The 144,179-nt window shown below is 40.9% G+C and overlaps 5 protein-coding genes and 4 pseudogenes across 5 annotated transcripts; all 9 read left to right on the top strand.

Moving 5' to 3' along the window:
- Window positions 1-56,838: 56,838 nt before the first annotated feature.
- Window positions 56,839-58,234, top strand: LOC133022835 (odorant receptor 131-2-like). Its single transcript, XM_061089740.1, has 2 exons — window positions 56,839-56,946; window positions 57,431-58,234. Exon 2 carries the CDS (start codon window positions 57,470-57,472, stop codon window positions 58,232-58,234), a length of 765 nt encoding a protein of 254 aa, XP_060945723.1. The 5' UTR covers window positions 56,839-56,946; window positions 57,431-57,469.
- A 2,294-nt stretch (window positions 58,235-60,528) lies between these two features.
- LOC133022834 (odorant receptor 131-2-like) lies at window positions 60,529-63,235 on the top strand. The gene is made up of 4 exons (XM_061089739.1): window positions 60,529-60,629; window positions 61,277-61,415; window positions 61,729-62,154; window positions 62,981-63,235. The coding sequence occupies exons 1-4, from the start codon at window positions 60,565-60,567 to the stop codon at window positions 63,233-63,235; spliced, it is 885 nt and encodes a 294-aa protein (XP_060945722.1). The 5' UTR covers window positions 60,529-60,564.
- A 1,373-nt stretch (window positions 63,236-64,608) lies between these two features.
- On the top strand, window positions 64,609-80,255 carry LOC133022833 (odorant receptor 131-2-like; annotated as a pseudogene).
- A 1,452-nt stretch (window positions 80,256-81,707) lies between these two features.
- Window positions 81,708-82,873, top strand: LOC133022832 (odorant receptor 131-2-like). Its single transcript, XM_061089738.1, has 2 exons — window positions 81,708-81,854; window positions 82,076-82,873. Exons 1-2 carry the CDS (start codon window positions 81,708-81,710, stop codon window positions 82,871-82,873), a joined length of 945 nt encoding a protein of 314 aa, XP_060945721.1.
- A 1,646-nt stretch (window positions 82,874-84,519) lies between these two features.
- On the top strand, window positions 84,520-86,171 carry LOC133022831 (odorant receptor 131-2-like; annotated as a pseudogene).
- A 1,800-nt stretch (window positions 86,172-87,971) lies between these two features.
- Window positions 87,972-89,369, top strand: LOC133022830 (odorant receptor 131-2-like). Its single transcript, XM_061089737.1, has 2 exons — window positions 87,972-88,076; window positions 88,566-89,369. The coding sequence occupies exon 2, from the start codon at window positions 88,605-88,607 to the stop codon at window positions 89,367-89,369; it is 765 nt and encodes a 254-aa protein (XP_060945720.1). The 5' UTR covers window positions 87,972-88,076; window positions 88,566-88,604.
- A 19,545-nt stretch (window positions 89,370-108,914) lies between these two features.
- Window positions 108,915-109,968, top strand: LOC133022828 (odorant receptor 131-2-like). Its single transcript, XM_061089733.1, has 2 exons — window positions 108,915-109,064; window positions 109,201-109,968. Exons 1-2 carry the CDS (start codon window positions 108,915-108,917, stop codon window positions 109,966-109,968), a joined length of 918 nt encoding a protein of 305 aa, XP_060945716.1.
- Window positions 109,969-111,076: 1,108 nt separating this feature from the next.
- On the top strand, window positions 111,077-112,513 carry LOC133022827 (odorant receptor 131-2-like; annotated as a pseudogene).
- Window positions 112,514-124,132: 11,619 nt separating this feature from the next.
- LOC133022826 (odorant receptor 131-2-like) lies at window positions 124,133-129,055 on the top strand (annotated as a pseudogene).
- The last annotated feature ends 15,124 nt before the right edge of the window (window positions 129,056-144,179 follow it).

The raw sequence follows: 144,179 nt of genomic DNA, 5'->3' as shown, positions 1-144,179 counted from the left end.
CCCAAATGTCACTAAACAGCTGGAAACGGGGAGATAAGCCTTTTTTGGAAGAAATGGTTAAGATTTCTGACTTTTTCATCACATGTCAGCCCAAGTGTCAAAAAAGCGCTGGAAACAGGGAGATATGCCTTTTTTGGAAGAAATGGTTAAATTCTTGAATTTTTCATCACACATCATCCCAAATGTCACTAAACAGCTGGAAACGGGGAGATAAGCCTTTTTTTTGGAAGAAATGGTTAACATTTTGACTTTTTCATCACATATCAGCTCAAGTGTCAGAAAAGCGCTGGAAACAGGGAGATATGCCTTTTTTGAAGAAATGGTTAAATTCTTGAATTTTTCATCACACATCATCCCAAATGTCACTAAACAGCTGGAAACGGGGAGATAAGCCTTTTTTGGAAGCATTGATTAAGATTTCTGACTTTTTAATCACATATCAGCTCAAGTGTCAGAAAAGCGCTGGAAACAGGGAGATAAGCCTTTTTTTGGAAGAAATGGTTAAATTCTTGAATTTTTCATCACACATCATCCCAAATGTCACTAAACAGCTGGAAACGGGGAGATAAGCCTTTTTTGGAAGCATTGATTAAGATTTCTGACTTTTTCATCACATGTCAGCCCAAGTGTCAAAAAAGCGCTGGAAACAGGGAGATATGCCTTTTTTGGAAGAAATGGTTAAATTCTTGAATTTTTCATCACACATCATCCCAAATGTCACTAAACAGCTGGAAACGGGGAGATAAGCCTTTTTTGGAAGCATTGGTTAACTTTTCTGACTTTTTCATCACATATCAGCCCAAGTGTCAAAAAAGCGCTGGAAACAGGGAGATAAGCCTTTTTTGGAAGAAATGGTTAAATTCTTGAATTTTTAATCACACATCATCCCAAATGGCACTAAACAGCTGGAAACGGGGAGATAAGCCTTTTTTTCGGAAGAAATGGTTAACATTTTGACTTTTTCATCACATATCAGCTCAAGTGTCAGAAAAGCGCTGGAAACAGGGAGATATGCCTTTTTTGGAAGAAATGGTTAAATTCTTGAATTTTTCATCACACATCATCCCAAATGTCACTAAACAGCTGGAAACGGGGAGATAAGCCTTTTTTGGAAGCATTGATTAAGATTTCTGACTTTTTCATCACATATCAGCCCAAGTGTCAGAAAAGCGCTGGAAACAGGGAGATAAGCCTTTTTTTGGAAGCAATGGTTAAATTCTTGAATTTTTCATCACACTTCATCCCAAATGTCACTAAACAGCTGGAAACGGGGAGATAAGCCTTTTTTGGAAGCAAAGGTTAACATTTTGACTTTTTCATCACATATCAGCTCCAGTGTCAGAAAAGCGCTGGAAACAGGGAGATATGCCTTTTTTGGAAGAAATGGTTAAATTCTTGAATTTTTCATCACACATCATCCCAAATGTCACTAAACAGCTGGAAACGGGGAGATAAGCCTTTTTTGGAAGCATTGATTAAGATTTCTGACTTTTTCATCACATGTCAGCCCAAGTGTCAAAAAAGCGCTGGAAACAGGGAGATATGCCTTTTTTGGAAGAAATGGTTAAATTCTTGAATTTTTCATCACACATCATCCCAAATGTCACTAAACATCTGGAAACGGGGAGATAAGCCTTTTTTGGAAGCAATGGTTAAACATTTTGACTTTTTCATCACATGTCAGCCCAAGTGTCAGAAAAGCGCTGGAAACAGGGAGATATGCCTTTTTTGGAAGAAATGGTTAAATTCTTGAATTTTTCATCACACATCATCCAAAATGGCACTAAACAGCTGGAAACGGGGAGATAAGCCTTTTTTGGAAGCATTGATTAAGATTTCTGACTTTTTCATCACATGTCAGCCCAAGTGTCAGAAAAGCGCTGGAAACAGGGAGATATGCCTTTTTTGGAAGAAATGGTTAAATTCTTGAATTTTTCATCACACATCAACCCAAATGGCACTAAACAGCTGGAAACGGGGAGATAAGCCTTTTTTGGAAACATTGATTAAGATTTCTGACTTTTTCATCACATGTCAGCCCAAGTGTCAGAAAAGCGCTGGAAACAGGGAGATATGCCTTTTTTGGAAGAAATGGTTCAATTCTTGAATTTTTCATCACACATCATCCCAAATGGCACTAAACAGCTGGAAACGGGGAGATAAGCCTTTTTTTTGAAGCATTGATTAAGATTTCTGACTTTTTCATCACATGTCAGCCCAAGTGTCAAAAAAGCGCTGGAAACAGGGATATATGCCTTTTTTGGAAGAAATGGTTAAATTCTTGAATTTTTCATCACACATCATCCCAAATGTCACTAAACAGCTGGAAACGGGGAGATAAGCCTTTTTTGGAAGCATTGATTAAGATTTCTGACTTTTTCATCACATGTCAACCCAAGTGTCAGAAAAGCGCTGGAAACAGGGAGATATGCCTTTTTTGGAAGAAATGGTTAAATTCTTGAATTTTTCATCACACATCATCCCAAATGTCACTAAACAGCTGGAAACGGGGAGATAAGCCTTTTTTGGAAGCAATGGTTAAACATTTTGACTTTTTCATCACATGTCAGCCCAAGTGTCAGAAAAGCGCTGGAAACAGGGAGATATGCCTTTTTTGGAAGAAATGGTTAAATTCTTGAATTTTTCATCACACATCATCCCAAATGTCACTAAACAGCTGGAAACGGGGAGATAAGCCTTTTTTGGAAGCATTGATTAAGATTTCTGACTTTTTCATCACATGTCAGCCCAAGTGTCAAAAAAGCGCTGGAAACAGGGAGATATGCCTTTTTTGGAAGAAATGGTTAAATTCTTGAATTTTTCATCACACATCATCCCAAATGTCACTAAACAGCTGGAAACGGGGAGATAAGCCTTTTTTTGGAAGAAATGGTTAACATTTTGACTTTTTCATCACATATCAGCTCAAGTGTCAGAAAAGCGCTGGAAACAGGGAGATATGCCTTTTTTTGGAAGAAATGGTTAAATTCTTGAATTTTTCATCACACATCATCCCAAATGTCACTAAACAGCTGGAAACGGGGAGATAAGCCTTTTTTGGAAGCATTGATTAAGATTTCTGACTTTTTCATCACATGTCAGCCCAAGTGTCAAAAAAGCGCTGGAAACAGGGAGATATGCCTTTTTTGGAAGAAATGGTTAAATTCTTGAATTTTTCATCACACATCATCCCAAATGTCACTAAACAGCTGGAAACGGGGAGATAAGCCTTTTTTGGAAGCATTGGTTAACTTTTCTGACTTTTTCATCACATATCAGCCCAAGTGTCAAAAAAGCGCTGGAAACAGGGAGATAAGCCTTTTTTGGAAGAAATGGTTAAATCTTGAATTTTTAATCACACATCATCCCAAATGGCACTAAACAGCTGGAAACGGGGAGATAAGCCTTTTTTTCGGAAGAAATGGTTAACATTTTGACTTTTTCATCACATATCAGCTCAAGTGTCAGAAAAGCGCTGGAAACAGGGAGATATGCCTTTTTTGGAAGAAATGGTTAAATTCTTGAATTTTTCATCACACATCATCCCAAATGTCACTAAACAGCTGGAAACGGGGAGATAAGCCTTTTTTGGAAGCATTGATTAAGATTTCTGACTTTTTCATCACATATCAGCCCAAGTGTCAGAAAAGCGCTGGAAACAGGGAGATAAGCCTTTTTTTGGAAGCAATGGTTAAATTCTTGAATTTTTCATCACACTTCATCCCAAATGTCACTAAACAGCTGGAAACGGGGAGATAAGCCTTTTTTGGAAGCAAAGGTTAACATTTTGACTTTTTCATCACATATCAGCTCCAGTGTCAGAAAAGCGCTGGAAACAGGGAGATATGCCTTTTTTTGGAAGAAATGGTTAAATTCTTGAATTTTTCGTCACACATCATCCCAAATGTCACTAAACAGCTGGAAACGGGGAGATAAGCCTTTTTTTGGAAGCAATGGTTAAGATATTGACTTTTTCATCACATATCAGCTCCAGTGTCAGAAAAGCGCTGGAAACAGGGAGATATGCCTTTTTTTTGGAAGAAATGGTTAAATTCTTGAATTTTTCATCACACATCATCCCAAATGTCACTAAACAGCTGGAAAAAGGGAGATAAGCCTTTTTTGGAAGCAATCGTTAACACCCTGACTTTTTCATCACATATCAGCTGCAGTGTCAGAAAAGCGCTGGAAACAGGGAGATAAGCCTTTTTTTTTGAAGAAATGGTTAAATGCTTGAATTTTTCATCACACATCATCCCAAATGTCACTAAACAGCTGGAAACGGGGAGATAAGCCTTTTTTGGAAGCAATTGTTAACATTTTGACTTTGTCATCACATATCAGCTCCAGTGTCAGAAAAGCGCTGGAAACAGGGAGATAAGCCTTTTTTTGGAAGAAATGGTTAAATGCTTGAATTTTTCATCACACATCATCCCAAATGTCACTAAACAGCTGGAAACGGGGAGATAAGCCTTTTTTTGGAAGAAATGGTTAAATGCTTGAATTTTTCATCACACATCATCCCAAATGTCACTAAACAGCTGGAAACGGGGAGATATGCCTTTTTTGGAAGAAATGGTTAAATTCTTGAATTTTTCATCACACACCATCCCAAATGTCACTAAACAGCTGGAAACGGGGAGATAAGCCTTTTTTGGAAGCAATGGTTAACATCTTGACTTTTTTCATCACATATCAGCTCGTGTCAGAAAAGCGCTGGGAACAGGGAGATATGCCTTTTTTTGGAAGAAATGGTTAAATTCTTGAATTTTTCATCACACATCATCCCAAATGTCACTAAACAGCTGGAAACGGGGAGATAAGCCTTTTTTGGAAGCAATGGTTAACTTTTCTGACTTTTTCATCACATATCAGCCCAAGTGTCAAAAAAGCGCTGGAAACAGGGAGATAAGCCTTTTTTGGAAGAAATGGATAATTTCTTGAATTTTTCATCACGCATCATCCAAAATGTCACTAAATAGCTGGAAACGGGGAGATAAGCCTTTTTTGGAAGCAATGGTTAACTTTTCTGACTTTTTCATCACATATCAGCTGCAGTGTCAAAAAAGCGCTGGAAACAGGGAGATAAGCCTTTTTTCGGAAGAAATGGTTAAATGCTTGAATTTTTCATCACACATCATCCCAAATGTCACTAAACAGCTGGAAACGGGGAGATAAGCCTTTTTTGGAAGCAATGGTTAACATCTTGACTTTGTCATCACATATCAGCTCGTGTCAGAAAAGCGCTGGAAACAGGGAGATAAGCCTTTTTTTGGAAGAAATGGTTAAATGCTTGAATTTTTCATCACACATCATCCCAAATGTCACTAAACAGCTGGAAACGGGGATATAAGCCTATTTTGGAAGCAATGGTTAACATTTTGACTTTTTCATCACATATCAGCTACAGTGTCAGAAATGCGCTGGAAACAGGGAGATAAGCCTTTTTTTGAAAGAAATGGTTAAATGCTTGAATTTTTCATCACACACCATCCAAAATGTCACTAAATAGCTGGAAACGGGGAGATAAGCCTTTTTTGGAAGCAATGGTTAACATCTTGACTTTTTCATCACATATCAGCTGCAGTGTCAGAAAAGCGCTGGAAACAGGGAGATAAGCCTTTTTTTGGAAAAAATGGTTAAATGCTTGAATTTTTCATCACACATCATCCCAAATGTCACTAAACAGCTGGAAACGGGGAGATAAGCCTTTTTTTGGAAGAAATGGTTAAATGCTTGAATTTTTCATCACACATCATCCCAAATGTCACTAAACAGCTGGAAACGGGGAGATATGCCTTTTTTGGAAGAAATGGTTAAATTCTTGAATTTTTCATCACACACCATCCCAAATGTCACTAAACAGCTGGAAACGGGGAGATAAGCCTTTTTTGGAAGCAATGGTTAACATCTTGACTTTTTTCATCACATATCAGCTCGTGTCAGAAAAGCGCTGGGAACAGGGAGATATGCCTTTTTTTGGAAGAAATGGTTAAATTCTTGAATTTTTCATCACACATCATCCCAAATGTCACTAAACAGCTGGAAACGGGGAGATAAGCCTTTTTTGGAAGCAATGGTTAACTTTTCTGACTTTTTCATCACATATCAGCCCAAGTGTCAAAAAAGCGCTGGAAACAGGGAGATAAGCCTTTTTTGGAAGAAATGGATAATTTCTTGAATTTTTCATCACGCATCATCCAAAATGTCACTAAATAGCTGGAAACGGGGAGATAAGCCTTTTTTGGAAGCAATGGTTAACTTTTCTGACTTTTTCATCACATATCAGCTGCAGTGTCAAAAAAGCGCTGGAAACAGGGAGATAAGCCTTTTTTCGGAAGAAATGGTTAAATGCTTGAATTTTTCATCACACATCATCCCAAATGTCACTAAACAGCTGGAAACGGGGAGATAAGCCTTTTTTGGAAGCAATGGTTAACATCTTGACTTTGTCATCACATATCAGCTCGTGTCAGAAAAGCGCTGGAAACAGGGAGATAAGCCTTTTTTTGGAAGAAATGGTTAAATGCTTGAATTTTTCATCACACATCATCCCAAATGTCACTAAACAGCTGGAAACGGGGATATAAGCCTATTTTGGAAGCAATGGTTAACATTTTGACTTTTTCATCACATATCAGCTACAGTGTCAGAAATGCGCTGGAAACAGGGAGATAAGCCTTTTTTTGGAAGAAATGGTTAAATGCTTGAATTTTTCATCACACACCATCCAAAATGTCACTAAATAGCTGGAAACGGGGAGATAAGCCTTTTTTGGAAGCAATGGTTAACATCTTGACTTTTTCATCACATATCAGCTGCAGTGTCAGAAAAGCGCTGGAAACAGGGAGATAAGCCTTTTTTTGGAAAAAATGGTTAAATGCTTGAATTTTTCATCACACATCATCCCAAATGTCACTAAACAGCTGGAAAAAGGGAGATAAGCCTTTTTTCGGAAGAAATGGTTAAATGCTTGAATTTTTCATCACACATCATCCCAAATGTCACTAAACAGCTGGAAAAAGGGAGATAAGCCTTTTTTGGAAGCAATGGTTTACACCCTGACTTTGTCATCACATATCAGCTCGTGTCAGAAAAGCGCTGGAAACGGGGAGATAAGCCTTTTTTTGGAAGAAATGGTTAAATGCTTGAATTTTTCATCACACATCATCCCAAATGTCACTAAACAGCTGGAAACGGGGAGATAAGCCTTTTTTGGAAGCATTGATTAAGATTTCTGACTTTTTCATCACATGTCAGCCCAAGTGTCAAAAAAGCGCTGGAAACAGGGAGATATGCCTTTTTTGGAAGAAATGGTTAAATTCTTGAATTTTTCATCACACATCATCCCAAATGTCACTAAACAGCTGGAAACGGGGAGATAAGCCTTTTTTGGAAGCATTGATTAAGATTTCTGACTTTTTCATCACATGTCAGCCCAAGTGTCAAAAAAGCGCTGGAAACAGGGAGATATGCCTTTTTTGGAAGAAATGGTTAAATTCTTGAATTTTTCATCACACATCATCCCAAATGTCACTAAACAGCTGGAAACGGGGAGATAAGCCTTTTTTTGGAAGAAATGGTCAACATTTTGACTTTTTCATCACATATCAGCCCAAGTGTCAAAAAAGCGCTGGAAACAGGGAGATATGCCTTTTTTGGAAGAAATGGTTAAATTCTTGAATTTTTCATCACACATCATCCCAAATGTCACTAAACAGCTGGAAACGGGGAGATAAGCCTTTTTTGGAAGCATTGATTAAGATTTCTGACTTTTTCATCACATGTCAGCCCAAGTGTCAAAAAAGCGCTGGAAACAGGGAGATATGCCTTTTTTGGAAGAAATGGTTAAATTCTTGAATTTTTCATCACACATCATCCCAAATGTCACTAAACATCTGGAAACGGGGAGATAAGCCTTTTTTGGAAGCAATGGTTAAACATTTTGACTTTTTCATCACATGTCAGCCCAAGTGTCAGAAAAGCGCTGGAAACAGGGAGATATGCCTTTTTTGGAAGAAATGGTTAAATTCTTGAATTTTTCATCACACATCATCCAAAATGGCACTAAACAGCTGGAAACGGGGAGATAAGCCTTTTTTGGAAGCATTGATTAAGATTTCTGACTTTTTCATCACATGTCAGCCCAAGTGTCAGAAAAGCGCTGGAAACAGGGAGATATGCCTTTTTTGGAAGAAATGGTTAAATTCTTGAATTTTTCATCACACATCAACCCAAATGGCACTAAACAGCTGGAAACGGGGAGATAAGCCTTTTTTGGAAACATTGATTAAGATTTCTGACTTTTTCATCACATGTCAGCCCAAGTGTCAGAAAAGCGCTGGAAACAGGGAGATATGCCTTTTTTGGAAGAAATGGTTCAATTCTTGAATTTTTCATCACACATCATCCCAAATGGCACTAAACAGCTGGAAACGGGGAGATAAGCCTTTTTTTTGAAGCATTGATTAAGATTTCTGACTTTTTCATCACATGTCAGCCCAAGTGTCAAAAAAGCGCTGGAAACAGGGAGATATGCCTTTTTTGGAAGAAATGGTTAAATTCTTGAATTTTTCATCACACATCATCCCAAATGTCACTAAACAGCTGGAAACGGGGAGATAAGCCTTTTTTGGAAGCAATGGTTAACATTTTGACTTTTTCATCACATGTCAACCCAAGTGTCAGAAAAGCGCTGGAAACAGGGAGATATGCCTTTTTTGGAAGAAATGGTTAAATTCTTGAATTTTTCATCACACATCATCCCAAATGTCACTAAACAGCTGGAAACGGGGAGATAAGCCTTTTTTGGAAGCATTGATTAAGATTTCTGACTTTTTCATCACATGTCAGCCCAAGTGTCAAAAAAGCGCTGGAAACAGGGAGATATGCCTTTTTTGGAAGAAATGGTTAAATTCTTGAATTTTTCATCACACATCATCCCAAATGTCACTAAACATCTGGAAACGGGGAGATAAGCCTTTTTTGGAAGCAATGGTTAAACATTTTGACTTTTTCATCACATGTCAGCCCAAGTGTCAGAAAAGCGCTGGAAACAGGGAGATATGCCTTTTTTGGAAGAAATGGTTAAATTCTTGAATTTTTCATCACACATCATCCAAAATGGCACTAAACAGCTGGAAACGGGGAGATAAGCCTTTTTTGGAAGCATTGATTAAGATTTCTGACTTTTTCATCACATGTCAGCCCAAGTGTCAGAAAAGCGCTGGAAACAGGGAGATATGCCTTTTTTGGAAGAAATGGTTAAATTCTTGAATTTTTCATCACACATCAACCCAAATGGCACTAAACAGCTGGAAACGGGGAGATAAGCCTTTTTTGGAAACATTGATTAAGATTTCTGACTTTTTCATCACATGTCAGCCCAAGTGTCAGAAAAGCGCTGGAAACAGGGAGATATGCCTTTTTTGGAAGAAATGGTTCAATTCTTGAATTTTTCATCACACATCATCCCAAATGGCACTAAACAGCTGGAAACGGGGAGATAAGCCTTTTTTTTGAAGCATTGATTAAGATTTCTGACTTTTTCATCACATGTCAGCCCAAGTGTCAAAAAAGCGCTGGAAACAGGGAGATATGCCTTTTTTGGAAGAAATGGTTAAATTCTTGAATTTTTCATCACACATCATCCCAAATGTCACTAAACAGCTGGAAACGGGGAGATAAGCCTTTTTTGGAAGCAATGGTTAACATTTTGACTTTTTCATCACATGTCAACCCAAGTGTCAGAAAAGCGCTGGAAACAGGGAGATATGCCTTTTTTGGAAGAAATGGTTAAATTCTTGAATTTTTCATCACACATCATCCCAAATGTCACTAAACAGCTGGAAACGGGGAGATAAGCCTTTTTTGGAAGCATTGATTAAGATTTCTGACTTTTTCATCACATGTCAGCCCAAGTGTCAAAAAAGCGCTGGAAACAGGGAGATATGCCTTTTTTGGAAGAAATGGTTAAATTCTTGAATTTTTCATCACACATCATCCCAAATGTCACTAAACAGCTGGAAACGGGGAGATAAGCCTTTTTTTGGAAGAAATGGTTAACATTTTGACTTTTTCATCACATATCAGCTCAAGTGTCAGAAAAGCGCTGGAAACAGGGAGATATGCCTTTTTTTGGAAGAAATGGTTAAATTCTTGAATTTTTCATCACACATCATCCCAAATGTCACTAAACAGCTGGAAACGGGGAGATAAGCCTTTTTTGGAAGAAATGGTTAAGATTTCTGACTTTTTCATCACATGTCAGCCCAAGTGTCAAAAAAGCGCTGGAAACAGGGAGATATGCCTTTTTTGGAAGAAATGGTTAAATTCTTGAATTTTTCATCACACATCATCCCAAATGTCACTAAACAGCTGGAAACGGGGAGATAAGCCTTTTTTTTGGAAGAAATGGTTAACATTTTGACTTTTTCATCACATATCAGCTCAAGTGTCAGAAAAGCGCTGGAAACAGGGAGATATGCCTTTTTTGAAGAAATGGTTAAATTCTTGAATTTTTCATCACACATCATCCCAAATGTCACTAAACAGCTGGAAACGGGGAGATAAGCCTTTTTTGGAAGCATTGATTAAGATTTCTGACTTTTTAATCACATATCAGCTCAAGTGTCAGAAAAGCGCTGGAAACAGGGAGATAAGCCTTTTTTTGGAAGAAATGGTTAAATTCTTGAATTTTTCATCACACATCATCCCAAATGTCACTAAACAGCTGGAAACGGGGAGATAAGCCTTTTTTGGAAGCATTGATTAAGATTTCTGACTTTTTCATCACATGTCAGCCCAAGTGTCAAAAAAGCGCTGGAAACAGGGAGATATGCCTTTTTTGGAAGAAATGGTTAAATTCTTGAATTTTTCATCACACATCATCCCAAATGTCACTAAACAGCTGGAAACGGGGAGATAAGCCTTTTTTGGAAGCATTGGTTAACTTTTCTGACTTTTTCATCACATATCAGCCCAAGTGTCAAAAAAGCGCTGGAAACAGGGAGATAAGCCTTTTTTGGAAGAAATGGTTAAATTCTTGAATTTTTAATCACACATCATCCCAAATGGCACTAAACAGCTGGAAACGGGGAGATAAGCCTTTTTTTCGGAAGAAATGGTTAACATTTTGACTTTTTCATCACATATCAGCTCAAGTGTCAGAAAAGCGCTGGAAACAGGGAGATAAGCCTTTTTTGGAAGAAATGGTTAAATTCTTGAATTTTTCATCACACATCATCCCAAATGTCACTAAACAGCTGGAAACGGGGAGATAAGCCTTTTTTGGAAGCATTGTTTAAGATTTCTGACTTTTTCATCACATATCAGCCCAAGTGTCAGAAAAGCGCTGGAAACAGGGAGATAAGCCTTTTTTTGGAAGCAATGGTTAAATTCTTGAATTTTTCATCACACTTCATCCCAAATGTCACTAAACAGCTGGAAACGGGGAGATAAGCCTTTTTTGGAAGCATTGATTAAGATTTCTGACTTTTTCATCACATGTCAGCCCAAGTGTCAAAAAAGCGCTGGAAACAGGGAGATATGCCTTTTTTGGAAGAAATGGTTAAATTCTTGAATTTTTCATCACACATCATCCCAAATGTCACTAAACATCTGGAAACGGGGAGATAAGCCTTTTTTGGAAGCAATGGTTAAACATTTTGACTTTTTCATCACATGTCAGCCCAAGTGTCAGAAAAGCGCTGGAAACAGGGAGATATGCCTTTTTTGGAAGAAATGGTTAAATTCTTGAATTTTTCATCACACATCATCCAAAATGGCACTAAACAGCTGGAAACGGGGAGATAAGCCTTTTTTGGAAGCATTGATTAAGATTTCTGACTTTTTCATCACATGTCAGCCCAAGTGTCAGAAAAGCGCTGGAAACAGGGAGATATGCCTTTTTTGGAAGAAATGGTTAAATTCTTGAATTTTTCATCACACATCAACCCAAATGGCACTAAACAGCTGGAAACGGGGAGATAAGCCTTTTTTGGAAACATTGATTAAGATTTCTGACTTTTTCATCACATGTCAGCCCAAGTGTCAGAAAAGCGCTGGAAACAGGGAGATATGCCTTTTTTGGAAGAAATGGTTCAATTCTTGAATTTTTCATCACACATCATCCCAAATGGCACTAAACAGCTGGAAACGGGGAGATAAGCCTTTTTTTGGAAGAAATGGTTAACATTTTGACTTTTTCATCACATGTCAGCCCAAGTGTCAAAAAAGCGCTGGAAACAGGGAGATATGCCTTTTTTGGAAGAAATGGTTAAATTCTTGAATTTTTCATCACACATCATCCCAAATGTCACTAAACAGCTGGAAACGGGGAGATAAGCCTTTTTTGGAAGCAATGGTTAACATTTTGACTTTTTCATCACATGTCAACCCAAGTGTCAGAAAAGCGCTGGAAACAGGGAGATATGCCTTTTTTGGAAGAAATGGTTAAATTCTTGAATTTTTCATCACACATCATCCCAAATGTCACTAAACAGCTGGAAACGGGGAGATAAGCCTTTTTTGGAAGCATTGATTAAGATTTCTGACTTTTTCATCACATGTCAGCCCAAGTGTCAAAAAAGCGCTGGAAACAGGGAGATATGCCTTTTTTGGAAGAAATGGTTAAATTCTTGAATTTTTCATCACACATCATCCCAAATGTCACTAAACAGCTGGAAACGGGGAGATAAGCCTTTTTTGGAAGCATTGATTAAGATTTCTGACTTTTTAATCACATATCAGCTCAAGTGTCAGAAAAGCGCTGGAAACAGGGAGATAAGCCTTTTTTTGGAAGAAATGGTTAAATTCTTGAATTTTTCATCACACATCATCCCAAATGTCACTAAACAGCTGGAAACGGGGAGATAAGCCTTTTTTGGAAGCATTGATTAAGATTTCTGACTTTTTCATCACATGTCAGCCCAAGTGTCAAAAAAGCGCTGGAAACAGGGAGATATGCCTTTTTTGGAAGAAATGGTTAAATTCTTGAATTTTTCATCACACATCATCCCAAATGTCACTAAACAGCTGGAAACGGGGAGATAAGCCTTTTTTGGAAGCATTGGTTAACTTTTCTGACTTTTTCATCACATATCAGCCCAAGTGTCAAAAAAGCGCTGGAAACAGGGAGATAAGCCTTTTTTGGAAGAAATGGTTAAATTCTTGAATTTTTAATCACACATCATCCCAAATGGCACTAAACAGCTGGAAACGGGGAGATAAGCCTTTTTTTCGGAAGAAATGGTTAACATTTTGACTTTTTCATCACATATCAGCTCAAGTGTCAGAAAAGCGCTGGAAACAGGGAGATAAGCCTTTTTTGGAAGAAATGGTTAAATTCTTGAATTTTTCATCACACATCATCCCAAATGTCACTAAACAGCTGGAAACGGGGAGATAAGCCTTTTTTGGAAGCATTGATTAAGATTTCTGACTTTTTCATCACATATCAGCCCAAGTGTCAGAAAAGCGCTGGAAACAGGGAGATAAGCCTTTTTTTGGAAGCAATGGTTAAATTCTTGAATTTTTCATCACACTTCATCCCAAATGTCACTAAACAGCTGGAAACGGGGAGATAAGCCTTTTTTGGAAGCAAAGGTTAACATTTTGACTTTTTCATCACATATCAGCTCCAGTGTCAGAAAAGCGCTGGAAACAGGGAGATATGCCTTTTTTGGAAGAAATGGTTAAATTCTTGAATTTTTCATCACACATCATCCCAAATGTCACTAAACAGCTGGAAACGGGGAGATAAGCCTTTTTTGGAAGCATTGATTAAGATTTCTGACTTTTTCATCACATGTCAGCCCAAGTGTCAAAAAAGCGCTGGAAACAGGGAGATATGCCTTTTTTGGAAGAAATGGTTAAATTCTTGAATTTTTCATCACACATCATCCCAAATGTCACTAAACATCTGGAAACGGGGAGATAAGCCTTTTTTGGAAGCAATGGTTAAACATTTTGACTTTTTCATCACATGTCAGCCCAAGTGTCAGAAAAGCGCTGGAAACAGGGAGATATGCCTTTTTTGGAAGAAATGGTTAAATTCTTGAATTTTTCATCACACATCATCCAAAATGGCACTAAACAGCTGGAAACGGGGAGATAAGCCTTTTTTGGAAGCATTGATTAAGATTTCTGACTTTTTCATCACATGTCAGCCCAAGTGTCAGAAAAGCGCTGGAAACAGGGAGATATGCCTTTTTTGGAAGAAATGGTTAAATTCTTGAATTTTTCATCACACATCAACCCAAATGGCACTAAACAGCTGGAAACGGGGAGATAAGCCTTTTTTGGAAACATTGATTAAGATTTCTGACTTTTTCATCACATGTCAGCCCAAGTGTCAGAAAAGCGCTGGAAACAGGGAGATATGCTTTTTTTGGAAGAAATGGTTCAATTCTTGAATTTTTCATCACACATCATCCCAAATGGCACTAAACAGCTGGAAACGGGGAGATAAGCCTTTTTTTTGAAGCATTGATTAAGATTTCTGACTTTTTCATCACATGTCAGCCCAAGTGTCAAAAAAGCGCTGGAAACAGGGAGATATGCCTTTTTTGGAAGAAATGGTTAAATTCTTGAATTTTTCATCACACATCATCCCAAATGTCACTGAACAGCTGGAAACGGGGAGATAAGCCTTTTTTGGAAGCATTGATTAAGATTTCTGACTTTTTCATCACATGTCAACCCAAGTGTCAGAAAAGCGCTGGAAACAGGGAGATATGCCTTTTTTGGAAGAAATGGTTAAATTCTTGAATTTTTAATCACAGATCATCCCAAATGTCACTAAACAGCTGGAAACGGGGAGATAAGCCTTTTTTGGAAGCAATGGTTAACATTTTGACTTTTTCATCACATGTCAGCCCAAGTGTCAGAAAAGCGCTGGAAACAGGGAGATATGCTTTTTTTTGGAAGAAATGGTTAAATTCTTGAATTTTTCATCACACATCATCCCAAATGTCACTAAACAGCTGGAAACGGGGAGATAAGCCTTTTTTGGAAGCATTGATTAAGATTTCTGACTTTTTCATCACATGTCAGCCCAAGTGTCAGAAAAGCGCTGGAAATAGGGAGATATGCCTTTTTTGGAAGAAATGGTTAAATTCTTGAATTTTTCATCACACATCATCCCAAATGTCACTAAACAGCTGGAAACGGGGAGATAAGCCTTTTTTGGAAGCAATGGTTAAACATTTTGACTTTTTCATCACATGTCAGCCCAAGTGTCAGAAAAGCGCTGGAAACAGGGAGATATGCCTTTTTTGGAAGAAATGGTTAAATTCTTGAATTTTTCATCACACATCATCCCAAATGTCACTAAACAGCTGGAAACGGGGAGATAAGCCTTTTTTGGAAGCATTGATTAAGATTTCTGACTTTTTCATCACATGTCAGCCCAAGTGTCAAAAAAGCGCTGGAAACAGGGAGATATGCCTTTTTTGGAAGAAATGGTTAAATTCTTGAATTTTTCATCACACATCATCCCAAATGTCACTAAACAGCTGGAAACGGGGAGATAAGCCTTTTTTTGGAAGAAATGGTTAACATTTTGACTTTTTCATCACATATCAGCTCAAGTGTCAGAAAAGCGCTGGAAACAGGGAGATATGCCTTTTTTTGGAAGAAATGGTTAAATTCTTGAATTTTTCATCACACATCATCCCAAATGTCACTAAACAGCTGGAAACGGGGAGATAAGCCTTTTTTGGAAGCATTGATTAAGATTTCTGACTTTTTCATCACATGTCAGCCCAAGTGTCAAAAAAGCGCTGGAAACAGGGAGATATGCCTTTTTTGGAAGAAATGGTTAAATTCTTGAATTTTTCATCACACATCATCCCAAATGTCACTAAACAGCTGGAAACGGGGAGATAAGCCTTTTTTGGAAGCATTGGTTAACTTTTCTGACTTTTTCATCACATATCAGCCCAAGTGTCAAAAAAGCGCTGGAAACAGGGAGATAAGCCTTTTTTGGAAGAAATGGTTAAATTCTTGAATTTTTAATCACACATCATCCCAAATGGCACTAAACAGCTGGAAACGGGGAGATAAGCCTTTTTTTCGGAAGAAATGGTTAACATTTTGACTTTTTCATCACATATCAGCTCAAGTGTCAGAAAAGCGCTGGAAACAGGGAGATATGCCTTTTTTGGAAGAAATGGTTAAATTCTTGAATTTTTCATCACACATCATCCCAAATGTCACTAAACAGCTGGAAACGGGGAGATAAGCCTTTTTTGGAAGCATTGATTAAGATTTCTGACTTTTTCATCACATATCAGCCCAAGTGTCAGAAAAGCGCTGGAAACAGGGAGATAAGCCTTTTTTTGGAAGCAATGGTTAAATTCTTGAATTTTTCATCACACTTCATCCCAAATGTCACTAAACAGCTGGAAACGGGGAGATAAGCCTTTTTTGGAAGCAAAGGTTAACATTTTGACTTTTTCATCACATATCAGCTCCAGTGTCAGAAAAGCGCTGGAAACAGGGAGATATGCCTTTTTTTGGAAGAAATGGTTAAATTCTTGAATTTTTCGTCACACATCATCCCAAATGTCACTAAACAGCTGGAAACGGGGAGATAAGCCTTTTTTTGGAAGCAATGGTTAAGATATTGACTTTTTCATCACATATCAGCTCCAGTGTCAGAAAAGCGCTGGAAACAGGGAGATATGCCTTTTTTTTTGGAAGAAATGGTTAAATTCTTGAATTTTTCATCACACATCATCCCAAATGTCACTAAACAGCTGGAAAAAGGGAGATAAGCCTTTTTTGGAAGCAATCGTTAACACCCTGACTTTTTCATCACATATCAGCTGCAGTGTCAGAAAAGCGCTGGAAACAGGGAGATAAGCCTTTTTTTGGAAGAAATGGTTAAATGCTTGAATTTTTCATCACACATCATCCCAAATGTCACTAAACAGCTGGAAACGGGGAGATAAGCCTTTTTTGGAAGCAATTGTTAACATTTTGACTTTGTCATCACATATCAGCTCCAGTGTCAGAAAAGCGCTGGAAACAGGGAGATAAGCCTTTTTTTGGAAGAAATGGTTAAATGCTTGAATTTTTCATCACACATCATCCCAAATGTCACTAAACAGCTGGAAACGGGGAGATAAGCCTTTTTTTGGAAGAAATGGTTAAATGCTTGAATTTTTCATCACACATCATCCCAAATGTCACTAAACAGCTGGAAACGGGGAGATATGCCTTTTTTGGAAGAAATGGTTAAATTCTTGAATTTTTCATCACACACCATCCCAAATGTCACTAAACAGCTGGAAACGGGGAGATAAGCCTTTTTTGGAAGCAATGGTTAACATCTTGACTTTTTTCATCACATATCAGCTCGTGTCAGAAAAGCGCTGGGAACAGGGAGATATGCCTTTTTTTGGAAGAAATGGTTAAATTCTTGAATTTTTCATCACACATCATCCCAAATGTCACTAAACAGCTGGAAACGGGGAGATAAGCCTTTTTTGGAAGCAATGGTTAACTTTTCTGACTTTTTCATCACATATCAGCCCAAGTGTCAAAAAAGCGCTGGAAACAGGGAGATAAGCCTTTTTTGGAAGAAATGGATAATTTCTTGAATTTTTCATCACGCATCATCCAAAATGTCACTAAATAGCTGGAAACGGGGAGATAAGCCTTTTTTGGAAGCAATGGTTAACTTTTCTGACTTTTTCATCACATATCAGCTGCAGTGTCAAAAAAGCGCTGGAAACAGGGAGATAAGCCTTTTTTCGGAAGAAATGGTTAAATGCTTGAATTTTTCATCACACATCATCCCAAATGTCACTAAACAGCTGGAAACGGGGAGATAAGCCTTTTTTGGAAGCAATGGTTAACATCTTGACTTTGTCATCACATATCAGCTCGTGTCAGAAAAGCGCTGGAAACAGGGAGATAAGCCTTTTTTTGGAAGAAATGGTTAAATGCTTGAATTTTTCATCACACATCATCCCAAATGTCACTAAACAGCTGGAAACGGGGATATAAGCCTATTTTGGAAGCAATGGTTAACATTTTGACTTTTTCATCACATATCAGCTACAGTGTCAGAAATGCGCTGGAAACAGGGAGATAAGCCTTTTTTTGAAAGAAATGGTTAAATGCTTGAATTTTTCATCACACACCATCCAAAATGTCACTAAATAGCTGGAAACGGGGAGATAAGCCTTTTTTGGAAGCAATGGTTAACATCTTGACTTTTTCATCACATATCAGCTGCAGTGTCAGAAAAGCGCTGGAAACAGGGAGATAAGCCTTTTTTTGGAAAAAATGGTTAAATGCTTGAATTTTTCATCACACATCATCCCAAATGTCACTAAACAGCTGGAAACGGGGAGATAAGCCTTTTTTTGGAAGAAATGGTTAAATGCTTGAATTTTTCATCACACATCATCCCAAATGTCACTAAACAGCTGGAAACGGGGAGATATGCCTTTTTTGGAAGAAATGGTTAAATTCTTGAATTTTTCATCACACACCATCCCAAATGTCACTAAACAGCTGGAAACGGGGAGATAAGCCTTTTTTGGAAGCAATGGTTAACATCTTGACTTTTTTCATCACATATCAGCTCGTGTCAGAAAAGCGCTGGGAACAGGGAGATATGCCTTTTTTTGGAAGAAATGGTTAAATTCTTGAATTTTTCATCACACATCATCCCAAATGTCACTAAACAGCTGGAAACGGGGAGATAAGCCTTTTTTGGAAGCAATGGTTAACTTTTCTGACTTTTTCATCACATATCAGCCCAAGTGTCAAAAAAGCGCTGGAAACAGGGAGATAAGCCTTTTTTGGAAGAAATGGATAATTTCTTGAATTTTTCATCACGCATCATCCAAAATGTTACTAAATAGCTGGAAACGGGGAGATAAGCCTTTTTTGGAAGCAATGGTTAACTTTTCTGACTTTTTCATCACATATCAGCTGCAGTGTCAAAAAAGCGCTGGAAACAGGGAGATAAGCCTTTTTTCGGAAGAAATGGTTAAATGCTTGAATTTTTCATCACACATCATCCCAAATGTCACTAAACAGCTGGAAAAAGGGAGATAAGCCTTTTTTGGAAGCAATGGTTTACACCCTGACTTTGTCATCACATATCAGCTCGTGTCAGAAAAGCGCTGGAAACGGGGAGATAAGCCTTTTTTTGGAAGAAATGGTTAAATGCTTGAATTTTTCATCACACATCATCCCAAATGTCACTAAACAGCTGGAAACGGGGATATAAGCCTTTTTTGGAAGCAATGGTTAACATTTTGACTTTTTCATCACATATCAGCTACAGTGTCAGAAAAGCGCTGGAAACAGGGAGATAAGCCTTTTTTTGGAAGAAATGGTTAAATGCTTGAATTTTTCATCACACACCATCCCAAATGTCACTAAACAGCTGGAAACGGGGAGATAAGCCTTTTTTGGAAGCAATGGTTAACATCTTGACTTTGTCATCACATATCAGCTCGTTTCAGAAAAGCGCTGGAAACAGGGAGATAAGCCTTTTTTTGGAAAAAATGGTTAAATGCTTGAATTTTTCATCACACATCATCCCAAATGTCACTAAACAGCTGGAAAAAGGGAGATAAGCCTTTTTTTGGAAGAAATGGTTAAATGCTTGAATTTTTCATCACACATCATCCCAAATGTCACTAAACAGCTGGAAAAAGGGAGATAAGCCTTTTTTGGAAGCAATGGTTAACACCCTGACTTTTTCATCACATATCAGCTGCAGTGTCAGAAAAGCGCTGGAAACAGGGAGATAAGCCTTTTTTTGGAAGAAATGGTTAAATGCTTGAATTTTTCATCACACACCATCCCAAATGTCACTAAACAGCTGGAAACGGGGAGATAAGCCTTTTTTGGAAGCAATGGTTAACATCTTGACTTTGTCATCACATATCAGCTCGTTTCAGAAAAGCGCTGGAAACAGGGAGATAAGCCTTTTTTTGGAAAAAATGGTTAAATGCTTGAATTTTTCATCACACATCATCCCAAATGTCACTAAACAGCTGGAAAAAGGGAGATAAGCCTTTTTTTGGAAGAAATGGTTAAATGCTTGAATTTTTCATCACACATCATCCCAAATGTCACTAAACAGCTGGAAAAAGGGAGATAAGCCTTTTTTGGAAGCAATGGTTAACACCCTGACTTTTTCATCACATATCAGCTGCAGTGTCAGAAAAGCGCTGGAAACAGGGAGATAAGCCTTTTTTTGGAAGAAATGGTTAAATGCTTGAATTTTTCATCACACACCATCCCAAATGTCACTAAACAGCTGGAAACGGGGAGATAAGCCTTTTTTGGAAGCAATGGTTAACATCTTGACTTTGTCATCACATATCAGCTCGTTTCAGAAAAGCGCTGGAAACAGGGAGATAAGCCTTTTTTTGGAAGAAATGGTTAAATTCTTGAATTTTTCATCACACATCATCCCAAATGTCACTAAACAGCTGGAAACGGGGAGATAAGCCTTTTTTGGAAGCAATGGTTAACATTTTGACTTTTTCATCACCTATCAGCTCCAGTGTCAGAAAAGCGCTGGAAACAGGGAGATAAGCCTTTTTTTGGAAGAAATGGTTAAATGCTTGAATTTTTCATCACACATCATCCCAAATGTCACTAAACAGCTGGAAACGGGGAGATAAGCCTTTTTTGGAAGCAATGGTTAACATTTTGACTTTTTCATCACATATCAGCTGCAGTGTCAGAAAAGCGCTGGAAACAGGGATATAAGCCTTTTTTTGGAAGAAATGGTTAAATGCTTGAATTTTTCATCACACATCATCCCAAATGTCACTAAACAGCTGGAAACGGGGAGATAAGCCTTTTTTTGGAAGCAATGGTTAACATCTTGACTTTGTCATCACATATCAGCTCGTGTCAGAAAAGCGCTGGAAACAGGGAGATAAGCCTTTTTTTGGAAGAAATGGTTAACTTATTTGTTTGAAATGGAAAGACACATGCCCTAATCATTTTTTGTACAAGTCGGCCAATCGCAGGGTCGGGGCTGCCCTTTAGGGGCCGCATGTCATTTTTTTTGCCACGCCCATTTCTTAAAACCATATGAATATCTTCAGGGGGTGATGTTAATACACACATGTAGTTTGAGTTAGATGGAACCATGAACCCGGAAGTAACAGCAATTTCGTCTGTCATGGCGAGTTGATGAAATTTGATGCCACGCCATTAGTATGCCGTTTCACGAAAAGTCACAGTAATCTTATTTCTTCATTATCAATGTCTGTGTTCGCCTCCAGTCTGACCTGCTCTAGCTTTTTGTTTTAATATTTCGCCACCTAAAATATATTTTTTAAAGCTATTGTAGCGTCCCACAGGACACAGAACTTCTTCGTGGTTTAGTAACTGGTATTTTCCTCTACACGAACATGTGCACCTCTCGCTGTTACTCCGTCACTCGCAGACATCAACACTTCACTTCCTCATTGATCCCCGATACCCCCATCCTATTGGTCCAAACAGTCACATGTCCCACCCAGACCCCTTCACTGACCGTCAGACATCAGAGAGCTCCTTCAACAGTGTTTTACTGAGCATACGTCAAAACCAAACATAAACATAAACCCAGTCCGTTACACTATTAGGCTGCAGCTATATGTTTTTATTTATTTAAAAATAGGGTACTTCTTATTTCATACATTTTCCACAAATAAGGGGAGGACTCAAATAGCCCTACAAAGTTCTGTGTTTCATTTATTTCAAAGCAGGCCGACACCTGCCTGTGTATTTTGTTTGTTTGTTATTTGTTGCTTGTCTGTTTGAGTAGCTAGCTTAAAGCAAAGAAGTAGTAGGCTTTCCTTTTATTGGTAACCTAACTGTTATGGTTCATTTTTTCTGAAATAAGAGGACTGACTGCTATGTTCACAGCAAACTTGAAAAAAAGAAAATATTAAGCCATGGTTTAACTGCACTATAGGCTGAGTCCTTGTTTACCTGAAATGTGCACTTTATAATTTTATTTTGTACCGCCCTGTTTGGCAATGTTGTTTTTCAATAATATAAAACATTTGCATAAAGCAAGCCAATCCACTTTTCCATGTTGATAAGAGCATTAAAACGAAAGTAAAATTATGGAAAAATAATAAATGAGGGAACATTCAGAATAGATACAAATTTGCGATTAATTGCAATTAATCGCGAGTTAACTATGACAAAATGCGATTAATCGCGATTAAATATTTTAATCGTTTGACAGCTCTAAATATAATGTGTTAATTTAACACATCCTTGAGGTGTGGGGGCGGAATAAAAGTCCAAGTCAGGTGGGGGTCCAGGGCCTTGTTGAACTTCTTCAGCTGCCGCAGGAAGTACATCCTCTGTTGAGCTTTTTTGGTGAGGGAGCTGATGTTCAGCTCCCACTTGAGGTCTTGGGAGATGATGGGGCCCAGGAAGCAGAAGTACTCAGCAGTGGCCACTGGGGAGCCTCTCAGGGTGATGGGGGTGGGTGGGGCTGGGTTCCTTCTAAAGTCTACATGTGACAATCCTGAACTTGGCAGGGACTCAGTTGCAAAGAAAGCACGAGCGACAGAAAAATAAAGTATCAAATAAAACGTTACTTAATTAGTCCAAAGGTAACAAGTCCATACAGGGAACAGGCAGAAATTGAATGTCGTAAATCCAAGCAGAGTCCAAAAACCAGGTAGTCAAAACACGGAAGAATTCACTGGAGAGCATGTACACACACAGGAGCCAATGACAATCTGGCAGAGGGTGAGGGGAAACACAGGGTATAAATAGGGAATGCTTAATGACAAACAAGGTACAGGTGTGTGGGGAAACCAACAGGAAATAAAACTTGACACAAGACAGAAGAACCCAGACACCAAACTAAAACAGGAAGGGAAATACAAACAGACACAGCCTGAACAGGTTGTTACAGTACCTCCCCCTCAAGAGACGGCTCCAGACATCCCCAGTTGGTCCGGGTTACGCTGGTCGAAATCCTTAATCAAAGTTTTAGCAAAAATGACCCTAGAAGTGTAATGGAATATTTTCATACAAGGACAAGCAAACAATTCTCAATCTGGAAGTTTATTTCTTTAACCCAGCTGCGGCTGGGGGCACTGCTATCATCACAGACAGATTCAAGCAAATGCAATGATCAATGAAATCACACAACACTTATACAAGTTTGACCCCTCCTTTCACATCAGAATATAGCAGACCTATCAGCTTCTCTGGATGTCGTGACAGGAAGACCAGACATTGGTCTCTGGCGGTCTCTTTGAAGTTTGAACAAGATGCTAAACGCATCTTGTTCCAGACCCTTTGGGTCACCCCTGGTCTGGGAGATCTCTCTCAGAGATCTCCTGTCTCTGCAGGTCACACCTAATGACCTTTGAAGCTTCCTGCTGCAGAAGACTTAATTGGCCCCTGTTGAGAAACCTTTTGTTCACACTAGACTGAGAAGGCCACGTCTAAAGACTATGAGCTCTGAATCACGGAAATACATCTTTCAGTAAACTTCTTTCTATATAAATGTAATCTGTTACATCTAAACATGTCTAAATACAAAATTCCCATCACAATTCCTCCCTTTTTATCCATCTGGGATCAACATCTTTATAACATCTCATCATTTAGATTGGGAATTTTCCAGGATATGTGAATTTCAAAAATTGAATTTAATTAATGAAGTAACACTAGTCTTAGCGCAAAAACAATACAACAGAGTTACACAATTGAAAATGATCAGTTTCTACAAACTTCAATAACATATTTTACAATTATTAAAACGATGTGCATCATATTATCAAAATGTTCACTGTGTTGGTGCCACACTTCGTCCTGATCGTGTGTCGAACACCTCCTTGTTGAAGAACATCTTGTTTCAGAGCCGTCCTGTAGATACTCTGACTTTGATTCTCAGAAATTTGTTGTTGTTCCTGCCAAGGTTTGCACATTTAACATGTTAGTGGCAAGAAGATGATGACAGCATTCGTGAGCAGGGAAACCATCTTTTTCCCTTGAATGCTTCTCAGTCTTATAATCATGTGTTGCTGATCTCCTGTTGGTGCGGTTGTGTTCAGCAGTGTAGCTCTTCAAATGTGTTGACTCTTCTCGCAACACCTAAAAATGAAGACTGAAGGCTCACACACTGGCACAAAGCACTTCCCGTCCTGTAGATCCACCCCTGGCTCTGGAAACCCTTCTGCGTTGGCCCTCATCTCCAGGTTGACCTCTGCGACCTTCCTGTCATCTGTGTTGAGAGGCATTTGGCTTGCACTCGTTCCCATGGACGTCGTCTTCTTCTTCCATCCGCACGTCCTTAAGCACAATCCAGTCTCCTGGTTTCAGGTCACGCAGTCCTCTCTCCATGGATTTAGATAGAATCTCCTCGTCTGCCTGTGGATTTTAAAGAGTACAGGAAACAGTTTAAAACAATATCTACCAGTTTGTTTTTCAATGTGTTTGTTATGTTGTTTTTTTTTACTTCCTTCTCTCTCCACTGTCCCATCCCTGGCGGGATGTGGCATGATGTTGCCTTGTGTTGATACCCCTGATACTCACCAGCATCCTTAAAGCTGCGCTTACAAAATTGGGTACAATTATCAGTGGACATCCTTTTGAAATCTTCCATCATGGAATGAGTTCTCCGAACAGTATCTGTTTCACCGCTGGAGAATCCTGTTTAGATGTTTGGGAAACACTTCTGCTTGCATAGAAATCATGTCAATGAAAACAAAACAGTATTTATTTATTTCCCTAACCTACTTTATTAAACTTAATCTTTATCAAACCTCTCTATAAATGATTAAACCGTTTGTTTTGAGGTGGATGTCAATCTTGTAGAATCTGGATGTCTTTATTTTATTTGTAACTCAAATTACATAACTCTGTTAAAAAAGTTTTATTGAATATTATTTAGAGTGTTTCTTGTGTACACCCAATAACCCAATTCATCTATATCCAGCATATGTTACTCCGCCCTCTTGACACACTGACTCCAGTCATGTGTCAATCCAACCTAATTGAGGAAACATACACAGGTTAAACAAAATCATCCATATCCCACATCAAAAGTCCATCGACCACCAAACAAAACACAGTCTATCAAGACTACGTAATTCCTAAACTAATAAAACTAAAATCTACATTCTAAAAAAATTATTTAAGTTTGATGTAGCCTTGCTTACAGCTCCTGTAAGCCATATTAAATGTCAATATTAAGAATCATTCTAATGTCCTCCATGTTCTCTGCAGACTGCATACTGTTTGCAAAACAAAGAGTCAAACGTGTGAAATGAAGTTGGTTCATGAGTCTCTTAATCAGCCAAAATCACATGCAGACCCCCCATGCAAACAAGCTATCAGTGTAAATCTTGACACTCTCGCCACTAGCATATTTGCATCTCTTTGATCAATGCATGTAATGATGGGGACGTTTTCCCTTTGTTTCAAACAGAGTCGTAAAACCACTCTGTCATCACACTCTGATACTGAAAACCCGTCATCAAACACTTCAGTTCCACAGTTATCAGCTATTTAAATCTAAATTTGCTCTACTGATATAGTTTAGAATTTCCTAGTTAAAAACTTTCTATTTGTAAATAGTAATGTCTATCATCCAAACACAATACTGTATCATAGCTGAACCTCCTAGCTGTTGAAAAGTGAACGTTATTTTCTCAAGCAAATATCATTGTTACAGCATATGACACTAGTAAAGTCTTATTTCAAAGTATCACACATATCACATTACTCTGTTCTCTCAGAAGCTGCCATTGCTCTGAGACAGTTTGAAGCTCTGCATCTGTTGCTTTTCCCCTAAAGGAAAAAGTTTTTCTGTTTAAACAAATTATTCACGTTCCACAAGAAGATTTCAGATATTCTTTTCTATTGCGTCTGCTCCTCTGATCAGACCAAAATCATATTTGTGTCCGGTTCACAAACATGATGGTACCTGTTATCAACTCAGAAAAATCAATAATGTTTACAACAAAGCTAAAAATGTACTTCAATACATCAAAGAAATACTCAATCATGCAGAAATGTGTTCAAAAACCCTTATGTAATTTAGCACTATGGAAAATCGTTTGCGATTAACTGTTAACCTCCCTTTTAAAATCTTTTAATTTGATTAAATGTATTTTCTTTTCTTATAGCCAATGTGTCTATCAAAAACTACTGAGACAACACCGTATTTACTATTCTAAATGCAACCAAACTTATTTTATCCTTAATTTACTTACTATATAACCTTTTAAACTAAATTTGTATTACCAAATTATTTCAGTTTGTCTGAGTTTAATAAATTCAGTAATCTAATTTGTCTCCCCCTCTGATTCTTTGCACGAGGATGTTACTTAGAGGTGAGAGAGGTGTCTCGGATCCTCCATTGATATGCTAGTGTCAGATCCCCTTCCTCCTTTACATAAATGCAGATGTTATTCAACTCTGTCTTCCACTACTGCCCTGCTGTTTTAAAATTTAGCATACTATTCCATCTTCCCCCTAAATTTTACCCAGCAGTAAAGTGACAACAGAGATAAATGTTTGTCTTGCATTTAGCCTCTAACAACATTATAAAACCCCAATGATAAAAATGCATCTCTCTACTACTTTTGCACATGTTTTCTATCATTATGAGCTATATAACATTCATTCTAAAAGTAATATCACCCTCTTCACACATATTTACTGGTGCTTTTAGTTCCTGAACCTAAAAATAGATTTAATTTGTGTGTTTTTAGCAATTAGTTTTATTGATTTCTAATTTAACTATTATAATGTTAACCATATGCTTTATGTGTAACATTAATTCACATGGTGTCTGCAGCTGTGTTCTTACTTATATGAAGTTTTGTTGAACCTCTCTCTCTCTCCATAATGGTCTGCTCTTGATGACATTTTTTACTGTTCCCAGCTCAACTGCTGGTCAGTAACACTGTTGTGTGGATTCTCAGGGCAATCTCTTGCCCAGTGTCCTGGTTCAGCACATATGAAACAAGTCCCATCTCTCCCACGTCCTCTCTCTCTCTTGCGTCCGCGGGCTTGGATTGGGACCAGATCCAGATCAGAACCTATTTGGAGAGACTGATACCTGGAGATATTTCGGTTACTTCCTTCTGTATACTGTCTCTTATGTTGACTTCAGTCAGCCAACATTCAAATGCTTTCCAGTTTGGCACAAATATCTCCACATCTCTCCCTGTGTCTTGTACCTCTTTGCTTCGTTCTTGTTCCACGAGCAATTTGATCTTAAGCTGCTGCAAATGATTTAAAGTTATCATTCCTGTGGTGGGAAAATTACATTTTCTGACCCACACACAAAACTGTTCAACACTACTCTGTCCATACTTCAGTACCATATCTTGAACTGTAGGAGAAGTAATCTGTGGTGAATTAATCAAGCTGCTGATGTTTAAACTCATTTTTCTAATAGTTTATTTTAACAGTTATGACTTAACTCTAGATTGTTTATCAATTTAAACTCAGATTTATTCAGTAGAATATATATCTTTTGTGGAATTAAGTTCTACTGATATGGTAAAAGACCTTAATGTTTCTGAGATTTTTTTCCTAAAGCCAATTATTTCCTACTTCTTAAAACCGTCTATTTTCAAATTTGTTTTAAGATTTATTTGAATTTGTTTCTTTTTCTTTTGCTATTAGCCTTAAAAACTTTACATTTACACAGCAAATATACTCAAAATATACTCACCTTGCTCCAGTGCTGAGAATTCCCAAGAAATCCTCTCTCACTCACTCCTCTCTTTTTCTTTTTCAGCTGTAATTCTCAGATTAGTCTCATCAAATCATGCATGTTACTTGTATCAAATCATCAACATTTGTGTAATTTTTATAGTAACCTTTCACCTTCAAAACACTTTTAAAAGACAATGAGAAAAACCCCTTCAGTTATAATATTGCCACTGTAATCACCTCTTGTAATTACTAAGTTTTAATTTTAATTCCTCTAATACAATTCTAAAACTCTGCATGAATCAAATCACCTTAGAGAAAACTTCATTTCACATTTCTCTTAAACAAGACACATGCAGGTATAAAGTGTATGGGAATTTATCAGATTTTTAAACAGATTATTATGCTGAGAAGATTTGGACTAGGCCTTAGTCCTTATCTCACAGCTTTTCCTCTATTGCAAAATAATAATACTATTATATATTTATATTCTACTCTTCTGCTTGTTTACAATAACTATGAGCATGCCGCAGCGCCCAATATTAAAGTTATTTAGCATTAAACTCTTTCGCTAAACCCTGTTTAACAATTTGATCTTTTTTCGAAAAGATCTTAACCAGTGAAGCTTCGTGGGGTCTGCATCGATTTCCGAAACCTCGCCATGCATGAACGTCTGCAACTCCGTTTCAATGAACGAGTGAACCTCTTTAACCGTGACCTTTTTCCTTAAAACACCGAAAACAGAATTATACTTTACCAGAATCCAATTGTTTGCCTGTCCAGGTCCGTTAGTTCATCTCAGTGAGGACTCCTCGCTCTCAGGACATCAGGCCCCCTGAAATAATAGAGGTTTGTCCCAGACGTACTGCCCCATGCAGTTACTTACGATCAGCACCGAGAGCCAGAGTTCGCTCACATGGATGCCCTCCGCCGACACGCCAATTGTAATGGAATATTTTCATACAAGGACAAGCAAATAATTCTCAATCTGGAAGTTTAATTCTTTAACCCAGCTGCGGCTGGGGGCACTGCTATCATCACAGACAGATTCAAGCAAATGCAATGATCAATGAAATCACACAACACTTATACAAGTTTGACCCCTCCTTTCACATCAGAATATAGTAGACCTATCAGCTTCTCTGGATGTCGTGACAGGAAGACCAGACATTGGTCTCTGGCGGTCTCTTTGAAGTTTGAACAAGATGCTAAACGCATCTTGTTCCAGACCCTTTGGGTCACCCCTGGTCTGGGAGATCTCTCTCAGAGATCTCCTGTCTCTGCAGGTCACACCTAATGACCTTTGAAGCTTCCTGCTGCAGAAGACTTAATTGGCCCCTGTTGTGAAACCTTTTGTTCACACTAGACTGAGAAGGCCACGTCTAAAGACTATGAGCTCTGAATCACGGAAATACATCTTTCAGTAAACTTCTTTCTATATAAATGTTATCTGTTACATCTAAACATGTCTAAATACAAAATTCCCATCACAGAAGGGACCCAGGACCTTTCCTCTGCCCGTAACCCTCCCAGTCAACGAGGTACTGAAGTCCACGGCCTCTGCTGCGGGCCCCCAAAAGAAGCCTTACTGCGTATGTTGGCCCCCCATCAATGACCTGGGGGGGTGGAAGGGGTCTGGTGGAGGGAACCAGCGGACTGGTCCTGACGGGTTTGACCCTGGACACATGGAAGGTCGGATGGACCCTCATTGTCCACAGGGTTTACCACCTTCGTGATGGAGAACGGACCAACGAATCTGGGTGCTAACTTGCAGGAGTCCAGGCGGAGAGGAAGGTCCTGGGTGGACAACCAGACTCTTTGGCCAACCTTGTAGTGCGGAGCTTGAGAACGGCCTTTGTCAGCCACACACTTGTATCGGCTGGAGGTGCAGAGGAGAGCCCCCCGGGCTCTTCTCCAAGTGAGATGGCAGCGGCGCACCAAGGCCTGAGCAGATGGCACCGTAATCTCCTCCTCAAGCTCAGGAAACAGGGGTGGCTGATATCCATAAACACACTGGAACAGAGAAAGTCCTGTGGCTGAGACAGGGAGAGAATTAAGAGCATACTCAATCCAGATCAAATTTTTAGTCCTGTCTCCAGCTCCTGGTTGTAACGTTCAGTCTGGCTGTTCGACTGTGGGTGAAAACTGGAGGAGAGGCTGGCTGTGGCACCAATGAGCCTACAAAATTCCTTCCAAAACCTGGAGGCAAACTGGGGTCCCCGGTCCAACACCACATCCTGAGGGAGTACATGTAATCTAAAAAATGAGACAACATAACCTCTGCCGTCTCTTTGGCAGAGGGGAGCTTAGGCAGAGGGACAAAATTAGCCATTTTCGAAAATCGGTCAGCAACAGTGAGTACAACTGTGTTACCTTCTGAATCAGGCAGTCCAGTAACAAAGTCAATAGATATGTGAGACCAGGGTTGCCGGGGAATAGGCAAAGGGAGGAGCAAACCGTAGGGCAGCTGGCGAGAATTCTTATTCTGGGAACAGACGGGACATGCAGCGACAAACTCCTGGACATCCTCTTTAAGTGTGGGCCACCAGAAACGTTGTCGGAGGAGAATAATGGAACGGGCAACCCCTGGATGACAGCTGAAGTTGAACGAGTGTCCCCACTGCAGGACCTGCGGATGGAGAATGGACAGAACAAAAAGCCGGTTCTCTAGACATCCTGCCGGGATCTCGTCCCCCTCTAGTGCCTGTCTGACCTTATCAGTAATGCCCCATGTCACAGCTCCAATGACGCATGCTGACGGTAGGATGGTGGCAAAGGTTCCGGGGTCTTCCTCCCGCTCAAATTGGCGGGACAGGGCATCAGCCTTGACGTTTCTGGAGCCAGGGCGATAGGACAGTGTGAAAACAAATCGGTTAAAAAAAAGTGCCCACCTGGCTTGACGAGAGTTTTTTCTTTTAGCAATCCTTATATACTCCGGGTTTTTGTAGTCGGTCCACACCAAAAACGACTGCTCAGCCCCCTCCAGTGCCTCCATTCCTCTAGATCCAGCTTCACAGCCAGCAGCTCCCAGTTGCCCACATCATAATTCCTCTCAGCCGGAGAAAGCCTCCTGGAAAAAAAAGCACAGGGGTGACCCTTGTTATCTTTGGAACAGCGCTGGGACAGAATTGCCCCTGCCCCCAACCCAGAAGCATCGACCTCGACGATAAACTGCAGCTTTGGGTCAGGCAAGGTGAGGATGGGTGCAGAAGAGAACCACTGCTTAAGAGAACGGAAGGCCTTCTCTGCCTGAGGACTCCATGAAAACTTGGTTCCTGGGGAAGTGAGGACATGGAGAGGGGCTGCAACAGAGCTGTAGTTCCTGATGAATCTTCTGTAGAAATTAGCAAAGCCCAAGAACCTCTGCAGCTGCTTTCTGTCTGTGGGAACAGGCCAATCCATAACTCCACTGACCTTAGCAGGGTCCATCTGGATGCTACCAGGTGCCACAGGGGCGGCTCCTGGCATAGGCGAAGTAGGCAGTTGCCTAGGGCGCAAAATGCCGAGAGGGCGGCACAAGGGACTGATTTATCATGACGTGACACATGCAATATAAACCAATACATTAACATCACAACATCATCTTCTAAAGCGCCACGAAAGCTGTCCGCCTCCTTTCCGCGCCCATGTTAAATAATTGGGCTGTTCGCACCGGCAGCGCCGTGCCGGGAAGCTGCAGGAAGCGCCTCGGCCGCTCGCGATCTGCAGCGATGGTTTACAGGTCTGTCACCGGATATTAGATAAAAAACAGAAAACATGTAAAATGTTTATTCTTTCTGTGCAGCCCGGTACCAAGTGACCCACAAATGGGCCTGTTGCCCTGTTGATTACAATAAATAGGTCTAAAAAATATGTTTATTGTGTTTGACTGTTCCGTACTGTTCATATTCATTAGATTTAAAAAGCAGACATAAAAGTAACTTAAGGAGAACAATATAGAGGTAGAATCACCACGATTGCGGACATCATTGATGTTTATTTTTGTCGACATGACATGATATGCTGTCAGTACAGCTGATTTCAGACTTTTTATATTTTTATTATTTTTATAGCTTAGATTTTTGTCTGCCTGTGTGTGCATCTGTATACAGTCCAAAAGTTCTTGGGGATGCATGACAATTTGCGTGTGTATGTTGGGGGGTCGCCATTCTGAAATCTCGCCTAGGGCGCCAACATTGGCAGGGCCGGCCCTGAGGTGCCACAATGAACCCCAGGAAGCTAACAGTTTGCTGGGTCTCATTTATAAAATGAGACCAGCAGCGGAGGGATAAACGGTGGGATGAAGAACTTAAGAAGACCATCAACAAAAGTCGGTCTTCATGGAAGCCTGTTGCTTTCTCCACTCCGGATGTGGTCTTGTCTGCCGGCCGCCAAACATCTGTGAGAGATGGTTTACTCCCGGCCTCGGCCGCAGCTTCAGCTAAACCACCTATTTGAATGGAGTTTCCCCAGTTTGGTGACTCGAGGAGTTCAGCTGATGTCACTGATTTCATCGAACAGTGTGAGAACTTTCTTACTTTAAGACCACTGAGTGACTTTGAGTTCTTGGGCACCCTCAACGCCGTTCTAAAAGGACCAGCACGGAGCTGGTGGTTAGCCGCTCACAGCAAAATAGCTAATTGGGAGATGTTCAAAAATGCATTCCTGGAAGCTTTCTTGCCCACTGATTACAAGTCGGAGATTGAGGAGCAGCTCCGTTGTAGTGTGTAATCAATCACCCAATCAGTGCCTGAGGGACTTTGCCTATGATCACCAGGCACTCTGCCTGAAGTGGAGTTCCGATATGGCAGAGGAGGAGGTTGTGCGGCGAATCCTCAGATCATGTAATCCACGGCTGGCCAGTGGCCTACGTGGCATTGTGTCCACAGTCAACCAGCTGGTTAATCAATCAATCAATCAATCAAGTTTTATTTGTATAGCCCACATTCACAAATCACAATTCGTCTCATAGGGCTTTAACATGGTGTGACATCCTCTGTCCTTAACCCTCAACAAGAGTAAGTAAAAAAAACTACTAAAAACCTTTTTAACAGGTAAAAGTATGTAGAAACCTCAGAGAGAGCCACATGTGAGGGATCCCTCTCCCAGGACGGACAGAAGTGCAATAGATGTCAAGTGTAAGAAAACATCAGGATTAAAGTTTTTAGCAGCATCGATGAGGGTAAACATTTTTCAATACTATATGTGAAGCAGTCCTGCTGCAAGCATAGTCTCTGGTCAGCAGCCAGCAAGATCACGTTCCAGCATCAGGATGGGATCCACTATAGTCCACAGTCATTGTCCACTGCCGTTCAGTTAGAATACATTATCAGCTGCCGCCTCGGTCGTGGTTAGGGATGGGCATTCGATTAAATTGTCTTCATCGATCGTCGGGAGAGTTAATGACGAATTTTCGATTAATCATTAATATTTTTATATTAAAATACACTATTTATGGGCTGTTAAAATGCAGTGAAAATAGAAAAAACACAGCGTGTTTCCTCATTGAGATCTTTATTACAAGATGAACAACTCTTGTGGCAGTTAAACGGGATCGTTCAATGGTTACACTTAAAAATATGCGCTGCTGTACTCTTCATCCCCGCGGAGAGAGCAGCTAGCCGCTGAGAGCTAGCTCCATCTGACGGTTCTCGACCTCTCACTCCCGGAACCCCTCCACCAGACCCAGCTTTGTCCGGGTCCGAAGAGGCTAGCTGTGTCGGCTAGCTGCGGAGCTCGGCTGAATGTCCGCACACGGACACTCAGTCTACGGGGAAGGGAACCCGGAGAGACCCGGGTCTGGCTGAGGTTCCGGGATTGATGACATGACAACAACCGGACTGAGAGGTCGAGAACCGTCAAATCCATCTAGCTCCCAGCAGCCAGCCACCGGTCCCCCAGCGGAGCTTGTCGAGTATAGCTCCGGGCTGCTTCCTACAGCTGCTAACGTCGTCACTGTGCTGCGTTCAGGCAAATCGGATATTCTGCCCTCCTACTCATGCGCTCATGGAGACATATAGCTTCGCAGTGTTGGCAGTGAACGCAACATAATTTCGTCGAAGACAAAATAATGTCCTCGACGAAATTCTTTATGATCAATTAATCGATCGTCAATTAATTATGCCCATCCCTAGTCGTGGTCCACCATCATCCGATGCCAACGCGACAAAGGATCCTCCATTACACTACGATCAGCAGGCACGATACAGAATCCACCGAACTGGATCCACCATTGCGACCTCTGACGCGCGATCCACAATCATATCCATGGTGCGGCCACAGCTGTGGCCCTGCATCCGCGGGCGCTAAGGCACAGAAACTCCGGGAAAGGGGTCAAGTTAGTAACATGTACTGATGAGATAAGAATGACCTTGATGTGTTAGGGATGGAGAAAAGGAAGGAGAAGCAGGAAAGAGAAGCTCCGTGTGTCTTGTGTCATAAATTCCCTGTGCGTCTTAGCATCATCAAGTCTTTGCCTTTTAATCAATTTTGGAACATAGGGCGAGTTACTTTCTAATTGTTACTTAGAAAGTGAAATTGTTACTAGTTACTTTACTAATTAGCTCTAACTATAAGCTTTATCAAAAAGGAAGGTTTTGAGTCTACTCTTAAACGAACAGAGTGTGTCTGCTTCCCGAACTGAAAGTGAGAGATTATTCCACAGGAGTGGGGCTTGATGGCTAAAAGCTCTGGCTCCTACTCTACTTTTAGATACTTTAGGGACGACAAGTAAACCTGAATTCTGGGATCGGAGTGCTCTAGTAGGTTGATATGGTATTAACATCTCTTTAAGGTAAAAAGGTGCCATATCATTAAGGGCCTTGAAGGTGAGGAGGAGACTTTTAAATTCTATTCTTGATTGAACAGGAAGCCAGTGTAGCGATGCTAATACTGGAGAAATGTGCTCTCTTTTCTTAGTTCTTGTCAGGACACGTGCTGCGGCATTTTGGACAAGCTGCAGAGTCTTTAACGACTTACTGCTGGAGCCTGATAATAATGAATAACAATAGTCCAGTCTCGATGTAGCAAAGGCGTGGACTCGTTTTTCTGCATCTTTTTGCGAAAGGACATGTCTGATTTTTGAGATATTACGCAAGTGGAAAAAGGCGGTCCTAGAAATTTGCTTTAAGTGACTATTAAAGGACAAATCAGGATCGAAGATCACTCCCAAGTTCCTGACTGTGTCATTGGAAGCAAGGGCAATGTCATCTAGCGCAGCTATATCATTAGATAATGTTTCTCAAAGGTGTTTAGGGCCGAGTATTATAACCTCAGTTTTATCTGGGTTTAATAAGAGAAAATTGTGGGTCATCCAGGTTTTTATGTCCTTGAGACATGCTCGAAGTTTAGTTAATTGATTACTTTGATCAGGTTTTATTGACAATTATAACTGGGTGTCATCCGTATAACAGTGAAAATTTACCGAGTGTGTCCTGATAATGTTTCCTAGTGGAAGCATATATAATGAGAATAAAATTGGGCCGAGCACAGACCCCTGTGGAACACCATGGTTAACTTTGGTGCGCAAAGATGACTCATCATTAATTTGTACGAAATGGGAGCGATCAGAAAAATAAGATTGAAACCAGTTTAGGGCCGTTCCTTTACAGTTTTTTTGGATTGCTTACACAATAAAATTAAAAGTAGTACACTATTAGCAAAACCTTACACTCAAGAAGCAAAACATCAGCCCATATTTGCACAACTATAAGCACATTGTCAACCTCACACTTGTTGCAAAACTCTACACACAGTGATTTGCAAAACACTAAACACACTTAACATACATTACACACAAAAATCTATCATGAAGTCACGTCTTTGCAATACCAAAGCACTGACTGTCAAATTACCACACCGTCCAACCAATTGGTTCAACACAGTCATCAGGTGTGCAAACACTTGTTTGCTTAATTGTAGACACAACAATCAGGTGTGTAAGCACTATAAAAAGCAGTAGGTGAGTTCATCGTTCTCCAAGCACAATGGAAAGAGTCAGAGAAAGAGTAAGACGAGGAGGAGGAGGAGGACGAGGAGAACGAGGAGGACGAGGAGGAAGAGGGGAACGAGGACGAGGACAAGGACGAGGAGGAGGAGGAAGGGGAGGAGGAAGGGGAGGAAGAGGAAGAGGAAGAGGAAGACAAGAAGGTGCTCAAAGAGGACCGAATCTGACAAATGAGATCCACGCAACACTGGTTGACCACGTTGTCAACCATGGCCTGACGCTGAGGGAGGCTGGACTGCGAGTACAGCCAAATCTAAGCCGATATACAGTGGCAAGTGTGATGAGAACATTTCGACTGGAAAATAGGTATTGTAAAAATATCATCATATCAAAAACATCTGCACGGTTTCAGTCACTGCTTACATTACTGTATTCTATGCACTATCAGCACTTCTGTTACCATTTTCTGTGAAATTACTGTACTATTGTATACTGTTTGTTTTTTTTGAACTACAATAATTACAGTATTATGAATCTCAATCTCAATGTCAACATTTTGGTCGTGTTGAGAAATAAATGAGTTTCTTCAGTCTGCAACATTGGTCTTGTGTAGTGTTTGATGAATTTACATTATATTTGTACTTTGTTGATAGTAGCCTACTCTAATCATAGGGAAGTAGAAGTGCTAAAAGTGTTTTAGGTTTTATCACAGCAGAGTGTAACTCGTGCAAACAGAGTATAGTAATGTGAAACGTGTGTTTCATATAGTAACAAAGTGTGGTTTTTAAAAAGAAGTGTATATTTTTACAAGAGTGTTTAATTTTGCAAAGGATCTGTAGTGTTTTGCTAATCGGGTGTGTGGTTGTACTAATTGTGTGTAGTGTTTTGAAAACACGGGCCCTGTTTTGAAAATCGTGCTTAAGCAATCGAGAAAAACTGTAATGTTAATTAACTGTTTTAGTCTCTGTAATAAAATTTGATGGTCAATTGTGTCGAATGCTGCACTGAGATCTAACAGAACGTGGACAGACACAAGTCCCTGATCTGAAGCTATTAGAAGGTCATTAGTGACTTTTGCCAGGGCTGTCTCTGTGCTGTGATTGGTTCTAAACCCAGACTGAAAGTCTTCATATATATTATTTTCCTGGAGGAACTCACACAGCTGATTGGCTACAACTTTTTCTAAGATTTTAGACAGGAAGGGGAGATTAGATATTGGCTTGTAATTTGCTAAAACCTCTGGGTCTAGGGTGGGTTTTTTGAGTAGGGGTTTGATTACAGCTATTTTAAAAGACTGTGGTACATAACCTGAGGATAATGACAGATTGATTGTGTTAAGAAGCAAACTATCTATTAGGGGCAGAATTTCTTTTAAGTAATTTAGTTGGAATCGGATCTAAGATACAGGTTGTTGGTTTAGAACCTGAGATTATTTTGGTAAACTGATCACGGGTGATCAGAGAGAAGCTGTCTAAGTAATGGGAAAGATTCTCAGCCGTTTCTGAGATCTGTTGTTGGGAGGGTATTAGTGCCAATTGAGGGCAGGATATGGTTGATTTTATTTCTAATAGTTAGAATTTTATCATTAAAAAAGGTCATAAAGATATTGCTATTTAGGGATCGAGGAATACTGGGTTCGGTGGAGGTGTGACTCTGTCAGCCTGGCTACAGTGCTGAAGAGAAACCTTGGGTTGTTTTTATTCTCTTCTATTAGTTTTGAATAATAGGCAGCTCTTGCTTTGTGGAGAGCCTTTTTATATTCTTTAACACTACTCTTCCAGTCTAGGAGATTTTCAACACCGTTGCTGGAGCGCCACTTCCTTTCTAATTTTCTTGATATTTGTTTCAACTCATGTGTCTTGGAATTATACCACGGAGCTAATTGACTATGTTTTACACATTTCTTTTTTAGAGGCGCTATTAAGTCTAATGTTAATCGTAATGAGTCTGCAGAGCTATCTACGAGGTGGTCAATCTCAATAGACCTCGGGTTTTTAAAGAATTTGTTTATGTCGACTGATAATATGGGTTTAAATGTAATCGGAATTATTTCCTTAAATTTAGCTATAGCACTATCAGGTAGACATCTAGAAAATGAGTTTTTTATTAGGGGCATATATTCAGATAATGAAAAATCGAAGGTTATTAAATTATGGTCTGATAGTATTGGATTGCGCGGAAGTACTGTTAAATGTTCAATTTTGACACCGTATGATAATACAAGGTCAAGTGTGTGGTTACAACAATGAGTAGGTTGATGTACACACTGACTAAAACCAATTGAGTCTAGTATTGAAATAAATGCTACGTTTAGGCTATCTTTATTATTGTCAACATGAATATTAAAGTCACCAACAATAATAATTTTATCGGTCTTTAGGACTAGGTTTGATAAAAACTAAATTCTGTTAGAAATTCAGTATAAGCCCCAGGAGCACGATAAACTACAGCAAATATGATTGGCTGTTGGTGTTTCCTGGATTGACGTGGAAGACTAAGAACAAGACATTCAAATGAGTTGTAGCTGAGTTTAGGTTTAGGATTAATTGATAGACTGGAGTTAAAAATAGCAGCAACTCCACCTCCTCGCCCGAGTTCCCTGGGAACGTGTGAATTTATATGACTGGGGGGAGTAGATTCATTTAGACTGACATATTCATCAGGATGCAGCCACGTCTCAGTAAGGGACAATAAATCTATATTGTAGTCTGAGACTAGTTCATTAACTAAAATAGCCTTTGAGGACAGTGATCTAATATTTAAAAGACCACATTTGAAAGTCTTAGTTTCCTGTGTTGTTCCAGAGGTTGTGTTAATTTTTATAAGATTATTGTGTGGAGTTCTCGCTGTGTTATTGTTTAATTTAAATAATTTAATCTGACGGTAGACAGAGACAGTCTCTATGCGGTTGGGTGACTGATCCAGAGGGAGCGCAGAGAAGTGTTTGGCACTGCAGCTCTGCTTCCTGGTCCCAACTCTGGGTTGTCATGTAATAGACTGGGTAATATTCCTAGATAAGAGAGCTGCTCCATCCCAAGTGGGATGAACGCCGTCTCTCCTAACAAGACCAGGTTTACTCCAAAAAGTTTGCCAATTATCTACAAAGCCCACACCATTTACAGGACACCACCTCGACAGCCAGCGGTTAAAAGACAATATGCGACTACTCATGTCATCAGCTGTTGTGTTAGGGAGAGGGCCAGAGAAAATTACTGTGTCCGACATCGTTTTTGCAAAAGCACACACCGACTCAACATTAACTTTAGTGATCTCCGACATACGAAGCCGCGAGTCGTTGCTGCCGACGTGAATTACGATTTTACTGTATTTACGATTAGTTTTAGCCAGCAGCTTCAATTTGGATTCGATGTCGCCGGCTCTGGCCCCCGGGATACAATTGACTATGGTCGCTGGTGTTGCTAACCTCACGTTTCTCAGAACCAAGTCGCCAATAACCAGAGTTTGTTTCTCAGCGGGTGCGTCGCTGAGTGGAGAAAATCTATTTGAAACGTGAGCTGGTGGGTCTTTAATCGTGGGCTTTCTAAGGGTAGCACTATGCCCCCTCCGGACCGTCACCCAGCCGCCCTGGGCTCCCGGCTGCACGGGGCAGGTCGAAGGACTGCTAGCTGAAGCTAAGCTATGTGCTAAGCTACGGGCTGAGCTACGTGGCTTCGCTGCGGCTAGCACGGGCCGGCTAACTACAGCTAACGAGGGTTCTAAGCTGCGGAGCCGAGCTTCTAAGTCGCTAAGCCTCACCTCCATCGCTATCAACACACTACATTTATTACATTTGCCACTACTGTTAATGGAGGCAGAGGAGTAAGTAAACATTAGACACTCGGAGCAAGAGAGAGCAGTGGAGCAAGAGGGAGAGAGAGAACACATCGCTGCTAAAACTACGAGGGTGAGTTTTTAACAGAACACAGAATCACAAAGCACCAGAGAGTAGGGGCTGGTATGTGAGGGTGCTTAACTGTATACCGGTGATTTTAGCCGTAGTAGTACAGAAAGACAGCTGCGTTTAGCGGAGGAGCTAATTTAGATAGCGACCACACCACCCGTGGCAATAACAGGAAGTGACGCAGCACGCTTACCGTAATGACGTTAAGGTGGGGTCTTTGATAGAGAAAGACTGGAGCAACTCCAAAGATCATTGGAACCGCGTTCAGCAGTCCAACTCTTCAGACCGTACTAGCAAAAAATCCAGCAGGAAACCTGAACATGGGCAGGGCCGTGGAAATGGTGCGGATGTGGCTTCGGTTCTGGGCATTCCAACCCTCCTGGTGGTACCAGTAAGGGTCAAAGGATCACACAGAGATGTCGTCCTTGACTCAGGCTGCACATACACATTGATGAACAGAACCTTATGGAACAACCTAAGGAGGGCTGGAGAGACTCTGAACGTGAGCGAAGTCCCGAGGTTCGTTATGGCCAATGGACAAGAGAGTAAGGCTCTAGGGAAAACTAACCTGCTCCTCACCCTCCATGACACTCACATCTCCATCAGCATTCATATATTGAGTGATGATCAGCTGTATATGCCTCTACTGCTTGGGTTAGACTTTATGTGTGCAAGCCAGATAGTCTTAATGCCCCACCTGAGGAAGTATATTATGCCAGGGGGGGCAGAGCACAAGTTTTTAACGAAAACCCGGGATGCATTGCAGTGGGGGTTTCAAGGCTCAATAATCAATTTTTACGTAGCGGTATTTGAAGAGGCTTGCATCGAGCAGCCAAGCCTGCCTCTCGTAGAGGCTCAACCGGAGGTGGTTAGACCACTGCTGCAGAAATGGCCTACCGTTTGGACAAAGATTCCTTGGATTAGTGGGCTGGTACCACAAGTTTCTACCTAGAATGGCGGACATTGTGGCTCCGCTGAATAACCTCAAAAGGAAAAGAGTATTGTGGGAGTGGACTGAGCAATGTCAAGTCACCTTTGAACATCTCAAGATGATGTTGCAGTCACCACCAGTGTTGGCTCAGCCGCAGCCGCTCCTTGGCTTCCAGGTTCACTGTGACGCCAGCGACGCGGGACTAGGGGCCATCCTGATGCAGACTATTGACGGGGAGGAGAAGGCCATAGCCTTTGCCTCAAGAACACTGCCGGGTGCGGAACTGAGGTACTCCACCTCGGAGAAGGAGTGCCTAGCTGTCGTCTTGGCAGTGGAGAAATGGCGACACTACCTAGAGGGGGAGACGTTCCAAGTATTCACAGACCACAGCGCTCTAACCTGGGCCTTTAACTGCCCTAAGACGTCGTCTCGCCTGACCAGATGGACTCTGCGGCTCCAGCCTTACTCCTTCAGAGTCAACTATAAAAAGGGCTGCTGTAATGTTGTCCCTGATGCACTATCCCGGGCACCGCCATTATCAGAAGGGAATGTTTGTGTTGCGGTTCCAAAATCGAACTGGTCTGCCTTACCCAGCTCCCTTCAGGATATTGAAAGCGCCCAGCAGTCCGACATACTTTGTAAAGAGAAACTAGCTGGGCAACTCCAATCCGGGAGAAACAATAGGAGTAGACTTCATGGGACCCCTACCACTAAGCAAAGGCCGGAATTCAGTGCTGATGGTATTCGTGGATTACTACACCAAATGGGTGGAGCTTTTTGCCCTGAAGGATTCTAAGACGCTAAAGGTCTGTCAGGTCCTGAAAAATTACATTTTCAATCGCTGGGGGGTTCCCAAGTACCTGGTGTCAGACCGAGGCCCCCAATTCACAAGCCAGATGATGGCTAGCCTTTGTCAGTCGTGGGGCGTAACCCATAAGCTCACTACGGCCTACCACCCACAGACCAATCTGACAGAGAGGGTCAACAGGACATTAAAGACCATGATCGCCTCTTTTGTGGGGAATTACCATTATGATTGGGACCGGTGGCTGCCAGAATTTAGGTTCGCTATCAACACTGCGGTGCACGAGACCACTGGGGTGACCCCTGCAATGTTAGCTCTTGGTCGCACCCTCAAAGGCCCACTGGAGCGTCTCATACACCAGTCCCCTGCACCTACCTCATCAGCATACCACATCCTACACTCACACACACAATTGCTGGAGGAGGTTGAAAGGCATGTTGGGGTGGCCTAAGCTAGACAAGCCAGATTTTATAATGCACAACGAAAAGATGTACACTTTACTTCGTTGGGGATCTGGTCTGAGTTAGGGCACATCCTTTGTCTAAAGCAGGGGTGTCCAAACTACGGCCCGCGGGCCAACTGCGGCCCGCCATCCATTTTTAATTGGCCCGCATCAACGTCTAAAAATATAATTTATATAAAAAAAAATTTAAATTTTTTATTTTTCTTTTGATACTCAAAACTTAGTAGTGCTCAAATGGCACTTACTTAAAGCACTTTGTTTTGCTTTATGGGGCCAGGCTTCTTCGACAGGGGAGAGGCCGGTGCATGCTTCTGCGCAAGAAGGGGCACGCAAGAGCCCCTTGCGTGCTTGCGTTCCCCTTCTTTCGTGCTTGCGTGCATTCACCAATTTTTGTAACTATACGACAAAGCTACGCAAGCCTCACGCAGCCCGCAAGGCTGTGATTGGTCCGCTAACTACATCCTTTCCAGAGTCATATTTCCGGTTTCATGCCCCATAATACCGGCAGAAACCAAGGAAGATTTAGAAGAACGGATATGGACCAAATAGAAGAGCACTTGGCAGAAGAGATCTGAAAGTATGACCACTTGTATAACCCGTCACTGACTAAATACAAGGACACGAAGATGACCTGCAATTCCTGGAAGGAGATCTCGGCTGACGTCAGTTTGCAGGTCGACAAGTGTACAAAGCTGTGTAGAAAGATCAGGGACAAATTTGTCCTCCAGAAAAAGTAATAAAAGGTCGGCATAGACTGCCACACACAAAGAAGGTGTCTCTAAGGTTGTCTTCGACAAAAAAAGTAACTCCACCTAGTGGTCTGGCGGTGAATTGCTTTGCTGACTTGCTAGCTGTCCCTCAGAACGCCACCACGCCAGGCCGCCACGCCCCACCGCCCTGAGCGACGTGACTGTCAACAGTCCACTCTAGGGCAGGGGGGCGTGGCGGCGCGAGTGGCCCAGTCCTTGGTATTTTTTTCTGTATGTGGCCCTCGGGACAAAGAGTTTGGACACCCCTGGTCTAAAGCCTCAGCTAAATTCTCTGCCAAGTTTGCACCCAGATGGTCAGGGCCTGTAAGGGTAGAGAAAAGGTTAGGTCCTATAAATTACCAAGTTCGTTGGGTGTCTGACAAAATGAAGGTGGACAATTCAAATGTGGTCGACCTGAAACCCTACTATGGTCCCTATAAGCAGCTGGCTGGGGGGGGGGGGAATGTAAAGGTCACCTTAGTGCACTTCATGTATCGATAAAAGGTACATATGTCATTAGTCAGACGCCTTAAAATTATAAGAATGAGGGAATGGATCTGTGTATGTGTTTGTTTATTATTTGTGTGATTATGTACATATGGGGTTCTGTAATGGGAAATGTGATAAATATGGGGAAGTGACTTCCCGGCTAGGTGTGGTTTTTTTGGTTCTGCGGGCTGGCGGTGCTGCCAGAGGTTCAAGGGCCAGGAGATCACTTACGACTTGCATGGATTTTTCTCGCCGAACGGGATTATTGCCTGGGAGTCACGTAATGGATTACTTCAAGGACTGAACATTTTCTGGGCACTGGAAGGTGGTGAGAAAGCGTCGACTTTGTTTGGATTTGTTTGCGACACTCACCTCGCCACACCTGCAGTCATTTTGTTTGGGACGTTTGTTTGGGGATAATGTTATGGACCTGGGGTGGGAAAATATTGATGTTTTGAATGTGTGTAAATAGCGTGTTTATGTTCACGGGTCCGCCATTGTTTGCGGGCACGAGCGCGGGGATATGTGGGGTTTGTTTGGTGTTTTGTTTAAATACAGTTTATAATATGCAACCTGTTTGAGTGTATTTCGTTTATATATATATTTATTTAATTTGTGGTCAGGTCTAACCAGGGATCTTTCGTTTATGATAACTTGGTCAGGCGGCGCGCAACGTACACAGCGGGTCGGGTCCACCCGTGTCCTTAAAATTAAAGCGTAGTACATTTCCCCGGGGCTTAAACAGGGTGAATTGTTACAAAGTGAAGGGCCAAGTTGACTGCATCGTCTACAGACCTGTTGGCTCTGTAGGCAAACTGCAGGGGGTCCAGGAGAGGGTCAGTGATGGCTTTGAGGTGACACAGCACAAGGCGCTCAAATGTCTTCATCACCACAGAGGTCAGGGCAACAGGTCAGTAATCATTTAGTCCCGTGAGCTTTGTTTTTTTGTGGACAGGGGTGATGGTGGAGGTCTTGACGCAGGCTGGTATGTGGCATGTCTCCAGTGAGGTGTTAATAATGTCTGTGAACACCGGAGACAGCTGATCAGCACAGTGCTTCGGGATTGATGGAGAGACAGAGTCTGGCCCGGCTGCTTTGCGGGGGTTCTGTCTCCTGAAGAGTCTATTGACGTCTGTCAAGTCCCATCCTGTACCATAGTTTGTTTCCCCTGTGTGGTCATTATTTTCTGTGTTGTGTTTACCTACTCATCTCTCCTCTCGTTTCAGACTCCTCACTCCCTCCCTCGTGTGTGCTCCACTTTGTTGATTGTCTGCTCCTCCCTGATTGTTTGCACCTGTTCCTCATCACCTAGTGTATTTAGTCTGTGTGTTCCTGTGTCGCGTTGCCAGTTCCTCTTAGTTTGTCTATGTCTCTAGTTTCCCAGTGATTACCCATTCTGATAGATCTCTTGTTGCCGACTACCGCCTGTCCCATCATCGACTGCCTGCCCGTGTACCGACCTTGGACCGAACTTACTACGAATTCTGCCGCTGCCTGTTCCCATCTGGATTTGCGTACTTGTATATGGACTGCCTATCCGTGTACCAAACCCAAACAGTAAAGTTGGTCTTTTGCACATACCTTTTTCTCCGAGTCGTGTGATTGGATCCTCAAACCATACTGCATTCATTACAACGTCCCTCTCCAGGATAGAGAGAGTCGTCACTGTGGTAGGGGAGGAGGGGGGGGGGGGGGCTCTGAGGTGAGGACTTATGGGAAGGGGCAGGCCTTTGCTGTGGTGGGGGAGATGCAGTTGATGGGCTGGAGGGTGTCATGTGCAGTAAGTGGCGGTATGGTGTCACTATGCACCCGCTTAAGCCAAGTAAACAGGTAATGCATGTTTTGGTCGGACATACATTTTGAGGGACAACAAAAGACCAATCAAATTTGCCCATTCGCGCTCTAGAGTGCATCACTGTGACCGTTCTGACTCGTACCTTTCAAGCTGCGCTAACGAGACAAAAATGTCTCTCTCCACCTTAAGAAAAAGAAAAGTTGACTCAGAAAATAGGCAGTTCAAAAATGAAAGGACAGAGAAATACGTATTTATTACTGTGGATAGTAAGAACCCGGTATGTTTAATCTGCAATGAGTGACACGCCGTGCGTAAAAAGTAAAATTTGAGAGGGCATTTGAAGACGGCGCATGCTAACTTTGATGTCACTTTCCAACTGGGCTCTGCTGCTCGGAAGCAGAAGATATTGAGCCTTAAATCTTGTTATGAACGAAGATGTCAAACTTTATTTTGGGCCTCTACGGATCAAGAGAGAGCAACAGTGGCATCGTTACAAGTGGCATGGATATTGGCTAAAAAGAAAAAACAGTTTACAGACTCCGAGATGGTCAAGGAGTGTATGCTAGCATCCATTGAGGAGGTGGTAGCAGATGAGAAAACACAAAAAAGCGTTATCGATTCCATCAAGCAAATACTCTCATCAAATATGAGGAGAGTGGAGTCAGACGTTTTCAAGACGCTCAGTTTCAAGAACCAGCCCCAGCTCCAAACTAAATGAAGAGCCCTGCTCTATGGAATACGAGACAATACTTTTAGGAGGTATCTGAAGAGATATCTGTTGTGTAAAGTTAGTACAACCTAACAAACCATTCAGAGACTGGCTTGTTGTTGAAAAGCTTCAATCAAACATCCTGCTCACCTTGTGTAAATCTAAACTGCTTGTCACACATGGGCGGCTGTGGCTGAGGGGGGTCGTCCTCCAACCTGAAGGTTGGCGGTTCGATCCCCAGTCTGAACCATCTGCATGCCGAAGTATCCTTGGGCAAGATGCTGAACCCTGAATGTCCCCCCATAGAACAACAAAGTGCTGCAAGTAGATGCACTGTATGAATGTGTGTGTGAATGGGTGAATGTGAAACTGTACTGTAAAGCGCTTTGAGTGGTCATCATCAGACTAGAAAAGCGCTATAAAAATCCAAATCCAAATCTATTTATACTAATCAGTTTTTCCAACTACCCAGAGGACATGCAAGTCTGGTCAAAACATGATAAATTCAAACTGGTCATTTTTGTTACCTCTGCAAAGGAGATAATGTTTTTGCCTTGGCCTGTTTCTTGATTGTTTATTTGTATGTTTGAAACTCACACATATTTATAGAACTGATCTCTATGCGTGTGAGTCATTTTGTGTGGCTTGATTGGAACAAAGGGCCTCGGAAGTGCGAGCTCTTCTGAGTGACATTCTAGCTACTGCACCAAGGAGGTGGAGGGATTTGATATGTGAACGGACAAAACCCATTCAGTTTCTTTAATCAATAACATGTATAACAAATATAAAGTTGTACTATCCTAAATAAAAAAAAGATCAGAGACTTGTAGAATCAATGACAAGACCAACCACTTTGACTGACACTGTAAAAAAAGCCATGTTCACTCACACACACATGTGAATATCATGACGTCATGTATCATTCTGCATGATACAGCCGCTCACTGCCGGATATAAAGCTAATTATCTGCCCTCAGGCTTATTTGAGTCCTGGTGGAACAGGATAGGTAAGTGCACTGTTGGGGGAAGGGCAGTTGTTAATGTTATCCCACTGTCTCAGTGCAATATCTTATTATCACGTTATCTATAAGGTGTGTGTTTGAGGTGGATATTATTGTGTTTGAATGGTTTCACCGTCAAACAAAAGGACTGATTCAGCTCTGCAGTTACAGAGCAAGTTTCAGGATATAAGTCCTTCTCTTCACGATGAGCTCACATCTGTCACCATAACATCTGTGATCCCTGCCTTCATTATAATGTTTCTGCACGTACTATCATATCATTCTGTATCCTTTCCAATAAGCACACCGTATCTGTTTCTGGTTTATGAAATGTTTAAGGCAAATCCATAAACGTAACTAGTGTGTATTTTTATTCCGTATCTGGCCCAGCAGGCGTGTTTTTAAACCGATCTAACATGACAACGTCTGTCAGAGTGAATGTTGGTTTCAGATTGAAACTAGAGGTCTGTGCATGATAACTTGAACAGCTGATCAGAGGTATTCCTTTGGTTTTTGGTCCAAAGAAGAATGTGCTATAGCTTGAATTTACAGGACCAATCTTAACACGAACTGAAAATATTTAAAATGTTTCCCTGTAACAGAGAGTTGCAGGATCCTCACATCGTCACTAATAACAATAATTCCTCCTCTTAAACCTTTATTAATTTGACGAGTTATCGAGACTCTCAGGGCACAGTTGTGGCCAAGAATGTGTTCCTTCTGGCTCTTGGTCTGACCATCAACTACATCAACTGCACACTGATTCACACCTTCAGAAAACACCAGGTCAGAATCCTTCTAAATGTCTTTTATTATTATTATTTTTAGTATTATTATTATTATTATTATTATAAGTTATTTAATTCTACTATTTTTGTGAATTAAGTTCGAGTGAGATTCGACGGTGACAACCCTGCCCGAGTTTGAAAGCCTAAACCAAGTGGAACGGTTAATATAATTTTCAGTAGCTTTCTGGGATATGTTACTACAAAAGAAAAACGGTCCAGTGACCATACTAAAGTTAACTTGTGTCAATGTGATTTTCTGTCGTCTCATAGATAGGTGCGGACCACAAAGTCTTAGCGTTCATTTGAAAACCTTTTTTTTTTTTTCTTTTGTTTTAAGCAGCGTTTATCAATCCTACACCAAGTGGGATGGCGAGTGTTTAATTGAGCAATCTGTGGATATCTCTGGGAACAGTGACCTAAAGGCTTTGTGTTAGTAAGGGGCATTATGATAGCACGTGCTTGTGGCTAATGCTAGCTATTTTCTGTTCATAACCATATCTATTCAAAATGCGTTGATGTTACTGCAACTAAGATGATGGGCTGAAATTTTTTAATTTTATCTTTGTTGTGAAAATGCAGTGGAACTGTAAGTACTGTGATGTTATATCTGAGAAAAGGAGTCACCTTTTAAAACATTACAGGTTAAAACATGGGAGCTACACCAGAACTGTAGCATTCCCTTGCTTACACCAAGAATGTTTGTGCAAATTTAATTCCATAAATTCTCTTATGGTACACTTATCTAAGATTCACCCAAATGCACAGGAGGCACACATGTGTGAAACTGCCCAACTGACCTTTCGACTCGGAACCTGCCATAAGCACGATGATGGAACGCTGGCCTGCTCTATTCACAGAAGACCAGGTATGTTCACCCATTGTCTTCTCACCACTACGTCGAATGGAGGGGTGGGTGAAGTGTTTGAGTCTACAAAACACTAAAAAGCAGCTAAAACCAATAGAAGTGAAGTAACTTGTTACCACTTCTTCAGACGTAATAAAACGGCAGAAAAAGCATAACATGCCTTCATTCTGCTTCCATCAGTGGTGTCATCTGAGTGTCACCAAGCCCTGACCTTCATATTCGTCTCGAAACGGCGTCATTTACACCAAGTTTTTAGCCTAAATGTCCTCTGATATCCTCTGGAGTCTGTTCACCCTAGCACACTCCGCCCAAGCCCTAGGCTGCGCAGTAGTATAGCTACTTCAGGTAGTGGACATTTAGCGCAAAAACTTGGTGTCGACTTCGAGTTGAATTGTCAGGGCTTGGTGACACTCAGATAACTCCACACGAGCAGTATGGAGGCATGTTATGTTTTTCTGTTTTATTACATCTGAAGAACTTGTCACAAGTAACTTCACTTGTATTGTTTTTGGCTGAAAGCTTGTAAAATTTGTAAAATTCATTTCTTGTCATTGTATCCACAGTATCTAACTCTTGTTGTCATATTACTCTCCAAAAGACTACATATCCAACGGATATTCGTACAATGATGCTCAGAGGCCTTCCCATCATTCTTAGGGACAACCCCAATGACTTTTTCAAAGCTTACTTTGTAAGTAACCTCTTTCTTTATCAAAGAGTATATAAAATCATGAATGTGTCATGTTGATCTTTTATCAATTATTTGTTAAAGGGACTCATTATCTACTCACCACTACACCGTAGGGGTGGGTGAAGTATTTGAGTCCAAAAAACTGCTTTTTTTTGGTGATGTTTGTTAATTTACTCCATTAATCGTGACCAATTCAGCCCTCCCTAATGTGTCACATTATCCCATGACTAGGCTACATTGCTAAACGTTACTGATGCTTATTTAATGACAGAGATGTCTTTGTGCTCTTATGTTTGTCTTCTTAACGACTCTGATGATGATGATTCCTACCAACACATCGACATTGGGATCCTTCTTGTTTTGAAGGAAGGTGCAATGCTTTCATCTTCCCTGCATCTCTATCCAGCATCTTTGAAGATAATCATTGAGGGAAAAGTGGGGATGGGGAACATTGAAGACCTGCTGAGGGCTTTTTGTCTTCTATTTGGACTTGCATACGCACTTCACCTCAACTACCCCAAGTCGATGAAGCACACATTCAAGTTCATTGAACAGGTACTTCTATCGTTGGGCCAGAGTGCGCTAAAACCAAGGTTGCAAACACTGAAAAACCAACTTCAAGTGTCATGATCGTAAGTGAATGTCACTGTGTCAATGTGGTTTTAGGTCAGTTTATACAAGATGGTCTCAAAAAAGGCCATGCACCCACAAAAACTCCACAATCCACAAGTTGCTCTGCCCTTTCTACATGTCTGTATATGTAAAAAAAAATGCTGTGTGTATATTTCTGACTGTAGTTTTCTAACGAACAAAAATTAATATGTTAGCACTAGATGTATAATATGTATACTTGTATATAAAGTTTAAGTCTCATAAGGACAAATCCACAAGCTTGGTGTCTGGCTACATGTGAATAGCACATAACAAAACACAAATGCACACTCAGACACTCACTTCACCTGCCACTAGTGACATCATCACTTTCAGCCATCTGGTACTGCTGACTGCATAGCCATGATGACATAACCAACTCACCTGTGCCCACTGAGGCAGGAAAGATTTATAGAATTTGAATTTATAGAATTAATTGTCAACTACAACACAAACTTCAAATTATTTAATTCCCTCTCGTCACGATTGATAGAGGAAGCGTGAAACAGGTTTTTGATATTTTGTATTATGCAAGAATTTATTTTAAGTTTAATGACAGCCATGTGTATTCAATGGTACAATATGTAGTGGCGTATGCTCAGGACTGAATATTGTGTTCACCTGATTGGAAAATTGACACGGTTTATCTGTCCTCCTCCAATCAGTTTAAGTTTTAGAGGCTTGTAGCCAGTTTATATCTCCAGTTGTTTATACATACACCAGATATTGTTAAATGCTGTGTGTTATAATCCCTCTCCAAACTAATTTTTATTTTGGTTATTCAAGCTATTTGAGAACGATTGTCATGGGTGGTTTATTTGCCTTAGTTTCTAACAGTACTATTACTAACAGTGGAAGAGGCCGAATACGTTTTATTTTGGGTTGTTCTAAAGGGTGGACAAAAATGTCAACACTGAATCAGTGTTTATTAATTTGTATTATGTAAAAACTGATATAAGTAAATCTTCAGCCACTTGTATTGTACAGTGCAAGATATATAGAGGTGTATGTTTGACTGTATTTTCTACTCAACAGTGTTAAATTGTTGTTTCCAGTTTAAATTCACTGATGTATCGGTCATAATGTTAACAAGTATATAGCAGCTATTGTTATACAGTACGTCTGTGTTCCTTCACCAAACAAAGTGTTACAGGCTGGTTTTTTGTGTGTTTATATTTGACTTACAAGTATTACTGTTATAAAACATTTGAAATGTTTTTCAAGAATAAAATACATTGGAGCACTGATATGTATTGTTTAATGTCTTACTTTTCATTTAATTTTGTTGAAACAATGCATTTTGCAAACTCAAAATATGATTACATTAACAAATTATTCTAAGTAGTGTTAAATAATTTTCTAGTTGTTATTACTTAAACATGTGAGTTTGTTTAACTTAAAATTATAACTTCAATTCACTTAGACTTTCAAATAGAATGAATTTATGTTAACTAATGATTTTGAGTTCAGATTACTAACGTAAACTCGAAAACGTGGACTATATCAATTAAGGTTTTTAAGTTAATACAACTTAATTTGTTTCGTTTTTACCTTTTGTAAAAACTTAAATGGTGTAAGGCAACGGGTTTCCTCGAATTTTTCAAGTAAAGTCAACTTATTCGGGTAAAGAGTGTACGCTTACTTCAAGATCTTCCTTGCTGCTAAAGCTGCTAAAGTGAGTAAATCAGGAGATGGAGATGCAAAGAAGGCAAGTAAAACCATCCTGCTTCATGGCTTTCAGCTGCTGCCGTGCATGCTGACCTATTTAGCCCACGTTGTAAGGAATGCTCTGTTGAACTAGCACTGGATGTGTTAGGGGGTGGATATCACAGTGTGATTGACAGCTGGCACCGTCCAATGGGTGCAGGTGTAGGTGGTGCAGTAGAAATGTGCATCTTCACTTCCTTCACGATTCAGTAACGAGTTAGCAGTCAACCATTCGCATGCACCACATCAATGCATCTCAATATAACAAAATTATTATTATTTAATTCTAAATCAAATACTCAGTCATTACTGCTTCATCATCAGTACAATCAGATAAATCTGAACTCATTTGGTTCCTAGAATGTGCTTTTAAAAGTATTATAGACTATAACTGTTGTGTGTTCTGTACAAAATAAGGTTTTCAATTCAGAAATCAGACTACAACAGACATTTGTTCAGTTTAGACCTGTGAGCTGCACCTATAACATTCTACTTAGGCAAACCTTTACTGTGTCAGGGTGCCCCCCCTCTCTTAGCAGCACCACTGCATTGAGGTGCATTACTCCGCTTGTCAGCAAGTGGTTCTGCTCCTCTGCTCTTTAATCTAATCTAATCACGCAAATTTAGAACTGATCTTTATAAAAACCTGCAGAATTCAGATTTAGGTTCATACAAACAGGTATTTAGTCATTGACGGAAGATGTCAAATCATGAATCCTGATGTCCTGGTCGTACACGTCTCGTCTCGCGTTGTGTTGTGTTGTGTGAGGCAGTTGAGCTGCATGCACACAACATTTTAAAACTTTTTGTGTATGTGCTTAATTACTTGTCTCACAAACACTAGAGCAAATAAAAGAAACAGAAAGTAACCTACTCTACGTGTCCTAATAATTTCCGATATGTGTTTATCGTTTACTTGTGAAGTTAGTGCAGGTCAGGTGGGAGTGAGGAGGGAGGGCACATTCAATGAATTACCATTACTGTCATAACCAGGGTCAATATGACAGCTCACCGCAGGTGAAGCCAAACCATCTCAAATGCCCCCTGGTGGCTGACTGCAGTACATTTCATAAACCTGCCTCCTCCATCTTAGCAGATGGGACCAAAAGAAGAAATCATAGTACATGTGATATAAATGTTTCTCTCTCATGGTTCCTGTCATTTCAGGTAGTTCTCATCACACTGATGTTTGTTCAAGTGTTTCTGATAAGTTTGGTATTAATTAATAGTGTAGAGCCGAATGGAAACTCTGTGTAGAGCTTCATTAAGCTGAGTGGAGCAAGAGATTCAGCTCTCACAGAGACACATTGTCACTTAACAAAAAACAAACAGCTGTGGGTTTAATTTGACTATTCGCTCCGAAAGAACTGAAACAGCTTCAGAATGAGTTGAAGAGTTTGTGACACATTAGATTTAGATAATTGCATGTCATTTAAACGATTCATTATTTATTTTCCCGAACAGATTATTCAAAATATTCAGAAGATAAAGAGCAAATGTATTTAAAAGCGTATTGTCTCATAGAGAACAAACTATGGTGAAGAATTTTATCTGAAGTATAATTTAAATAGATGACAAAGATCTCTGTGCACAATTACGTTCATGATCACTTTCACCTGAAGAGCAGCCGCTTCAATATCCCTTCAAAGGACAAACTGCTGAGACTGTGAGAACAAGCTTCATGTTTGGTTTTGAGAGAGAGAAAGAGACTGTATGCCACACGTAAATATCCAGGTTCAAAGAATTTAATCAGCCGAATAAAGCGAACAAAAAACTATAACAATTTCTATGAGAAAAATAAAGTTGCTTCTCCAAAGCAAAACTAAATAATATTATTTTGGATTCCTGTTTTTATGCCTCAGTCATATTCAGTAGCACAACTTTGTCATGACCTTATCAGACTTGTTTACTATGGGGTTAACCAGGTATTTTTATCAAAAATGAGAAGCAAAATAATAAACTTGCAAAAAATAAATAAAATAATGAGGAGAAGCTGCGGAGAAGAACTGAAAGCCCTCGATACATTCCGTTCATCCACCTGGTGATAAACGACATGATGCAGCTGGGCCTGTCCGCCCTCCTACGCTGATCAAAATCCCCTTCTGCCTCATACTGCTCATCGTTACCATCACCACCACCCTCAACACCCTGCTGAACCTGGCTGGAATGGCGGTGGAGTGCTACATCACCATCTGCATCCCCCTCCGCCCCGGTCAGATCTGCACTGTCAGGAACACCTACATCCTGATTGGTCTGATCTGGACTGTGGGTGCTCTTTCTATCCTACCCTACCTCTGCATCCTCCTGGTCACTGAGCCTCTGCAGTTCTTCCACTCCAGGGAATTCTGTGTCAGAGACACGGTGTTCAGGAGCACCTACAGCCTAAAGAAGAGAGACGCATCACACATCGTTTGTCTCGTCTTCGTTTGTCTCGTGCTCTTCTACACGTACCTCAGGATTCTGTTCACTGCCAATCCTCAGTCCCCTTAGTGATGATTAAACTGAAGTGACAGCTTCACAGTGACAAACCGCAAATGTCTAATATCAATAGGGAGCAAAGAAACCTTTTTTTTGTTCTAAATTCTTGTGTTTATGTTTTCACTTTGTAATATCTATTAAATCATAAGACTAATACCAATAAAATCAACAAATACTAAAACTCTTACTTTTAGTGAACATCTTTAGGTTTCATTTGAAAAATTCTAAGGGACAACATTGATTTTAAAAGAACTGTTGAGTTAAAATATGAGTTGTTAACACAAATCTATGGTTCTTGAAGCCGAGGATCATGGGTAATATCCAGCGTTTTTCAGTTCAGTGAGTGGGACGACACATTCAGAGCTCCACTTAACATACTGACAGACAGATTTTTCTCTACATGAAAACCACCGTACAGTGAGGCGTTCGCTAGTGTGTTGGAAATGTGGATATACAAGAGGCTGGAAACATCAAAGTTATCTACGTGTATAAGGGGCTTTCTGCAGAAAGGATCAACACAGGGAAACCACAAGGGTCTCAGAGTGAAGATGCAGGACAGTCAAACACAACGATCTTATATAGGAGGACTAAGGCTATCTCTCTCAGCCAATCCAGACTGGTTCTGTAGGCGCAGGGAGAGAGCTATCTAAACACAGACAACTGATTTACATGTGTTTCCTTTGGAGATAAGCACACATACATTCAGTTCTTTGGGAAGTCTAAAGGGTCTTGTTATGGCCAGGCTTCGGACATAGAGGCAGAGACAGAGGCTTAAGCAAAAGTAATGTCAAAGTAGAGTTTTATTGGAATGTCCAATAAGTAAGCAGGCTCGTAGACAGGCAGGCAGGCAGAACCCTGGAGCTGGAGTCAGGGCAATAATCAGACAGGCAAAGTCAGGACACAGGACTAACAGGACGTTTACAAAATCTAAATAGTTACAATTAGCAGCAGCTAGAACTGACATGAACTGAGTCTATAGTCCGGCGCAGACTGAGAGCAGGAGTTGACCTTTAAAGGCAGCTGGTCAAGCAAGGCCCCAACTCCAGCACAGCAGGTTCTCATCTGTAATCAGCCACGCCACCTACACACACCAAGAGAGAGAGAGAAAGAGGGAAAGAGAGAGCCTAGTAGGCAGGTGAGGCAGAGGGCATGACAGGTCTAACAGTTTTCAGGTCATACACAGTTCAGACCATTAAAACAGTCCAGGTCATAAACTATTTGAACAGTTTGTATATGTATGTAGAAGGGTCATAAAAGCCTTTAGACAGAGCTACACAAACTTACTTTATTACTACAACATAGGTTTCACACATACTTAGTTAATTTTTCCATTACACTAGCCAGTGGAAAGGAAGCTGGGGCACACTCGTCTTTAGAGATTCTTATTTCTTGACGTTGCTTGTTGTCTTCATGGCTGAGGCTGGGACACGATCAGAAAAGAATACGGTAGAACAACAAATATGGCTAAAAGGGAAGAAGAACAAGCACGAGAAAGGATTCAAAACAGATCTGGACTTCTTCCTCCTACACAAGAAGTCTCGTGCTCAATGTATTTGTGTATTGTGTCTTTTTTTCACTGCTTCTAAAAGGAGGTTTTTACTGCAGGAGACGCTGGGAACACAACTGCTTAACAAACATTAGAAGCTCCTTGTGGGGGCTTTAAATAAAACATCTCCTTAGACTGTTAAATATTGTAATGGACATTTTTCATTTTCAATAAAAACAATTCAGACTAATGGTGAAATTGGTCTAAAGTCAAATCACGGCCATACATATCACAGGACATATAAAAGATGCTTCGATCTCACTGACGTCAACATATTAGTCACAAGCTACTCCCTCCGTCATTTACATGTTTTTTTATTCTCTGATGAACTCGGACATGTTTATAAAGACCGTGTGAAGAGACGTCTGCCGTCAGCGTCTGACCTGGACTCAGGTAGGAACAGGACAGGGGGAGGGGGGGGAGTAAGCTGCAGACTGCAACTCTCTGCTGAACCATTTTACACAGTTCAGTACAAGATTTTGTTAAATGTCAATGTTTTAAAAACATTCTTTGAATGTAAACGTGAATATAAATAATAATTAGAGATACATCTTACGAGTTTACAGCCTGTGTTTCCGACTGTTATGACACTTGTGTTTGTGTTGACATTTCATTTAAGATAAAGCTCAGAATAATCTTGTTGTCAATTGCGTTTCTGTTTCATGTATTAAAACTGCATGGTGATTGTTAAATCACCCTTAAACGTATCAGCTTAAGTTAGTATAAATTGAATAATAAACACTAGTGCATGTTGTTTGAGTTGATACTCTTGTTCAGGTAGTGAATGAGACAAAAAAGGGCAAAAGGTGAAAAGGGAATAATGGCAGTATGATGAATGTCAAAAAACTTGATATTTTCTTCGGACAAGCAAAACTAATATACATTTTATTAGCTTTTGAGTGTTTAAAAACTTGGTCAAACTACTTAATGTGTGTCACAAAGCTGCTGTTTTAATCACATTTACCAATTGTTGACTGTAGATAGATTTATCAGGCTGATTACAACATGTCTGCCTCTGTCTTTGCCTCAGGTCTCAGTCGATCATGAACTCTTCAGTGGCTCCAGGAGGCAACATGAGTTTTCCTCATCAGGTTTGGTGAAGCAACAGTCTCACTGTCACATGTTTAGAAAGGAATATGAATTTTTATTTTTTTATTTTGATCTGACCATTTGTTTTGGATTCATTTTTAAGGTTTAAAATCTTGAGCTGTTTAATTCTTTAAGACCAATGCGAATAAAAATGTAGGAAAGTTATGTTTGCCAGCATTGTGTTCTCTTAATCAAGTCCACATTTGAAATGAAGAAGAATAAACTCTATTGACTTCTTGTAAAAACTGTTATTTTGATGTAAACAGACAAGTTACTAATATGAATGCACATAAGATACACAAGATTAAAATTGAATTTGAATCATTACCTCAACATGCTTAAGCTTTGTCTGTTTGGGAGTTTAAAAGAGAGGATGATGCTGCTGACTCACAGCCTGTTGGTGCTCATGAAAAACGAAATATTAACCTGCTACAAGATTAAACTTCGAAAGCAGGTCAGCTGATAGAACCACAGAGAAGGATTAGGATCTGCAGTTTGATGATTCTGTGTTTCTAAAAGACTTTTCTGTCTCTGCTACTTGGCGCCCTCTGCAGCTGAATCAGTTCACACTCATCAGAAACACCTTTACCACAGCGTTTGTGAAGAACCTGATTGTTGTTCTGTTGTGGCTCATCCTCAGTTACATCCACAGCACCTTGGTTTCCACGTTTTTCAGACACCAGGTAAAACAACAGCATTCATACAATAGAACAAACTCAAAGGGATTTTCTATTCTTCAATCTAAACGTCTGTCTTTGAGATGTACAACAGACAAAAACATCAAATCCTCACATGTTAGGAGCATGAAACACTAAATATTTTAATATGTTTGTTTAATAAGTAACATAAACCTTTAACTGAGTGTTGAAAGCATTGGAAATTAATCTTCTGTAAATGAACTAATCACTTTATAAACCTTTATAAATATAACATATATTACTTCAGTATTTTCCCTTTTCTGTACTTTTTAAAAGATTAAAAATTGTTTGATCAATATATCACTGGCAGAGTAACTGTTGTTGAAAATAAATGTTAGTTGCAGGCATTTGTGCACTATGTTCAATTCATATTTGATATTGTTGTATTAGAATTATTTCATTTACACGAAGAGCTGTTGCTGTTCCCGACACATTTCACCCCCCTCCCTCTTCACTTGTCTTCCTCCAGACCTTTTACGAAGACCCTCGTTATATCCTCTTCATCCACATGGTGATAAACGACGCCATCCAGCTGACCGTCACCGTCACACTTTTTGTTTCAAGTTACATCTTCTACAAGATCAACGTCTCTTTATGCTGCCTCCTCTTGCTGCTGGCCGTTTTCACCACCAGGAGCACCCCGGTCAACTTAGCTAGCATGGCCATTGAGCGCTACATTGCCATTTGCAAACCTTTGCGCCACTCGCAAATCTGCACAGTGAGAAGAACGTACATGGTCATCGGGGTGATTTGGTTTCTGTGCGCGGCTCCAGATATCACAGATCTGTTTGTGATTCTGGCCACTGAATCCCTGAGCTTCTTTCATGGGTCGGTGTCGTGTTTACGCCAGAACCTGTTCAAAGACCCGATCCTTGTGCATAAAAGACATGCGTTTGACATCATCTATTTCTCCCTTGTGTTTCTGACTCTTATCTTCACCTACTTCCGAATACTTTTTGCAGCGAGAGCCGTGGCCACAGAGAAGATGTCGGCGCAGAGAGCCAGGAACACCATCCTGCTCCACGGCCTCCAGCTGTCCATGTGCCTGCTCTCCTACATTTCCCCCAGTGTGCAGCTTCTTCTGAATCTCATCTTCCCCGGTCAAATCCGGGAGATCAGATTTGCAAACTATCTCATCGTCTACATCCTGCCGCGTTTCCTGAGCCCAATCATTTACGGCGTGAGAGACAAAAAGTTCAGGAAGTACTTCAAGATGTACCTTTTGAGCAACAGGTGCCGGGAGAAGCTGAAGAAAGTGACACCACAGCACTAACACTGAATATATAGCAATAAAAAGGGAATTTTGTCAGACTGAATAAAAATGTCCACACTGTTGAATCATACCCTCTGGTTTTTAATGGCTTCATAAAAAAATTAAAATTAACAACGATGTTGATATTTACAATATAGCAAAACAAGGTCAGACTGAAAGGCCTGAGTCCCCGCCTCCAAATTTATACCTCCTTCAAGAAGTTTAATGACAGGAAATACTGGTTATCAGGGCGACTGGATTCTGGTGGTTTCCACAATAATCAGAGCAAAACCAAACACAGTCGAATGAAACCTTTTGTGACCTGGATACATTAGCCTTCTGCCACATTGTGACAGGTTTTTTGTTTTTAACAGCAAATGTGTTGACGTCCTGATCTCTCCTCTTTAGTTTAAACCATGTCAACAAGGAGAGAATACATCACAAATACACACAAGATTATTATTTCCGATTTATTACATCCTCCGTTTATATTAGTAAAGAAAGGTCAAATCGAGGACAGCTACTTAGCTTATGTGAGGCTAACGTTAGCCAAACTGTAACTTAAACTAAATTTAAACAAAAGTTATCAGACACAGTTTTGTGCAGAACCTGACTTTTATCATAAACAGTTTGGTGAAATAGTTAACTAACCACACTAACCAGCTGTGGTGACGTTGTTACCTGCACACGCTCCACTGCAAACCGAACGGACGTACAGAGGACATCACGGTTAGGTCAAAGGTACAGTATACTTTAGGGGTGTCCGCACTAACAGGTAAATTTGATGAGTAAATAGTCGCCTTAGTCTTCTAAATGTAGATTTGTATTTCTTATAGGAGTATTTAATAATTAATTAGGGGGTTACCCCCCATAGCCCCTGAAATGTTAACCCTGTCTATAATTGTAGTTAAGTTAAAAGAAGTCTCTGCATGTGTGTGTATCTATCTATCTATCTATCTATCTATCTATCTATCTATCTATCTATCTATCTATCTATCTATCTATCTATCTATCTATCTATCTATCTATCTATCTATCTATCTATCTATCTATCTATCTATCTATCTATCTATCTATCTATCTATCTGTCTGTCATCATGACCTTTAACCTATCCCTATGACGACCTGCTCAATACACACACACTCACACACACACACACACACACACACACACACACACACACACACACACACACACACACACACACACACACACACACACACACACACACATATAAATACCCCAGACCCTATAAACAAGGGCTCAGGCTGTTGGAGGAGTCAATAACAGTCAGTGACTCACAGAGAGTGAAGTTTCCTCACTGTGAATGAAATATCATCATCCTCACTGTTATCATTTCTTTATGTTGTGTTGGGCTTCACGCATTTGTTTTGGTGGATGTGTAAGTTTGTGTCCACAATGTAAATAAGATAATTGTAGATGTCTCAAGTTTTCTCTGCTCAAATTTGTTTTATCGTTTCATTACAGACAGTGCACTGAATATTTATGGGATGCTGAGTGAAGTAAGTCTTTAAATATGTCGTACAATGTGTATGAATACATTTATACTGTAAACTTGTTGTAAGCTATTAGGTATCTAAGCTATTAACATTGTTTTCTATCTATTTATTACAATGAATCAAATATGTTTTATAATCATTTCATCTGTGCCTGACAAAGGAGCAACGGAATTCAGGAAATCAGCATCTGTGTGCGTTTGTCTGTTTGAGAGTCAAATTTACTACACTGCTTTGAAAGGTTGTTTGTTAAGTTAACAAATGATTTGTCTCTGATCTTTCTGCAGATTTTAAAACACTGAATCATGCTATCCTGAACACTTGTGAATGGTTGTAGATATTTACAGATTATTTGTGTTTATTGTATATAAATCATTACAATATTTACATTTACCTTATTTCTTATAATTTCAACCTGACAGTCTTTCATAAAGCCTTGCATGGATTTTGTGTCAGAATTATAAAATACAATGTACCTGCATGATTTCGCCGAAAAGTTGCTAACTCAAATATTATCACGTGTGGATACATTTCAGAAAATGTGCCTTGTAGTGAATTTTCTAATATTGAAATTTGTGATCATTAAAATTACTTGCTGCAGAATTCAACCATAAAACGCTGCATGAATACAACTGTTTGTATTTGTCTGTAAAACATTGTGATTTTCTGCTTCTTCAGATTGTGACGAGGAGTCAGAGTCAATGATGCTCAATTTCACCTCCTCCATCCCTCTGGGCCCCCTGCTGAGTAACAGCAGCTTCACACTGACAGGGGGCGCTGTGGCTGTACCGAAAGACAGCTTCTCTAATGCTCTGACCAAAAACATAGTGGCCATGTTGGTGTGGCTGACCCTCACTGTCATCAACAGCAGCATGGTGCACACCTTCCTCCGACACAGGTGCACTGAACACACAACACGCTTCAGATTAAGTCTCTGAACAAATTTAACAATGCTGCATCTAAACACAGAGACTGCAAACACACAGCACTGTGAAGTAATGTGTGTTTTACTGTAATTGAACAGTTCCTGTCATTGATTTATTAGTTTTTTGGAGGAGCATGATACTCGTGTAATGTACAATAGAAATATAAGTTGACCTGTCACACACAACAAATACATAATCAATTGAGCAAAGTAATCAAATTTCAAAATAAAAAAACATAAGCTCAGTGATGAAGGTCGAAATAATTTCCTTTAACATGAGTCCACTTTGTTCAGGGCCCTGTAAAATGCAGCTGAAACCATTATTTCTTCCACAGAAGATTATTTGACAGAATTTTGAAAAGTTATTGATCATTTCAGTAATTTTCTCAGGCACAGAATTAACCAATTGTGAGGATTTGGTGCATGATTCAGTAAATAATTGTGTTTTATTTTGGAATGTCAAGATAAAAACATATAAAGTTGAAACAGTTTGACTGCACCAAACAATGAATTGATTCATTAAGAGTATAATGTTAAATATTAACAATATGCTAATATACAATGATCATAATTTTCACTCTGTGAAGTGTAATCATAAAGTTCTGCCTCTCTGACTGCAGCCTCTTCTATGAGAACCCTCGATACATCATGTTCATCTGCATGGTGATAAACGACGCTCTGCAACTGACCCTGGTCACAGCTCTGTACGTAGCCAGTTACATCTTCAGGAAGATCCACGCCTCTGTCTGCTGCCTCCTGGTGAGTCCACATCGTACCTCGTTCACATGCAGGAGTCCGAAAAACACCAGCTGCAAGCGTTCTGGGGATGGAATCCCTGAAACGTGAAGGATGATGAGAATTCTGAGGATTTAAGTTTTGAAATTTAAGTTCAGAGTTGTTGAAAATAGAAAATTTCAAGATTAAAGTCAAACTTAAGAATATATAAAATAAAAGGGGCCTGTGGCACATCAATTTCCAGGGGCCCCTTTCAGCTGGGGGCCCCAGACAATTCCTTGCTTGGCCTTTCCTGTTGCAAACTAACCTGACTCCTCTGACTCCCCCCCCCCCCCAGATCATGACAGCGGTCCTCACCACCCGCTTCACCCCTCTAATCCTGGCTGGCATGGCGGTGGAGCGATACATATCCATCTGCTTCCCTCTGCACTACAGCCACATGTGCACCGTGCCTCGCACCCTCCTACTCATCTGCGTCATCTTCGTCCTCACCGCCACCCCGCCTGTCACCGACCTCCTCGTCACCCTCGTCAAGGAGCCCCCCAGTTTCTTCCAAACCACCGTTTTCTGCGACCACTCCCTTCTTTTCCGCGACCGCTCCATCTACTACAAGAACTGCGTGTTTGACGGGACGTACCTGTCGTGCGTGGCTCTGACGCTGCTCTTCACCTACTGTAAGATCATGCTGACGGCCAGAGCGGCCTCCACGGGCCTGGCCTCGGTGACGAGAGCCAGGAACACCGTGCTGCTCCACGGGGTCCAGGTGGGTGTCACAAAGTGGTGGTTTTAGATGTTATGTTGCCCTGGGCTAACTCCCCTAACCCAACCATAAACCCATCCATCCATCATCTGCACCGGGGGAGGCTAGAGCCGATCAGCTGAGACTGGGCGAGAGGACGAGGACACGGGTCGCAAGGGTCAACAGATACAAACAACCACTCACATTCACATCAACATACATTTACCAATTTCTCCAATCAACCCAGCCTGCATGTGTTTGAACTCTGAGAGGAAACGCTGCAGCCCTCTGCTGCCCTAAATATGAACCCCTAACAACATGTATACCCAAATTATATACGATCTTAACAATCACAAATGAACTGGACTGTTGTCTGAAGAAGGAGCTCAGCCTGGTCTGTCTACGTTCCAATCATCACAAGCTCTAGTTACAGAAAGAGAGAGATTGTGAATACAGGCGGGCGAAGTTCGGTTCCTCTGTCAGGTGTCTGGGAGACAAATTAATAAATGGCCTGAAACATCCCAAACCTTCGACTCTACATAATATTGATCCTGCAGGACAGGTTGAAACAATATGAGCCATTTTCAACTAACAAATGTTGATTTCTTACAAATTTGGTAATAAGTATAAAAGTTATTTTACAGCTCAAAAACACATTGAAAGGTTCAGTATCTCTTAGTCAAACTGCATTAGAATCCATATACACATTTTATCTCAGTTAATAGAAAAGTATCACAGGTCTTGTGCACATGAAAAACAAATCTGAGCTGAAAGTCCTTAGCAACCTCACATAAGTTTGCTCTTTATTATAAAACTGTAAAGACATGTCCTTCATCTCTGTTTCTCTCAGCTGCTGCTGTGCATGCTCGCCTTCGTGGTTCCCTCCCTGCAGGCGGCGCTCATCTCCCTCTTCCCTCGGCTCAGCCTGGAGATTCGTTACATCTTCTTCCTGCTCGTGTACATCATCCCTCGCTTCCTGAGCCCCATCATCTACGGTTTCAGGGACGAGCTGTTCAGGAAGTACTGGACCCGGGCCCTGGCTTGTCGAGGCAGTATCGTCAGGGTCAGGCCCCTGGTGCAGAAGGTCAACGTTAAGGTCAAATAACCACATCAGACAAATCTGAGTTTGACTGACGGCTCTGTCTCTGACTGTGGTTTGAATCCCTCCTGCACAGAAACATAATGAACTCATGGTTACTGTTGAAATATGAACTTGTTTCCTGAGTCCAACAGATATTTATAATCTCGTTCATATCCAAAGATCAACACTTGAGTCTCGAGTGGACGTATGAGCTCCAGATCTTAAACAGAGCATGATGATAACTGTGTTTTAAACTCATAGGTATAACTTCTCCACATTTGATATGCTTAAACCTCCACAATCACATGTGTTGTCCCAGAGTTAGAAACCAGTACTTTTTTTATTGAAGGATCATTTCAGTCACTTTTAAACAAAAATGACAAAAGAAATTTGCTGTTTCCATCTTTTTTCTGACTTGATGGTAAATTTAATATTTTCGAGTCTGAGGGAACGGTCACACGACCTTCAAAAAGAATGAATTTCTGTAAATGGATTTCCTCTCCTCTAATCCCATGTTTTAGAATATATGAATATATCTATCTTTGAATACAAAAATAAAATTTGCAAAGGAAAATGAGACATGAGTTCAACCACTACAATAATATAAAACTAATTCAAAAGACCAGAACACACACCATGACACATTAGACGAATAAATAAAAGAGATGAGGGCTGTTTTAGACAGGGTAAAAAGGGTGGTGTTTTAAATGATCCTAGTGGTATTTTGATCAAAATATGTTACAGACATTTCATTAAGACCCCAAGAACCATATCAACTGTGGTAAAATGGGCATACGATGGGTCCTTTAAGTATCATTTGAGGTACTTTTTAGGGCAGTGGTCCCCAACCCCCGTTCCATGGGCCGGTACTGGGCCGTGGGTCATTTGGTACCGGGCCGCACAGAAAGAATAAACAACTTACATTTTGTGTTTTATTTTGAAAAATGACCGGATTCTCTCCGTTATGACTCATGCTTTACGCATGTCAAGACGCTTGTCTCGGTCACGTGACTTTTTCGCTGAACACAAACCCACACGCTATTTGTCGGACCCATTTGTCAACAAACCAGGTGAATCCAGCATGTCTGTGCAAGAAGAAGATCAGCTGCTGGAAATTGAAATGACGGCGCCCTTAAAAAGTATGTTCGAGAAAACAACTCTGCCTGTGTTCCGAAAAAAAGTCACGGCAGAATACCCTGAGATCGCCACAACAGCACTAAAAACTCTGTTGCCATTTCCGACATCATATCTTTAGTGACATCGGTGGATTTTTTTTAAATTAACGAATACATTTTTAATTTTAAATAGCTAAAAAACCTCTCTAAAGCAAACAGAAGCACAGCGTGTGCGTAATTGAGCTTTGGTATCCGTCCGTCTCTGTCTTGCTGGTAACTTACATGGCGGTCGAGCGTTACATCGCCCTTTGTGGACCTCTTCGCCACGTCCAGATGTGCACGGTGCAACGCGTGTACGCTCTGATCGCTCTCATCTGGGGCGTCTCCATCATCCCTGCCCTAACTGACATCATGATCATCTCCACCACCCGGTCCGTGGACTCGAGGCCTGTGGTCTGTTACTGGTCATACGCGTACAACACACCGCACCACAAGGCTCAGAGAGTGGTGGCTCAGGTGAAATACTGAGTTTGTTCAAGCCGGAGTACAAACAAATGTCACTTCCGTTTTTCAGGTCACGTGACACAGATTACACATGAACCACGAAAAAACATGAACCACGAAAAAAAAAACTTACAGATTTAGAAAAATTTAGTGTAGATTCATATGCTAACATATGCTACCAGTGATATAGAGAAGTCTTTTTATGTGCAACCCAAGAGTAATATTTGCGTTTAAGATAAAAATATACATTTTCAATGCACGTTGAGACTGACATCAGCTCAATTTTCATTTCGTCGATTTCTTTGAACTTCTGACGAAGTCCAGGTTTGATACCACAGTATGATTGACAGCTAATACCGTCTAATGGGTGCAGGTGGCAGGTGTTGGTGGGTGTGCCGTCAAGCTCTCAGTAAGGCTCCACCCCCTGCTCCTCCAAATATCAATCTATCAATCAAATTTGATTTGTATAGCCCATATTCACAAATCACAATTTGTCTCATAGGGCTTTAACATGGTGTGATTAAGTACCTGAGGAGAAATACTAGCTTGCTCACGTAACATAGAACCGAACATATATGAATGATTGCAGATATGTATAATGTTCTCTCATTAACTCAATAAAAGTAGGGCTGCATTTCAAAATAAGAGAAAATAAATAAAATGTTAAAACTGTGCATGTTCAAATAAAGGGCTTAACTTCAGAAAAATAAAATAGAGGGAACAAAAGCTTGAATTTCCCTTTTTCTGTTTCGTAGTTTCAGATTCACTTTCTTCCCCTCATATATCCCACTCCCCGACTTTTTTCATCTGTTTCTCTCCCTTTCTCCATCACCCTCCTTTTTCTCAACTTTCTCCGTCTCACTCTTCTGTTTCTCAACTTTCTCCGGCTCAGCCGTCTGTAACTCTCCCTTTGTTTTCTCTACCTGTATCGCTATCTTTATTTTTCTTTCTCCGGTCTTTTCATGTGTAACTTGCCTCTGACTCTCTGATCTGTCTGCACTGTAAAGTCGCACTGTTGACCGCCTGGGATGCACAGACTTGATTGGCTGATTAGTATCACATGGGATGCCTTAACTCGCATGCAATTGGTCTGTGTGTTTCCTCATCTGCTAAACCATGACTGTAAAGACTACAAAACTGCGCCGGTTACAAATAGAAGCGCCCCGTCAGGTTTTAAATCATAACCTTTTGTTTTGGCTGTAGGTTCGGGTCCGTACGGGACGGCTTCTGGGTCCAGACTGGGACCGAGGTCCGCCAGTTAGTGACCTATGCTCTAGACCTATAGCAGCATAACTAAGAGCAGGTCTAAGACAAGCTTGGACCAGCTCTAACTATAAACCTTATCAAAAAGGAAGGTTTTAAGCCTACTCTTAAACGTACAGATAGTGTCTTACCTTAACTGAAAGTGAGAGATTATTCTACAAGGACCCCCAAACAGGTGGAGAGATGGAGCAGGGACCCCCTACTATATATATTGTATAAAATTGTGTTTTATATTAAACTGGGCCTAGTGCCATGTATAAACATAACTACCCTGATATTGTGCAGTCAATACTTAGCTATTCAAATATTACACGGGTTCATATATTCATGTTTTTAATTTAAACATGTGCAAGGTACAGGGTGGCCATGCCACTGCCATTCATAAACATACAGTGGGTACGGAAAGTATTCAGATTTTTCACTCTTTTGATTTTAGCAAATGGCTGCAATGAAACAAAGTTCATTTTATTTCTCGTCAATGTACACTCAGCACCCCATCTTGACAGAAAAAAACAGAAAAGTAGAAATTTTTCCAAATGTATTAAAAAAGAAAAACTGAAAGATCACATTGTCATAAGTATTCAGACCCTTTGCTCAGTATTGAGTAGAAGCATCCTTTTAAGCTAGTACAGCCATGAGTCTTCTTGGGAATGATGCAACAAGTTTTTCACACCTGCATTTGGGGATCCTCTGTCATTCTTCCTTGCAGATCCTCTCCAGTTCTATCAGGTTGGATGGTGAACGTTGGTGGACAGCCATTTTCAGGTCTCTCCAGAGATGCTCAATTGGGTTTAGGTCAGGGCTCTGGCTGGGCCAGTCAAGAATGGTCACAGAGTTGTTCCGAAGCCACTCTTTTGTTATTTTAGCTGTGTGCTTAGGGTCATTGTCTTGTTGGAAGGTGAACCTTCGGCCCAGTCTGAGGTCCAGAGCACTCTGGAAGAGGTTTTCTTCCAGGATATCTCTGTACTTGGCCGCATTCATCTTTCCTTCAATTGCAACCAGTCGTCCTGTCCCTGCAGCTGAAAAACACCCGCATAGCATGATGCTGCCACCACCATGTTTCACTGTTGGGATTGTATTGGGGAGATGTGCAGTGCCTGGTTTTCTCCACACATACCGCTTAGAATTAACGCCAACAAGTTCAATCTTGGTCTCATCAGACCAGAGAATCTTATTTCTCATAGTCTGGGAATCCTTCATGTGTTTTTTGGCAAACTCTATGCAAGCTCTAATATGTCTTGCACTGAGGAGAGGCTTCCGTTGGGCCACTCTGCCATAAAGCCCCGACTGGTGGAGGGCTGCAGTGATAGTTGACTTTGAAGAACTTTCTCCCATATCCCTACTGCATATCTGGAGCTCAGCCACAGTGATCTTTGGGTTCTTCTTTACGTCTCTCACCAAGGCTCTTCTCCCATGATTGCTCAGTTTGGCTGGACGGCCAGGTCTAGGAAGAGTTCTGGTCGTCCAATACTTCTTCCATTTAAGGATTATGGAGGCCACTGTGCTTGGAACCTTGAGTGCTGCAGATCTGTGCCTTGTCACAATTCTGTCTCTGAGCTCCTTGGGCAGTTCCTTCAACCTCATGATTCTCATTTGCTCTGACATGCACTGTGAGCTCTAAGGTCTTACATAGACAGGTGTGTGCCTTTCCTAATCAAGTAAAATCAGTTTAATTAAACACAGCTGGACTCCAATGAAGGAGTAGAACCATCTCAAGGAGGATCAGAAGAAATGGACAGCATGTGAGTTAAATATGAGTGTCACAGCAAAGGGTCTGAATACTTATGACCATGTGATTTTTCATTTTTCTTTTTTAATAAATTTGCAAAAATGTCTACATTTCTGTTTTTTTTCTGTCAAGATGGGGTGCTGAGTGTACATTAATGAGAAATAAAATGAACTTTTTTGATTTTTGCAAATTGCTGCAATGAAACAGAGTGAAATATTTAAAGGGGTCTGAATACTTTCCGTACCCACTGTACATCTTGCATACAACACTGAGCTATTAAAGTAATTCACAGATTCATGTTTTTATTTTAAACATACATGTAGAAGAGACAGTGAATCCTCAAGCTATCTGTGGATGGCACACATACTCCCACATTAGTGAGATGTCGGACCCTGATGGGTAGCACACAACTTATTTTGAATGGATGGAGGTTGTCAGGCAGAGGGTCAAATCAGCCTCACAATATGTTGGATGCATGTTAATGTGTATTGAAAGACATTTAAATTCGTGAAAAAAAAAAAAAAAAAATTATTTTGTTTTTTAAAAATTGTCTAATCAACCAAGATTTTGCGACCCCCCTGTAGTACCTCCGCGGACCCCCTGTTGAAGACCTCTGCTCTAGTGGGTTGATATGCTACTAACAGCTCTTTACAGTAAAATGGCGCTATATTATTAAGGGCCTTGAAGGTGAGGAGGAGAATTTTTAATTCTATTAGCAATTTAAAGCCAGTGTACTATGCTATTACTGGAGAAATGTGCTCTCTTTTCTTGGTTCTTGTCAGGACACGTTTTAAGTGTGAATTAAAGGACAAATCAGGATCGAAGATCAATCCCAAGTTCCTGACTGTTTCATTGGAAGCAAGGGCAATGTCGTCTAGCGCAGCTATATCATTAGATAATGTATCTCTAAGGTGTTTAGGGCCAAGTATAATAACCTCTGTTTTATCTGAGTTAAATAAAAGAAAATTGTGGGTCATCCAGCTTTTTATGTCCATAGCATTGTGTCCGGATTATGTTTCCTTGTGGAAGGATATACAATGAGAATAAAATTGGGCCGAGCACAGAGCCCTGTGGAACACTATGGGTAACTTCGGTGCGCACAGATGACTCATCATTAATTTGCACGAATTGGAAGCAATCAGATAGGTTCAGAGAGAACCTGTCTATAATGGGTAGGATTCTCAGCCGTTTCTGAGATATCTGTTGTTGGTAGGGTATTAATGCCAATTGAGGTTGATTTTATTTCTAAGAGTTTGAATTTTTTCATTAGAAAAGATCATAAAGATATTGCTATTTAGGGATCGAGGAATACTGGGTTCGGTGGAGCTGGGACTCTCTGTCAGCCTGGCTACAGTGCTGAAGAGAAACCTGGGGATGTTTTTATTCTCTTGTATTAGTTTTGAATAGTAGGCAGCTCTTGCTTTGTGGAGAGCCTTTTTATATGCTTTAACTTTTTCAACACTGTTGTTGGAGCGCCACTTCCTTTCTAGTTTTCTTGATACTTGTTTTAACTCATGTGTCTTGGAATTATACCACGGAGAAAATTTACGTATGTATGACATGTTTCTTTTTTAGAGGCGCTATTGAGTCTAATGTTAATCGTAATGAGTCTGCAGAGCTATCGAAGAGGTGGTCAATCTCAATGGAGCTTGGGTTTTTAAAGAATTTGTTTTTATATTGACGGATAATACTGGTTTAAATGTAATTGGAATTATTTCCTTAAATTTAGCTGAGTTGATTTTTTGACATTCAACATTTTTTATGTCTTACTTTGGCAAAAAACTGATGGATCAGCTCAACTTTTCATACTGTATATTTTACTCAAACATGTAAAATCTCGACCTCTTTTCAAAAAATTCAAAACTGAAACCATTCCAAGAGAAGGAGATAATGCCGGCAGGGTAATTTAAATTCTTGTTGTTTGGCTCCATCTACTGGCAAATGTGCAACATGACAGTTGGGAGAATATCTATATATTCATTAGGGATGAGCGAGTACAGCATTATCTGTATCTGTATCTGTTAACCATATGAATTATCCGTATCCGTATCCGTACTCGGAGTGGGCGGGGCCTAACCCGGAAGTGGGTGTGATTTAACCCGGAAGTGGGCTGGTTCAACATAACTTTCTTTTTTAACTTTGAAATTTTTTTATGATTTTTTTATTTTTTATTTTTTTTAAATTTATTTCCACACCAGGTGTGTGTGTGTGTGTGTGTGTGTGTGTGTGTGTGTGTGTGTGTGTGTGTGTGTGTGTGTGTGTGTGTGTGAGTGAGATGCGAGGGACGTTCACTGTCTCCCGGAGAAACGAACACTCTGTGTCCCCAGCACAGAAAGACGCGATCCACATTCGTTCACAAGTCACACAGACTGGCCTTGCTATTTTCACCTTACATTAACACTTAAAGTTTAGTGCAGTGTAATTGTTTGCCGTGATAGTTAAATGCCAGTGTGATAATAAATGACAATTTCAAACCATACAAACTGTCATGTTGTACTGTATTTAATAGAGGTTTACTTTACTGTAAAGTAAGTGTAAATGTAAAGTGAAAACAACAAAACCAGTCACCATGACCCGTGAACAAATAAAATTCACGTCTTTCCATACTAAAAACACAGAGTGTTCATTTCTCCGGGAGACAGTGAACGTCCCTCGCATCTCCAGCGCTCCTCTACTGAGCCAATGCAGGTCTCGTGAAAATTTTTCCAAAGACTCGTACCCGAAGACCCAGTCGGGAAATGAACGAATCATTTCTGCTTCCTTGACTGAGCCTATGGAACAGTCCCGATACGCAGTGAACCTGAGTGACTGAGAGACAGAGAGCTGTTCTGTGAGTGAGTGAGCAGAGCCGTGTGTGACGCTGTGTGAGGATTTTCATTCAGTCCGAGCACAGATAATGACTCCGATTACTCGTATAATAATCGTACTCGGCAAAAGTGCTTTATCCGTACCGGATATTCGTTTCAGCCGAGTATCCGGCTCATCTCTAATATTCATAGATGAACCTTATTCCACATATAAACTAGAGAAGAGCAATTCAGACGTTTTTAACTTTGTTTTCAAATATTTAACTTTTCAGTTGGTCCCAAGAACATTGAGGCTAAATAATGATTTACCCCTGAAATACATGTTTAGAATCAGAATCAGGTTTATTGGCCAACTAAGTTTGCACAAACATGGAATTTGACTCGGTAAAGTGGCTCTCACAGCCTACACAGAATACACATCACAAAACAAAACAGTACAATACAAACAGTCACAAAAACAATACAAAATACAGACAGTGCGACAGTCTAAGAAAAGAAGTGCAGGGATAATTATTAAACGGTATGTATATTACGGTTATACAGTGAGGATGAAATACAATAAACAAAATTATAATATATATTATATATAATATAATAACTGTATTAGTAAAAGTAACTGTACAGTGGTTATTATAAAGATCCAGGGTTATTGCACAGTGCCACAGTGGGTTGGCTATTCAGAAGTGAGACGGCTTCAGGTCCCGGGAGATTGTGGATCCCAGAAACCTGAACGATTCCACAGCCAACACAGTACTGTTGAGTATGGTGAGGGGGTGCAGTGCTGGGGGGCTCCTCCTGAAGTCCACTGTCATCTCCACGGTTTTGAGCGTGTTCAGCGCTAGGTTGTTTCGACCGCACCACAGGGCCAGCTGTTCAACTTCCTGCCTGTATGCAGACTCATCATTATCCCTGATGAGGCCGATGACTGAAGTGTCGTCTGCAAATTTAAGGATTTTAACAGATGGTAAATGGATTTGTATTTATATAGCGCTTTTCTAGTCTGATGAAGACCACTCAAAGCGCTTTACAGTACAGTTTCACATTCACCCATTCACACACACATTCATACAGTGCATCTACTTGCAGCACTTTGTTATTCTATGGGGGGGCTATTGAGGGTTCAGCATCTTGCCCAAGGACACTTCGGCATGCAGATGGTTCAGACTGGGGATCGAACCGCCGACCTTCAGGTTGGAGGACGACCACTCTACCCCTCAGCCACAGCCGCCCAGATGGGTCTCCTGAGGTGCAGTCGTTCGTGTAGAGAGTGTTAGGGATTTCAAATTTTAGTTTCTCTCTGTATCTGACAGAATTCTAAACAAATAAAGATAGCATCATTTCAAATTATATTTGTACTCTTACCAAATAAAGATAGAAGTATTTTTAGTTAGATATTAGGCCTTCATACAAATGATTTAGCAATAACCTTTTTTCTTCTCAGAATGTTCAATCTTGAAACTAGCTATAAATGTGTGCGCCATATTGATGGTCAGTCTGTCTCACAGCTGTCTTGATAGGAGGTCAGACAGAGTGACGTTGTTGACTTAATTTTGTATGTTGCTTTGGTTTCGAGGATCCGAATGTTTACACAGTCAGGATTGTTTTGATGAAGCAGAAAACATAATAATCTTTTCTCCAATTGTAAACACCTTTGGCCGACATTGCATCTGCTGGTTCAAGGACTTTTATGAAGTAAACAGGTTGCCTAGCAACTATAGCGTCATTGGGAGTGGCTCCCTTTTCACCTCCGTATACCAAATGCTAGGAGGATGGCCTACGTGTGCGCACTTCCGAGGAGGAGGAACGAAGAACTACTGTTATAAAATAGACAGACGCTGGATGTTCAGGGCGCTCTGATACAACTAATGTACTGGAAGCCCATTGCTTTGCTGTAACCTGTTCATTGCTTTCTAAATAAATTCTTGATTGAACAAACCGAGTTTGGCTCGTCTTCTCTTAAAGAATAAAAGATCACGCTTTAACAAGACAGAAGAGCAGTGGGGAGAGCACACATCCCTGAGGTGCACCAGTGCTGACTGACCGGGTGCTGGATGTTATTTTACCCAGCCTCACCTGCTGCTTCCTGTCTGTCAGGAAGTTTTTGATCCACTGACGGGTGGAGACAGGCAGTGAGCTGGATGAGTTTGGTGAGGAGGACTTCTGGGATGATGGTGTTAAACGCCGAGCTGAAGTCCACAAACAGCATCCTTGCATAGGTCCCTGGGGAGTTGAGGTTTTGCAGGATGAAGAGCAGCCCCATGTTGACAGCATCATCCACTAGCCTGTTTCCCTGGTAAGCAAACTTCAGGGGGACCAGCAGGGGGCCTGTGATGCCCTTCAGATGGGTCAACATCAGTCTTTCAAAGGATTTCATGACCACAGACGTCAGGGCGACGGGCCTGTAGTCATTCAGTCCAGAGATGCAATGTTTCTTAGGGACTGGGATGATGGTGGAGCGTTTGAAACAGGAGGGGACTTCACACAGCTCCAGAGATCTGTTGAAGATCTGTGTGAAGATGGGGGCCAGCTGATCTGCACAGGCTTTCAGACAGGAGGGTGACACACCGTCTGGGCCTGATGCTTTCCTTGTTTTTTGTCTCTGAAAGAGCTGGTACACATCCTCTTCAACGACCGTCAGTGCCGATGGGGAGTCAGGGGGAGGGGGGAGGTGATAACAGGGGTCATCAAACCTGCAGTAAAATACATTCAGATCCTCAGCCAGTTTGGGGTTCTCCATGGGCTGGGGGGAGGTTTTCCTGTAGTTGGTGATGTCCTGCAGGCCTCTCCACACTGATGCAGGGTCGTTAGCTGAAAACCGTTTTTTCAGCTTTTCAGAGTACCTTCTCTTGGCTCCTCTGATCTCCTTAGTCAGTGTGTTTCTGGCCTGGTTGTACAGGATCCTGTCCCCACTCCTGAAGGCCTCCTCTTTGGCTTGACGAAGCCGCTTGAGCTTTGCTGTGAACCACGGTTTATTGTTATTAAATATGCAGTACGTTTTGGTGGGTACACACATGCCTTCACAAAAACTGATATATGATGTCACAGTGTCAGTGAGTATGTCCTGTGATGTAGATGCAGCCTCAAAAACACTCCAGTCAGTGCAGTCAAAGCAGGCCTGTAGCTCCAGCTTTGACTCGTTGGTCCATTTCCTCACAGTTTTCACCACAGGCTTTGTAGATTTTAGTTTCTGCCTGTAGCTTGGGAGGAGATGAAGCAGGCAGTGATCGGTGAGTCCCAAAGCTACACGGGAAACAGAGCGATATGCATTCTTTAATGTTGTGTAGCAATGGTCCAGTAGGTTTTTGTCCCTGGTGGGACACTTAATGTGCTGCCTGTATTTTGGAAGTTCACGGCTGAGATGTGCTTGGTTGAAATCCCCAAGGATAATCAGAATAGAGTCCGGGCATTTTGGCTCCGTGCTGGTTATCTGGTCAGCCAGGTTCCGCTGTGCCTCGCTAACGCAGGCTTGAGGTGGAATATAGACACCGACCAGAATAAAGGAGGAAAACTCCCGCGGTGAATAAAATGGTTTGCAGTTAATGGAGATGGATTCCAGCTGAGGAGTGCATACAACCATAGCACTGTGGCATCTGTACACCAACTTGTGTTGATATAAAAGCAGATTCCTCCTCCCCTAGTTTTCCCCGTTAATTCCGTAACGCGGTCCGCGCGGTGGAGTTGGAAGCCCAGCAGATGAAGGATGCTGTCAGGGATGGACTCACCAAGCCAGGTTTCAGTGAAGCACAGGGCAGAAGATCCTGATAAATCCCTGTTTATCTTCTTTAGGAGCAGCAGTTTGTCCATTTTGTTGGGCAGAGAGCGGACATTTGCCAGGTGTAACGCCGGGATCGGAGTTTCGGAACCCCCGCTTTCGCAGTCTAACAAGCGCTTCAGCGCGCTTCCCTCACCTGCGTCTCCTCCAAGCTCCACAGAGAGCGGCTGCTCCTCCGACCAAAATCTCCAAAAAAGTGACTGGGTCTGTAAAGTCCGGTGAAAGGGTTTGTGGAATGGAACGTCGGTTGTTCATGAGTTCTTCTCTGGAAAAAGTAATCGTAGAGCAAGTGCTGGAGACCGTACAAATAAACAAAAACATGAAAAGTACGAGAGAGCGACACACCGTGGCAGCCATCAGCAGCGCCATCTTGAGTATGAAGATGGACAGTTTAAACTGCAGCAGTGTTTCCTCATTAGTGACCAATAAATGAAGCATCGAGACAGATTTGGTGAAGTGAAGGTAAAGTAGATAAAGTGACTGATGATCGTATCATGAAGTGAAACTAGACCAGGTGAACATACGTGTATATATATGTATATATATGTGCGTCCATGTGGATGATGGTACTGACGTGTCTGGGCACATCCTGGAGAGATCATTTAGAGCAGGAATCAGAAATCTCTTCTAATCATAGATCTGCTGATCTTCACGTTGATGAGGACGACATTTATCTGACAGCTTGTGATTAGGATTCACTTTTCTGGTATAAATGGCAAAAAAAAAAAAATTGTACACTCAGTGCCTTCAAAAGAAAACAGGGACAACAATCTACGATTCAAAATAAATGTTTGTTAAAATAGATGAATATTATCAACACTTCTTCATGTTTAACAGTTTCCTGTTGAATATTGGAGATAAACTCTGTTTTTTAATAACTTCTGAGTGTTTTGAACTGATCCACAGTTCAGCTTCACTCTTCAACTGCAGCTGATTGTGACAGTTGAAGCTGTGACTCTCAGTCAGTTCCTCTCACAGGAGATGGAACCCACTCACCAGAGTTACAGAGAACAGACGTTCAGGGAGTGAAGGAGGAAACTTTCTCCTTGTTCACACTCACACATCAGACTCACTTTAACCAAGCTGCTGGTTTCAGGTAGATAAAGTTGCATAGCGTTGATTTAAATGCATATATGTGCTAACTTACAGTTTCCATGTGTCATCCAACAATCAGATAATCGTACATCATCAGATAAAACAGGACCATAGACGTGTTGGTCGCTTTGTGAACTTGATGTAATCAATTAGATATTAGATATAAACATAAAAAGAAAACCATGAGCAGCGGTTTTCCGTTGTCAGTCAAGAACCCCCCATCTGTTTTTGTTAGTTCCCTATTTTTACTTGATCTGTTTTGTACGGTTTGTTAAATATGATGTATTAATCCCTTTTTTTTTATCACCAGTAGACTAGCGATTAAAAAAAGAAGTTGGGGGGGGGGGGAAAGGAGTTGGTCAAATGAAATGTTGTTACCACTCCCATTTTGGGTGAATGTAAAAAACTGTACTGTAAAGCGCTTTGATTGGTTCCTCTGGGATCCTGGTGTTTGAAGAGCAGCTCCGTGGGGATCACTTCCTGCTTCCAGATACCGAGCGTCGTTACTGACGATGACCTTAAAGACATGTTCTCCACAGACTGTGACCCGAGACATGTTGGTTTCCGACAGGTCCTTTTCTAAACAAACAACACAAAGTAACAGCAGGATTTTACCGGAAGTGATGATCAAATTTCTGTTTACATTTCTGATGATTCTGAAGATTAAAAAAGGACTATAAATCATCTATAATTATTATTATACTAACCACTTCAAAATGGCAGATAATATTGAACCCAGGTGTTTGGATCATTATTTCTTATAACCTTTGTCTTAAAACATTACTGACATGGTTTGTAAAAATGTTGCTGGATAATGTTTCACTAACTAATCATTTTATTTTAAATGAAAAAAAACAAGTTTTAGTTTGAAAAACTGAGAACGAAAGAAAGGAATTTAAATTAGCTGTAAATGTTTCAAAGATGCAAATACTTTGTTGTGGAGTCAGAAATTATGGAAACAACTTTTTTAATCATCACACACAAACTCTGACCTGTTCGAAAGTGTCTGTGATATGTTTTTGCAGCGAGTCAGACGAGTGAGAAACAACAGCGCCCTTGCCTCGTTAATGTCCCTGAATGGGCTCCTCTCCACTGAGCAACTTGTTTATCTATTTATTACAAAAGCTATTTAGGTAAATGATCATCCTCATGATCACAGATAAGAAACAGCTCCACTTTAATGATGATGATGAGGAACTCTCTCAGAAGACACATCTGATAAATCCGTTTGATGATGTGTGTGTGTGTCTGCTTAACGAGCTGCCCCAGTGTGCATGACCTTAACCGTGAGGGCCTAACGAGCTCTGATGAGAAGGAGGCTCCTGCAGCACACAGAGGGTTAAATGTCAGCAGATCCCAGAGGTTGTTCCTGTGGAAACAAAGTTGTGAAGACAGAAAGTTTACTGGAGAAAGTTTGACAAGTCAAGGTTAGGCTATTGTTATTGTTAGGCCCATAAAGACAATTATTATTACTATTTTACTATTTATTATTATTATTGTTATTATTAATGATAATCGACCAATTACTATTATTATCATAATACTTATTACTTAAGTGTTATTATTGCTATCATTAGGATACTGTTATTATGATGGGCCTCTTGTGATCTTTAAAAAAAATCTTGCAGGTCTGTCAATGTGAGATATGAGCCTGCTTTGCCTTGCAAAGGTCCTAAAATCTTGGGGCAATGATTGACAGACATATCCTCAGATCATCCTCAATCTGTGCGCGGTTGCGATATTTAGTTTTGAGCGCAGTCAGTCTTGAAAAGCCTGCCTCGCACAAATAAGTCGACGCGAAGAGGAGGATCATTTTTAAGGTAAGGTCGCAAAGCTGAGGGTATTCTGGCATCATTTCTACCCAGAATGACGAAAGAGGGGAGGTGGTAAACAGATGCTTTAGTCTACTGTCACTCTTCAGCTCAATAAGCAGTGGAGATTAGATTTTGGTTTATAATTGGCTAAAATCTCTGGGTCTAGGGTGGGTTTTTTGAGAAGAGGTTTGATTACCGCTATTTTAAAGGACTGTGGTACATATCCTGATGATAATGACAGATTAATTGTGTTAAGTAACGAACTATCAATTAGGGGCAGAATTTCTTTATGTAATTTTGTAGGAATGGGATCTAAGATACAAGTTGTTGGTTTAGAACCTGAGATTATTTTGGCAAACTGATCATGGGTGATCAGAAAGAATCTGTCTAAATAATGGGTAGGATCTCAGCGGTTTCAGAGATTTCTGTTCTTGGTATAGCCCTTATTCACAAGTTCACAATTTGTCTCATAGGGCTTTAACATGGTGTGACATCCTCTGCCCTTATCCCTCAGAAAGAGTAAGGAAAAACTATTAAAAATCCTTTTAACAGGGTAAATATACGTAGAAACCTCAGAGAGAGCCACATGTGAGGGATCCCTCTCCCAGGACGGACAGAAGTGCAATAGATGTCAATCGTAGGAAAACATCATCGGGATTAAAGTCATTAGCAGCATTAATGAGGGTAAACATTTTGAACTATAACTTCAATACTATATGTCAAGTAGTCCTGTAAATGTAATCGGAATTATTTCCTTAAATTGAGCTACAGCACTATCAGGTTGAAATTTAGAAAATGAGTTTTTTATAAGTGGCATATATTCAGATAATGAAAAATTGAAGGTTATTGAATAATGGTCTGATAGAATTGGATGGCACGGAAGTACTGTTAAATGTTACATTTTGACACCGTATGGTTGGCTGTGGCTGAGGGGTGGAGTGGTCGTCCTCCAACCTGAAGGTCCCTGGTTCGATCCCCAGTATGAGCCATCTGCATGCTGAAGTGTCCTTGGCCAAGATGCTGAGCCCTAGATGGCCCCCCATAGAATAACAAAGTGCTATAATTAGATGAACTGTATGAATGTGGGTGTGAATATCTTTATTATTGTCAACATGAATATTAAAGTCACCAACAGTAATATTTTTATCGGTCTTTAGGACTAGGTTTGTGAAAGTAGATTCATTTAGGCTGACATATTCATCCGGATGCAGCCACCTCTCAGTGAGGGACAATAAATCAGTGTTGTAATCTGAATATCACATAATATGGGACATGACACTTGAAAGTAGCACAGTAGAAGTTGATGTATTTAATTAATGAAACAATAATTTCATGTTATTCCTTTTTCATGTTCCTCTGAAAGCTGTGAACTGTCCTGTATGCTGTCCTTTTTCTAAAGACGTGCTTACACAGGCTAGTTTGTGGTTTTACTGGTGTATTTCATTTAGTTTAACGTTGAATCTGTCCTATTCTTTTGCAGTATATTGTATATCCTGCAAAACTGATCACGACTGATCACGACCGAGTCTCCTCAGACTCCTCATACCTCGGATGAAATCTATTGGAAAAAGTAGAAATTACTGAAAGTAAATGTTTATGCAGATGCTGTTTAAAAAGACCTTGTTTATATATTATAATGAATTATTAATTCTCAATCATCTTGTTTTTAATAGAAAAGTGTAAAAGACAAAGAGAACACAGTGAAAATTGTTAAACGAGTACACTTAATGTTAATTTTATTTCATTACTGCAATATTAATTAATAACTGTAATATTTCAAATTAATTCACTCAAATCTGTATCTTTCAGGCTGATGCCCTGATCCTGAGGTGAAGAGGCAATATATTTTTCTTCCTGTTCAAAAGAAATTAACTTTCTCAACTTTAATTTACAGAAACAGTTTCAGATGATTTAGTATTTTAAAGGTGAGACGCCTCATTTACTAACAAGGTTTTTCATGTACTCGTCAAGTTTTATATTTTGGCTTATTTTTGTTTCCATGTTTTCTTTCAGACAAATGCAACATTTAGACATTTAGATACCTGATTGACACAATCTGTCATCTATATATATATATAATATATATATATATATATATATATATATATATATATATATATATATATATATATAGCTGCAATCAGAAATATTCAACCCCCTCACCTCAAAAGACATTATAGTGATGTGGATGACAGATAATTACAATAAATGACAAAAAACCTCATTAAACAACAAAATATATTTATTGTTACATAGTTGAGTTATTTTGACAACAGAAGTTGACTTAACTTTGAAGTTCAAATGAAAAATTTAACTCTTTAAACACATGTGCATGTGCAGTATTATTCAACCCCCAGCTTCAGTCGTAGGGGCGCATCCTCTAGTTTTTATAAATTAGCTTCTTACACCTATAGCTTCTTACATCTCTCGATCAGAATCTTTGCCCATTTTTCAGGCGCAAAAGCCTCTAGCTCAGTGATGTTTGATGGCTTCCGTGCTGCAACTGCCTTCCTGATCTTTTCATCACCTTGGCCACAGAGCCAGTGGACTTCTTCCACTCCAGAGTATTCTGTCTGCGGCAAACTGTCTTCCCAAGTCCGCTCATTACCAAGAAGAGGGGCATCACATACACAGTGTTTCTAGTCTTAGTGTGGCTCATTATCTTTTATACTTACTACAGAATTCTGTTCACTGCAAAAAGAGCAAGCAAAAACGCCAAGGAAGCCACAAACACAATCCTCCTCCATGGATTTCAGCTGCTGCTTTGTATGACCACATATGTAGCCCCTCGGTTATTAAATGTGTTATTGCAATGGTTCCCTCAGACTTATACAGACTAAGCTTTTTATATTATTGTGCAGGTCCTGCCACGATCCATCAGTCCAATCATCTATGGCATACAAGACAATACTTTCAGGAGGTATCTGAAGAGGTATCTTGTTTAAAGTTAGGACAACCTAACAAACCATTCAGAGACTGGCTCGTTGTTGAAAAGCTTCAATCAAACATCCTGCTCCACTTGTGAAAATTTAACCTGCTTCTCACACTACTCAGTTTTTCCAACTACATACAGGAAGCGCATGTCTGGTCAAAATGATGATGAATGAATGATGAATTCAAACATTTTTGTTACCTCTGCAAAGGAGGTAATGTTTTCGCCCCGGCCTGTTTCTTGATTGTTTATTTGTATGTTTGAAACTCACACATATTTATAGAACTGATCTCTATGCGTGTGAGTCATTTGGTGTGGCTTGATTGGGACAAAGGGCCTCGGAGGTACGAGCTCTTCTGAGTGACATTCTAGCTACTGCACCAAGGAGGTGGAGGGATTTGATATGTGAACGGACAGAACCCATTCAGTTTCTTTAATCAATAACATGTATAACAAATATTAAGTTGTACTATCCTAAATAAAAAAAGATCAGAGACTTGTAGAATCAATGACAAGACAAATTAAAGCCCAACCACTTTGACTGACAGTGTCAACAAGCCATGTTCACTCACACACGTGAATATCATGACGTCATGTCTCATTCTGCATGATACAGCCGCTCACTGCCTGATATAAAGCCAACAATCTGCCCTCAGGCTTATTTGAGTCCTGGTGGAGCAGGATAGGTAAGTGCACTGGGGGAAGGGCATTTGTTAATGTTATCCCACTGTTTCAGTGCAGTATCTTATTATCAAGTTGTCAATAATGCTGGAACCCTTTTTAAATGCATGTGCAGATAATATCTAACAACAGCATTTGTTATGCAACAATAATTACTTTGTGTCTCCTACATCAAGCGTGTGTCATTTGATTTACCATATTTTGTCAGTTTGAAGAGACCTTCAAGACCTGTACAAATGTAGGTATGTGTTTGAGATGGATATTATTGGGTTTGAATGGTTTTACCGTCAAACAAAAGAACTGATTCAGCTCTGCTGTTACAGAGCAAGTTTCAGGAAATCAGTCCATCTCTTCACGATGAGCTCACATCTGTCAGCGTAACATCTGTGATCCCTGCCTTCATTACAATGTTTCTGAACTTACTATCATATCATGCTGCATCCTTTCCAATAAGCACACCGTATCTGTTTCTGGTTTATAAAATGTTTAATGCAAATCCATAAACGTAACTAGTGTGTATTTTTATTCCGTATCTGGCCCTGCAGGCATGTTTTTTTAAAGTGCTCTAGCATGACAACGTCTGTCAGAGTGAATGTTGGTGTCAGATTGAAACTAGAGGTCTGTGCATGATAACTTGAACGGCTGATCGGAGGTATTCCTTTGGTTTTTGGTCCAAAGAAGAATGTGTTAAAGCTTGAATTTACAGGACCAATCTTAACACGACCTGAAAATATTTAAAATGTTTCCCTGTAAAAGAGAGTTACAGGATCCTCACATCGTCACCATGAATTCCTCCTCTTCTAACTTTAATGTGACGAGTTATCGAGACTCTCAGGGCACAGTTGTGGCCAAGAATGTGTTCCTTCTGGCTCTTGGTCTGACCATCAACTACATCAACTGCACAATGATTCACACCTTCAGAAAACACCAGGTCAGAATCCTTCTTAATGTCTTTTATTATTATTATTATTATTATTATTATTATTATTATTATTATTATTATTATTATTATTATTATTATTATTATTATTATTATTATTATTATTAGTATCATTATTATCATGATCATTGATATTATCAGGGATTTCAGGTAGAAAGATAAACTAACAGGGGAGAGTTTCATTGACTTCTGTTTCTTCTCCTCTCTTCCAGATATTTTACCTGAATCCTCGTTACATCTTATTCATCCACCTAGTGTTGAACGATATGATTCAGCTCACTGCAACAATCAGCCTATTTTTCTTTAGTTACGTCTTCTACAAGATTCAAGCTACGCTCTGTTGCCTCATCATCTCCCTTGCCATCTTCACCACCCTCAACACGCCATTGAATTTAGCTGCCATGGCGGTGGAGTGCTACATCGCCGTCTGTCTACCACTGCGACATGCGGAGCTCTGCACCATCAGAAGAACATACATTCTCATAGGTTGGATTTGGGCCATGAACATAGTTTCTGCTCTGTCAGATGTGTTTATCCTTCTGTCAACACAGCCCCTACAGTTATTTCATTCTACTATTTTTTGTGAGAGGAACAACCTGTTCCGACACCCTGTCAGTGTAAAAAAGAGGGAGGTTTCCTATATTATCTACCTGATTGGTGTTTGGTTCACACTCCTCTACGCTTACATCAAGATCTTCCTTGCTGCTAAAGCTGCTAAAGTGAGTAAATCAGGAAATGGAGATGCAAAGAAGGCAAGTAAAACCATCCTGCTTCATGGCTTTCAGCTGCTGCTGTGCATGCTGACCTATTTAGCCCACGTTATAAGGAATGCTATGTTGAACTTATTCCCCCAAAATTTTGTACACGTGTTTTTTGTTTCTTATATCATCATTCAGGTGTTACCTAGATTTATCAGTCCAATCGTTTATGGGCTACGAGACAAGACTTTCAGACAGCACCTGAAAAAGCACCTGATATGTAAACTGAGATCAACCATCACACCGTGGTGAAGTTCATGTTGCTATGCAAACAGATTTTAATTATAAATGGAGAATATGAGAACAAATTCGTTCTGACTTTATAAAGTCAGTAAACATTCAGGAGATTGTCTCAGTGTCTAGTTTCAAGTCTTCTTCAAACAGCTGATGTTCATTAAGTGAATTATTATTGTTTTATTATTATTGAATTATGTGATTTACAGCTGGCATCGTCCACTTGGTGCAGGTGTCAGGTGTAGTCGGGGGTGCAGTAGAAATGTGCATCTTCACTTATTTCACGAGTTAGCAGTCAACCATTCACATGCACCTAGTCAATGCATCTCAATATAACAAAATAATTATTATCTAATTATAAATCAAATCCTCAGTCATTACTGCTTTTTCATCAGTACATTCAGATAAATCTGAACTCATTTGTTTCATAGAATGTGCTTTTAAAAGTATTATAGACTATTACTGTTGTGTGTTCTGTACAAAATGAGGTTTTCAATTCAGAAATCAGACTACAACAGACATTTGTTCAGTTTAGACCTGTGTGCTGCACCTATAATATTCTACTTAGGCAAACCTTTACTGTGTCAGGGTGCCCCCCCTCTCTTAGCAGCACCACTGCATTGATGTGCAATACTCCGCTGGTCAGCAAGTGGTGTTTCTCCTCTGCCCTTTTCTAATCACTCAAATGTAGAACTGATCTTATAAAAACCTGCAGAATTCAGATTAAGGTTCATACAAACATGTATTTAATCATGACGGAAGATGTCGGATCATGAATCCTGATTTCCTGGTCGTACACGTCTCATTTCGTCTCGTGTTGTGTGGTGTTGTGTGAGGCAGTTGAGCTGAGTGCACTAGAGCAAATAAAAGAAACTCAAAGTAACCTACTCTACGTGTTCTTATAATTTCCGATATGTGTTAACCGTTAACGTGTGAAGTGAGCGGAAGTCAGAGTGAGGAGGGAGGACATATTCAATGAATTACCCTACTGTCATACCAGGGACAAAATGACAGCTCCCCGCAGGTGAAGCCAAACCATCTCAAATGCCCCCTGGTGGCTGACTGCAGTACATCTCTTAAACCTGCATCTTCCATGTTAGCAGATGGGCCATGGACCAAAAGAAGAAATCATAGTACATGTGATATAAATGTTTCTCTCTCATGGTTCCTGTAATTTCAGGTAGTTATCATCAGACTGATGTTCGTTCAAGTGTTTGTGAGTAGTTTTGTATTAATTAATAGTGTAGAGCCGAATGGAAACTCAGTGTAGAGCAGAGTGGAAACTTAGTGTAGAGCAGACTGGGAACTCAGTGAAGAGCAGAGTTAAAATTCTGTGTGGAAACTCTGTGTAGAGCTTCATTAAGCTGAGTGGAGCAAGAGATTCAGTTCGTCACAGCGACACATTGTCACTTAACAAAAAAACAAACAGCTGTGGCTTTAATTTGACTATTTGCTACGAAAGAACTGAAGAATGAGTTGAAGAGTTTGTGACACATTAGATTTAAATAATTACATGTTATTTAAACAATTCATTATTTATTTTCCCGAACAGATTATTTATTATTATTTAAAATATTCAGAAGAAGCAAATGTATTTAAAAGCGTCTTGTCTCATAGAGAACAAACTATGGTGAAGAACTTTATCTGACGTATAATTTAAATATATGACAAAGATATCTGTGCACAGTTACGTTCAGGATCACTTTCACCTGAAGAGTAGCCGCTTTAATATTCCTCCAGAGGACAAACTGCTGAGACTGTGAGAACAAGCTTCATGTTTGGTTTTGAGAGAGAGAAAGAGACGTATGCCACACGTCAATATCCAGGTTCAAAGAATTTAATCAACCGAATAAAGGGAACAAAAAACTATAACAATTTCTACGAGAAAAATAAAGTTGCTTCTCCGAAGCAAAACTAAACAATAATTATTTAATTAATTGGATTCCTGTTTTTATGCCTCAGTCATATTCAGTATCACAACTTTGTCATGACCTTATCAGACTTGTTCTTGTGAGGATTGTGTTTGGTGTTGTGTTTGTTTGTTATGTCTACTCCTTCCCTTCTTGTTTTCTCCCTTTTCAGGTTGTGTGGCAGGCTCCTGGCTGCAGCAAACGAGGCATACATGCTCCCAATTCAGCTCATCATCCCCTCCATAAAAGCCTAGTCTTCTCACAACTTCAGCGCAAGTTTATACCGTCTACTCCGGTAGCTGTTTCGCTGTAGTTCTCTTGACCCTTGTGTCTTCTTGGATGTCTACTAACCCTTGTGCTTTTCATCTACCCAGAATCTTCGTGTGCCTTACTGCTCGGCTCCTCATCCTCGTCTCACCCTGGATCTCCAAGCCAGCCAGCACCCTGCCGCTCCAGCCTGCATCTACCTCTCCTACCAATAAACTCTGGTCATTTACCTTCAACTTCTCGTTCGTGTCTGCTTTGGGGTCCAAATCTTAACTCAAACCACAACAGTTCTACTGTTCACAGATATGGGGTAAACATGGTATTATTATCAAAAATGAGAAGCAGAATAATAAACTAGTAAAAAAATAAATAAAATAATGAAAAGCTACGGAGAAGAAATTAAATTATTAAAAAAGGAAATATAAAGTTGAAGGTGAGTTCAGATTCTCCGGGAGCACAATAATAATAATGTGTCTTTCAGAGATTTAAGAGCATCACAGATCTCTTCAGGGTTTCGCTCACCCTTCAGAAAGTGACCAAATATTTGAGTTATATTTAAGCTATAAGTTTGTTTTTGTGACTTGTTGAGAGTCACTTTTATTCTACAACGAGTGCTACATCGCCATCTGCATCCCCTCCGCCATGGTCAGATCTGCACCGTCAGGAACACCTACATCCTGATTGGTCTGATCTGGGCTGTGGGTGCTCTTTCTATCCTACCCGACCTCTTCATCCTCCTGGTCACTGAGCCTCTGCAGTTCTTCCACTCCAGGGCGTTCTGTGTCAGAGACATGGTGTTCAGGAGCACCTACAGCCTGAAGAAGAGAGACGCATCACACATTGTTTGGCTCGTCTTTGTTTGGCTCGTGCTCTTCTACACGTACCTCAGGATTCTGTTCACTGCCAAGGGAGCGACTGTAGACTTTAAAAAAGGCAGAGACACTATTCTGCTCCACAGCTCTCAGTTGCTGTTATACATGATTGTTTATATGAGACCCATGTTTGAACAATGTCTGATCTACTTGCTGCTCCAGAACTACTCGACCATACGCTTTTCCTCCTACGTCATTGCCTAGATCCTGCCACGCTTTGTAATAAACATTTTCATTTTCAATAAAAACAAATCAGACCAATGGTGAAATTCAGAAACTGAGACAGTAACTGATGGATTAATCAATAAGTAGACTGACACAATGGGAGGACAACTGTGTCACCGCAGGAGGCTACGATGCGTCCATAGCTTCATGGAGACACTGTTCTAAAGCCAAATCAAGACCATACATATCACAGGACAAATAAAAGATGCTTCGATCTCACTGACGTCAAAATAACCGTCACAAGCTACTCCCTCCTTTATTACCATGTTTTCCTTTTCTCTGATGAACTCTGACGTGTTTATAAAGACCGGTGTGAGGAGACATCTGCCGTCAGTGTCTGACCTGGACACAGGTAGGAACAGGACGGGGGGGGTGAGGCAGCTGCACACTGCAGACTGCAACTCTCTGCTGAACCATTTTACACAGTTCAGTTCAAGATTTAGTTAAATGTCAATTTTTTTAATTCATTCTTTACATTGCTAGTTACTCTTTTATCAGGAAGAATGTAAATGTGAATATAAATAATAATAAGAGATAAATCTTACGAGTTTACAGCCTGTGTTTCCGACTTTTATGACTGTTGTATTTGTGTTGACACTTCATTTAAGATAAAGCTCACACTAATATTGTTGTCAGTTGCGTTTCTGTTTCATGTTTTAAAACTGCATGTTGATTGGTCTTACTAATGTTAAACTGTTTTTATAATAAACTAATGGACATGAATAATATGTTCACATTTAAAACCCTTTAACGTATCAGCTTTAGTTAGTACAAATGAAATAAACACTAGTGCGTGTTGTTTGAGTTGATACTCTTGTTCAACAGGTAGTGAAGGAGACAAAAAAGGCAAAAGGTGAAAAGGAAATAATGGCAGAACGATGAATGTCATATATCTCAAATACAGCAGAGGTCTCATTTATGTAGTTTATAATAAAGTGAATTTTAGTGTCATTGTTTTCAAATTACCTGAAAGACCAAAATATCAGATTTACATGAACTTGATTATTGAATTTCTTTTACATTTAAGTGGAAAAACGTGATATTTTCTACAGACAAATAAAACTTATATACATTTTATTAGTTTTTGAGGTTTTTAAAAACTTGGTCAAACTACTTTATGTGCGTCACAAAGCTGCTGTTTTAATCACATTTACCAACTGTTGACTGTATGACTGTAGATAGATTTATCAGGCTGATTAAAACATGTCTGTCTTTGCCTCAGGTCGATCATGAGCTCGTCAGTGACTCCGGGAGGCAACATGAGTTTTCCTCATCAGGTTTGGTGAAGCATCAGTCTCACTGCCACACGTTTAGAAAGGAATAAGAAAATGTTTTTTATTTTGATCTGAACATTTGTTTTTGATTCATTTTTAAGTTTTAAAATCTTGACCTTATTCTTTAAGACCAATGCAAATAAAAATATAGGAAAGTTAAGTTTACCACCATGTTATATTTATCAAATCCACATTTGAAATGAAATTAAAGAGTAAACTCTTTTGACTTTGAAAAATTGTTATTTTGATGTAAAGAGACAATTTACTAATAGAAATGCACATAAGATACACAAGATTAAATTGATTTTGAATCATTACCTCAACATGCTTAAGCTGTGTCTGTGCGGGAGTTTAAAAGAGAGGATGATGCTGCTGACTCACAGCCTGTTGGTGCTCATGAAAAACTAAATATTGACCTGCTGCAAGATTAAACTTTGAAAGCAGGTCAGCTGATAGAACCACATAGAAGGATTAGGATCTGCAGTTTGAGGATTCTGTGTTTCTAAAAGTATTTTCTGTCTCTGTTACTTGGCGCCCTCTGCAGCTGAATCAGTTCACCTTCATCAGAGACACCTTCACCACAGCGTTTGTGAAGAACTTGATTGTTGTTCTGTTGTGGCTCATCCTCAGTTACATCCACAGCACCTTGGTTTCCACGTTTTTCAGACACCAGGTAAAACAAACGCACTCATACAAGAGAACAAACTCAAAGGGATTTTCTATTCTTCAATCTAAACGTCTGTCTTTGAGATGTACAACAGACAGAAACATCAAATCCTTACATTTTAGGATCTGGAAACACTAAATATTTTAATATTTTTGATTAATAAGTGACATAAACCTTTAACTGAGTGTTGAAAGCATTGGCAATTAATCTTCTGTAAATCAATTAATCACTTTATCAACCTTTATAAATAAAACATATTTTACTTCAGTATTTTCCCTTTTCTGTACTTTTTAAAAGATTAAAAATGCAATGTTTGATCAATATATCACTGGCAGAGTAACTTTTGTTTAAAAATAAATGTTAGTTGCAGGCCTTTGTGCACTATGTTCAATTCATATTTGATACTGTTGTATTTTAATTATTTAATTTACACGAACAGCTGTTGCTGTTCCCGACACATTTCACCCCCCTTCCTCTTCACTTGTCTTCCTCCAGACCTTTTACGAAGACCCTCGTTATATCCTCTTCATCCACATGGTGATAAACGACGCCATCCAGCTGACCGTCACCGTCACACTTTTTGTCTCAAGCTACATCTTCTACAAGATCAACGTCTCTTTCTGCTGCCTCCTCATGCTGGCGGCCGTCTTCACCACCAGGAACACCCCGGTCAACTTAGCTAGCATGGCCATTGAGCGCTACATTGCCATTTGCAAACCTTTGCGCCACTCGCAAATCTGCACAGTGAGAAAAACGTACTTGGTCATCGGGGTGATTTGGTTTCTGTGCGCTGCTCCAGATATCACAGATCTGTTTGTGATTCTGGCCACTGAATCCCTGAGCTTCTTTCATGGGTCGGTGTTGTGTTTACGCCAGAACCTGTTCAAAGACCCGATCCTTGTGCATAAAAGACAAGCGTTTGACATCATCTATTTCTCCTTTGTGTTTCTGACTCTGATCTTCACCTACTTTCGAATACTGTTTGCAGCGAGAGCTGTGGCCACAGAGAAGATGTCGGCGCAGAGAGCCAGGAACACCATCCTGCTCCACGGCCTCCAGCTGTTCATGTGCCTGCTCTCCTACATTTCCCCCAGTGTGGAGCTTGTTCTGCATCTCATCTTCCCCGGTCGAATCCGGGAGATCAGATTTGCAAACTACCTCATCGTCTACATCCTGCCACGTTTCCTGAGCCCAATCATTTACGGCGTGAGAGACATAAAGTTCAGGAAGTACTTCAAGATGTACCTTCTGAGCAACAGGTGCAGTGAGAAGCTGAAGAAAGTGACACCAAAGCACTAACAATGATTATATAGCAATAAAAATGGAATTTTGTCAGACTGAATAAAAATGTCCACACTGTTGAATCATACCCTATGGATTTGCAATGGCTTCATTAAAAATGTAAAATTAACAACGATGTTGATGTTTACATTATAGCAAAACAACGTCAGACTGACAGGCCTGAGTCCCCGCCTCCAAATTTATAACTTCCACCAAGCAGTCCAATGACAGGAAATACCATCTTTAACTAGAAGGTCACTCGCTGAGTCAGTCGTTTTCCTGCCATGTGACAAACAAATGCTGATGAAATCATAACCTCCATTGGCGTAGAGAATAACAGCTTGAGGTGTAGATGCAAAACATTACCATGTCACAGTGAAGATGAACTTTAGTGTCCTTGCGCCAAATATAACATACTCATGAAAATGGGACGGAGAACATAACAAACACCTGTGTCTGCTGCAGGCGCAGAGGCACAAAGAAGAAGAGATAATTCAAAATTAACTCATTAATACATTAAAGGAAAAAGTTGTGGAAAACCTTACGTCTTGTTAACATAAACAGAGGCACATTTAAAAATGTTTTCACTGCGACAGTAGATTGTAGAAGTATAATTATGGTGCCAGACGTAGTCAGTGGAACAAGTCAATCTAAAAAAGGAGTTAGTAGAGAATCACTCAAACCATCATGAAGAGCCAACAGACAACCGTAGTCAAATATCAATGAGACAGCTGGTTCAGGAGAACTCGTCTGAAAGACAACTGGTTATCAAGGAGACTGGATTCTGGTGGTTTCCACAATAATCAGAGCAAAACCAAACACAGTCGAACAAAACCTTTTGTGACCTGGATACATCTGCCTTCTGCCACATTGTGACAGGTTTATTTTTTTTAACAGCAAACGTGTGGACGTCCGGTTCTCTCCTCTTTGGTTTAAACCATTTCAACAAGGAGAGAATCGATCACAAATACACACAAGACAATTCAAAGGAAGTACGGTTCTCTGTGATGATGTAAATTAATACATCCTCAGTTTATATTTGTAAAGAAAGGTCAAATCGAGGACAGCTACTTAGCTAATGTGTCATGCCCTCTGCCTCACCTGCCTACTAGGCTCTCTCTTTCTCTCTCTCTCTCTCTATCTCTCTCTTGGTGTGTGTGTGTAGGTGGCGTGGCTAATTGCAGATGAGAACCTGGTGTGCTGGAGTAGGGGCCTTGATTGACCAGCTGCCTTTAAAAGCTCCACCCCTGCTCTCAGTCTGCGCCGGACTATAGACTCAGTTCATGTCAGTTCTAGCTGCTGCTAATCGTAACTTGAGATTCTGAAACGTGTCCTGACTTTGTTTGTCTTCCTGCTCAGGACCAGCAGCTGGATTATTGTCCAGCTCCAGAGTTCTGCCAGCCTGTCATCCTACTTACCTGCCTGTCTACCTGCCTGCTTATTTTATTGGACATTCCAATAAACCTCAGTTGACTTTACTCCTGTCTCAGCCTCTGTGTCCAAAACCTGGCCCTTAACATAATGTTGCTAATGTTAGCAAAACTGTAACTTAAACTAAAGTTAAAAAGAAGTTATAAGAAACAGTTTTGTGCAGAACCAGACTGTTATCATATGCAGTTTAGTGAAATAGTTAACTAACCACAATAACCAGCTGTGGTGACATTGTTACCTGCACACGCTCCACTGCAAACCGAACGGACGTACAGATGACGTCACGGTCACATCAATGGTACGGTATACTTTAGGGGATCCGCAATAACAGGTAAGTTTGATGAGTAAATAGTTGCCTTAGTCTTCTAGAGTTAGATTTGTATTTCTTATAGGAGTATTTAATAATTAATTAGGGGGTTACCCCCCCATAGCCCCTGAAATGTCAAGCCTGTCTATAATTGTAGTTCAGTTAAAAGAAGTCTCTGCGAACTTCCGGTGGCGCGCTACAGGTATGGCAGCATTGTAACTGAGCTCCGGGCATCAGCCTTAAATTCAATCATCTTTACTCATTAATTCTACACACAAACAAACAAATAACATCTCGCTTCGACGATGGATTGGGACAAAGGCAAAAAAGGAGGATATGGACTGCGCAGTAACTTTGAAAGAGAATCCGAGACGGAGGCCGAAGCTAGCGGATCTCGAAAACAAGATGGAGACCGCAGAGAGACCGAAACTTTGGATTCAATACGCACGGCGGTGAGTGAAGTTATGACTAAGGGGATGGCAGCGCTTCAGGCCGAATTGAAGAAAGACCTCTCAGACTTCCGCACATACTTCAGGGAAGATATTAAAAAACAAATGGACGAATTTGCATCAGAAGGAAACCGGAAAATACAAGACGTGACAGGCCAAACTGAAGGGGCCGTGGAGCGCGTAGGCCAGATGGAGGAAAACTTGCTCGTCATGGAAAGATGGGACATCGGAGTCAAAGACACTCTCACCCAGCTGCTCACTAAACAGCGGGCGCTACAGGAAAAAGTGACCGATCTGGAGGGGCGCTCCAGGCGTAACAATATCAGGATCTATGGCATCCCCGAGGACACAGAGGGCACGTCAGCAGTGACTTTTATTGAAAACTTAATCAAGACGGAGCTGGGGAGCGAACTCGGCCGTGAACTGGGGATTGAGCGCGCGCACCGCGCCATGGCACCGAAACCTCCACCGAGTGCCCTGCCACGCTCTATGGTGATTCGTTTCCTCCAGTTCTCTGTCAAAGAAAAGATCCTTCACACCGCCTGGAAAAAAGAGCTCCGTGTCCAAATCAAACGGGTGTATTTTGACCATGATTATGCAATGGAGGTGCAGAACAAAAGGAAGGAATATATACCCATCAAGAAAATACTACGGGATAATGGCGTGCGTTTCCAGACTCCACTAACAAGAATGCGTGTTTTTTTTTTAAACGGGCACTGCAACGTACAACAGCGCTGCACAAGCAGCCGAAGACCTGCGGAGGAGAGGATACACGGTGGGCGAGATCCCCGGCGGCAGTACCAAGAGCAAAGACATCTCGGAGGAGACGCTGGCTCGGCTTCTACCCTGGGAGAGTGCGGAGGCCCGACCCGGCGGAGAAAAGCACCAGTTCCAGAAGCAGATTCGGGAGAAGCTGAAGGAGTACCGCAGAGCGGAACCGGGGGTCACAGCAAGGGATGAGTGAGACATTTAATCATAATTTCCCCATTACCTTATTATAATGATGTTCAGTTAAAACATAGGCTGATGCCCACGGGCAACAGACAGTCACCAAACTCTTTTTTTCTCTTTTTTTTCCACCACTGAGGGCCCCACCTTGTGGCCAGCCCCCTCACTGTCTAAAGCGACATGACAGCTTTTCTGATGGAAGTTCAGTTCACTGTGTTACAAAGTTCTGTTCTATATTGTACTGTTTATTACCAAAGGTCCGGGGTGAAACAAGAATGTTTCAAATGTAAGACTGACGCATTATCAACACTATAATATACTGTCTCTGAATGTTAATGGGCTGAATAACCCGGTCAAAAGAAGCAAAATGATAGCTAAAATAAAGAGGGAAAAGATAAATGTGGCATTTTGGCAGGAGACTCACCTCTCAGGTGCTGAACATGAAAAACTTAAAAAGATGGGTTTTAGAAACACCTTCTTCTCATCATTTAAGAAAGGAAAGAGAAGGGGAGTAGCTATATTGATCTCAAATGCTGTCAAATTCGAATTAATATCTCAAATTAATGACAGAGAAGATAGATTCGTTTTGGTAAAAGGAAAAATAGACCAGAAAGAAGTAACATTATTTAATGTCTATGCTCCCCCTGGCGGCAATATAACCTTTGTCAGACGGATATTTGAACTAATTACATCACAAACGTATGGGACTCTTATTTGTGCAGGAGATTTTAATATACTTCTGAACCCTTCTTTAGATACAACTAATAGAACAAGAAGAAGGAATTTGACTGAAAAACGCAGACTTAGGACTTATTGATGTATGGCGAGCTCTGAATGGCTCAACTCCAGGATATACTTTCTACTCTGCAAGACACACAGCCCACTCAAGGATTGACTATTTTTTCATGTATAACAAAGATCTACATAGGCTGAAATATTGCAGAATAGGTCAGAGTGATCTGTCAGACCACTCGGGGATCCTTTTAACTTTACATTTAGATTGTAGACAGCGAAAAACTTTGTGGCGACTTAATACCGGTTTGCTAAATGACCATACCTTTAGAAGTTCAATGGAGAAGGACTTAGCATTATACATGCAGGACAATAATAATGAAGAGGTAAACCCCAGTATATTATGGGACGCAGCTAAAGCTGTTCTCAGGGGGAAGATTATAGCCAAGACAGCTGCACTTAAAAAGGTGAAAACCCAAAATTTAATTGGTATACAGGAAAAACTGAGAGACCTGGAACAAATACACATAACAAATAAAGAACCCTCGATTATACAACAAATCAGACATACTAAACAGGAAATAGATAAAATATTAGGTGAGGAAGTGGAGAAAAATATAAGATTCATGAAACAAAGATATTACGAGGCTGGCCCTAGGGCTGCAAAATTGTTGGCTTCGAGGCTCAGAAAACAACAGGCAGAAAACGTTATCCACAAGATTAGAGACCCTACTACAAATAAAATGACTAATAATTTGGACGGCATACAAAAAGCATTTGAAAGATATTATAAATCTTTATATTCTCAATCAGAACAGGTTAATAACCACTCAGCTGCTGAATTTCTGAGCTCCTTAGACCTTCCCACACTAGGTAAATAAGCTAATGATAAACTCACCTCACCAATAACAAAGGAGGAAATAAGGAAAGCTATCTCAAGTTTAAACACTAACAAATCACCTGGCACGGATGGCTTTCCTCCAGAATGGTATAAGTCAATGAAAGACCACCTGCTCTCTCTTTTGGAGTCCAGTTTTAATTATATCCTAAAAAAGGAGGCTCTCTCCCTCCCTCCTGGAGAGAGGCCTTCATATCTGTGAACCCCAAAGAAGGTAAGGACAGAGCAGACTGTAAAGGGTACAGACCTATTAGTGTTTTAAATTCAGACTATAAATTGTATGCCACCATTTTAGCAAAGAGAATGGAACCCTAATGCCCTTGCTAATAGACGAAGACCAAACAGGATTCATAAAGAATAGACAGACACAGGACAACATAAGAGCCTTGCATACCATCGAACAGATTAACAAAGACCAAATTAGTGCCATCATGCTCAGTTTAGACGCTGAAAAAGCTTTTGATTCAGTTGGGTGGGAATTTCTGTATTTAGTTATGAAGAGATTTAACTTTAGTAAGGATTTTATCCACTGTATCCAGGCACTTTACACCTCCCCCACTGCGAGAATTAGAGTTAATGGCAGTCTGTCTGATTCTATAACTTTACAACGTGGTTGCAGGCAGGGCTGCCCCCTCAGCCCTAACCTATTTAATTTATTCATCGAACTTTTAGCCCAAGCAATACGTCAGGAGACGGAATTGGGGGGTATATCGATGGGAGGAGAGGAATATAAAATAAGTCTGTATTACGACGTATTGATCACAATAAAAAATCCTAATTCATGCCTGCCTCTATTAATGAAAATGCTGAAAACATATGGGGAATATTCAGGATATGCCCTAAATGTACATAAAACACAGGTTATGACATTTAATTACACACCTACAGAAGAACTTAACGTAATGTATGGTTTTAATTGGAACGCACCCTTTATAAAATATCTGGGAGTGAGTCTGCCTAAAGACATGTCAAAATTATTCAATATTAACTATAACTGTATTAACAAGAAAATATATGATGAGCTTGATGGGTGGAGCCTGTTGGCTCTTGACTTTGGTAGCAGAATTAGATCAATAAAAATGAATATCCTCCCTAGGTTATTATATCTCTTTTTATCATTGCCAGTGGAAATTCCTCTGCAACAATTTAGAGAGTGGAATAAACATATTTCACGATTCATCTGGAATAAACAGAAACCGAGGGTTACATTTTCCACCCTTCAGCTTCCGGAGGATAGGGGCGGCAAGGCCCTCCCATCTTTAAGGGACTACTATTTAGCAGCCCAACTGAGACCTCTAATATATTGGTGTAATTCTTCTTATGTAGCTAAATGGAAAACAATGGAGTTATCATTAACAGATGCACCAAAACAATCACTGCTTGGTTGTGTGGGAATGGAGAAAAAGATATTACATACGGAGAGCCAATGCGTGAACTGCTCTTTGAAGGTATGGGGCGAGGTGGTTAAAAAATTTGAACTCCAAAAACAGATAAAACTACTTCGATGGCCAGCGTATGACCCCGAATTCACACCAGCATCACTAGATCATAGATATAAACAATGGACCTATTACGGTGTTACGGCTGTATGCAAAATTGTTAAAAAATGGGAGCTTAATAGCTTTAACAATTAATGCCAAATGTATGGACTAGGTGGGCATGACTTTTACAGGTACTTACAGTTCCGGGATTATTTTTGTAAAAAGCTGAAAGGTTGTAACCCAGCGGAGCCACCAGCGATTATTCATATATTTACGGATGCATACAACTCTGGGAATATTAAAGGACTTATAAGCAAGTTATACCATAGCATTACCTCATTGAAGAAGGATTCTACAGACTATGTGAAACGATGGGAAAAAGAGTTGAACATTGTGATAACAGAGGACATGTGGCTGAACGCTTGGGAAACGCAGTCATCCTCCACCAACTCCTGGACTTGGAGAGACTTCTGTTGGAAAAGCTTGATTCGTTTTTTTATAACCCCCAAGCAAAAGGCCAAACAGACTGGTGCACAACTGGCCTGCTGGAGAGAATGCGGAGAGGTCTTTTCTGATCATGCCCATATTTTTTGGTCTTGCCCCTCCATCTAGTCTTTCTGGAGAGAAGTGGCAAAAATTGTTTCAAAGGTCCTATGCTTTAATATGAATGTATTGTTCACAACTCTCTATCTCTGGAATATGCCAGATGGGTTGAGTAAAGCGGATATATACCTACTTAGGGTCTTGCTGGCTGCAAGTAAAAAGGCCATCACAAAATGTTGGCTCCAGAAAAACGCTCCCACTACAGACTCTTTTGTTAATATTGTAAAACAACTACATGTACTAGAGCAGATGACTTATTCAGTCAGACTCCAAAAAGACTTAGGTGAAAAACGATGGCAGAAATGGCAAACCTACTTGGCCGATGAGTGAGACTGTATGCAAGTACTGGGTTTGATACTTTGTCTTTTGGATTTATTGATCACCCCTGGACCTTGAATTTTGGTAATTGTTCAATGTTTTGTATTTGTCTTTTGTTCTCCCTGTACTAAAAGATGAAAATTATCTATAAATTAAGAGTTTAAAAAAAAAAAAAAGAAGTCTCTGCATGTGTATGTGTATCTATCTATCTATCTGTCGCTCTATCTGTCTGTCTGTCGTGTCTAAGCTATTAACATTGTTTTCTATCTATTTATTACAATGAATCAAACATGTTTTGTAATCATTTCATCTGTTCCTGACAAAGGAGCAACGGAATTCAGGAAATCAGCATCTGTGTGTGTTTGTCTGTGAGAGAGTCAAAGTGCAGATTTTAAAACACTGAACCATGCCATCCTGAATACTTGTGAATGATTGTAGATATTTACAGATTATTTGTGTTTATTGTATATAAATCATTACAATATTTACATTTACCTTATTTCTTATAATTTCAACCTGACAGTCTTTCATAAAGCCCTGCATGGATTTTGTGTCAGAATTATAAAATACAATGTACATGCATGATCTCGTCGCAAAGTTTTTAACCCAAATACTCTCACGTGTGGATACATTTCAGAAAATGTGCCTTGATATTGAAATTTGTGATCATTAAAATGACTCGCTGCAGAATTCAACCATAAAACGCTGCATGAATACAACTGTTTGTACACTGCTCAAAAAAATTAAAGGAACACTTTGAAAACACATCAGATCTCATTGTGAAAAAAAATTATGTTGGATATTTATACTGATATGGACAGTTTAATGTCTTAACAAAAGGATGCCACATCTTTGATGGAAATAAAAGTTTTCAGCCTACAGAGGGCTCAATTTTATAGACACCCCGAAAATCATAGTGAAAAAGTGATGTCAATATCTTGTGTGGCCCCCACGTGCTTGTATGCATGCTTGACAACGTCGCGGCATGCTCCTAATGAGACAACGGATGGTGTCTTGTGGGATGTCCTCCCAGATCTGTCTAAGGGCATCAGTGAGCTCCTGTAAAGTCTGAGGAGCAACCTGGCGGCGTCTGATGGACCGAAACATAATGTCCCAGAGGTGTTCTATCGGGTTTAGGTCAGGTGATCGTGAGGGCCATTCAATTGCATCAATTTCTTCATCCTCCAGGTACTGCCTGCATACCCTTGCCACATGAGGCCGGGCATTATCGTGCATCAGGAGGAACCCAGGACCTACTGCACCAGCGTAGGGTCTGACCATGGGTTCAAGGATTTCATCCCGATACCTAATAGCAGTAAGACTGCCGTTCTCTAGCCTGTAGAGGTCTGTGCGTCCCTCCATGGATATGCCTCCCCAGACTCTAGCCAGGCACGTGCACAGACATTTTGGGGGGCAGGTGCTCGCCCCGACATGCGGAGCACAATAACTCAAATAAATGCCCCGTCAGATATCAAAACACATTGAGGGGAAAAGATGACAGAGAGAGTAATTTTTATTCTTAATTATTGATGAATGAAGAAAAAATTGAGCTCCAGCAGAAGGGGCACTTTTCTTCTCCAGGGCAAAAGGGCTGGTGCTTGAGCACCACTAGGGGTCTATCTGTGCACGTGCCTGACTCTAGCTCAAGCCAACACTAATGGAAAACCAGTCGAAGTGATCAAGAGGGAGAAACTTGAAATGGCCTCCACATGCAAAACCACTCCTATTTTGGGGGTCGTCTCATTGTTGCCCCTCTAGTGCACCTGTTGTTAATTCCATCAACACCAATGCAGCTGAAACTGATAAACAACCCCCTCTGCTACTTAACTGACCAGATAATTATCAAAAAAGTGCAATTGAATTCATGCCATACCCTGATAAAAAAGTGTTCCTTTAATTTTTTTGAGCAGTGTATCTGTCTGTAAAACATTGTGATTTTCTGTTTCTATTGTGACGAGGAGTCAGAGTCAGTGATGCTCAATTTCACCTCCTCCATCCCTCTGGGCCCCCTGCTGAGCAACAGCAGCTTCACACTGACAGGGGGCACTGTGGCTGTACAGAAAGACAGCTTCTCTAATGCTCTGACCAAGAACATGGTGGCCATGTTGGTGTGGCTGATGTTGAGATATCTATGTTTTGTTCTCTATCTTATGAATATATTTTACTATATTTTACCTACATTATATCCTGTGAATCAATATTAGCTCTGTAGTATAGAATTAACAATATTACAACTGTTTCTTTTATCCTGGAGTGATATATAATTTCTGGACTCAGGTACAGGGTCAAACACAGAGCGCAACCATCTGAGTGTCAATCTGACTGCAAAGTACAGCTTGGAGAGAAGTGTGAGAAGTGAATTCATCTTGAGATTTGAAATAATGAAAGAACGGATTCTCAAGAAGGAGAGAGGACGTGACAGTCCCAAGTTCCTGACTGTTTCATTGTCATCCAGCTTTTTATGTCCTTGAGACATGCTTGAAGTTTAGTTAATTGATTCCTTTGTTCAGGTTTTATAGACAAGTATAACTGGGTGTCATCAGCATAGCAGTGTGTCCTGATAATGTTTCCTTGTGCAAGGATATATAATGAGAATAAAATTGGGCCGAGCACAGAGCCGTGTGGAACACTATAGTTAACTTCGGTGCGCACAGATGACTCATCATTAATTTGCACTAATCGGAAGCAATCAGACAGATTCAGAGAGAACCTGTCTAAATAATGGGTAGGATTCTCAGCCGTTTCTGAGATCTCTATTGTTGGTAGGGTATTAATGCCAATTGAGGTTGATTTTATGTCTAAGAGTTTGAATTATGGCATTAAAAAATATCATAAAGATATTGCTATTCAGGGATCGAGGAATACTGGGTTCGGTGGAGTTGTGACTCTCTGTCAGCCTGGCTACAGTGCTGAAGAGAAACCTCTTCTATTAGTTTTGAATAGTAGGCAGCTCTTGCTTTGTGGAGAGCCTCTTTATATGCTTTAAACTTTTCAACACTGTTGCTGGAGTGCCACTTCCTTACTAGTTTTCTTGATACTTGTTTTTACTCATGTGTCTTTGAATTATACCATGGAGAAAATTTACTATGTTTGACATGTTTCTTTATTATATGCGTTATTGAGTCTAATGTTAATGGTAATGAGTCTGCAGAGCTATCGAAGAGGTTGTCAATCTCAATGGAGCTTGTGTTTTTAAAGAATTAGTTTTTTATATTGACGGATAATACTGGTTTAAATTTACACGGAATTATTTCCTTAAATTTAGCTGAGTTGATTTTTTTGACATTCAATCATTCATTCTTACTTTGGGGAAAGACTGATGGATCAGCTCAACTTTTCATACTGTATATTTTACTCAAACATGTAAAATCTCGACCTCTTTTTAAAAAATTCAAAACTGAAACCACGCAAAGAGAAGGAGATAATGCAGGCAGGGTAATTTCAATTCTTGTTGTTTGGCTCCATCTACTGGCAAAGGTGCAACATGACAGTTGGAAGAATAACTATATATTCATAGATGAACCTTATTCCACATATAAACAAGAGAAGAGCAATTCAGACGTTTTAACTTTGTTTTCAAATATTTAACTTTTCAGTTGGTCCCAAGAACATTGAGGCTAAATAATGATTTACCCCTGAAATACATGTTTAAACTGCAGCAGTGTTTCCTCATAAGTGACCAATAACTGACGCATCGAGACAGATGTGGTGAAGTGAAGGTAAAATACATAAAGTGACTGATGATCATATAATGAAGTGAAACTAGACCAGGTGAACATACGGTGACATGTGCGATTGTGCGTCCATGTGGATGATGGTACTGACGTGTGTGTGCAGAGGAGAGTCAGGGGGAGATCGAGGTGAAGGACCACTGTGCCTGTGAGAGTCTGGTGGAGTTCCAGCAGGCAGCCATGAGCAGCTCACACAGAAACATATCCTTTAGAAAACATCTTGACACAAATACCTGCTCTGATATTAGAGGGTAATCTGAGGTTTGTGACCATGTGAAACAAAAATAATCTTCTCATAAATGTATTACACTGTCCATTAAAAACAAATTCAATGGAGATGAATACAAATCAGGACACAGTGAAATTCATCCAACTGGTCAGAAACTGGATCGATATAAACCAGTTAGAAGATATATTTCTTTGACTCAATTTCAGCGATGAGTGGAAATTATTCTGCTGCTGAAAATCAGTAAGTCTGAATTTGTAAGGTTAAATATCTGTCTGATGTACAGAAAATACTCATGTATGTGTTTAGTATTCCTTAATCAACTGCCCACTGGCTGGGATGACTGCTCGTCTGGAGCAGCTGGAGAACCAGCTTCTCACCAGGAAGTGACCAGGACGTCACAAAGGAAGAAGGACAGAGTGAGGAAGAGGAGGGCACATCCTGGAGAGATGATTTAGAGCAGGAATCAGAAATCCCTCTAATCAATAGACCATACAGTCTTTTCACGAAGCCTTGGGGCCTTAAGTAGATCTGCTGATCTTCACGTTGATGAAGACGACATTTATCTGACAGCTTGTGATTAGGATTCACTTTTCTGGTATAAATGCCAAAATTAATTCATTTGTACACTCATTGCCTTTAAAAGACAACAGCGACAACAATCTACGATTCAAAATAAATGTTTGTATAAAATAGATGAATATTATCAACACTATACAACTTTTATTGACCAACAGTGCCCCCTACAGACACATGTGGTGATTCACTCTGTTTGGCTCTGTGTTTGAGCGAATACACATGTGTCACACTCACTTAACTGAAATATTACCCATGATCCTCTGCTTCCTGAACCTGAAGAGCTGCAGCTGTAACAAATCCACCAAACGCTGATCAGAATTCTTCATATTTAACAGTTTCCTGTTGAATATTGGAGATAAACTCAGTTTTTTAATAACTTCTGAGTGTTGTTAACTGATCCACAGTTCAGCTTCACTCTTCAACTGCAGCTGATTGTGACAGTTGAAGCTGTGACTCTCAGTCAGTTCCTCTCACAGGAGATGGAACCCACTCACCAGAGTTACAGAGAACAGACGTTCAGGGAGTGAAGGAGGAAACTTTCTCCTTGTTCACACTCACACATCAGACTCACTTTAACCAAGCTGCTGGTTTCAGGTAGATAAAGTTGCATAGTGTTGATTTAAATGCATATATGTGCCAACCTACAGTTTCCATGTGTCATCCAACAATCAGAGATATCCTCCAGACATCTAATCGTACATCATCAGATACAAACAGGACCATAGACGTGTTGGTCGCTTTGTGAACTTGATGTTATCGATTAGATATTAGATATAAACATAAAAAGAAAACCATGAGCAGCGGTTTTCAACAGTCAAGAACCCCCCATCTGTTTTTGTTAGTTCCCTATTTTTACTTGATCTGTTTTGTACAGTTTGTTAAATATGATGTATTAATCCCTTTTTTTTTTTACCAACAGTAGACTAGCGATTAAAGAAGTCGGGGGGGGGGGGGAGGAGAGAACAGGAGTTTGTCAAATGAAATGTTGTTACCACTCCCATTTTTCATACGTCGTGGTTTTTTGTTTTCCAAGTAGAAAAGTCATTTTTAAATCCTGTTGGGCTTTGTAGTGAGAGAGCTGTTGAAACAAAGGGAAGGAAGTGTAAAGTTTCACTGGAATAGAATAACAAAGTGCTGCAATAAGATGCACTGTATGAATGTGTGTGCGAATGGGTGAATGTTAAAAACTGTACTGTAAAGCGCTTTGAGTGGTCATCAAGACTATAAAAGCGCTATATAAATTCAAAACCATTTACCCAGATGTCAAAACCTTTTGCCCCGAGTGCCTTAAGGTTATTTCATATTAGAAAAGTCAGACGAGTAATGTTAGTGAGTGAAACTCTTCCAGGAACAAAAGCAGTTCCTCTGGGATCCTGGTGTTTGAAGAGCAGCTCCGTGGCGAGCACATCCTGCTTCCAGATATCGAGCGTCGTTACTGACGATGACCTTAAACACATGTTCTCCACAGACCGTACTTTGTTGTGGAGTCAGAAATGATGGAAACAACTTTTTTAATCATCTCACACAAACTCTGACCTGTTCGAAAGTGTCTGTGATATGTTTTTGCAGCGAGTCAGACGAGTGAGAAACAACAGCGCCCTTGCCTCTGTGTGGATTTCCAGCTGATATGACCAAAGAGCACGTCCACTGAGAGCGGCTTGTTGTTTCAGAACACCTCGTTAATGTCCCTGAATGGGCTCCTCTCCACTGAGCAACTTGTTTATCTATTTATTACAAAAGCTATTAAGGTAAATGATCATCCTAATGATCACAGATAAGAAAACAGCTCCACTTTAATGATGATGATGAGGAACTCTCTCAGAAGACACATCTGATAAATCCCTTTGATGATGTGTGTGTGTGTCTGCTTAACGAGCTGCCCCAGTGTGCATGACCTTAACCGTGAGGGCCTAACAAGCTCTGATGAGAAGGAGGCTCAACGTCCTGCAGCACACAGAGGGTTAAATGTCAGCAGATCCCAGAGGTTGTTCCTGTGGAAACAAAGTTGTGAAGACAGAAAGTTTACTGGAGAAAGTGCAATATTCCAGGGTGGGGGTGTGTGTGTGTGGGGGGGGTTGAGGTGCAGAACTGAGGAAACCAAATGGTTTGTTTCTAAATTTTGCAGGTCTGTCAATGTGAGATATTTGCCTGCTTTGCCTTGCAAAGATCCTCAAATCTTGGGGCAATGATTGACAAACATATCCTCAGGTCATCCTCGATCTGTGCGCGGTTGCGATATTTAGTTTTGAGCGCAGTCAGTCTTGAAAAGCCTGCCTCGCACAAATAAGTCGACGCGAAAAGGAGGATCATTTTTAAGGGTATGTCGCAAAGCTGAGGGTATTCTGGCATCATTTCTACCCAGAATGACGAAAGAGGGGAGGTGGTAAACAGATGCTTTAGTCTACTGTCACTCTTCAGCTCAATAAGCTGCTCTTGCATGTCTATTGACAGCTCGTCTGCTGAGCAGAGAAACGGATCCCAAACCCAGGCGAATGAACGGTAATCCTCTTAGAAATAGGACCCAAACTGATTCTTCAGTGCTGAAAAGTGATCAGCAGCTGATTGGAGAAGAGAGGAGAAATCAGTGCCACGTGCATGGGCAATGAAGTCTGCAAGGCTGGGAAACATGTCGCAGTTTCCAGAACTGATGCGACAATGCCAGAGAGCAATTTTTTGCGTGAAGGCATTCACTCTATCAGCGAGGAGCAGAACGTTAGATTTGCGGCCTTGCAAAGACAGGTTAAGACCATTCAGCTGGTCAAAAATATCCACCAAATAGGAGAGAGAGGCAAGCCACATGGCATCATCCAGGTGCTTCGCCAGATCTCTTTGACTTTCAGTCAAAAACAACTTTACATCCTCTCGCAGCTCATACAGCCGTTGTAACACCCGCCCCCTTGGGGGGCCGGCAAACTTCAGTGTGCAGCAACAGCTGTTTGTGCCCTGACCCCATCTCCTGGCAGAGGATAGTAAGGACTGATTTGAATGTAGTGTATTAGTTGCTCTTTGATATCACTAGGAATTTCTGATATTCGGTGTGACACAGTGTCATTTGACATAGGTATTGCAGCTGCACCCTCTCCTATCATTATTCTACACATGTCTTGCGCGGCTGGCAAAAAAATCAGTGTTTCGGCCATTGAATGGGGTTTGCCAAGCTTAGCAATTCTATGGGCAACTACATACGATGCCTCCAGACACTGCTTGGAGACAGTGCTATGCTTGGAGATGGTGGTTTGTTGTTGCTGGAGGCCATCATGTTTACGTTTAAAGAAGTCCACAGGCTTCTCTTTCAATTCAGGGTGTTTGGTGTCGAGGTTTCTTTTTAATTTGCATGTCATTCTGTCATTTGCCAGCACCTTGGCACACAAAACACACTGAGGACTTTGCTCAGTCGTACCATTGACGGGGAAACCAAACTGCAAATAGCTCTTGTCATATTTGTTTGCTGATTCTCTGTACTAGAACTGGGCAGGCTGTTAACAAAAGAGAAACTATCATATTATGTGTGCCTAGATTGTGTTTCCCTTTGCTGAGTTATCATAAGGGCCATTGTGTATCATTCCTGCTACTGATGAAAGGTCCATGTTTAGCGATATTTACAGAATTTTTTTGTGGTTATACTGTGGTTTATTAGTGTTCTTAGGTAGACGCAAGAGGCACTTGTTTATTCTGTTTTGTTGATTCTTTGTTGTCCCTAGAAGTACAGATGCACTAGTCCAATACTATTTGAACCTCAGCATCTGGGGTTCCAAATTTGTAAAATTATACATTATATGTACATTGTACATAATTTTTCAGTCAGTTGAAATAAATCCTGAAGATAACAATTTTGGGTTGTTTTTTTGTGTCTGTACAGGCCTACTATAAAAAGCACTTAAATTTTGGTACTTCTTGTACTTGTACTTTTGATACTTAGGTACATTTCAACATCAGATACATTTGATACTTAAGTACATTTAATATGAGCTACTTTAAGACTTTTACTCAAGTCAAATCCCTGATCTGAAGCTATCAGAAGGTCATTAGTGACTTTTGCCAAGGCTGTCTCTGTGCTGTGATTAGCTCTAAACCCATACTGAAAGTCTTCATATATATTATTTTCCTGGAGAAACTCATACAGCTGATTGGCTACAAGACAGGAAGGGGAGATTAGATATTGGTTTATAATTGTCTAAAGCCTCTGGGTCTAGGGTGGGTTTTTTGAGAAGAGGTTTGATTACCGCTATTTTAAAGGACTGTGGTACATGTCCTGATGATAATGACAGATTAATTGTGTTCAGTAACAAACTATCAATTAGGGGCAGAATTTCATTATGTAATTTTGTAGGAATGGGATCTAAGATACAAGTTGTTGGTTAGAACCTGAGATTATTTTAGCAAACTGATCATGGGTGATCAGAGAGGATCTGTCTAAATAATGGGTAGGATCTCAGCCGTTTCTGAGATTTCTGTTCTTGGTATAGCCCATATTCACTAATTCACAATTTGTCTCATAGGGCTTTATCATGGTGTGACATCCTCTGCCCTTAACCCTCAGCAAGAGTAAGGAAAAAGTATTACAAATTCTTTTAACAGGGTAAATATACGTAGAAACCTCAGAGAGAGCCACATGTGAGGGATCCCTCTCCCAGGACGATAATAGATGTCAATCGTAGGAAAACATCATCGGGATTAAAGTTGTTAGCAGCATTGATGAGGGTAAACATTTTGAACTATAACTTCAATACTATATGTCAAGCAGTCCTGCTGCAATCATAGTCTATGGTCAGCAGCCAGCAAGATCATGATCAACCATCAAGATCGGATGCCACTATAGTCCAAAGAGATGGTGGATTCTATTTTGAATAGTTTGAATTTTATCATTAAAAAAGGTCATAAAGATATTATTATTTCGGGATCGAGGAATACTGGGTTCGGTGGAGGTGGGACTCTCTGTCACCCTGGCTACAGTGCTGAAGAGAAACCTGGGTTTTGTTTTTATTCTCTTCTATTAGTTTTGAATAGAAGGCAGGTCTTGCTTTGTGGAGGTCCTTCGATCCCCAGTATGACCCATCTGCATGCTGAAGTGTCCTTGGGCAAGTTGCTGAGCCCTAAATGGCCCCCCATAGAATAACAAAGTGCTGCGATTAGAACACTGTATGAATGTGTGTGTGAATGGGTTAATGTAAAACTCTACTGTAAAGTGCTTTGAGTGGTCATCAAGACTAGAAAAGCGCTATATAAATACAAAACAATTTACCATTATGATACAAAGTCAAGTGTGTGGTTACAACAATGAGTAGGTTGGTGAACACACTGACTCAAACCAATTGAGTCACATATCAAAATAAAAGCTACGCTAAGGCTATCTTTATTATTGTCAACATGAATATTAAAGTCACCAACAATAATATTTTTATCGGTGTAGGACTAGGTTTGTGAAAGTAGATTAATTTAGGCTGACATATTCATCAGGATGCAGCCACCTCTCAGTGAGGAACAATAAATCAATGTTGTAATCTGAATATCACATAATATGGGACATGACACATGAAAGTGGGGAAGTAAACCTATGACCAGAGTCCAGCTGGCCTCAGACCTCACATACACTAACACACAAACACACACACTCACACACAATTCCTTTGATGATTGCTGACAAAACAACATATAACCTCGGATGTCTCTGAAGCACCAGTGTTGGTGATGTTATGTCGCCACTGAGGTGAGCTCTGTTTCCACTATGCTCTCGTGCCACAGTAGAAGTTGATGTATTTAATTAATGAAACAATAATTTCATGTTATTCCTTTTTCATGTTCCTCTGATAGCTGTGAACTGTCCTGTATGCTGTCCTGTTTCTGAAGACGTGCTTACACAGGCTAGTTTGTGGTTTTACTGGTGTATTTCCTTTAGTTTAACGTTGAATCTTTCCTCTTCTTTTGCAGGATTGCAAAACTGATCACGACTGATCACGACCGAGTCTCCTCAGACTCCTCATACCTCTGATGTAAACTATTGGAAAAAGTAGAAATGACTGAAAGCAAATGTTTATGCAGATGCTGTTTAAAAATACCTTGTTTATATATTATAATGAATTATTAATTCTCAATCATCTTGTTTTTCATGCAATAGCGTAAAAGACAAAGAGAACACAGTGAAAATTGTTAAACGAGAACACTTAATGTTCATTTTATTTCATTACTGCAATATTAATTAATAACTGTAATATTTCAAATTAATTCACTCAAATCTGTATCTTTCAGGCTGATGCCCTGATCCTGAGGTGAAGAGGCAATATATTTTTCTTCCTGTTCAAAAGAAATTAACTTTCTCAACTTTAATTTACAGAAACAGTTTCAGATGATTTAGTATTTTAAAGGTGAGACGCCTCATTTACTAACAAGGTTTTTCATGTACTCGTCAAGTTTTATATTTTGGCTTATTTTTGTTTCCATGTTTTCTTTCAGACAAATGCAACATTTAGACATTTAGATACCTGATTGACACAATCTGTCATCTATAAATATATATACAGCTGCAATCAGAAATATTCAACCCCCTCACCTCAAAAGACATTATAGTGATGTGTATGACAGATAATTGCAATAAATGACAGAAAAACCTCATTAAACAACAAAATATATTTATTGTTACATAGTTGAGTTATTTTGTCAACAGAAGTTGACTTAACTTTGAGGTTCAAATGAAAAATGTAACTCTTTAAACACATGTGCATGAGCAGTATTATTCAACCCCCAGCTACTTTTTATAACTTAGCTTCTTACACCTATAGCTTCTTACATCTCTCGATCAGAATCTTTGCCCATTTTTCACATGCAAAAGCCTCTAGCTCAGTGATGTTTGATGGCTTCCGAGCTGCAACTGCCTTCTTTAAATCCCACCATAGATTTTCAATCAGATTTAAATCTGGTGACTGAGAAAGCCACTCCAGGACGTTCCAGGATCTTTTTCTCAACCAAACTTTGCTTGACTTGGAGGGCGGCTTTGGATCATTGTCTCTATGGAAAGTCCAATGATCACCAAGATTTAATTTGTCAACAGAAGGCATCACATTCCTCCTTAAAATGGCCTGGTATTTCTGAGAATCCATGATGCCAGGTACACGATCAAGATTGCCAGTTCCTGTTGCAGAAAAACAGCCCAACATCATCAATGACCCACCATCAGGCTTGACCTTGGGGATGGTATTCTCATGGTCATAAACCTGGCCTTTTGCATGCGAGACATACCGCTGGTCCATATGTCCAAATAGAGATACAAAGTCAAGTGTGTGGTTACAACAAAGAGTAGGTTGGTGTACACACTGACTGAAACCAATTGAGTCACATATCAAACTAAATGCTATGCTAAGGCTATCGTTATTTTTGTCAACATGAATATTGAACACACCAACAATAATAATTTTATCGGTCTTTAGGACTAGGTTTGTTAAAAACTCAGGGAATTCTGTTGAAAATTCAGTATAAGTAAGTTTCATTGTAAATGCTGTTTATTAGAATTTAATCTATTTACTTAATATTGAGCCTTGTGTTGAATTTGGATAGATAATGACTTTCCGAAGAGCAGATCTCACTAGCTGTCATAATGGGATTTTCTAACAGGACATAACAATGATTTAAGTTTGGAAGCTTATATTGCATTAAAACATATAATTAGGAATGTTTTTAGAATATACAGCACTTGTTTTTAAATAGAAATATATCCAACTTAAACAGTTAAACTGTCCTTAGTTTAACAAACATGTTGTTTTTACTATGATACTGATCGAAATATATTCTGTGACTTTCCTCGTCAATAACACGATATTATAAAAACTGTAATTTTTTCTCTGTCATCAGATCTTCGGACGTCAAGAGATGAACTCGTCATCCGCCAACGTGACCGTGGTCATCGAGTACAGAGACTCCTTCACCAAAGCTGTGGCCAAGAATGTGATTGTTGTCGTTCTCGGCATCTCCATCAACTACATCAATGCAGGTCTCATTCACACCTTCTGCAAACACCAGGTGTGATAATCCTTTCACGAGTATTAATAGAAATTATTCAATGAATCATCTGCAGCTCTGGTTACACGCATAGTAAGATATTTTCATTTTAAGTCATTAACTTCATAAAAACGTATATTTATTTTATTCCTTCCAGATCTTCTTCACAAATCCACGCTACATCCTTTTCATTCACCTGGTTGTTAATGACATGATCCAAATGACGCTGACCGTCACCCTGTTTGTTATCAGCTACACCATCTACAAACTCAGCGTCTCCGTCTGCTGCACCTTCATCCTGATGACTCTGCTCACCACTGAAAACACCCCTCTGAACCTGGCCTGCATGGCAGTCGAGTGCTACATCGCCATCTGCCTTCCTCTTCGCCACATGCAGATCTGCACCGTCAGGAGGACTTTGATGCTGATTGGTTCAATATGGGCGACCAGCATGTTGTCAGTTCTTCCTGATCTTTTCATCACCTTGGCCACAGAGCCAGTGGATTTCTTCCACTCCAGAGTATTCTGTCTGCGGCAAACTGTCTTCCCAAGTCCGCTCATTACCAAGAAGAGGGACATCACATACACAGTGTTTCTAGTCTTAGTGTGGCTCATTATCTTTTATACTTACTTCAGAATTCTGTTCACTGCAAAAAGATTAAGCAAAAACGCCAAGAAAGCCAGAAACACAATCCTCCTCCATGGATTTCAGCTGCTGCTTTGTATGACCACATATGTAGCCCCTCGGTTATTAAATGTGTTACTGCAATGGTTCCCTCAGACTTATACAGACTTCCTCTTAGCTTATTATATTATTGTGCAGGTCCTGCCACGATCCATCAGTCCAATCATCTATGGCATACGAGACAGTACTTTCAGGAGGTATCTGAAGAGGTATCTGTTGTGTAAAGTTAGGACAACCTAACAAACCATTCAGAGACTGGCTCGTTGTTGAAAAGCTTCAATCAAACATCCTGCTCCATTTGTGTAAATCTAACCTGCTTCTCACACTACTTTTCCAACTACACACAGGAACTGCAAGTCTGGTCAAAACATGATGAATTCAAGCTTGTCATTTTTGTTACCTCTGCAAAGTAGGTAATGTTTTCGCCCCGGCCTGTTTCTTGATTGTTTATTTGCATGTTTGAAACTCACACATATTTATAGAACTGATCTCTATGCGTGTGAGTCATTTGGCGTGGCTTGATTGGAACAAAGGGCCTCGGAGGTACGAGCTCTTCTGAGTGACATTCCTGCTACTGCACCAAGGTGGTGGAAGGATGTGATATGAAAACGGACAGAACCTATTCAGTTTCTTTAATCAATGACGTATAACAAATATAAAGCTTTACTATCCTAAATAAAAACAGATCAGAAACTTGTAGAATCAATGACAAGACAAATTAAAGCCCAATAACTTTGACTGACACTGTCAACAAGCCATGTTCACTCACAAACGTGAATATCATGACGTCATGTCTTATTCTGCATGATACAGCTGCTCACTGCCTGATATAAAGCCAACAATCTGCCCTCAGGCTTATTTGAGTCCTGGTGGAGCAGGATAGGTAAGTGCACTGTTGGGGGAAGGGCATTTGTCTCAGTGCAGTATCTTATTATCACGTTGTCAATAATGCTGGAACCCTTTTTAAATGCATGTGCAGATAATATCTAACAGATATCTTGAAGAGACCTTCAAGACCTTTACAAATGTAGGTATGTGTTTGAGATGGATATTATTGGGTTTGAATGGTTTCACCGTCAAACAAAAGGACTGACTCAGCTCTGCTGTTACACAGCAAGTTTCAGGAAACCAGTCCATCTCTTCACGATGAGCTCACATCTGTCAGCGTAACATCTGTGATCCCTGCCTGCATTATAATGTTTCCGCACGTACTATCATATCATGCTGCATCCTTTCCAATAAGCACACCGTATCTTTTTCTGGTTTATAAAATGTTCAATGCAAATCCATAAACGTAACTAGTGTGTATTTTTATTCCGTATCTGCGTGTTTTTTAAACCGCTCTAGCATGACAACGTCTGTCAGAGTGAATGTTGGTGTCAGATTGAAACTAGAGGTCTGTGCATGATAACTTGAACAGCTGATCAGAGGTATTCCTTTGGTTTTTGGTCCAAAGAAGAATGTGTTAAAGCTTGAATTTACAGGACCAATCTTAACACGACCTGGAAATATTTAAAATGTTTCCCCGTAAAAGAGAGTTGCAGGATCCTCACATCGTCACCATGAATTCCTCCTCTTATACCTTTCTCTTATTATTATCATGATCATTGATATTGAAGCGTCCTCACTTACAGAGGACAGGAAAATTCTTCATAGTTAACTTTTATTTTACCTTTACACGAACATGTGCCCTTCTCGCTTCACTCGGAAACTCGCACTCATCAACAACAACTTCACATCGTGATTGACTCCCGCTCCCCCGCAAAACCAGCCAATGAGAGACCCTCTTCACCAAACGACCCCATCCTATTGGTCTACACAATCACATGTCCCACCCCTGACCCCTTCACTGACCTTAGAACATCAGAACACTCCTTAAACTAAGTGTTTTACTGAACAACATAGAAATCACACATAAACATAACCCCAGTCTGTTACAATATTTTCAGGGATTTCAGGTGAAACGATAAACTAACAGGGGAGAGTTTCATTGACCTCTGTTTCTTCTCCTCTCTTCCAGATATTTTACCTGAATCCTCGTTACATCTTATTCATCCACCTAGTGTTGAACGATATGATTCAGCTCACTGCAACAATCAGCCTGTTTTTCTTTAGTTACGTTTTCTACAAGATCCAAGCTACGCTCTGCTGCCTCATCATCTCCCTTGCCATCTTCACCACCCTCAACACGCCATTGAATTTAGCTGCCATGGCGTTGGAGTGCTACATCGCCGTCTGTCTACCACTGCGACATGCGGAGCTCTGCACCATCAGAAGAACATACATTCTCATAGGTTAGATTTGGGCCACGAACATAGTTTCTGCTCTGTCAGATGTGTTTATCGTTCTGGCAACACAGCCCCTACAGTTATTTCATTCTACTATTTTTTGTGAGAGGAACGATCTGTTCCGACACCATGTCAGTGTAAAAAAGAGGGAGGTTTCCTACATTCTCTACCTGATTGGTGTTTGGTTCACGCTCCTCTACGCTCACGTCAAGATCTTCCTTGCTGCTAAAGCTGCTAAAGTGAGTAAATCAGGAGATGGAGATGCAAAGAAGGCAAGTAAAACCATCCTGCTTCATGGCTTTCAGCTGCTGCTGTGCATGCTGACCTATTTAGCCCACGCTATAAGAAATTCTCTGTTGAACTTTTTCCCCAAACATTTTGTACACATGTTTTTTGTTTCTTATATCATCATTCAGGTGTTACCTAGATGTATCAGTCCGATCATTTATGGGCTACGAGACAAGTCTTTCAGATAGCACCTGAAAAAAAGCACCTGATATGTTAACTGAGATCAACCATCAAACTGTGGTGAAGTTCATGTTGCTATGCAAACAGATTTTAAACAAAAATGGAGAATATGAGAACAAATTCATTCTGACTTTATAAAGTCAGTAAACATTCAGGAGATTATGTCTCTTGTCTTCTCTAGTTTCAAGTCTTCTTCAAACAACTGATGTTCATTTAGTGAATTATTATTGTTTTATTATTATTGAATTATGTGATTTACAGCTGGCACCGTCCACTGCGTGCAGCTGTCAGGTGTAGGTGGGGGTGCAGTACAAATGTGCCTCTTCACTTCCTTCACGTGTTAGCAGTCAACCATTCACATGCACCTAGTCAATGCATCTCAATTTAACAAAATTATTATTATCTAATTATAAATCAAATCCCCAGTCATAACTGCTTTTTCATCAGTACAATCAGATAAATCTGAACTCATTTGTGTAATAGAATGTGCTTTTAAACGTACTATAGACTATAACTGTTGTGTGTTCTGTACAAAATAAAGTTTTCGATTCAGAAATCAGACTACAACAGACATTCGTTAGACCTGTGTGCTGCACCTATAACATTCTACTTAGGCAAACCTTTACTGCAGGGCTCTTCAATTAGTTTGGAGCTGGATCCGGTTCTTGAAACTGAGGCAAAGTCAGGGGCCGGAGGATATGAGTGATCACGGTAACAAGAAATTACAACAACATACTGAAGGAGTCAATATATTTTATTTTGTAAAAGCTTTACAACATATGCCCAAGAGGATGCATAGGCCCAAGGATTCAAAAATCAATCCTGGTGAGCAATAACCAAGCCATATTAACAGACAATTGGAGAAATGCAATTAACTAACAAAAACATGCACTTCATTGTACAAAGCTGTACCAACACAAATTTACTGGTCATTATCCTCAATACTTAAGGCTCCTTTATGCCTCTCCGTCTTTTTTAAAACGGACAGATAAGACCGCCCTATCCGCCGTGCAACGCCCTCTCCGAAGGCCTTGGACAGCTTTTCGTGCACCTCTGATTTTTCTAACTATCTGTGTTTATTTCGGAGACCCCACGGACAGCCCTTTTATGTGATTGGTCCGCGAACTACATCATTTCTGTTCAACGTCATTTCCCTACGACGCCATTTCCGTATTTCACATTTCCGGACCTCAAACTTCCTGCTTCCTTCCCTGTCACAACAAACCTAAACACAACTATGATTCTACGATTAATGTGACGTGTGTGTTACGCCAGCGGAGTTGTCCGGCTGACGGTGGCTCGTTAAAGCACTGACGGCATGTGTGCACGGTCACATACGGTTTAGGGATGAGCGAGTACAGCATTATCTGTATCTGTATCTGTATCTGTTAACCATATGAATTATCCGTATCCGTACTCGGAGTGGGCGGGGCATAACCCGGAAGTGGGTGTGGTTTAACCCGGAAGTGGGCTGGTTCAACATAACTTTCTTTTTTAACTTTGAAATTTTTTTAGGATTTTTTTATTTTTATTTTCTGTGTGTGTGTGTGTGTGTGTGTGAGATGCGAGGGACGTTCACTGTCTCCCGGAGAAATGAACACTCTATGTTTTTAGTATAGAAAGACGTGAATTATTTTCGTTCACAAGTCATACAGACTGGTTTTGTTATTGCCACTTTACATTAACACTTAAAGTTTAGTGCAGTGTAATTGTTTGCCGTGATAATTAAATGCCAGTGTGATAATAAATGACAATTTCAAACCATACAAACTGTCATGTTGTACTGTATTTAATAGAGGTTTACTTTACTGTAAAGTAAGTGTAAATGTAAAGTGAAAATAACAAAACCAGTCATTATGACTTGTGAACAAATATAATTCACGTCTTTCTATACTAAAAAACACAGAGTGTTCATTTCTCCGGGAGACAGTGAACGTCCCTCGCATCTCACTCATCAAGACTCGTACCCGAAGACCCAGTCGGGAAATGAACGAATCATTTCTGCTTCCTTGAAACACCGGTGCGCTATCTGGGAGCACACACACACACACACGCACACACACACACTCACAGACACACACACTCGCCGCTCCGGGTACTTCATGACGGCCTGATACGATTATGTTTTATGTTTCGTCTCGTCTCGTTAACGAAAGTTGAAATAGATTTAGTCATAGTTTTTATTTTCCTTGAGCCTATGGAACAGTCCCGATGCGCAGTGAACCTGAGTGACTGAGAGACAGAGAGCTGTTCTGTGAGTGAGTGAGCAGAGCCGTGTGTGAATGGGAGGAGCGCTGTGACGCTGTGTGAGGATTTTCATTCAGTCCGAGCACAGATAATGACTCCGATTACTCGTATTATAATATACTCGGCAAAAGTGCTTTATCCGTACCGGATACTCGTTTCAGCCGAGTATCCGGCTCATCTCTAATACGGTTATAACGAGCTTTCAAAACAGCGCTAGCGGGCTAAGCTAGCGGGCTAGCAACCATGCTAACTGCGGTGGTAAAAGTGCAAAAACCCGCTGTCACGACTTTAATTCCACAGCTATCATGACACTGTTTCTACAATACCGTCAGGTTAGAAGCAAACACTGGGTAGTAGTTAGTGCCGGGAGTCCCTGCCGACTGTGTGTGGAAGCTGGGGGGGAAGCTAGCTAGCTCAGTGTAGCTTCAAGCTACATGAAGCCTCAAGCAGATTCAAGCTGTGGAATCAGCAACACAGTTGGGAAACAAGACCGGAGAACCGCTGCGCTAAGAAACGATAACATCAGCATTTTGACTCGCTGGGTGTCACTTTATTTAGTTCTGTTAGTTGCCATGGTTCAGTGTGTGGGAGGCAAGCCGACAGAGGTAAATAAAACACACGTGGACTTCTTCTTCCCAGTAATGGGGTAGGCTTCTCTGAGCTCGTCTTCCTTTGCGACACCTATGGGTTTGGCGGTGAATTGTTTTCAAATGTACAGTCGTCGGACAAGTAAAGATCAAAAAGACTCTCTGGTCTCCGGGCGTCCCTCTCCGCGAAACGGATACGTAGAAGCATACTGGAGCCTTTAAGATTAAACTGATTTGAGTGACAGGCATCAAATGTATCTTCACCAACAACGTGCATTGCATGGAACTGAATAGAATTGCAACAACTTAAAAGTGCATGGTAGTCTATCAAGGAAATGTGTTTCAAAATGAATCACTCAGTTCAGGTGAACTAAATCAGTTGTTTAGAATTTACTTAGAACAACCTCCAAGTGCACCAACTAATACAAAATAAAACTGCATTGTAGGCCTCTGAATTGAATTACAACATAACGATGCATGACAATTAATGAGGTGAATAACATCATAATTAAATCATACTGTTACAAAAATTAACCTTAATTGCTTGCTTGACTAACATGCCTATTAACTTGCATGTAATTTGCCTACATTTGCCATCTAATGAGAGAAATGGCATCTTTTTGACTTGGCAAGAGCAGTAAAGTCAGGTTTATAAGTTGTCAGGGCAATGCGCATGCAGTCATGTAGATGCTGGTCAGTAAGGGATATGCGATTGTGAGTTTTAATGGCATTCATGTGTGAGAATGATGACTCACAAGTGTATGTTGAACCAAACATTGTCAGAACAAAAAGTGCAAGATCCCTTGAGTGTGGAAATTTCTCACAACTGACTTCATGGGTCCAGAATTTGCAACAAGGCGGTCCCAGGGCTAATAGTGACAATAACACCCAAAGTGTGTTGCTGATGTCCAGTCTACTCCGTAATTTCGTTTTGGTTGCCGTCACAGCAGAAAACTCCGCTTCGCACAGATATGATGTCGGAAATGGCAACAGAGTTTTTAGTGCTCTTGTGGCGATCTCAGGGTATTCTGCCGTGACTTTAATCCAGAACACCGGTAGAGTTGTTTTCTCGAACATACTTTTAAGGCCGCCATCATTTGCGATCTCCAGCAGCTGATCTTCTCCTTGCACAGCAGTGTTAATTTTGGCAGCCATTTTTGATTTAGTCTTAGTCTTAGTCTTTAGATGAAATGCATATTAGTTTTAGTCACATTAAGTCATTTTTATCCTTCTTAGTTTTCGTCACAAAAACTCAGAACATTTTAGTCTAGTTTTAGTCGACGAAAACTAATTACATTTTAATCTAGTTTTAGTCACATTTAATAGCCACATTAAACTCCTTACCTTCCATTCTCAGGCCCAGGGACCCCCTGTGTTGTGTCTACAACTGCATACTAGTCTAGCTTGCAGTACTTAGGTTGATCATTAGATATCCCTCCTATAGGTCTAAAGCAGGGGTCGTAACCTTTACTATCTAAAGAGCCATTTTGCCCCCTCTTCCCCCAAATAAAATTTGTCTGGAGCCGCAAAACATATTTAATAACAAAGCTAATAAATATATATAAAGTTATACTATACTAAACTGTAGATTATTGCATTTATGAAATTATAGAACAACAGTAAAGAAAACTGTTGACATTTTATTGCTATTTTTATCTGTTTCAGCAAAGGGAAACACCAAATGCTTATGAAGAGGAGAAGAAAATACACAGGCAAGTGTAGGTCTACTTGGAAAAAAATTAAACGCAGAACTTTAGAGCTATTTGAGTCATCCCCATATTTGTGGGAAATGTATGAAATACCCTATTTTGAAATAAATAAAAACATATAGCTGCAGCCTATATATTTTAGTTGGTGAAATGTGAAAACAAAAAGTGAAAGCAGATCAGACTGAGGACGACACAGAAACTGAAGCTCGGTAGAAACACCTGCAGCTTCTGCTCTGATCAAGAAGCTGCGGCGCTGATCTCAGAGCAGCTGAGACCAGAGAAACTCTGTGTTTTCTCACTGTTTCCAGTGATAAGAAGCAGCCGGTGAGTCAGTGACTGGCCTGCTTCACGCTAACAAGCTCTTATCTTACTGTGTCTCTGAGCAAGTGCGCGGTGGCAGGGGGCGGAGCCCCCGGACCGGTGCGCTATCTGGGAGCACACACACACACACACGCACACACACACACTCACAGACACACACACTCGCCGCTCCGGGTACTTCATGACGGCCTGATACGATTATGTTTCGTCTCGTCTCGTTAACGAAAGTTGAAATAGATTTAGTCATAGTTTTTATTTTCAAAGCTCCGTTTTCGTTTCGTCTTCGTCTCGTCTTAGTCACAGGAAAAAGGTCATTAACGAATGTTTTTCACCTGATTTGTTGACAAATGGGTTCGACAAATATGGTCTTGACATGCGTAAAGCATGAGTCATAACGGAGAGGATCCGGTCATTTTTCAAAATAAAACACCGTTCAGAATCAGATTATAAATAAAACGGATATAATGTAAGTTGTTTATTCTTTTTGGGCGGCCTGGTACCAAATGACCCTCGGCCCGGTTCAAAATAAAGCAAAACTACAAAGGGCTATGAGGAAGTGCCATTTAAGTGCCACTAAAATGTTATTTTAAAAATTTTTACTATTTAAAAAAAAAAAAAAATGTATTCAAGCACTTTTCGAGCACACTCCGGGGGCTAGTCCAAAGCAGTTCGGGGGCCGGATTCGGTCCGCGGGCCGCCTATTGAAGAGCCCTGCTTTACTGTGTCAGCTAAAGCAGGGCTACTCTTAGCAGCACCACTGCATTGAGGTGCATTACTCCTATGGTCAGCAAGTGGTTCTGCTCATCTGCCCTTTTCTAATCATTCAAATGTAGAACTGATCTTTATAAAAACCTGCAGAATTCAGATTTAGGTTCATACAAACATGTATTTAATCATGACGGAAGATGTCGGATCATGAATCCTGATGTCCTGGTCGTACACGTCTCATCTCGTCTTGTGTTGTGTGGTGTTGTGTGAGGCAGTTGAGCTGAGTGCACACAACATTTAAAAACGTTTTGTGTATGTGTTTAATGACGTGTCTCATAAACACTAGAGTCTTGTGTCTCCTCCTTCCCTTCTTTTTTCTCCCTGTGCAGGTTGTGTGGCTCCTGGCTCCAGCGGACGAGGCACACCTGCTCCCAATTCATCTCATCATCCCCTCCATAAAAGCCTGGTCTGCTCACCACTTCAGCGCCAGATTATTCCATCTACTCTGGTAGCTCTTTCGCTGTAGTTCTCTCGACCCTCGTGTCTTCTTGGATGTCTACTAACCCTTGTGCTTTTCATCTACCCAGAATCTTCGTGTGCCTTACCGCTCGGCTCCTCATCCTCGTCTCGTCCAGGATCTCCAAGCCAGCCAGCACCCTGCCGCTCCAGCCTGCATCTACCTCTCCTACCAATAATTTCTGGTCATTTACCTTCAACTACTCGTTCGTGTCTGCTTTGGGGTCCAAACCAGACTGGCTCTTTCCTCCCAAGGAAATCGTGTTGGGCAGCACAAGAAGGCTCTGCACGAGGTAATGGAGGCTCTCATCAACCTTACCTCCAACGTGGCGCTGATCGGCGTCTGGATGGAACAGCTGTCTACTCACCCCACCACGCTGACGGCTCCGTCTCATGCTCCAGCTCCGGATCCAGCTCCAGCACCTCCACCAGCTGCTTCGCCGGGCACTCTTCCCATTCAGCCCCGGGAACCATTCATTCCCACGCCGCCAGGTCTACTGGTCAGTCAGGATCCAGTAAACAATTTATTTTTCAGTGCAGCCTCTTTTTCAATCAACAGCCTTTAACTTACTCTACAGACAAGTCGCGGAAAGCATTCGTCATGAGTCTCCTGTCGGAGAAATCCGCGTCTTGGGCTGAAGCCCTCTCTCATAATAACTCACTGAATTGTTTTTCGTTTTCCTCTTTCTCCGAGGAATTCCTAAAGTTTTTGATTACCCTCTGCGCAGCAAGGAGGCCAGTAGCCGGTTCCTGTCTCTTCGTCAGGGAGAAAACAGCTAAACACTTTGTCGACTTCCGTATTCTGGGAAGAGAGCGGGTGGGACGAGAGAGCACTTCAAAGAATTTTCTCCGGGGACTTCAGGACTAGGTGAGGGATGAATTAACCGCTCGTGATGAGACCACCTTGTTAGACAAGTTAATTTCTTTATCTATTCGGTTTGATTGTCGTTTTTGATTGTCGAGCGGCGCAGGGAGAGATCCGGGAGGGTTAGCCACACCCCTTTCGTGATCCGGACAAAGAGCCCTCACTATCGGGGGCTTGCGCCCTCTCCGCTGCCATCGTCATCTCCACCGTCTCTGCATCTACTGCGGGCAGGAGGGACATCAGCGGGTGCACTGCCCGTCTCTGCCAAAGGGGTGGGCTCACCAGCCACTGGAAGAGCGTTGGTGAGCCATTATGCTGTCATTTCGTCTCCTCCCCGCCTGATTCTGAAAGGTACTTTTTCATGGGCTCAGACCTCCCTTCCTCTGTCTGTCCTAGTGGACTCAGGGGCTGATGACAATTTTATTGACTCCAAGTTTGCTACCCAGTCTCAAATTCCATGTCAGCTCCTTCCTCACCCGAAGAGGGTGTTTGCCCTGGATGGTAGGCTCCTGACCCAGGTCACTCATCGCACTATTCCTATTTCTCTCCAACTTTCCGGTAACCATCATGAAGCTATATATTTTTTTTTTATTCCATCTCCGGCTTTCCCAGTAGTGTTAGGTCTCCCGTGGTTAAAACTTCATAACCCCCACATAGACTGGTCCACCGTCTCCATCACTAATTGGAGTTTATTTTGTCACTCCCATTGCTTACATTTAGCCATCCCTTCCACATTATCTACCACACCGTCTCACCAGTGAACGTCAGCTTCGTTCCCACTCTGTATCATCACCTCCGGGAGGTGTTCAGTAAGGACCATGCGCTATCCCTTCCACCCCACAGACCTTACGACTGTGGTATTGATTTGCTTCCAAACGTTCCCTATCCTTCCAGCAAACTCTATAATTTATCCAAACCTGAAAGGGATGCCATGGAGACGTACATTACAGACTCCTTGGCCACTGGACTCATTTGTCCATCATCATCTCCATTGGGGGTGGGCTTCTTTTTTGTTGAAAAGAAGGACAAGTCGCTTCGCCCCTGTATTGACTTCAGGGGGCTTAATGAAATTACTGTGAAGAACAAGTCCCCCCTCCCTCTCATTGACACTGCTTTCGGTCCCCTTCACGAAGCAACCATTTTTACTAAGTTGGATCTCCGCAACGCTTACCACTTAGTGAGAATTAGGGAGGGGGAGGAGTGGAAGACGGGGTTCAACACTCCCCTGGGACATTTTGAGTACTTGGTAATGCCCTTTGGCCTCACTAATGCCCCTGCTGTTTTTCAAACCCTTATTAATGACATTTTAAGGAACATGCTTAATTGTTTTGTGTTTGTATACCTCAATGACATTTTGATTTTCTCCCGCAACCTCCAGGAGCATGTTCAACATGTTAATTTAGTGTTCAAAAGACTGCTGGAGAATAGACTGTATGTTTAAGCAGAGAAATGTGACTTTCATGTGTGTCTTCAGTTAGTTTTTTGGGTTTTTTTTGTGGAGAAGGGGCAACTCAAGACCGACCCTGCCAAGGTTAAGGCAGTGGCCTAATGGCCCACTCCTACATCAAGAAAGCAGCTTCAGAGGTTTCTCGAGTTTGCAAATTTTTACCGCAGGTTTATCCGGGACTATAGTAAAGTTGCCACACCTCTTACCCAGCTGACTTTGGTTAAGGTTCCTTTTGTGTGGTCACCTGCAGCCGAGGGTGCGTTTGCTAGACTCAAGTTGTTGTTCTCATCTGCACCTGTTTTGATTCATCCAGACCCTGCTGTACAGTTCATCGTGGAGGTGGATGCCTCTGACTCCGGGGTGGGGGCCGTGCTCTCTCAGTGCACCACCTCTGACCTTAAGCAGCACCCTTGTGCCTTTTTCTCCTCCCAGCTTTCACCTGCGGAGAGGAATTATGACGGTGCTGGCGGTCGTGCTGGCTCTACAGGAATGGAGGCACTGGCTTGAGGGTTCCACTCATCCTTTCACAGTTTGGTCTGACCATAAGAACCTGTCTTACCTCCGTTCTGCTCGCCGGCTCAACTCGCGCCAGGCTAGGTGGGCGTTGTTCCTGGGGCGGTTCCACTTCACGCTCACCTACTGACCGGGGTCGAAGAACATAAAACCGGACGGGCTGTCACATCAGTTTGCTGTCCCTGTGGAGGACACATTGGGAGGCACCATACTGCCATCCTCCTGTGTGGTTGGAGCAGCAGGGTGGGAGATCGAGGGTATGGTCCAGGGGGCCCAGAGGGATCACCCGGTCCCACAAGGTTGTCCACCCGACAGGTTGTTTATTCCCGTGGTTGTCAGATCCCCAGTCCTTCAATGGGGACACTCCTCCCGGATTGCCTGTCATCCTGGTGTTCGTCGGACCCTGGCCCTCCTGCAACAACGTTTCTGAAGGCTCTCCATGGCGGCCGATACAAGGGAATTCGTCGCTGCCTGTTCTGTCTGCACCCGAAGCAAAGCAACGCATCAGGCTCCTGCGGGATTACTGCGTCCTCTACCCATCCCTCACCGCCCCTGGTCCCATATAGCGATTGGTCTGATCTGGGCTGTGGGTGGTCTTTCTATCCTACCCTACCTCTTCATCCTTCTGGTCACTGAGCCTCTGCAGTTCTTCCACTCCAGGGCGTTCTGTGTCAGGGACAGGGTGTTCAGGAGCACCTACAGCCTGAAGAAGAGAGACGCATCACACATCGTTTGTCTCGTCGTCGTTTGGCCCGTGCTCTTCTACACGTACCTCAGGATTCTGTTCACTGCCAAGGGAGCGACTGTAGACTTTAAAAAAGGCAGAGACAATATTCTGCTCCACGGCTTTCAGTTGCTGTAATACATGATTGTTTATATGAGACCCATGTTTGAACAATGTCTGCTCTACTTGCTGCTCCAGAACTACTCGACCATACGCTTTTCCTCCTCCGTCATTGCCTAGATCCTGCCACACTTTGTAATGGACATTTTCATTTTCAATAAAAACAAATCAGACCAATGGTGAAATTGAGAAACTGAGACAGTAACTGATGGATTAATCAATGAGTAGACTGACACAATGGGAGGACAACAGTGTCACCGCAGGAGGCTACGATGCGTCCATAGCTTCATGGAGACACTGTTCTAAAGTCAATCAAGACCATACATATCACAGGACAAATAAAAGATGCTTCGATCTCACTGACGTTAAAATAACCGTCACAAGCTACTCCCTCCGTTATTACCATGTTTTCCTTTTCTCTGATGAACTCTGACGTGTTTATAAAGACCGGTGTGAAGAGAAATCTGCTGTCAGTGTCTGACCTGGACACAGGTAGGAACAGGACAGGGGGGGAGGCAGCTGCACACTGCAGACTGCAACTCTCTGCTAAACCATTTTACACAGTTCAGTACATTCATTCTTTACATTGCTTGTTACTCTTTTATCAGGAAGAATGTAAATGTGAATATAAATACTAATTAGAGATAAATCTTACGAGTTAACAAAGCTCACAATAATATTGTTTTCAGTTGCGTTTCAGTTTCATGTATTAAAACTGCATGTTGATTGGTCTTACTAATGTTAAACTGTTTTTATAATAAACCAATATACATGAATAATATCATGTTCACATTTAAAACCCTTTAACGTATCAGCTTTAGTTAGTATAAATGAAATAAACACTAGTGCGTGTTGTTTGAGTTGATACTCTTGTTCAACAGGTAGTGAAGGAGACAAAAAAGGCAAAAGGTGAAAAGGAAATAATGGCAAAATGATGAATGTCATATCTCAAATAAAGCAGAGGTTTCATTTATGTAGGAAATATTTTGATCTGAAAAGTGAATTTCAGTGTCATTGTTTTCAATTACCTGAAAAGAACAAAATATCAGATTTACATACACTTGATTATTGAATTTCTTTTACATTTGAGTGGAAAAACGTGATATTTTCTACATTCAACCAAAACTAATATACATTTTATTAGCTTTTGAGGTTTTTAAAAACTTGGTCAAACTACTTTATGTGCGTCACAAAGCTGCTGTTTTAATCACATTTACCAACTGTATAAATGTATCAGGCTGATTAAAACATGTCTGCCTCTGTCTTTGCCTCAGGTCTCAGTCGATCATGAGCTCGTCAGTGACTCCGGGAGGCAACATGAGTTTTCCTCATCAGGTTTGGTGAAGCAACAGTCTCATTGTCACATGTTTAGAAAGGAATAAGAAAATGAATTTTATTTTGATCTTAACATCAGTTTTAAAATCTTGACCTGTTTAATTCTTTAAGACCAATGCAAATACAAATATAGCAAAGTTAAGTTTGCCACCATTGTGTTATATTAATCAAATCCACATTTGAAATTAAATTACAGAGTAAACTCTATTGGCTTCTTGTAAAAATTGTTATTTTGATGTAAACAGACAATTTACTAATATGAATGCACATAAGATACACAAGATTAAATTGATTTTGAATCATTACCTCAACATGCTTAAGATGTGTCTGTGCGGGAGTTTAAAAGAGAGGATGATGCTGCTGACTCACAGCCTGTTGGTACTCATGAAAAACTAAATATTAACCTGCTGCAAGATTAAACTTTGAAAGAAGGTCAGGTGATAGAACCACATAGAAGGATTAGGATCTGCAGTTTGAGGATTCTGTGTTTCTAAAAGTATTTTCTGTCTCTGCTACTTGGCGCCCTCTGCAGCTGAATCAGTTAACCTTTATCAGAGACACCTTCACCACAAAGTTTGTGAAGAACTTGATAGTTGTTCTGTTGTGGCTCATCCTCAGTTACATCCACAGCACCTTGGTTTCCACGTTTTTCAGACACCAGGTAAAACAAACGCACTCATACAAGAGAACAAACTCAAAGGGATTTTTTTATTCTTCAATCTAAACGTCTGTCTTTGAGATGTACAACAGACAGAAACATCAAATCCTTACATTTTAGGAGCTGGAAACACTGAATATTTTAATATTTTTGTTTAATAAGTGACATAAACCTTTGAGTGTTGAAAGCATTGGCAATTAGTCTTCTGTAAATTAATGAATCACTTTATCAACCTTTATAAATATAACATATATTACCTCAGTATTTTCCATTTTCTGTAATTTTTAAAAGATTAAAAATGCAATGTTTGATGTTGTGCAATAGGAGTAGACTTGAAGTTGGCTAATTATTAATAATCATGAAATATGATTATTTAAATAATAAAAAGTATTTATTAAAAATAATTAAAAATGATAAGGCTATCACTTAAGAATAGTAAAATAATCAATTAGAAATTATACGGTTATCCATTAAGAATAGTTAAATAATTAATGAAAACAATAAAATGATCCATTAAGAATGATACAATCTGTAAATATTACTTATCGTAGCGGGGCACCACCCTGGTTACAGGGACCAACGAATCAAGCTATAAATATCAGTCTCATATGATAAATGTTAAATTAATAATCTGAATAGTTAATATTAATGATTATTTAATAAACAATGAAGGGTGTTCAGTTCGAGCACAGGCTATTGTAATCCAGCTGTATTCACAAACATATGCACAAATAATCACAGAATACAGATGCTTTAATTACAAAAGCATTTATTAAAAAGGGGAAATACAGTTAATGTTATTTAAGGATTCATCATTTTAACAAACTCCAATATTTCAAAGATAACCACAGCAGCAGCACATCACAACTCAGACAATAGATGTAATACCTGTGGTCTATGTACGTCTGTCTCTGTGTGTGTGTGTGTGTCTGTGTCAAAGTGTCTCTCTGTGTGTGTGTGTGTGTGTGTGTGTGTGTATGTGTGTGTGTGTGTGTGTGTGTGTGTGTGTGTGAGAGAGAGAGAGAGAGAGAAAGGGGGAGGGGCGATGACTCAGTCACGTGGTGACGGGGTCTTGTCACATCCAATATGGCGGCCGACAATGATTCAAGGAATCGTTAGGCCTCAAAACTCTCAAAATGGTGGTGACTACAAAACAAAATGGCGGAGCCGCTTTGGAAGTTAGAGCCAGAATGGGAGGAGAGAGAGAGAGGAGGCGTGGCAATAATAGACTCTCAAAATGGTGGTTTAACTCACGTTATTCAAAATGGAGCCTATGTTAATGACCATGTGGCCGGAGCTCACAATGGCGGTCGCCACATGAATTACACAAAGGGATTTTCAGACAAGAGAATTCTTTCTCTGCTTGGCTCTGGGCCGAATGGCTTCCGGATGTGTTCGGGCCTCTAAGTATAGATTTAACTATGATCAGAACGTGTGTAGGTTTAGGAGAAAAGAGAGAGAGAGAGGAGAGAGAGAGAGCATGCAAGGAGATATCACAGAAGCTCTTAAAACACCGTCAGAAACAAGTTAACAGTGATTCCACCACTCAAGCAGCGTTGTAAATGGTAAATGGATTTGTATTTATATAGCGCTTTTCTAGTCTGATGAAGACCACTCAAAGTGCTTTACAGTACAGTTTCACATTCACCCATTCACACACACATTCATACAGTGCATCTACTTGCAGCACTTTGTTATTCTATGGGGGGCTATTTAGGGTTCAGTATCTTGCCCAAGGACACTTCGGCATGCAGATGGTTCAGACTGGGGGTCGAACCCCCGACCTTCAGGTTGGAGGACGACCATTCTACCCCTCAGCTACAGCCGCCCTGTTGTGTGCTGAAGTTTGACCGGTAAAATCTCTGCAAAATTGTTCAGACGGGCACAGTGGATTAGGATCTGCAGTTTGAGGATTCTGTGTTTCTAAAAGTATTTTCTGTCTCTGCTACTTGGCGCCCTCTGCAGCTGAATCAGTTCACCTTTATCAGAGACACCTTCACCACAAAGTTTGTGAAGAACTTGATAGTTGTTCTGTTGTGGCTCATCCTCAGTTACATCCACAGCACCTTGGTTTCCACGTTTTTCAGACACCAGGTAAAACAAACGCACTCATACAAGAGAACAAACTCAAAGGGATTTTTTATTCTTCAATCTAAACGTCTGTCTTTGAGATGTACAACAGACAGAAACATCAAATCCTTACATTTTAGGAGCTGGAAACACTGAATATTTTAATATTTTTGTTTAATAAGTGACATAAACCTTTAACTGAGTGTTGAAAGCATTGGCAATTAGTCGGAGACGTTTCGTCACGGCGCTTTAACACTGTAACACACGGAACCCGGAAATGAACCGGAAGTAGCCGGATCGTTGTGGCTAAACAATAGACTCAGCGGTCTCACACAAAACGAATACACTCAAATATTAAACAATACGCTACGTATCTGCCCAGACAACATAAGTCTCTTACTGTACAACCCTCGCGGTGTGCCTGCGCCTCGGCGCGAATGTGTCGGGGGCCAGTGAAATCACGTGGTCACTCGAGCGGAGCTCCGGGGCTCGGCCGCTGGACCGGAAAAGGGAGCGAATTCCTCGTGCTCCTTGACGGAATGAAACTTCGTCTTTCTTCTGTAACAGCGGAGATTGTGCTGCTTTACAGGAACGGAGTGGATTTCCTCATACTCCTCCGCGGAATGTCCGTCGCGCTTCTGCAGGGAATGGCTGTGTCGAAGCCGTTTGTATATCGTTGGAAAAAGAATAAAAAGTCTTTGTCTCACTCGTCCCGCGAGTGAGATTCCTGTTTGGTCTTTTCAAGTTAAAATAACAAAATGTCCCTTCAAAATAAAACTTCGACTGAGATAAAAGAAGAAATGAAATGAATTCAAATAAACGTCTTATCGCCTCCATTAGCTTACTGGGTTATCTGGTAAGACCTCGGGAGGTCTAGTTGCAACGTCAGCACTGGAGTAAAAAGAGAAAGATTTCTGTGAGCTCAGCAGTCTTGTACCCCTGAGAGGAGGCCAGCCTCCTTAAGAAGGGGGGTCAGGGGTCAGTTGGCTATCAGCCAATTGAAGGTCAGAAGTCAAATCTCAGGGAGCGGCCGAAAGTGGGGTCCTCAGCGGACCCAGGAAGTGATTTGCTACCACATGGAGATAAAATCTCCATGCTGGTTTTTTTTATTAGAGGGGACACTCAAGGCTGGTCTCAGCATTGCGTGAAGGCCTCATTTACGAGCCTTTGTCTGATGGTCAGCACACTGGGAGTCTCCCCCAACAGTGATCAATATATCACTGGCAGAGTAACTTTTGTTTAAAAATAAATGTTAGTTGCAGGCCTTAGTGCACTGTGTTCAATTCATATTTGATATTGTTGTATTAAAATTATTTAATTTACAAAATGTGTGGAAATGTGTGGATTTGAGACGAGGAATTACAACCATCTGCTGGTCACTTCCGGTATGATCCCAGTAGAAACCAGTTGATCTCCTGTTTCCTGATCCTTTCTCCATTATAACAGTTTGCTTTGGTTATTTTATAGATTAATTATTCTGGTGTTACACTGAATTCACTTTCTTTTCTCTCTCTTTTTTGATCACTTCTTATAGTCGTAGCTGTTTAATCTCAAATCAAAGGATTTCAGCTCTGATGGTGATTTTTACAGTCGACTTAATGACTTTCTAATTTCTTCTTCGTTTTTAATTTAATTTAATTTAATTAGGGTCCGAGGTTTTTGTAGTTTTTTCCGTGCTGGGATCGTGAAGCACAAACTCTGACGTCTGAAACAAGTGAAAATGTTGTTGTCTGGTTTTGCATATTCCTGTTTGTGGGTTTGTGTATGTATGTGTGTGTGTGTGGGAGCGCCCCCTGTCCGCTGATCTGACTACTGCTAAGTTAACCCATATAGACGTCTGAATAACAAGAGATATAATAGAGAATTAATTAATGTGTGGAAATGTGTGGGGAACAGCTGTTGCTGTTCCCGACACATTTCACCCCCCTCCCTCTTCACTTGTCTTCCTCCAGACCTTTTACGAAGACCCTCGTTATATCCTCTTCATCCACATGGTGATAAACGACACCATCCAGCTGACCGTCACCGTCGCACTTTTTGTCTCAAGCTACATCTTCTACAAGATCAACGTCTCTTTCTGCTGCCTCCCCATCCTGGTGGCCGTCTTCACCACCAGGAACACCCCGGTCAACTTAGCTAGCATGGCCATTGAGCGCTACATTACCAATTTGCAAACCTTTGCACCACTCGCAAATCTGCACAGTGAGAAAAACGTACTTGGTCATCGGGGTGATTTGGTTTCTGTGCGCGGCTCCAGATATCACAGATCTGTTTGTGATTCTGGCCACTGAATCCCTGAGCTTCTTTCATGGGTCGGTGTTGTGTTTACGCCAGAACCTGTTCAAAGACCTGATCCTTGTGCATAAAAGACAAGCGTTTGACATCATCTATTTTGTGTTTCTGACTCTGATCTTCACCTACTTTCGAATAATGTTTGCAGCGAGAGCTGTGGCCACAAAGAAAATGTCGGCGCAGAGAGCCAGGAACACCATCCTGCTCCACGGCCTCCAGCTGTCCATGTGCCTGCTCTCCTACATTTCCCCCAGTGTGGAGCTTGTTCTGCATCTCATCTTCCCCGGTCGAATCCATGAGATCAGATTTGCAAACGATCTCATCGTCTACATCCTGCCGCGTTTCCTGAGCCCAATCATTTACGGCGTGAGAGACACAAAGTTCAGGAAGTACTTCAAGATGTACCTTCTGAGCAACAGGTGCAGTGAGAAGCTGAAGAAAGTGACACCAAAGTACTAACAATGATTATATAGCAATAAAAATGGAATTTTGTCAGACTGAATAAAAATGTCCACACTGTTGAATCATACCCTATGGTTTTGCAATGGCTTCATTAAAAATGTAAAATTAACAACGATGTTGATATTTACATTATAGCAAAACAACGTCAGACTGACAGGCCTGAGTCCCCGCCTCCAAATTTATAACTTCCACCAAGCAGTCCAATGACAGGAAACCATCTTTAACTAGAAGGTCACTCGCTGAGTCAGTCGTTTTCCTGCCAACTGACAAACAAATGCTGATGAAATCACAACCTCCATTGACATAGAGAATAACAGCTTGAGGTGTTGATGCAAAACATTACCATGTAACAGTGAAGATGAACTTTAATGACCTTGCGCCAAATATAACAAATTCATAAAAATGGGACGGAGAACATAACCAACACCTGTGGTCCCGTCTGCTGCAGGCGCAAATGCAGAAAGAAGAAGAGATAATTCAAAATGAAATGAATCACACTGACAGGGGGCGCTGTGGCTGTACCAAAAGACAGCTTCTCTAATGCTCTGACCAAGAACACATGGATTAAAGTTTTCCGTCGCTATGACGGATTTCCGTCAACTCCGCTCGCATAAGGCTAAAAATGAGATCGATGCAGATCCGAAGAGAAAAAAAAATATGGGGGGGGGGGGTGTAACACTGATATGATTTGCAATAACTTCACCAATCAGCTGTGATTTTTTTTAACCTTTTGTTTGTGAACCATACCTTGCGTCTTTCTCATGTTTGAATGGATAAGTTGACGTGGCATTTTTTTTAAAAATCCATGCGTCGGCAGAACATTGGAAATAAATCCCCATGCGTTGTGCTTGGTTTTCTTGTGTTTGGCAATTTAGCTGGTGTTTCGGATTAAGACCATCAGATAGACCATCTTGTGTTTCGCTTTGATCAGTCATGGCCACCGGTGTATCAATCATCGTCGGCAGTTACAGAAATAATTAAATAAAAAGTTCTAAATCAACAGACGTCTTAAAATGCTCTCCTTTTTGTTTGGCCTGGACCTACACGATGTAGAGAATTATTGAAAAAGGAGCAGAAGCGTGAGAAAAGGCTTACAATTAAAGAATCAAAGAAAGAAAGACGAACCGACGTTTATATGCCTATAGGCTATATTTACAAAAACGCAATTGCGCGGACTGATCCGAAAGCAATTTATCCTTCTTCTCTCTCGTTTTGTATTCTGTGCAATGAAAATCAAGAAGCAAGTAAAAATCGAAGTTATCCATGTTGTTACTGTCAGTGCATTATGAGCCTATATCTAGGCATATTTGTTGGAATGTGTGAACCAACGCAAATCAGATAACTGCAACTTCCATGCAGTCTTTAACGAACATTTACGCAACGTGTGTTGGCCAAAATAATATTGCAAATATTACTTAATACAATTTGGTTTAGCCTACTTTTAAACATATGAACTATTTAAAATTATACTTGGCCTGGATTTTGGAGCACATCCAAACATTTTCATACTTACACCTGTCTTCACAACGGTAAGGAGAGAAAATTGATGAGTTCAGTAATCCGGCCCGTCTACTCATGCACGCCGCATGTTCCGACAACACCAATGAAGAACACACCCCTCCGTTTTTGATTTTTGGCTCATTTTACCTTACTGTTAGATTTATTTTTTAATGTCAAAATATTGGTTGGAGAAATAGAAAGTGCGCCAAAATACGCGCCCGGGAAAAAAATAAAAAATTATAATTGTGTTGTTTTTTTGGGGGGCGCATTATTTGGCGCTCCCCCTCTAGATGGTGTTCTAGGCGGCCGCCTATACCGCCTGTAGAAAAGGCCGCCACTGCTATCAAAGCAGCAGTCACTTTGCTTTCGGTTTTGGCAGCATGGACGCGCTTCTACTGAAGGAAGGCACTGATGTGTCGGAAATCGATAAAACGGTAAAAAATAAGTGGAGATGGGCTTGGCTATGCGAAGTAGGTGATAATGGCAAGCCATTTAGCTCTTGGTGCAAAAAAATGAAAATGCCAGGAGTTTGCTTTTGTGTGGGCTTTATAGATAATTGGCAAACTTTTTGGAGGAAACCTGGTCTTGTAAGGAGAGACGGCGTTCATCCCACTTGGGATGGAGCAGCTCTCTTATCTAAGAATATTACTAAGTCTATCACATGACAACCCAGAGTTGGGACCAGGAAGCAGAGCTGCAGTGCTAAACACTTCTCTGCGCTCCCTCTGGATCAGTCACCCAACCGCATAGAGACTGTCTCTGTCTACCGTCCGATTCAATTATTTAAATTAAACAATAACAGAGCGAGAACTCACAATAATCTTATACAAATTAACACAACCTCTGGAACAACACAGGAAACTAAGACTTTCAAATGTGGTCTTTTAAACATTAGATCACTGTCCTCAAAGGCTATTTTAGTTAATGAACTAGTCTCAGACTACAATATAGATGTAATGTCCCTTACTGAGACGTGGCTGCATCCTGATGAATATGTCAGTTTGAATGAATCTACTCCCCCCAGTCATATAAATTCACACGTTCCCAGGGAACTCGGGCGAGGAGGTGGAGTTGCTGCTATTTTTAACTCCAGTCTATCAATTAATCCTAAACCTAAACTTAGCTACAACTCATTTGAATGTCTTGTTCTTAATCTTCCACGTCAATCCAGGAAACACCAACAGCCAATCATATTTGCTGTAATTTATCGTGCTCCTGGGGCTTATACTGAATTTCTAACAGAATTCCCTGAGTTTTTATCAAACCTAGTCCTAAAGACAGATACAATTATTATTGTTGGTGACTTTAATATTCATGTTGACAATAATAAAGATAGCCTGAGCGTAGCATTTATTTCAATACTAGACTCAATTGGTTTTAGTCAGTGTGTGCATCAACCTACTCATTGTTGTAACCACACACTTGACCTTGTGTTATCATACGGTGTCAAAATTGAACATTTAACAGTACTTCCGCGCAATCCAGTACTATCAGACCATAATTTAATAACCTTCGATTTTTCACTATCTGAATATATGCCACTAATAAAAAACTCATTTTCTAGATGTCTACCTGATAGTGCTGTAGCTAAATTTAAGGAAATAATTCCGATTACATTTAAACCCGTATTATCCGTCGACATAAACAACAAATTCTTTAAAAACCCGAGCTCTATTGAGATTGACCACCTCGTAGAAAGCTCTGCAGACTCATTACGATTAACATTAGACTCAATAGCGCCTCTAAAAAAGAAATGTGTAAAACATAGTAAATTAGCTCCGTGGTATAATTCCAAGACACATGAGTTGAAACAAATATCAAGAAAATTAGAAAGGAAGTGGCGCTCCAGCAACAGTGTTGAAAATCTCCTAGACTGGAAGAGTAGTGTTACAGAATATAAAAAGGCTCTCCACAAAGCAAGAGCTGCCTATTACTCAAAACTAATAGAAGAGAATAAAAACAACCCCAGGTTTCTCTTCAGCACTGTAGCCAGGCTGACAGAGAGTCACACCTCCACCGAACCCAGTATTCCTCGATCCCTAAATTGCAATATCTTTATGACCTTTTTTAATGATAAAATTCTAACTATTAGAAATAAAATCAATCATCTCCTGCCCTCAATTGGCACTAATACCCTCCCAACAATAGAGATCTCAGAAACGGCTGAGAATCCTTCCCATTATTTAGACAGCTTCTCTCTGATCACCCGTGATCAGTTTACCAAAATAGTCTCAGGTTCTAAACCAACAACCTGTATTTTAGATCCGATTCCAAATAAATTACTTAAAGAAATTCTGCCCCTAATAGATAATTCGTTACTTAACACAATCAATCTGTCATTATCATCAGGTTATGTACCACAGTCTTTTAAAATAGCTGTAATCAAACCCCTACTCAAAAAACCCACCCTAGACCCAGAGGTTTTAGCAAATTACAGGCCAATATCTAATCTCCCCTTCCTATCTAAAATCTTAGAAAAAGTTGTAGCCAATCAGCTGTGTGAGTTTCTCCAGGAAAATAATATATATGAAGACTTTCAGTCTGGGTTTAGAACCAATCACAGCACAGAGACAGCCCTGGCAAAAGTCACTAATGACCTTCTAATAGCTTCAGATCAGGGACTTGTGTCTGTCCTCGTTCTGTTAGATCTCAGTGCAGCATTCGACACAATTGACCATCAAATTTTATTAGAGAGACTAAAACAGTTAATTAACATTAAAGGAACGGCCTTAAACTGGTTTAAATCTTATTTTGCTGATCGCTCCCAATTCGTTCAAATCAATGATGAGTCATCGGTGCGCACCAAAGTTAACCATGGTGTCCCACAGGGGTCTGTGCTCGGCCCAATTTTATTCTCATTATATATGCTTCCACTAGGAAACATTATCAGGACACACTCGGTAAATTTTCACTGTTATGCGGATGACACCCAGTTATATTTGTCAATAAAACCTGATCAAAGTAATCAATTAACTAAACTTCGAGCATGTCTCAAGGACATAAAAACCTGGATGACCCGCAATTTTCTCTTATTAAACTCAGATAAAACAGAGGTTATAATACTCGGCCCTAAACACCTTAGAGATACATTATCTAATGATATAGCTGCGCTAGATGACATTGCCCTTGCTTCCAATGACACAGTCAGGAACTTGGGAGTGATCTTCGATCCTGATTTGTCCTTTAATAGTCACTTAAAAGTAATTTCTAGGACCGCGTTTTTCCACTTGCGTAATATCTCAAAAATCAGACATGTCCTTTCGCAAAAAGATGCAGAAAAACTAGTCCACGCCTTTGTTACATCGAGACTGGACTATTGTAATTCATTATTATCAGGCTCCAGCAGCAAGTCGTTAAAGACTCTGCAGCTGGTCCAAAATGCCGCAGCACGTGTCCTGACGAGAACTAAGAAAAGAGAGCACATTTCTCCAGTATTAGCATCGCTACACTGGCTTCCTGTTAAATCTAGAATAGAATTTAAAATTCTCCTCCTCACCTTCAAGGCCCTTAATGATATGGCACCTCTTTACCTTAAAGAGATGTTAGTTCCATATCAACCTACTAGAGCACTCCGATCCCAGAACTCAGGTTTACTTGTTGTCCCTAAAGTCTCTAAAAGTAGAGTAGGAGCCAGAGCTTTTAGCCATCAAGCCCCACTGCTGTGGAATAATCTCTCACTTTCAGTTAGGGAGGCAGACACGCTCTGTTCGTTTAAAAGTAGACTCAAAACCTTCCTTTTTGATAAAGCTTATAGTTAGAGCTAATTTGTGCGATGTTCCAAATTTGATTAAATGGCAAAAACCCCTGATGATGCTAAGACGCACAGGGAATTTATGACACAAGACACACGGAGCTTCTCTTTCCTGCTTCTCCTTCCTTTTCTCCATATTTATCACATCAAGATAATTCTTATCTGATCAGTACATGTTACTAACTTGACCCCTTTTCCCGGAGTTTCTGTGCCTTAGCGCCCGCGGATGCAGGGCCACAGCTGTGGCCGCACCATGGATTATGATTGTGGATCGCGTGTCGGAGGTCGCAATGGTGGATCCAGTTCGGTGGATTCTGTATCGTGCCAGCTGATCGTCGTTGTAATGGAGGATCCTTTGTCGCGTTGGCATCGGATGATGAGGGACCACGACCGAGGCGGCAGCTGATAATGGATTCTAACTGGCGGCGGTGGACAATGACTGTGGATTATAGTGGATCCCATCCTGATGCTGGATCGTGGTCTTGCTGCTGGCCAGAGACTGTGATTGCAGCGGGACTGCCTGACACATAGTATTGAAAAATGTTTAGCCTAATGGATGCTGCTAAAAATCCTGATGATGTTTTCTTACACCTGACATCTATTGCACTTCTGTCCGTCCTGAGAGAGGGATCCCTCACATGTGGCTCTCTCTGAGGTTTCTACATATTTTTACCTGTGAAAAGGGTTTTTAGTAGTTTTTCCTTACTCTTGTTGAGGGTTAAGGACAGAGGATGTCACACAATGTTAAAGCCCCATGAGACGAATTGTTATTTGTGAATGTGGGCTATACAAATAAAACTTGATTGATTGATTGATTGGTGTGCCATAAAAAAATAGTGTATGGGAGCAATGGCAAGAAAGTCCTTTCACGCCATCGGTCTGAAGCTAGCCATAAGGCTAATGTTAGAGCTCTTCGGCACACATCATCATTGCCTGGTGCTGCAGTCACCACAACAGAAGTAGGTCCCTCCATGGCTGATCGTGTCTGCACGCAGAAAGTGCGAATTTGCTCTTTCATAGCAGAGCATGACCTGTCCCTGACCATATCACAGCCCCTTGTCAACCTGATTCGATCAGTTGCAGAAGACCAGAGCGCACTCTCCAGGCTGTCATTGTGCAACGCACACGCCTCCTACTTCTGCACACATGGCATTGCAGCCTATTGCAAAACAGAGTTGTCCATGAAGCTACAAACAAAGATGTTCTCTTTGAATGCAGATGAGGCAACTGATGTTAATATGGACAAGATTTTAAATGTGTTTGTACGGTTCTTTGATGAGGATTTGGGTAAAGTTGTGACCCAGCATTTTGGATCAAGGAAAGTCAACATTGCAGATGCCTCAACCCTCAAAAATGCAATCGAAGAAATCCTCCACTCATACAATTTGAACTGGGTCATGTCTGTTTTGCTTGACAACTGCAGCGTCATGAGAGGAAAGCGATCTGGAGTGGAGACCCAGATCAGGAAAGAAAACCTTGACATCAGTGGAGACACGGTGCATATGGTGTCAAATTCTGCCAAGGCCCTTTTGAATCCATTCAAGAGTTGTGTTGAAGAATTCTGTACGGATGTGTATTATGACATTGAAAAGTTTCCAAAGCAGAAGGAGCTGTTTGGAGAGTTTCAATCTCTTCTACACATGAAGAACAAGAGCCTGATCCGCCCTATCAGCAGCAGGTTCCTTCAGATGCTGGAGGTGTGCAACAGGATAAGGGAGCTAGTGGATCCACTGATTGCACACTATTTCAGCTTCCTGTCACCCCATGATCAGCGCAAATACAGGTGAGATGCCAGTAGTCTAGTCTTTCCTTTCAATATTTTCTTCATCAAATGTGTTAAATTAAATTTAAAGTCAGATCAAATACAATAATTGTATTTACTCTGCTTACACCTCTTAGTCTTATGTATGTCCTATGTTTGTATTTAAATGTTTTACAGATGGCTGCTCAACCAGGTTCTGCAGAAGCATGGGGTTACAGCTGAGGAAAAGGCTAGGATGGATGTACTACATCAACAACTTGCCAAATCAACAAAGGGTCAAACCGATGTAAATAGTGACAGGAAGACAAGAATCTGTGTACTTTTCACAGAGTTCAGTAAGCTCACAGCCATTATAGACCTATACAGAGGTATACTCCCATCCTTCCAGGTCTTCCTCAAAAAACTGTAGTATGAAAAGCCTATGCTTCATGTTCTGCATGTCGAAATGGTGCTGCTGGTGAGAGACGTTCTCTCCAAGTTTATGAAGCCCGATGCCATCCCTTTCGATGTGAAGAGCTTGATTAATCTGGATATACAGAACAAAGACCTGCAGTATCCAGATAAATTGTTGTCGGTTGGGAAATTCAGCCATTGTGTAGTCAACAAGGCCAGAGTGGAGAAGAAACCTTGGGTGAAGGAGTTATACACCTCACTCAGAGAGGGCTACATCAAGGCAGCTGCATTCCTGATAAAAAACCTCCCCTTGAGCAACGTCATCATTTCCTCTTTGTCTGCACTGTCACCTTCGTTGATCCAGGACCAAAACGTGCTTACTGGATTTAGCACTTTGGCCAAGGCTCTGCCAAATGTCATCACCACTAATGAACTGGGCGAGCTGGATGAAGAGGTGAGGGCCTACCAGACTGACCTGGATCTGGAGGACAAGGCCAAAGGTTTTGATGAGAATTCTGCACGTATTGATGCTGACTGGTGGAGGGAAATCTTTGTAATGAAGACACCAGAAGGCTCAATCAGACTTCCTGTCTTGGGCAAATTGGTGAGGGCACTGCTCTCTTTGTTTACTGGCCCTCTCGTTGAAGGTTCATTCAATATAATGGATGATATCATTGAGAAGGATAGGACCAGGTTAAACATTGAGACCTATGAAGGCTTGGCTGTGATCAAAACACACCTGAAGGCAGCAGAACAAACAGCCTCTAATATGACAATTAGTGCTGCAATGAGGAGTTCGTGTCTCTCATCATTTCACCGGTACAAATGCCATCTTGAGAAGAAGAAAGAGAAAATGAATGAAGAGAAGGATCGGAAAATCAGGGAAACATTAAAAGTCCTCTCAGCAGTGAGGGCGAAGAAGGTGAAAAAAGCTTCCACCTCTTCATCATCTTCATCTACTTCTGCTGCCAGACACTCCTCCTCCTCCACTAGAGCCTCCCACTCATACAGCTCAAGAAGAGCCATGTGTGCAACCAAATCTTCCCACCCTTTATCCTCCAAAACCAGAGGAGCTACCCCTGCAGGCCACCCCCCCTCCTCCTCTTCCTCATCTCCCTCATCTGGAAAAGCTACCCCTGCAGGCCACCTCCCATCTTTCACATCCAGAAAAGCTACCCCTGCAGGCCACTTCCCATCTTCATCATCTGGAAAAGCTACCCCTGCAGGAAAATCCTTAAAAGGCACTACTGCAGGAACCTCCTCCTCCTCCTCTTCCTCCTCCTCCTCCTTCTCCTCCTCCTCCTCCGCCTCCTCCTCCTCCTCCTCCTCCTCCTCCTCCTCCTCCTCCTCCTCCTCCTCCTCCTCCTCCTCCTCCTCCTCCTCCTCCTCCTCCTCCTCCTCCTCCTCCTCCTCCTCCTCTACCCCTGTAGGAAAACCCCTCTCCTCAAAAAGCACGCCTGCTAGAACCCCCTCCACCTCCTCCTCCGCCTCTACCCCTGCAGGAAAACCCCTCTCCTCAAAAGGAACTGCTGCAGGAACCTCCTCCTCCTCTTCCTCCTTATCTACCCCTGCAGGAAAACCCAGCTCCTCAAAAAGCACTCCTGCTAGAACCTCCTCCTCCTCTAACCCTGCAGGAAAACCCCTCTCTTCAAAAGGAACTCCTGCAGGAACCTCCTCCTCAAAAGGCACTTCTGTAGGAACTCCCTCTTCCTCTTCCTCCTCTGGCTCATTTAAAGCCACACCTGCAGGAAAACCTTTTTCCTCTCCTCCTGGGCCAAAAAAACCTCCCCAGAAACGGGAATCAGGTGTCCTGAAGTTAGATGACTTTGGATTCACCACTAAAAGGCCAAAGAAGTAGACCTTTTCATTTTCTCTTCTTGTGTCTCAGTGTTTTAACTTATTTAGTACTGTTATCTTTTAAGTTTTAAGTTATCTTTTTGTGTTACACCGTTTTGTTCAAACATTGTTCTCTTTAATATAATTGTTCTTGAAAGCATTGTGGAAATAAATGCTTGCTCTGACAACTTGTGCAGACGTTTTGTCATTTATAGCCCATTAACACGAATGGTGAAAATCTTGCAAAAAAATATTGGTTTTATGCCCTAGCTTTAAACTAGTAAGTGATAATGGACCACGTGAAGTTCAAATATCGAGGCGGTAAGCAGCCACAACCCAAAGTGAGTGCTGATTTTTTTTTGCTTTAATCCCTGAGAACATAGTGGCCATGTTGGTGTGGCTGACCCTCACTGTCATCAACAGCAGCATGGTGCACACCTTCCCCCGACACAGGTGCACTGAACACACAACGTTATCCTGACCTGCTGCAGATTTAGTCTCTGAACAAACTTAACGATGCTGCATTTAAACACAGAGACTGCAAACACACAGCACTGTGAAGTAATGTGTGTTTTTTACTGTAATTGAACAGTTCCTGTCATGGATTTATTAGTTTTTATGAGGAGCATGATACTCGTGTACTGTACAATAGAAATATAAGTTGACCTGTCACACACAACAAATACATAATCAAATGAGCAAAGCAATCAAATTACAAAATTTTAAAAAATGTGCGCAGTGATGAAGGTCGAAATCATTTCCTTTATCATGAGTCCACTTTGGAAGGGTCCTGTAACCTGCAGCTGAAACCATTACTTCATCCACAGAAGATTATTTGACAGAATTTGGAAAAGTTATTGATAATTTCAGTAATTTTCTCAGGCACAGAATTAACCAAATGTGAGGATTTGGTGCATGATTCAGTAAATATTTGTGTTTTATTTTGGAATGTCAAGATGAAGTAGTTGAAAAAGTTTGACTGCACCAAACAATGAATTGTTTCATAAAGAGAATAATGTAGATATTAATAATATGCTAATATACAATGATCATAATTTTCAGTCTGTGAAGTTCAATAATAGAGTTCTCCTCTCTGACTGCAGCCTCTTCTATGAGGACCCTCAATACATCATGTTCATCTGCATGGTGATAAACGACGCTCTGCAACTGACCCTGGTCACAGCTCTGTACGTAGCCAGTTACATCTTCAGGAAGATCCACGCCTCTGTCTGCTGCCTCCTGGTGAGTCCACATCGTACCTCGTTCACATGCAGGAGTCTGATAAACACCAGCTGCAAGCGTTTTGGGGAGGGAATCACTGAAACTTGAAGGATGATGAGGATTCTGAGGATTTAAGATTTGAAAATTAAGTTCAGATTTGTTGAAAATAGAAAATGTCAAGATTAAAGTCAAACTTTTAAGAATATATCAATTGAATATTGTTCTTCATAACCAGTTTTAGTCAAAATAAATTGAGATTGTGTCAGGGCAGGCAGAATGGCAGGCGTGAACCCAAATCAGCCGGAGGGTCCCGTGCCGCCAGCTCATCTTTGATAACATCAGAGAGACCGTTTTTGAAGGCGTCCCTCAGCGAGGAGGAATTCCAATCGCTTTCCGCGGCGATAGTCTGGAAGTCATTGGAATAATCCACCACTCGCCGAGTCCCCTGGGTCAGGTTGAAAAGGCCCCGAGCAGCCTCACGGCCGGGGATAGCATGGTCAAATACCTTTCGTAGACCATCAAAGAAGGCTGAGATGGAAGAGCAGATCGCCGACTGTTTCTCCCACTCTGCGGTTCCCCACTCCCGTGCTCGTCCTGAAATCTGGGTGATCATACAAGCCATTCTTGATCTCTCTGTGGGATAAATGAGGGGCTGTAATTCAAAAGTCAGTGAGCAGAGTGTAAGAAAGGACTGGCAGGTACCCGGAGCTCCGGAGAACCGGTCGGGAGCATGGAGATGAGGTTCCGGGCTAGAGGAAGCACGAGCGGGAGGACTGGCCGGCTGCGAAACAGCCGGTGGTTGACAGATTTGAACCAGCTGCTGGAACTGGTCGTTGAGGACCTCCAGATGTTGGTTGTGGCGTGCGGAAGCTGCTTGGAAGGCCTCTGCCATGGAGGTGAGTTGTCGCTCCTGTTGGTACAGCGCACTCGCGTGTGCAGTCAACTCGCTGCAGAGTCTCTCGGCGTCGGCTGGGTTCATTCTTGGCCAGATCGTTCTGTCAGGATGGGCAGAATGGCAGGCGTGAACCCAAAAGCAACGACACTGAAGCAGAGTGGGAATGAGCAAAGTTCTTGGTTTATTAAACGTAGCAGGGGTCAGGAGCCAAGCAGTCAGTCCGATACAAACAAGTATCGGACTGACTGCCCCTGACAGGAGTATGTCAGGGGGCTTTGGAGCCCCCAGGCAAAAGGTGCCTGGGCCATATCAATTTCCAAGGGCCCCCTTCAGCTGGGGGCCCCAGACAATTCCTTGCTTGGCCTTTCCTGTTGCAAACTAACCTGACTCCTCTGACCACCGACCCCCCCCAGATCATGACGGCGGTCCTCACCACCCGCTTCATCCCTCTCATCCTGGCCTGCATGCCGGTGGAGCGATACATCTCCATCTTCTTCACTCTGCACTACAGCCACCTGCAGGCGGCACTCATCTCCCTCTTCCCTCGGCTCAGCCTGGAGATTCGTTATATGTTCTTCCTGCTCGTATACATCATCCCTCGCTTCCTGAGCCCCCACATCTACGGTTTCACGGACGAGCTGTTCAGGAAGTACTGGACCCGGTCCCTGGCTTGTCAAGGCAGTATCGTCAGGGTCAGGCCCGTGGTGCAGAAGGTCAACCTTAAGGTCAAATTATTTAATCTCACAGGTAAAGCTTCTCCGTATTTGATATGCTTATACCTCCACAATCACATGTGTTGTCACAGAGTTCGAAACCAGTACTTTTTTAATTGAAGGATTATTTCAGTTACTTTTAGACAAAAATGACAAAAAGAAATTTGCTGTTTCCATTTTTTTCTGACTTGATTGTAAAATGAATATTTTGGATTCTGAGGGAACGGCCACACGAAAGGACCAGCTCTAACTATAAGCTTAATGAAAAATGAAGGTTTTAAGCCTACTCTTAAATGTAAATATGGTTACTTCTTGTTTCAAAAAACAAAGATGGCGCTGAACAAAAAGTCATACTGAGGCTTCAGAGCAGCAGCTCACCAACCAACCTGTGACATCACGTTGGGTTGATATTTGAGTTCAACTTTATTTTGAAAATCTCCTTCACAACATTTTACAAACTCCATCACACATAAGGTCAACTGAGAAATTAATTCACACATTACAGATTAGAGTGATTTTCTCTCCGTCAGGTTCTTATGTTGTCCTTCGTCTTCCTGACGTTGATCATCAACTCCCTCAAAGTCCTCTGCGCCACCCGGACAGTTTCTGGATCTTGTCAGGCCTCGGCCAGAAACGCCCGCAACACTATCCTGCTGCACGGAGTCCAGCTGTTTATCTGCATGCTGGCATTCCTCTCGCCCTTTATCAACTTCGGTCGGCCCAACGACCGCACCACCATCCTCTTCGTCACCTTCCTGTTCATCAATGTGCTGCCATATCTGCTCAGTCCGCTCATCTACGGCGTCAGAGACAAGAAGTTCAACAGCCACATCAGACGACACTCCTGCTGTCAGTGCTGCAACACTGGAGAAAACAAAGTGGTGGAACCTCGGAGAAGATCCAAACAGGTTCTACGGTGAACGACCTTGAAGATGTTTTTAAAATGTCATACTTGCTATTGTGGCGGGGTCTCTCTTAAAAACTCCTCAAAGAGTGTGAAAACACAGGCGTAGTCAAAAAAGTGTAAAAAATGTTTTTTTAATTTATTTTCAGCCGGCTCTCCAAGGTGTTCGTGGACATTTACAAGAAATACTAAACAAAAATACTTTTAAATCAAATCGACAGGAAAAATTCTTGTCTAATGCGCTCATGAACTCTGATGTTACCTTCTCTGTAACTGGATTCAGACTCAGCCTCAAGGGCTTGAAGCTGCCCTTTTAAACCTTTAGCCCCTCCCATCTGGCTTAATTACGAATTCAGACACATTTATCTGCAAATACAGTGCTTGAAACGAGACATAAGAGTTTACAATGACCTATTTACATGTCACCAAATAAATCATCTTTAAAAAAATCAAATGACTTTTATATAAAAAACGATATCAACCATAAACAGTACAACTCTTACCAATTATCTTTAGAAAAAAACCATAGTAAGAAACTATTTAAACAAACCGGAAGTTGTGCCCGACTTGTTTCCGCTAACTTAATTTTGACGGCGAGATGAGTGCGGCGCGTCCTAAACTGCTGGTAAGTGACTGTATGTGTGTGTGTAACCCAGATGCGGAGCTGACGAGTGTGCACCCTCCGTCCGCTCAGCGCTAAACATAGTAGATGATGGTTAAATAGTGATCAAATAAGAACTGTAATAGGCAGAGTGGAAATGTTTGTTGGCGTGTGTGTGGCTGCGTGTGCGTGTGTTGACCGCTGGCGGTCAGTGAGGGAGCTGCTCCGTCACAGCTCTGAAGATGTCATAACCTCATGTTTCTTACAAGGGTTAAAAGACACTTCTTTCTTTTTTTTTTACACTAATGTGTCAGATTTAGTGACATCTAGTGGTAGAGATACAGATGACAAGAAACTGAAGAACTGTTCTCTCACTCCACTTCAAACATGTAGAAGAAACTTTGATCCTCGAGGAGACTTAAGATCAAAGACTTTAAATAAGGATGGACAACGCGTCACTTTAACTGTAACAACATCATGTTAAAACAAAAGATACTTGACTTTGATCTGCTGGTTCTGCAGCTTGAAGACATTTTCATTAAAAAGGTGAAGATCTACACTGAGATGAAACTAAAGTCTAGCCTCTAGGTGGCAACCTCCTCACAGACATGGCTGTGAAATGAGTGGCAGTTGTTAATTAGGGCCCGAGCACAGACATCAAAGGTGTCTGGTGAGACCCTATTGAAATTGTAAGGATTATTATTATTATTATTATTATTATTATTATTATTATTATTATTATTATTATTATTATTATTATTATTATTATTATTCAGGCAAATGAAATGGCTTTTTGAGGGCTTTAACATGCTCAACTTCTTACCAAAATTTGCAGAAAGTTAGAAAGTGGTGAAAATTTACATATTCTGAAGGAATTTTCAATGGGCGTCGCAAAATGGCTCAACGGTGCCCCCCGAGACCCCCCGAGACCCCCAGAAGGTGTTCCCATTGACCTATCTTCACAAAAATCGATATACAGGTGTATCATGACCAGACAAACAAAAAAGTCTCTTGGTGCAATTGGAAAAACACAACAGGAAGCCTGCTATTTTGCATTTAGTGGCCATTTTGGCCATATTCCACATTTTTTCTTTGATACACTTGTACCAGGGTTTTCATCGGATCAACTTCAAATTGAGATGAGTGTCATCACAACAAGATGGAGATAAAAACTGACTGACAGATTTTTTTTTAATCACACGGTGTGACCGTGGCGTGGTGTCAAAGTTTGATTACACGCCATTAAAACACGATGTTCTGTAACGCGGACATACATGGACCATGAATCCTTTGATTTCAGTCTTCCTAGATCAAAGGAAACTTTATGTCTTGCAAAGGTTACGTCTCTCTCTCTCTCAGAACTGGTTATTTTTGTTTTTTCAGACAAAAAGCATGCAACGCTTCAAAATGGATGTGCTCGGGCCCACCCAGTGCTGCTTTGCAGCCCTAAAATTTTTATTATTATTATTATTATTATTATTATTATTATTATTATTATTATTATTCAGGCAAATGAATTGGCTTTTTGAGGGCTTTAACATGCTC

This window comes from Limanda limanda, chromosome 17 (genome assembly GCF_963576545.1).
Source record: "Limanda limanda chromosome 17, fLimLim1.1, whole genome shotgun sequence".
NCBI classification, from domain to species: domain Eukaryota; kingdom Metazoa; phylum Chordata; class Actinopteri; order Pleuronectiformes; family Pleuronectidae; genus Limanda; species Limanda limanda.
This window is presented reverse-complemented; position numbering and strand designations above follow the sequence as displayed.

What these genes read in the sequence shown, in the direction of transcription:
- LOC133022835 (XM_061089740.1), top strand. Translation starts at nt 57,470, where the DNA reads ATGGTGATAAACGACGCCATCCAGCTGACCGTCACCGTCACACTTTTT.
- LOC133022834 (XM_061089739.1), top strand. Translation starts at nt 60,565, where the DNA reads ATGTTGGTGTGGCTGACCCTCACTGTCATCAACAGCAGCATGGTGCAC. An exon ending in CCTCTGTCTGCTGCCTCCTG is followed by an intron (nt 61,416 to 61,728) that starts GTGAGTCCACAT and finishes CCCCCCCCCCAG; the next exon opens with ATCATGACAGCGGTCCTCAC. An exon ending in TGCTGCTCCACGGGGTCCAG is followed by an intron (nt 62,155 to 62,980) that starts GTGGGTGTCACA and finishes TGTTTCTCTCAG; the next exon opens with CTGCTGCTGTGCATGCTCGC.
- LOC133022832 (XM_061089738.1), top strand. Translation starts at nt 81,708, where the DNA reads ATGAATTCCTCCTCTTCTAACTTTAATGTGACGAGTTATCGAGACTCT. An exon ending in ACACCTTCAGAAAACACCAG is followed by an intron (nt 81,855 to 82,075) that starts GTCAGAATCCTT and finishes CCTCTCTTCCAG; the next exon opens with ATATTTTACCTGAATCCTCG.
- LOC133022830 (XM_061089737.1), top strand. Translation starts at nt 88,605, where the DNA reads ATGGTGATAAACGACGCCATCCAGCTGACCGTCACCGTCACACTTTTT.
- LOC133022828 (XM_061089733.1), top strand. Translation starts at nt 108,915, where the DNA reads ATGAACTCGTCATCCGCCAACGTGACCGTGGTCATCGAGTACAGAGAC. An exon ending in ACACCTTCTGCAAACACCAG is followed by an intron (nt 109,065 to 109,200) that starts GTGTGATAATCC and finishes TATTCCTTCCAG; the next exon opens with ATCTTCTTCACAAATCCACG.